The sequence below is a fragment of the Oncorhynchus keta genome, chromosome 15, assembly GCF_023373465.1.
Source record: "Oncorhynchus keta strain PuntledgeMale-10-30-2019 chromosome 15, Oket_V2, whole genome shotgun sequence".
NCBI classification, from domain to species: domain Eukaryota; kingdom Metazoa; phylum Chordata; class Actinopteri; order Salmoniformes; family Salmonidae; genus Oncorhynchus; species Oncorhynchus keta.
In genome coordinates this window covers 27,389,269-27,531,253 of record NC_068435.1, presented here as the reverse complement: position 1 = coordinate 27,531,253, position 141,985 = coordinate 27,389,269, and the positions used below count along the sequence as shown (strand labels likewise).

Here is a 141,985-nt window from a genome sequence, read left to right as displayed (position 1 = left end):
GCTAGTTAACATTAGCCTTCAACATCTCGCTATATATTGAACTTCCATTCCTCTCAGGAGAGGGGCACAATGTATGAATTTATGGTTGGATCAGAATAGCCATTATATTAATTGGCCAGTATGGCCAAATCCCTATCTCCATCCATGGCTAATTTAGGAAAGGCTCAACACACGGTCTCCTCTTGGCCGTAATGATGAGTTCGATTTGAAACCGTTTTTATAGTTAAAAAATGTCTATTTAAAAAAATAATCCTAGTTGAATATTTGGTGGGTATATAAACTCAGCAAAAAAAGAAACATCCTCTCACTGTCAACTGCATTTATTTTCAGCAAACTTAATGTGTAAATATTTGTATGAACATAACAAGATTCAACAACTGAGACATAAACTAAACAATTTCCACTAACATGTGACTAACAGAAATTGAATTATGTGTCCCTGAACAAAGGGGGAGGGGGGTCAAAAGTAACAGTCAGTATCTGGTGTGGCCACCAGCTGCATTAAGTACTGTAGTGCATCTCCTCCTCATAGACTGCAACAGATTTGCCAGTTCTTGCTGTGAGATGTTACCCCACTCTTCCACCAAGGCACCTGCAAGTTCCCAGACATTTCTGGGGGAATGGCCCTAGCCCTCACCCTCCAATCCAACCGGTCCCAGACGTGCTCAATGGGATTGAGATCCAGGCTCTTCGCTGGCCATGGCAGAACACTGACATTCCTGTCTTTCAGGAAATTACGCACAGAACGAGCATTGTCATGTTGGAGGGTCATGTCAGGATGAGCCAGCAGGAAGGGTACCACATGAGGGAGGAGGATGTCTTCCCTGTAACACACAGCATTGAGATTGCCTGCAATGACGACAAACTCAGTCCGATTATGCTGTGACACACCGCCCCAGACCATGACGGACCCTCCACCTCCAAATCGATCCCACTCCAGAGTACAGGCCTCGGTGTAAACGCCGACCATCACCCCTGGTGAGACAAAACTATGACTTGTCAGTGAAGAGCACTTCTTCCAGTCCTGTCTGGTCCAGCGACGGTGGGTTTGTGCCCATAGGTGACGTTGTTGCTTGTGATGTCTGGTGAGTACCTGCCTTACAACAGGCCTACAAGCCCTCAGTATAGCCTCTCTCAGCCTATTGTGGACAGTCTGAGCACTGATGGAGGGATTATGCTTTCCTGGTGTAACTCGGGCAGTTGTTGTTGCCATCGTGTACCTGTCCCGCGGGTGTGATGTTCGGATGTACCGATCCTTTGCAGGTGTTGTTACACGTGGTCTTCCACTGCGAGGACGGTCAGCTGTCCGTCCTGTCTCCCTGTAGCGCGCTCTTCGGCATCTCATAATACGGACATTGCAATGTATTGCCCTGGACACATCTGCAGTCCTCATGCCTCCTTGCAGCATGCCTAAGGCACGTTCACACAGATGAGCAGGGACCCTGGGCATCTTTCTTTAGGTGTTTTTCTGAGTTAGTAGAAAGGCCTCTTTAGTGTCCTAAGTTTTCATAATTGTGACCTTAATTGCCTACCGTTTGTAATCTGTTAGTGTCTTAATTAGAGCTGAGGTCCCGCTCATATCATATAAACTGTATATATAATATATACTGATGTTAGGCTTTGTTACTTTGGTCCCAGCTCTCTGCAGGACATTCACTAGGTCCCCCTCTGTGGTTCTGAGACTTTTGCTCACCATTCTTGTGATCATTTTGACCCCACGGGTTGAGATCTTGTGTGGAGCCCCAGATCGAGGGAGATTATCAGTGATCTTGTATGTCTTCCATTTCCTAATAATTGCTCCCACAGTTGATTTATTCAAACCAAGCTGCTTACCTATTGCAGATTCAGTCTTCCCAGCCTGGTGCAGGTCTACAATTTTGTTTCTGGTGTCCTTTGACAGCTCTTTGGTCTTGGCCATAGTGAAGTTTGGAGTGTGACTGTTTAAGGTTGTGGACAGGTGTCTTTTATACTGATAACAAGTTCAAACAGGTGCCATTAATACAGGTAACGAGTGGAGGACAGAGGGGACTCTTAAAGAAGAAGTTACAGGTCTGTGAGAGCCAGAAATCTTGCTTGTTTGTAGGTGACCAAATACTTATTTTCCACCATAATTTGCTAATAAATTAATTGAAAATCCTGATTTTCTGGATTTTTTTTCTAATTTTGTCTGTCATAGTTGAAGTGTACTTATGATGAAAATTACAGGCCTCTCTCATATTTTTAAGTGGGAGAACTTGCACAATTGGTGGCTGACTAAATACTTTTTTGCCCCACTGTATATAGGACCTTCCACCCCCAACACAGCATTGAATGAGCTGTGTTCCGCCATAAGCAAACAAGAAAATGCTCACGCAGAGGCTGCGCTCCTAGTTGCCGGGGACTTTAATGCAGGGAAACTTAAATCCATTTTACTACATTTCTATCAGCATGTTAAATGTGCAACCTGAGGAAAAAGAACTCTGGACCACCTATACTCCACACACAGAGACGAATACAAAGCTCTCCCTCGCCCTCCATTTGGCAAATCTGACCATAATTGTACCCTCCTGATTCCTGCTTACACGCAAAAACTAAAGCAGGAAGCACCAGTGACTAGATCAATAAAAAAGTGGTCAGAGGAAGCAGATGGTAACACTGTTTTGCTAGCACAGACTGGAATATGTTCCGGGATTCCTCCAATGGCATTGGCTTCATCAATGAGTGCATTGATGACATCATCCTCACAGTGACTGTACATACATACCCCAACCAGAAGCCATGGATAACAGGCAGCATCCGCACTGAGCTAAAGGCTAGAGCTGCTGCTTTCTAGGAGCACGACTCTAACCCGGAAGCTTATAAGGGATCCCAATATGCCCTCCGACGAACCATAAAACAGGCAAAGCGTCAATACAGGACTAAGATCGAATCGTACTACACCGGCTCTGACACTCGTCGTATGTGGCAGGGCTTAAAAACCATTACAGACTACAAAGGGAAGCACAGCAGAGAGCTGCCCAGTGACACGAGCCTACCAGACGAGCTAAATAACTTCTATGCTCGCTTCGAGGCAAATAACAGTGTAACATGCATGAGAGCACAAGCTGTTCCGGAAGACTGTGTGATCACACAGCCGATGTGAGTAAGACCTTTAAACAGGTCAACATTCACAAGGCCGCAGTACCAGACGGATTACCAGGACATGTACTCTGAGCATGCGCTGACCAACTGGCATGTGTCTTCACTGACATTTTCAACCTCTCCCTGTCTGAGTCTGTAATACCAACATGTTTTAAACAGAGCACTCAGATCTGGAGCCATGAAGTGCTTTGAAAGGCTGGTCATGGCTCACATCAACACCATTATCCCAGAAACCCTAGACCCACTCCAATTTGCATACCGCCCCAACAGATCCACAGATGATGCAATCTCCATTGCACTCCACACGGCCTTTTCCCACCTGGACAAAAGGAACACCTATGTGAGAATGCTATTCATTGACTACAGCTCAGTGTTCAACACCATAGTGCACTCTAAGCTCATCAATAAGCTAAGGTCACTGGGACTAAACACCTCCCTATGCAACTGGATCCTGGACTTCCTGACGGGCCGACCCCAGGTGGTAAGGGTAGGTAACAACACATCCGCCACACTGATCCTCAACACAGGGGTTCCTCAGGGGTTCGTGCTCCTGTACTCCCTTTTCACTCATGACTGCACGGCCAGGCACGACTCCAACACCATCATTAAATTTGTCGATGACACAACAGTGATTGGCCTGATCACTGACAACGATGAGACAGCCTATAGGGAGGGGGTCAGAAACCTGGCCATGTGGTGCCAGGTCAACAACCTCTCCCCCAACGTGATCAAGACAAATGAGATGATTGTGGACTACAGGAAAAAGAGGACAGAGCACACCCCCATTCTCATCGACGGGGCTGCAGTAGAGCAGGTTGAGAGCTTCAAGTTCCTTGGTGTCCACATCACCAACAAACTGACATGGTCCAAGCACACCAAGACTGTCGTGAAGAGGGCACGCCAAAACCTATTTCCCCTCAGGAGACTGAAAAGATGTTGGCATGGGTCATCGGATCCTCAAAAGGTTCTACAGCTGCAACATCGAGAGCATCCTGACTGGTTTGTATCACTGCCTGATATGGCAACCGCTCGGCCTCCGACAGCAAGTCAGTACAGACGGTAGTGCGAACGGCCCAATACAACACTGGGGCCAAGCTTCCTGCCATCCAGGACCTCTATACCAGGCGGTGTTAGAGGAAGGCCCTAAAAATTGTCAGACTCCAGCCACCCTAGTCATACTGTTCCCTCTGCTACCGCATGGCAGCGGAGCGCCAAGTCTAGGTTCAAGAGGCTTCTAAACAGCTTGTACCCCCAAGCCATAAAACTCCTGAACTGAATCTAGTCAAATGGCTACCCAGACTATTGCAGTATCCCCCCTCTTTACACCACTGCTACTCTCTGTTGTCATCTATGCATAGTCACTTTAATAACTTTACCTACAAGTGCATAGTAGCTCAAATAACCGGTACCCCCGTTTGTATTAACCTTGCTGTCTGTCTCTCCGACGTAGCAAAATTGTTAAAATATTCTAATTCGATCTCCATCTGTCTCGTAGTAATGAAGGTGTCGGAACGAGATAAACAGGAAGGCAGCGTTTCTCAACCAGTTGAAATCATGAATCAGCTGGTATCATTTTTATGGATATATACAAATGACAATTGAAAAATAGGTCAAATGAAACAAAGTGCAGCTAGTTGTGGAAAAAGTACCCAATTATCATACTTGAGTAAAAATACGTAATGGAAAATGACTCAAGTAAAAGTGAGTTACCCAGTAAAACCCTACTTGGGTAAGTCTAAAAGTTTTGCTAAAATATACTTAAGTATCAAAAGCAAAAGTATAATTAACTTCAAATTCCTTATATTAAGCTAACCAGACAGCACCATGTGTCTTTTTTCATTTACGGATAGCCAGGGGCACGCTCCAACAACCCTCAGATATAATTTACAAACGAAGCATGTGTTTAGTAAGTCCGTCAGATCAGAGGCAGTAGGGATGACCAGGGATGTTCTCTTGATAAGTGTGTGAATTAGACCATTTTCCTGTCCTGCTAAGTATTCAAAACATAATGAGTACTTTTGGGTGTCAGAGAAAATGTATGGAGTAAAAAGTAGATCCATTTTCATTAAGAATGGTAGTGAAGTAAAAGTATAAAGTTGTCAAAAATATAAATAGTAAAGTACAGATACCCCCTAAAAAAAACAAGTAATATTTAAGTATTTTTATTTAAGTACTTTACATCACTGCTAGTTTGCAGTGACATTAATGTACATTCTGATGAAAGCTGATCATGTAGCAACCTTCAGTTTTAATACCCACAAAATCCCAATTTATCCTGTTGACAAGCTTTATTTGAGTTTAACAGTTTACAAATGACTAGTGATGAACAGCTAAGTATGTCATTTCGGGATTGTAATGTCAAGTAACCAGCACTGACTTAAAATATCCAGGTGACATTTTTCATTCCTGCACCCCCAATTACATGATGGCCCTGGCCCCCAAAGTGACAGCCTGAGCACAGAGCATAAATTTAGTGCACAGTATATATCCATTAATGTCTAACATATCATCCAAACTTTTACATCAGTTTTGAAGGAATAAAGACCATCAGAGGGCATACAGAAACCTTTAACTTTTATTTACCACATAAAAAAAAAGTGAACCACACTATACAAATGGTTTTCTGGTAGCAGGTAACAATGCAGATTACACTTCTAAGGGCCTTTTTCAAACACATAGATCGCGCTCTGGAAGTGCAGCTAAAATTGCTCATTTTTTTAAAAACACATTCTTAATTTGCTCCTGCCACGTAACGCAGCAGTGTCTCAATAGCTTCTCCCCTATTACGTCTTTTTGCTCCTTAAATGCAGATAGGCAGTAGCATGCAACCCTCGGTGTGAAGGGTTTTGATTGTTTTTTTTGTAATGTTAAGATAAAGGGGTAAAGGTCTCTGTCCATATTTACATATCAAAATGTATCTGTCGAACCTGAGCAGTTCAGATGGGATCTTCAAACAAACACTGGGCGAGCAGCTATCCCATAATCTCCGAGTTTAAAGGGAAGTCCAGCCTTAGCAACCACCTTGATGATTCAGAAGACTTTTCTTTCTTCTTTATGGTTTTTATTTTTCTCCTTCTGTGCTCGCATTCCTGACAACATTGGCCAAATGTCAAAAAGAATGATGTTTATTAATCAAGAAACAACTTTAAAAAAGAAAGGAGGAAGGGTGGAGAACAATGAAAAGGTTTTAAGCCAAGTAGCTGTACGTGTCTTTCTCTCCATCGACACGCTCCAGGTACTCCTTCTCTATCAGGATGTCGATGCATTTCTGAAAGATACATACACACATGACCATTATTACTATTACTAACATGGCAGATGTTGCATACAGAAAGTGGTTTCCATAAACCTACAGGAAACAACCGTAATGTAAAAACACAGTATAGATTTGTTACATTTCTGAAAGACAAACAAGACCGTTCCTACCATGGCAAGTGATGCATTTACAGTATGTGGTTCCATGAAATCCTCTGGAGTCGGAAGGTAAATTGCCATCTAATGTTCCCTAATTTAATGCATAATTTACCTTGATGACGGGGACTCTTGGTTTAAACCTGGATGACAGCTGGTTCAGAACCTCTGCCAGGAGCTGCTGATGTTTCAGCACTTTACGCATCTTCATGATTCTCACGATGGCTGCCTACAGTAGGGTGGAGGAATACAACAGAACAGCCTTAAACAACAATATTCTAGACTAGTCATTTGTGGACGATGGATGATAAACAGCGATATTTGTGAATGTTAATGAGTGCTTGAGAGTGTGTAAATTTCAGTGAACAGAAGAGCATGATGATGGACTGATGGACAGTGTACCTGTATTAGCAGTTTCCTGTCCTCCTCTATGTTCTTGTGAGTGGTTTCCTGCTCCTGCTTCTGCTCTGTCTTCATTGGCACATTAATGTTCACCCGAAGTTTCTTGCTGTCAAGATTAAAATCAAAACCTGCTATCAGCAACAGTTCATGGAATCGATTACAGTACAGTAACATCATAGGGATTATGAATATCTTTTTTATACCATTTGTACAGTTGTGATCTACACTGATAACCTGGGCTGCATCCCAATTGGGATTCCCTACGTAGTGCACTATATAGGGAATAAGGTGACATTTTGAATCAGCCATGGTGTGTGTCATCACTCACTTTTTGTATCCCAGGAAGAGTTTTATTAAGGTCTCTGGTTTGAACTCCACTTCATCCACATTTGCATTCTCATCCTCCAGGACCTGGACAAAAGAACATGGCTTAGGTCAAAACTTTCAAAGAGACTCTACAGTGCTGAATGGTGATTCCCTATCAACTGGAGTTGATTCTGTCTCTCTGCTAATAAGAGGCACGAAACTTACCAGCAATTTGGACTTCAACAAGATTTGCAACACTTGCACCAAAATGTCCTGTTGGGGAAAAAAACAAACCTTCATCAAAATGTATGAAGCAAATTAGTGGGCTGTTGCTTTCAGCTTATATCTTCACATCACAGCATAACATCTTCTTTTGAAAAACCATCCATCAAAGAGAATGGTCTGTCTGACAGTAACTTTTGAATTACATTTATTTTGAGTAACAGACAAATAAAATAAATGTACAATGTGGACCCAGAGGATATCACTTGAAAGTATTCATTAAAATGCTTGTTTCCAAAGTGGTCCTCGATGGTATACTGGATCCCTTAGAGTTGTCAGTACTCACTATCTTGATCTGCGTGCTGTCAGTGAGCTGCTGCACTGTGTAGATATCCTCAGTGTTGTATTGTAGTAAGATGGCCATCTGGAAGGTAGAAGCCTGGGAGGACAGGAGGAGCAACAGGGAATATATCAAAACCATCTTACAGTACAGGATACAACGGCAACTCAGCTACATGCATATGGTTGATTTGTGGAATTTTTGCTTGTTGACTGTGAGCACACAGCAGTAGACTCCAGTATGTTTGTTCAACAGTATTGGTTGATTCATGAATATTCCTAACTTGTGAGAGTCTGAAAGGACATTATTGCATTTTATTTGACCAGAGAGACAACAGCTGTACTCGCCTGGAGAGTGTATCTGTTCTTAAAGCAGTTGGTGACCAGCTCTCCTTTGGACAGGTGGTAGAGCCAGGTCAGCTTGCGCCCGCTGTGTCTGCTGGCGTAGAAGGCCGTGAACCTTTGGTAACTCCTCTCCAGCTGAATGAGGACAGGAGAAGAAAAGAGAGAACGGTGAGTAAACAGGGATCAATGTCAGTTAATTGGGTCACTGTGGAGGAGATCGTTAGTGTGTCTTACCTCAGAGGGCAAAGCGAATGTACAGGACTGCTGGAAGGGCCAGGAACCAGAACTGAGGACCTGGATGCTGAAGTCCACTGGAATATAGACACACCAACAGATTAGCAATCTTCTTACCATAGTTCTTGGTTTCAAAGTGATTCTTTGTTTTACAGTTTGGTTAGGATAACACAGGGCTGTAGATTAATCTCGGTAGCCGAGTTTCCAATAAACTCCTTTCTGTCATAATGAATCCCAGAATCGGGAAACTCTCATTTTACTCATTAGTCACATTATACTCACAGTCCAAAGGCTCAGAGTTTGTGAGGTGCTTTTTGAATTGTTCATTTAGGTCTTTGCTGACGCCGATGTCCTGGAACATGCGCTGGAGTTTAGAGGTGTACTCGAAGCCGCACGCTTGCTGTTGGGAAAGAGGGCAGGACAAACCATTAAAACAGGGGTGATCCCAGGTAAAACACAGTCCAAACACTGAGCAACCAGAGAATATCTTACAGATTGTAATTCAACAAACCAATCAAAATCACAAAAACTGCAAACTGATCAAATGTGTTTCAAGGCAATTAAAGGCATTGTCATGAGGTGAAAAAGATTTTAGTTGTGTACTACCTTCAGTTTGGAGATCATACTGGCTTCAGCATCGTCACTGGCGCTGTTCTGATGGACTAACCGCTTAGCCAGCATCTTGGCGTAGAACTTCTGGAACACATCTTTGTCCTCTATGTACTTAAAGACCACCATCTAGGGAAGAGAACACATAACAGTTAGATATAGAGTTGTGAATAGAGATCACGTCACATATTTTAAACCAACTAAAATACAACATCAGGCTGAAGGAGGGGGAGGAGATTGGGTCTGCAATGGAGGGCAGGCAGTTGTGGAAGTCCCAGTTTTCATCCTGTTGACTCCAGATAACCAGATGAAGTACCAGTAGCCGTGTAGGCATACCAATAGCGTCCTAAATAGTAGGCTGTTTGAGTATGCGAAAAAAAATTTGTTGAATAGTATGCAACGTTTAAAAAAATAAAGTATACTTTAAAAGCACTGATGTCATACTAATTTCGGCTTTTGACAACAGCTGATCAATTAGATATTGGGAGGTGCTACCGAAATCAACAAATAGTGGGAAATAACGCATGACATATTCTCAGCATGCGAAAATATCATGTGTTATAGTATGTGACTTTTCAAAAATCAAGTATAAAAATGCCATGATGTTATACTTATTTAATCTCTTCGTCTAGTGGAATTTGATGCACTTTTCCAGTGCTTTAGTTTATTATGTTGCTGTCCAGCGGTTCCCGACTGTCCATGTTTTTTTGTGCAATAGCATTTTGATTTGAACATCCGAAAGGTTTGTGCGTGTAATAGGCTATTCTATTTAATTTATATATGTTACGGCACTTTGGTTTCACTAATAAATATGCTGAAATGGAACCAAATTATCGTTTTTTGTCTTCAGTCCTTTTTACACTGAACAAAAATGTAAATGCAACATGTATAGTGCTGATTAGCTGAAATAAAAGATCCCAGAAATGTTTCATATGCACAAATGTTGTGCACAAATTTGTTTACTTCCCTGTTAGTGATAATTTCTCCTTTTCCAAGATAATCCATCCACCTGACAGGTGTGGCATATCAACAAGCTGATTATTGATCACTACACAGGGGCACCTTATGTTGGGGACAATAGAAATACACTCAAATGTGCATTTTTGTCACAACACAATGCCACAGATGTCTCAAGTTTTGAGAGAGCGTACAATTGGCATGCTGACTGCAGGAATGTCCACCAAAGAAAGTTGTCAAAGAATTTAATGTTAATTTCTCTACCATAAGCCGCCTCCAACATCATTTTAGAGAATTTGGCAGTACGTCCAACCAGCCTCACAACCACAGACCACGATTATGGCGTCGTGTGGGTGAGCAGTTTGCTAATGTCAACATTTTGAACATGGTGGTGGGGTTATGGTATGGGCAGGCATAAGCTACGGACAATGAACACAATTGTGTTTTATCGATTGGCAATTTGAAAGCACAAAAATACCGTGACGAATCCTAAGGCTCCTTTGTGAGGCTCAGTCTTTTTTAAGTATCTGTGAACAACAGATACATAACTGTATACCCAGTAGAGGTCGACCGATTATGATTTTTCAATGCAGATACCGATTATTGGATGACCAAAAAAAGCTACTACCGATTAATCGGTCGATATTTTATATATATATTTGTAATAATGACAATTACAACAATACTGAATGAACAATGAACACTTTTATTTTATCTTAATATAATACATCAATAAAATCAACTTAGTCTCAAATAAATAATGAAACATGTTCCATTTGTTGTAAATAATGTAAAAACAAAGTGCTAGAGAAGAATGTAAAAGTGCAATATGTGCCATGTAAAAAAGCAAACGTTTAAGTTCCATGATCAGAACATGCGAACATACGGAAGGAAGCTGGTGGTTCCTTTTAACATGAGTCTTCATTATTCCCAGGTAAGACGTTTTAGGTCGTAGTTATTATAGGACTATTTCTCTCTATACCATTTGTATTTCATATACCTTTAACTATTGGATGTTCTAATAGGTACTTTAGTATTGCCAGCCTAATCTCGGGAGTTGATAGGCTTGAAGTCATAAACAGCGCAATGCTTGAAGCATTGCGAAGAGCTGCTGGCAAACGCAGTAAAGTGCTGTTTGAAAGAATGCTTACGAGCCTGCTGCTGCCTTCCACCGCTCAGTCAGACTGCTCTATCAAATCATAGACTTAATTATAATATAACAACACACAGAAATACGAGCCGTAGGTCATTAATATGGTCAAATCCGGAAACTATAATTTTGAAAGCAAAACTTGTATTCTTTCAGTGAAATACGGAACCATTCTGTATTTTATCTAACGGGTGGCATCCATAAGTCTAAATATTGTTGTTACATTGCACAACCTTCAATGTTATGTCATAATTACGTAAAATTCTGGCAAATTAGTTCGCAACGAGCCAGGCGGCTCAAACTGTTGCATACACCCTGACTCTGCGTGCAATGAACGCAAGAGAAGTGAAACAATTTCCCTAGTTTAATATTGCCTGCTAACCTGCATTTCTTTTAATTAAATATGCAGGTTTAAAAATATATACTTCTGTGTATTGATTTTAAGAAAGGCATAGGTACATTCGTGCAACGATTGTGCTTTTTTCACAAATGCGCTTTTGTTAAATCATCCCCCGTTTGGCGGAGTTGGCTGTCTATGTTAGGAAGAAATAGTCTTCACACAGTTTGCAACGAGCCAGGCGACCCAAACTGCTGCATATACCCCGACTCTGTTGCACAGAACGCAAGAGAAGTGGCACAATTTCCCTAGTTAAAAGAAAATAATGTTAGCAGGCAATATTAAGTAAATATGCAGGTTTAAAAATATATACTTGTGTATTGATTTTAAAAAAGGCATTGGTGTATATAGTTAGGTACACATTGGTGCAACGATAGTGCTTTTTTCACGAATAAGCTTGTTAAATCACCCATTTGGCGAGGTAGGCGATGATTAATGATAAATTAACAGGCACCGCATCGATTATATACAACGCAGGACAACCTAGATAAACTAGTAATATCATCAACCACGTGTAGTTAACTAGTGATTATGTTAAGATTGATTGTTTTTTTATAAGATACGTTTAATGCTGGCTTTCACCTGACCTTGGCTCCTTGCTGCACTCACATAACAGGTAGTCAGCCTGCCATGCAGTCTCCTCGTGGAGTGCAATGTAATCGGCCATGATCGGTGTCCAAAAATGCAGATTACTGATTGTTATGAAAACTTGAAATCAGCCCTAATTAATCGGCCATTCCGATTAATTGGTCGATCTCTAATTAGCGGTCATGCAAAATCCGTAAATTTAGGTCCCAATTTATTTAAATTGACTGATATGAACTGTAGCAGTAAAATCTTTGGAATTGTTGCATGTTGCATTTATATTTTTGTTCAGTATAAATAGGATAGATGGACTATATGGGCTACAGTAAAGATTGAATGTGATAGTCTGCCTTTAACCAGCCTGAGTAGGCCTCTAACTTCATTCCTACTCTACTCAGCGTTTAGAGAAATTAATCAAATGGGAATTTAGCCATTGTCAGGCTCGTTAATACGATGCAGGGCCACGGTCAGTATGTTTCTATGTTCTGGAACATTTGATTGAACGGAAACAAGATTCCGACCAGTTGACAAATTGGGAGGAGTTGGGTTGTGGAACGCTGTCAGCCTGGCTACTGCCCCATTAAATACGTCACTAATTGCTTCAAGCCACACCTCGCCAAACGTACCTCAAAGTCCGTTCAAGAACGTTTTGGGAAACGTGTCGTTCAGTACCAACCATTCTGCAATGTGGCAAACGTTTAAGCTAACCGAACGCACCTAATGTCTGTTGAATTTGCAAAAATCCACCCGCACTCGGCCCCGCCTCACCTACTCAGCCAACCAGGAGCCGCTACCGTATGGCGGCCGTGGCATACTGCATACTTTTTTACTAAACAGTATGTGCTGAATAGTATGCGACAATGAGTACATAATATGCAGTTTAAGTATGTAGTACGCTAGTATGTGTATTCAGACAGCTGTGTATTGTGACAGCTGAACACTTGAGAAAAAGCAGTCCCCCAACTTACCACTTGGTTTAGTGTGTCTTCCAGCTCTGCCTCCTCTGGGTTCTTTGAGCTGTGCGAAATAAAGAATTTCATTTAAAATCAATGTCAATGTGAACCGTTTCAGAGCAAAAGTCAATAGCAATACTGGAGTGCAGGCTACTGCCCTCAGGCGTGCGTAGACTTGAATATCAAACTGTGGGTCTGGAGTTATGTATTGGGTGAATGCATCAGAGGAGAGACTGAGTGACACACCTCTTCTTCAACAGAGAGTCACAGTATCTAGCCAGCAGCTCTGGGGATTTGCTGGACGACTGCACCATCTTGGTCACAGCATTGTTGTTTATGAAGCGTCCACAGGCCTGTGAAAAAAACAGTTCAAACTTAACAGCAACAGTGTGCGTGACACCATATGAAAACCTCTTACACCACAAAATATAGTAACATTTGACCATACCTTGTCCAGAGCAGCAACAAAACCAGCGTCGTTGTTGAACGCTGACATTACTAAAGCATTATACTTTTTGTGGACGTCTAAGATGGTCTGGACATACATTTTGGGATCCTGTGGTGAAGTAAATGAAAACAATAAAGTCAAGGATAACCCAAGTGAACTGGAGAGAGTGTCTCAGATGAATCCAATAAAGATGTGAACCTTTGGGTAAAAATTATGCGTAAATGTCACTATTTTAGCCACTGTAGTTCTTACATTGAGAGCCGCTTCTCCACACTTCTCTATAGCAGCAAGGCCCTGGTTGTATATGTGAGTCTCCAGGAGTTTCTTCAGCTCTCCCAACCCATCAGTGATCCGGGACACCAAATTGTACATCCGCCCAAGGTCTGCACAGAGATATATATATAAATATATATGAGAATAAATGGTGATAACCACAAACATACATTTACACAGCCAAAGCTCACATGGAAAGTACATATAAAAGGACATACATAGTGTACAAAGCATTAGAAACACCTTCCTAATATTGAGTTTTGCCCTCAGGAAAGCCTCAATTCGTCAGGGCATGGACTCTACAAGGTGTCGAAAGCGTTCCACAGGAATGCTGGCCCATGTTGACTGCAATGCTTTCCACAGAGGTGTCAAGTTGTTGACTGGATGTCTTTTGGTTGGTGGACCATTCTTGATATACACCAGAAACTGTTGAGTGTGAAAAACCCAGCAACGTTGCAGTTCTTGACACACTCAAACCGGTGGGCCTGGCACCTACTACCATACCCCGTTCATAGACACTTAAATATTTTGTCTTGCCCATTCACTAACTGAATGGCAAACATACACAATCCATGTCTCAATTTTCAAGGCTTAAAAATCCTTCTTTAATGCGTTTTTGTCCCCTTCATCCACACCAATTGAAGTGGATTTAACAAGAGACATCAGTAAGGGACCATAGCTTTCATCTGGTCAGTCTTTCATGGAATGAGCAGGTGTTCCTAATGTTTTGTACACTGTGTACAAATTTATGGAAAGTACACAAAACAAAAAGGCACGTCTGGCAATTGCCATCTGGACTCTCCTCTGTACCTTCATTTTTGTCAGCGTCCAGAAGATTCTGGAACTCTGTGTGGAAAATCTCCAGGTGCTTCTCGATGAGCACCTGCTCACACTTGCGGGCCAGCTCGTCCTGCGTGCTCTCATGGAGGTACACCTGCACCCTCCGCTGCTCCTCCAAAAGACGTGCCTCCGCCTGAGAGACAGAGAAGGAGAAAAAGAGAGCAGAGGGAGACGGATAGAGATGGAGAGAGAAAAAAGGATTCGGTTAACATTTTTACACTAAACAAAGGCCACAGATACAGCTACTATTTTGCTCGATGCACAGGTTTGATAACCTACCTTCTTCATGTACTCAGTAACAGGGTTTTGTTGCAGGAACTCTGTGCTCTCTCGTGTGTAGAAGCGCTCGGTGTCCGCCAAGAACTGAGTCTCAAAGTACTCTTTGTAGACCGACAATGTGGGGCCTTTGGCAAAGGCATCATCCTCATTGAGGCCCAACTCAACTAAAAGACACACAACTCCACTGTCAGAGCCATGAAATCACAATAGTTTCATATTGGTTGACCAACACACAACTAAAATATACCAGGACCTACCGTAGGATTGGACGACTCCACTGATAAGCCTGGTGTTGATGGTCTCTCCGTTTCGTTCCTTCTCGATGAGCTTCAATACAGCATTTGTGACCTTAGTTGCGGGGGGAAAGAAATGTAGGGTAAATGCCTTCAACAAAATGTACATTATCACAATCTACTCACTAATCAACTAAGACTGGGAATAACTTTTCCACAGCTGATCTGAGGGGATACTCACTTGTTTATTCAAAGGTCTGAAAAGGCATTCCCTCCATGTCACCAAAGCGAGCTGAAAGGAGAGGAGAGGATGGGGCGATGCATACGGTTGAGAACACCATCTAAGATGAGATGTGGGTTAAGAAAATGATTGTCTATCGTCTTACGGAGTAGATTTCATAGATCCCTTTGCGCCCCTCATCACACTCGCGGCGGACCCAGTGCCGATTGAGGTAGGCACAGATACCATTCAGCACTTTGCTGGAGAATCTGTAGTCTTCCCACTGCTGTGTGTAGAACTTTAATACACTCTCATCCATCAGGTCTTCTCCATCCTGCAGATGAAGGGAAAAGAGAGGGAAGAGAAGAAGAAACTGATATTTAGTTAAAGATAAGTAAGCAAACGTGGTAGGATATTTCATATGCTTCCTTTAACCTCTTTTGAAAGGGCTTATGGAGAATTAACCAGTATTCAATTAATTCAGTCACTTCATTAACCTCAGTCCATTTAAAAAGGTGCAGGAAAGAGCATTACCTTGAGGAGGTTGGTCAGGTAGTTCTTGAGGAATTCCTTGAGTCTCTTGTAGAGCTCCAGGCCCACAAACTGGGCCCCTCCTGGGGTGGGGGCCTTTTTGGAGGGTTTGGATGGCGGGGGCCCTGCCCCACGGGCCTGATTAGACTGGTGCACACTGGTACAGTAGTTATAAACATGTCTGGGTGGTGGGTTAAGGCAACAACATAAATGTAGAAACTGAAAATACTGACAAATGGAGTTTCCCCAATTATGCTTCAAACTGATGCAAACCTGTGCCAAAAAACATAAAATGCATTTTTTCCAGGTTTGCCATTTTGTTTGACTAACCAGCCATATAAACCATCCGTTAGCTATGCCCCTTAATAAACACACCGGGAAGTACATTAGGAAGTACATTAGTTAGAGAAGCCTTGCAGTGCATCTATGGGGAAGGATACGTGTAGAGTTCCATGTATCGTGCTTTGGCCATGCTCTGTCTGGTGTACACCTGCTGTATTCCTGCTCGCAGGTCGTCCCAGATCTGGTCTAGGCCAATCTGTTTGAGCCCATGAGGGTTCTGGCTTCTGTTGGAGGACATTGTCTCTTTGCTTGTTGTTGCTCTCTTATCAGTTGCTCAGTTGCTGTGTCACGTTTTGTTTTATCGTGTGTACTGAAACTGTCAAGAGCTACTCCTCCATAAGGTGATGAAGAGAGAGGCCACAATCCAACACAAGACAAGGTGGGGTCTTCTCTTCAGAGTGGCAGACAATATTGGAAGACCCCCTTCAAGTAGCAATCAGGAGAGCACCCTGCCAAGAGACCTGCAAACACACACACAACAAAAAACATTGTAAGAAAGGAGCATACATTTGTATAAGTCACATAGTGCAGACTCTGAAGTGTAAGATAAAATGTTGGAAAAATCAATTAGCTCATCAATATATGCATTATTTTGAAACTGTTTCCATTATAGTTACACTACACAGCAAAATTATTGGAATAATTCCCCTGCCACACAAAGCTGCTCTCTAGACAGGTGCTAATGAATGACATATTGTAAGAGATTAGCTTAGTCAGTGTTATATTGACTCCAGCCTCCCATTGATCAGGACCTAGCAGCTGGGCTTGAGGTCTGACCTTCACTGGTTCTGAATATTGTAACTTTAATACAGTGTCAGTAAGTGTGCCTGTCCACCGCAGTGCAGCGATGCCTGGGGGGAATATGGCTGACTGGATTGGGCTTTCCTTCAGCTTGAAACCTAACCCCAGCCGCCCTCGGCTTCTGTTTACCATGTGCATGGCGGGGCTGATTTCCGGCATGGAGAACGACATCCTTCAAGTATAATTGAACAATACATTGAAGGTAGAGAAATTACAAAGAAAAATAACAACCATGATTTAAAAGGAGACAAGAGCACAAAATTATGATTTCGAGATGACGTAGGCCTAACCTGATCTTGTTTCCATACTGTGTTTATGTATGCAAATATGTTAATTTAGATTCTACTAAGTCTTAGAATACAACCATAGACATGTGTATATGATAATATCCTTGGTTACTAGAGACAAATGTATCTAATAAGAATATGACTTGTCTTGAATGCAGAAACACTGCATGCACTTTGCATGAATGACAAACATGAGATGGTAACATAAGTGGTGGGCTTAATCATTTAATAACCAACTGTTCAAGATAATGTGTTACTCCTTTAGTCAAGGCTCAATTATTCATAATTTTATCAGAGACAGGGTTGGCTCTCTGTAACCATGGCAACAGATGCAGATAACTCACTAGAAAGAGGTAGCCTAAACTCTCAAAGTGGTGTGGGTGCTATGGATGGAGGGAACTAGCATATGTGCAGTAAAGGTAGGTTGCTGCATAACAACGTTCTGAAACAGTGACACGAATCCAGTTCAACAAATAAAGAAATGAAACGTCGGACAGTTGACAGCAAAGAGGAAGCTACATGATCATAGGGATAATAACGTTATGTTTGGGCAAAATGATTGTCACTTAGCTGATAGCTAACAACAATATTTGAATGCCTGGCTTGCAATACGTCGTCACATATCTATTCTCTGTCTATTGTTAGCTAGCTCCATAGCTCACTGTCAGTTGCACAACTGTTAATATTGATAACTAGTAGGTAGCTTGCCAAAGGCAACATCGTTGTAGCTAACGTTAGCTACAGTAACTTTATCTGGCTATATAGTTACACCTGTACAGTCTTCTGGCACGATCTAGCTACCCAGGGAAACTTCTGAGTTTGTAACTAACTTGCTTTATCATCCCATGGCTAAACCTGTACGTTAATATTAACCTGTTCAGTGAAGCGTAAGCAACAATAGCAGTTAATAATGGTTTGGACTAGCTAACGCTAGCATTATTTGCTAGGTGTATGTAGCTAGCTAGTAAAAACCAAATAACTACTCGATAACAAGACAAACTACACATTTTGATTGACAACTGTTATTTAGCTAACAGAGGGCACTGGCTAGTACTAACATGATATATAGCGAACTAACGTTACTGCGACAAATGAGGCCTGTTGTTCGGGCGCAATGCTAGCTAGCGAAGTTAGCTGTCCGCAGAAGGCAGACGAGATAAGACAGCCAGTCGGTGTTCGCTGTATAAACACAACACAAAATAGTCTAGTGCGCGTTCAGTTTATAACCAGTTAGCTAACCTAGCTAGCCAAATAGGTACAATAATTTCAAAGTTCACTGGTGATATGTGTAGCTAGCTATGCTTAGCTACTGTACTAGCTAGCTAACAAGCGAACGTAGCTAGCTGACGTTAGTTTACCATCGTCCAGTAGCAGTAGTGCTCGTTCTTGGCTCCAAATCAAAGAAAACAGTGCAAATTAGACACAAATATTACGTTTATAATCCGAGTAGAGTATTGGAAAATCCCCTTTCTAAAACAAATCCCCTTTCCCTCTAAATTATTTACTTTCACTGCCACAACAATAGCTGCGGCAGTGTATAGAAATAACACTTTATAAATCTGCGTTCACAGAAAGATGTCCCATGGAATTTGAGTGTGGAATTTAACGTTCCGTATACGGTCGGCGGATAATAAGGCCATTTTGTTCCATGTCACAGCCTGGTTTGTGAGATTGTAAAATTTCTAAGGAAAACTGATTGATCATGATGTATACCCCTACTACAACAGAAAACAATTCGTATCGTCATATTCTAAAACATCCTGTAATTTTAATATGGTTTTATGGGTCCGGCTCTGGCATAGTTTGATGAACCAGGCTACAGATACAAGTATAACAATCAGCCAGATGGTTCCCCTTCCACTCACTACCAAATATTATGAGAGGAAGGCTGGCAGTGGGAAAAAATGGAGTAAGATGGATTTTGGCAGTAGGATCTGTAACACTGAGCTGGGTCTGGATGCTTGATGTTACATCCAGTAGAGCATCCAGCTCAGAGTTAAAACTTCCTGCATAGCATCCAGGTCAGTTACGTCATGCTCAGAGTAACATTCAGCATCCAGCTCAGTTACATACAGCATCCAGCTGAAAGTTACATCCGGCTCAGACTTCAAATCAAATTTGAATTGTCACATTCTTTTATTATTATATTTTTTATTTAACTAGGCAAGTCAGTTTAGAAATATTTCTTATTTACAATGACGGCCTACCCCGGCCAAACCTTGCCCTAACCCGGACAACGCTGGGCCAATTGTGCACTGCCCTATGGGACTCACAAAAACAGCCGGTTGTGATACAGGCCGGGATCAAACCAGGGTCTGTAGTGACATCTCTAGCACTACGATGCAGTGCCTTAGACCACTGCGCCACTCGGGAGCCCAAATACAACAGTTGTAGACCTTACCAGGAAATGCTTACATCCAACATCCGGCACAGAGTTATATCCAGCTCAGAGTTACATCCAGCATCCGGTTCAGAGTTACATCCAGCATCTGGTTCATAGTTACATTCAGCCCAGAGTTACATCCAGCATCCAGTTTAGCGTTACATCCAGCATCCGGTTCAGAGTTACATCCAGCATCCAGTTTAGCATTACATCCAGCATCCAGTTTAGCGTTACATCCAGCATCCGGTTCAGAGTTACATCCAGCATCCGGTTCAGAGTTACATTCAGCCCAGAGTTACATCCAGCATCCAGTTTAGTGTTACATCCAGCATCCGGCTCAGAGTTACAGTTGAAGTTGGAAGTTTACATACACCATAGCCAAATATGTTTTAACTCAGTTTTTCACAATTACTGACATTTAATCCTAGTATAAATAAATTCCCTGTCTTGGGTCAGTTAGGATCACCACTTTATTTTAAGAATGTGAAATGTCAGAATAATCGTAGAGAGAATAATTTATTTCATCTTTAATTTCTTTCATCACATTCCCAATGTGTCAAAAGTTTACATACACTCAATTAGTATTTGGTAGCATTGCTTTTAAATTGTTTAACTTGGGTCAAATGTTTGGGGTAGCCTTCCACAAGCTTCCCACAATAAGTTGTGTGAATTTTGGCCCATTCCTCCTGAAAGAGCTGCTGCACGCACTTTTTTTAGTTCTACCCACAAATGTTCTATAGGATTGAGGTCAGGACTTTGTGATAGCCACTCCAATACCTTGCCTTTGTTGTCCTTAAGCCATTTTGTCACAACTTTAGAAGCATGCTTGGGGTCAATGTCCATTTGCATGACCCATTTGCAACCAAGCTTTAACTTCCTGACTGATGTCTTGAGATGTTGCTTCACTATATCCACATAATTTTCCTTCCTCATGATTTTGTGAAGTGCACCAGTCCCTCCTGCAGCAAAGCACCCCCACAACATAATACTGCCACCCACATGCTTCACGGTTGGGATGGTGTTCTTCGGCTTGCAAGCCTCCCCCATTTTTCCTCCAACCATAACGATGGTCATTATGGCCAAACAGTTCTATTTTTGTTTCATCAGACCAGCGGACGTTTCTCCAAAAAGTACGAACTTTGTCCCCATGTGCAGTTGCAAACCATAGTCTGGCTTTTTTATGGCGGTTTTGGAGCAGTGGCTTCTTCCTTGCTGAGCGGCTTTTCAGGTTATGTCCATATAGGACTCGTTTTACTGTGGATATAGATACTTTTGTACCCGTTTCCTCCAGCATCTTCACAAGGTCCTTTGCTGTTGTTCTGGGATAAATTTGCACTTTTCACACCAAAGTACCTTCATCTCTAGGAGACAGAACACATCTCCTTCCTGAATGGTATGACGGCTGCGTGATCCCATGGTGTTTATACTTGCGTACTATTCTTTGTACAAATGAATGTGGAACCTTCAGGTGTTTGGAAATTGCTCACAAGGATGAACAAGGCTTGTGGAAGTCTACAATTTTTTTCTGAGGTCTTGGCTGATTTCTTTTCATTTTCCAATGATGTCAAGCAAAGAGGCACTGAGTTTGAAGGTAGGCCTTGAAATACATCCACAGATACACCTCCAATTGACTTAAATTATGTCAATTAGCCAATCAGAAGCTTCTAAAGCCATGACATCATTTTCTGGAATTTTCCAAGCTGTTTAAAGGCACAGTCAACTTAGTGTATGTACACTTCTGACCCACTGGAATTGTGATACAGTGAATGATAAGTGAAATAACCTATCTGTAAACAATTGTTGGAAAAATTACTTGTGGCATGCACAAAGTAGATGTCCTTGCCAAAACCGACTTGCCAAAACTATAGTTTGTTCACAAGAATTTTGTGGAGTGGTTGAAAAATTTGTTTTAATGACTTCAACCTAAGTGTATGTACATTTCCGACTTGAGCTGTACATCCAGCTCAGCGTAACTATGAGCTGGATGTAACGCACTTCAAAATAAAAGACCCCCAATTTATCATGCCAAAATAAAAGTCATGCCAGCATTACTGATTTTAAAATATGTCAAGCAAAAATGAAAGTCTTGCATTTCCAATTTGAAAGTAAGTCCTGCGATTTCAGGTTTCAAAATAAGAGTCCCTCAATTAGAAATGTGAAAATAAGTCCTGCAATTTCCTATTTAAAAATAAGAGTCCCTCGATTTGTCATGCCAAAATAAAAGTCTGGGCAATTTCCAATTTCAAAATAAGAGCCCCTTGCTTTGTCATTAACATAAGTAATGCAATTTTCAATGTCAAAATAATAATACCTTGATTTATCGTATAAAAAAAAAGATATACAGTGCAGTGAAAAAGTATTTGCCCCATTTCTGATTTTCTGTATTTTTGCATATTTTTTATACTGAATGTTATCAGATCTTACACCAAACCCAAATATTAGATAAAGGGAACCAGAGTTTACAAAAATATATGCTTATTTGATTTATTTAATTAACAGTTATGCAACACCCTATTCCCCTGTGTGAAAAAGTATTTGCCCCCTTACACTCAATAACTGATTGTGCCACCTTTAACTGCAATGACTGTAACCAAATGCTTCCTGTATTTGTTGATCAGTCTCTCACATCGCTGTGGATGAATTTTGGCCTATTCTTACATGCAGATCTACTTTAACTTAGTGACATTTGTGGGTTTTCAAGCATGAACTGCTTTTTCAAGTCCTGTCACAACATATTTGACTAGACCATTCCAAAACTTAACATTTGTTGCTTTTAAGACATTTTCACGTAGACTTGATTGTGTGTATTGGATCATTGTCTTGATGCATGACCCAGCTGTGCTTCAGCTTCAGCTCAGAGATGGAATGCCTAACATTCTCTTGTAGAATTCTCTGATACAGAGCCGAATTCAGGGTTCCTTCTATTAAGGCAACCCAGCCAAGTCTTGAGGCAGCAAAGCATCCACAAACCATCACACTACCACCACCATTCTTGATTGTTGGTATAAGGTTCTTACTGTGGAATGCAGTGTTTGGTTTTCGCCAGTCATAATGGGACCCATGCACTCATTATTGGAAGTCGCTCTGGATAAGAGCGGGTGCTAAATTACTAAAATGTCAAATGTACTTTTGACTCATCTGCCCATAGGACATTCTTCCAGAGTCTTAATAACCATCCAGATGCTTTCAGGTGCTTTTTGGCAAACTAAAGTAAACTTTTTGGAACGAGATGGGTCCCATTATGTCTGCCGAAAACCAACCACTGTTCCAATTTTTTGTTAATAGAAGAAATAAGGAAAGTGAAGAACCAGCTTCTACCATAACTGCTCACATACCTGCCATGATGTTGTCCTGTGCGGTGAAGGCCACTATGAATCCGTCAGGGGCCTGGTTGCCAGGCCTGTCAACTTCTTCCTCAACATCTGCTCCTGGCTCACCATCAGCCTCAGCAGGTCAGGACCTGTCAGGGTAGTCTGACATACTAAAGACTGGACTGCTGGGTGGCCAAGACACAAAGCTGGCATGCAGGGGCTTCCCCGGGTCATCCTTCAGGCCTTTATGTAGTCTTTGGTGAACTGAGGATCATCTTATTCTGCAGCTGGGCATTCTCTTTAGCTGAGATCCTCTGGCCCAGTTTATTCAGCTTGCCCTCAGTCATTTTCACAATGCACTTGAGGGGCTGGTACAGGTGGAAGGGGGGCAGTAGGTCTGTCTGAACCGTCTGCAGCGATGGGGTTATCCTGTAGGGGGCTCAGCCACTGCTTAAACAGCCACACAGGACAACAACCAGTTAGCTACAATGTTGTACCATCCAATATCACAGTAATCATTACCTGTAACGCTTTGACGTCTTGTGCAGTTAACTGATGTCTAGTTGTCTTCTTGGATAGGGAATTAGCAAAGTTAGACCTATATTTACTGTTGGACTGACCTTTTGTTGAGGACGGGTGGAGGTGTTGTGATGTTGGTGGGTATTCTTTCTAGCTCTTGGGGAGGCAGGAGCGAGGGAGAGATAGAGAGAGGGACAGAGAGAGACAGAGAGACGGAGGACATGCTTGGGGAACACTTGCTTTTGCAATGTTAACATATATTTCCCATGCCAATAAAGCCCTTGAATTGAATTCAATTTAATTGAGAGCCAGAAAAAGAGAGAGACAGAGGGAGAGAGAGCCAGAAAGAGAGAATCGGAGAGGGAGAGCCAGAGAGAGAGAGAGAGAGACGGAGAGAGAGACAGAGAGAGAGGAGAGAGAGACTAGACAAAGAGAGATAGAGAGAGAGACATACAGACAGGAGAGAGAAACAGACAGACAGAGTCGGCTGTGCATGATGTGACTCACCAGGGCCAGGTACCAGGATGTTCTGTTCTGAAAACTAGCCACTTTAGCCAGGAGGTCATCATTTAGCCCTCTCCTATCCCTATCATCATCTACACTGGAGGACAACTCCTTTTCATAATCCTCACTGAGGGGTTGAACAAGAGCGGCCCTCAGTCAGAAACTCTACAGGTCAGAAGCTACAGTCTCTGTCAGAACCTTTATTCTCAGTATAGAGCTCTGTAGAAGATCAGCACTTCATCAATCTCAAATGCCTACTGTATATTGGAGCCAGTTCCAAATGTTCAACCGTAAATATTCATTACATTTACATGTTAATCATTATTATAACTGGTCATGGGAATATGTCCATCTATTTAACTATGTTGTTACATATAATGACTGTGTTCGAATGTATGCAGGCAAAGCATCTAAAGAAGCATGCATGCTCCAGATGAAATCCATACTGTAAAACCTTAAAATGTTATGTTTGTTCGGTCATAAGACCTAACATCCAAAGCCAGAAGAACACCACAGTGTTTCCACATGGCCAACTGCAGGTCAGCATTAAATAAACTTAAAACAGGGGGTAGAGGTGGTATTTAAAATAGAAGAAAAGAGGGGAAAGAGAAAAAAAGAAGAGTACCTTTGATTTATATTTTTCAATGAATATTTAAAACACACAATCTCCTTGCAGTGAAGCCGCTCGACATCTACATCACATTCAGTCATCTAACACACAGAAGCAACCAGGCCACCAGCCCTCTAAGACCCCCCTCCACAGGGACCCCCTCCTAGATCCTCCCCCAGGATTTACAATCCTCTAATGTTGTTATTTGATCTGATTTTAATAGCTAGCATTTCGATGGCCATAACGAATAGATGTGGTGACAGCGGAAACCCTTGTTTAACTCCTCTTGACAATTCAAAACTTTCTGAGAAGTAGCTGCTATTTGCTATTTTACACCTGGGGTTGCTATACATTACTTTTAACCATTTTATAAGAGAATCACCGAAATTGAAAAAATCCAGGCATTTATAAATAAAATCTCGTCTTACTTTAGCAAAGGCCGTTTCAAAATCCGCTATAAACACCAGGCCTGGCTTGTTAGATGTTTCATGTTGTTCTATTATTTCTGGTAGTTGTCGTATATTATCTCAAATGTATCGTCCATGTAAAAAAAACCTGTCTGATCAGGATGAACAATACCTGGTAAAACCTTTTTAATTCTGAGTGTGATGTGGAAAATATAGAATCAAATACTTCTCAGATACCGGAGCTTGTAATTTCAAATAGACTTTATTACAGAGAGTAACAAAGCTGAGCAATTCCATGGAAGAACTAACTATTAATTATTTGTGCTTGGCAGTCTTACCCAGTCTTACCCTTCATAACATTGTCACTCCACTTTATGAATCTTGTTGTCTTACTTAGTTTCCATTCTCTTATTGGCTCAGACATTGGGGCATAGATTCTATTGGTGGCGTGACATGCATACTCCTACTGATGCATATCACTGATTAGTAAATGTTCCTGTCCGAAATACATTAATTAAAAATCCTACAATGTGATTTTCTGGATTTTTTCTTCTCATTTTGTCTGTCATAGTTGAAGTGTACCTATGATGAAAATTACAGGCTTCTCTCATCTTTTTAAGTGGGAACTTGCACAAGTGGTGGCTGACTAAATACTTTTTTGCCACACTGTAGGTTACTGAAAATCACCAGATGACTGGAAAATTCTCCCACATAATCCCCACTATGGAACTGTCACAGTTCCACACAACATAAATGTCCAGGAAGGGGAGCACCTTCTGTAATGCTATTGATGCAATCTACCTCTCATTCATTTCAACAGCCTTGACTCGAGTTTCTCATTCACACTGGTGAGTCAGGACCAAACATTTCCTTGTACATATAGTGTTAACTTCTTTGGGTTTGGGGGCAGTGTTCGTAATTTTAGATGAATGAGGGGCCCAAAGTAAACTGCCTGTTACTCAGGCCCAGAAGCTAGGATATGCATATAATTGGTAGTATTGGATAACGTTTCCAAAACTGTTAACATAACGTCTGTGAGTATACAGAACTGATATGGCAGGTGAGAACCCGAGGACAATCCATCCAAAATCCCTCTTTTTTTTGTTGCTCACCACTGATTACAATGGCTGTCAATGGGATTATAAAATGAATACTTCACAGATTGCAGTTCCTAGGGCTTCCACTACATGTCAACAGTCTTTAGAAAGAGTTTCAGGCTTGTTTTTTGAAAAATGAGCTAGAATTTGTAGTTTATCTAAGTGGCTCCAAGTTTGCCTGTAGTGTTTGTAGCGCGTTCCGTTGAGGGAGTGCACTTCTTTATTTATCTCCGGTAATGAACATATTATTTCTCTGTCTTAAATTGTATTGCTTATTTACATATTAGGGTACTTGAGGATTGATTAGAAATGTTGTTTGACTTGTTTGGACTAGGTTTATTGGTAACGTTTGGGATTCATTTTGAACGAGGGAAACCGGTGGATTATTGAATGAAGCGCGCCAACTAAACTGACTTTTTTGGGATATAAAGAAGGACTTTATCGAACAAAACAACAATTTGTGATGTAGCTGGGACCCTTTGATTTGCTAACAGAAGAAGATCTTCAAAGGTAAGTTATTTATTTTATTGCTGTTTCTGACTTTTGTGACGCCTCTGCCTGGTTGGAAAATGTTTTTAATGCTGGGTGCTGTCCTCAGATAATCGCATGGTATACTTTCGCCGTAAAGCCTTTTTGAAATCTGACAAAGCAGCTGGATTAACAAGAAGTTGGGCTTTTAACTGATGTATGACATTTGTATTTTCATGAATGTTTAACATTACCATTTTTGTATTTTGAATTTCGCACTCTTCAATTTCACCGGATGTTGGCCAGATGGAACGCTAGCATCCCACCTGCCCCAAAGAGGTTAAAGCATGTGCATTTCTTAGCCTTACCTGAGGTTAACTCAGTTGAATACAAGAAAAATAGTAAACAATAAAATCAATAAACTAAACATCCTAAACCCTTATAATGTCATTCTCAATATGATACCTAAACATATTGCCCTTCCTCACAGACACCTCTCTAACTATTTTTGACATAAGTGAAAAACCTGTTAGATGATTGAGGACAAATCCTATGTCACATACATGTCTAGGTGAAAAGATATTCAGAAGGTCTAAAATAAATAATAATTCAAATCAAATCAAATTTGATTTGTCACATACACATGGTTAGCAGACGTTAATGCGAGTGTAGCGTAATGCTTGTAGTTTTGACCATGCAGTAATATCTAACAAGTAATCTAACAATTTCACAACAACTACCTGAAACACACAAGTGGGGGTGGCCCGTCAGGAAGTCCAGGACCCAGCTGCACAGGGCGGGTTTGGGATCCAGGGTCTCGAGCTTAATGGCGAGTTTGGAGGGTACTATGGTGTTAAATGCTGAGCTGTGGTTGATGAACAGCATTCTTACATAGGTATCCCTCTTGTCCAGATGGGTTAGGGCAGTGTGCAGAGTGATTGCGTTTGCGTCATCTGTGGACCTATTGTGGTGTTAAGCAAATTTGAGTCGTCTAGGGTGTCCGGCAGAGTGGAGTTGATATGGTCTTTGACTAGTCTCTCAAAGTACTCATGATGACGGAGGTGAGTGCTAGCGGGCGATAGTAATTTATCTTAGCTTTCTTGGGAACTGGAACAATGGTGGCCCTCTTGAAACATATGGGAACAGTAGACTGGGATGAGGATGCGGCTAGGGATGCCGTCAGGGCCGGCAGCCTTGCGAGGGTTAACACGTTTAAATGCTTTACTCACGTTGGCTGTGGTGAAGGAGAGACTGCAGGCTGTGTCTTTGGCACTGTATTGTCCTCAAAGCGATTAAAGAAGTTGTTTAGTTTGCCTGGGCGCAGGACATCATGGTCCTCGACTGGGCTGGTTTTATTTTTGTAGTCCGTGATTGACTGTAGACCCTGCCACATACCTCTCGTGTCTGAGCCATTGAATTGCGACTCTACTTTGTCTCTATACTGATGCTTAGCTTGTTTGATTGCCTAGTGGAGGGAATAGCTACACTGTTTGTATTCGGTCATGTTTCCGGTCGCCTTGCCCTGATTAAAAGCAGTGGTTCGCGCTTTCAATTTTGCACAAATGCTGCCATCAATCCACGGTTTCTGGTTGGGGAAGGTTTTAATAGTTGCTGTGGGTACAACATCACCGATGTACTTGCTAATAAACTCGCTCACCGAATCAGCGTATTCATCAATGTTATTGTCCGACGCTATGCGGAACATATCCTAGTCCACGTGATTGAAGTAATCTTGAAGCGTGGAATCAGATTGGTCGGACCAGCTTTGAACAGACCTGAGCACGGGTGTTTCCTGTTTGAGTTTCTGTCTATAGGCTGGGAGCAACAAAATGGAGTCGTGGTCAGATTTTCCGAAAGGAGGGCGGTGGAGCGCTTTGTATGCGTTGTGGAAGTTAGAGTAACAATGGTCCAGGATTTTTTCCTCCCGGGTAGCGCATTCAATATGCTGATAAAATTTAGGGTGTCTTGTTTTCAGATTAGCCTTGTTAAAATCCCCAGCTACAATGAATGCAGCCTTGGGATATGTGGTTTCTAGTTTACATAGAGTCCAATGTAGTTAATTTAGGGCCATGCTTGGGGGGGATATGGCTGTGATTAAAATTGAAGATAATTCTCTTGGTAGATAATGCGGTCAACATTTGATTGTAAGGAATTCTAAGTCAGGTGAGCAAAAGGACTTGAGTTCCTGTATGCTGTTATGATCACACTACATCTCGTTAATCATAAGGCATACACCCCTGCCCTTCTTCTTACCAGAGAGATATTTGTTTCTGTCTGAGCGATGCGTGAAGAAACCAGGTGGCTGTACCGACTCCGATAGCGTGTCTCCAGTGAGCCACGTTTCCGTGAAACAAAGAACGTTACAATCTCTGATGTCTCTCTGGAAGGCAACCCTTGCTTGGATTTCGTTTTCCTTGTTGTCAAGAGACTGGACTTTGGCGAGTACCCTCTACGGAGCCTGACCAGAAGACCGCTTCTTCTGTTCCTCCTGTGGCACCGTTGTTTTGGGTCGCCGGCTGGGATCCGATCCATTGTCCTGGGTGGTGGTCCAAGCAGAGGATCCACTTCGGGAAAGTCGTATTCCTGGTCGTAATGTTGGTAAGTTGATGTTGCTCTTATATCCAATAGTTCCTCCCGGCTGTATGTAATAAAATCTAAGATTACCTGGGGTAACAATGTAATAAATAATACATAAAAAAAGCAAAATACTGCATAGTTTCCTGAGAACGCGAAGTGGGGGCGGCCATCTCTGTCGGTGCCGGATGTAACAACAACTGTTACAACTGTTACACCACTAACCTATATTCATAACCAGTAAATGGTGTGTGTGTGCTGGTGTATGTGTGTGTTAATAGACCAATTTCCAATCAAAACATTTAATATCTGTTTCACCTTAGATTGTTCCTGTTAACCATTCTAAATGTAATATGTTTCCTGTTGCAAATGTAGTCAATTTCTCAGCTGAAGAAATCAGTGATATTTGATCCTAGGCATCAAATAAAAAGTTGTTTTAGACATGGTCACCTATGTCTCCCTTAATTAACATACACACTGTATTGGACACCCATTTTTCCTGGAACCAAGAATTCTATTCAAGACCCATCAGAGAATAGAGTTTTTCATTAAGTGGAATTGACCCCATTTTAAAATAAACAATCCCAGAGCCCCTTTCCAGTAATCCTATCAGTTTAACCTGTTGCATTAGTTTAGTAAAATACAAAACTGTTGTGTAACAGAATCAACCTGCTTTTCTGTAAAAAAAGAAAGGCTCTGTGAGGGCGAAAAATTTCCTAGCGACAACAGTCCTTGCAGTGCTTCTGCCGTGAATTCTTGGAGACCCAAAAACTTATTGGTTGCAGATATAATTATGTCCAGCTTCTTGGGCTTCTTAGACCCTTGTGCTGTACAATAAATCACTGTGGCTGTAAATGCCCCAAAATCCACTTTCTTCAGATTGAGTGTATCCAGATCACTCGATTGACTTAAAACACTAGCAACTGGTTACAATGCATCCACTGCCATATCCTCAACACTGTTGCCTCTTGCCCCTTCGACATAGGAGATCTGCTGCACAGCCCTGATCCTTGACACCTTGACCTTCACCCTAACTGGGCACTCAAGGAAGTCCGTAGTGTGATCCCCACCACAGTTGCAACAATTTCAATTGACAGATTCTTCAATACTATACTTCTCCCTTCTGCAAACATTTGACACGTGACCATATCCTTCACAATTCCAACACTGTAATGGTTTGGACACAGATGTTCTCACGGCATACCTCACATATCCAAACTTCACGTATTCAGGTAGTCTCCTCAAACAACAATAATATCACGGATCAGGCGATGTGCACTGACCACTCTTGGGATATTCTAAGTATAGTACTAGTCAAAAGTTTGGACACACCTACTCATTCAAGGGTTTTTCTTTATTTTTCCTATTTTCTACATTGTAGAATAATAGTAAAGACATCAACACTATGAAATAACACATATGGAATCATGTGGTAACCAGAAAAGTGTTAAACAAATCCAAATATATTTGATATGTGAGATTCTTCAAAGTAGCCACCCTTTGCCTTGATGACAGTCGTCATAATAGAGGTATGATAAACTTTCTTTGACAGTTTTTGATTATTGTTGCTTGGTTTTATAGTTAGGTAACTCCAGTGAATTTGAGCAGGAAGCTAATGTATTATAAAATGATAATGTGTTTCCATTATATGGAGTAGTGTCCGGTAATACAAGCAGAATGAAATAAGTATTGACTGCCAAGCTTATAAGACAGCACCAACTTTTTGAAGGTTCTACATTTGTTAAGTAATGTTTAAAAAAAATATATATTAATAAAATGTACCCCCGTTTTTGCTCATCTCCCAGACAATCACTGGTATGGTTGATAAGCTGTCCTAAGTCAAATATTGAGAAAAGTGCATTTAAGTGGGACCATCCTACTACTCTTCAAACCATCCCATCCTACTACTATTCTCAAATCACCATATTTTCCTACTCTCATCACCAATGGGAACCATCAACACGGCTGGCAAACCACTTCCAAGGAGCATCTTCCAGAGTGAACAACAGTAAGAAGGTGGGAAAGGGGGGACCCCTTTTGGACAATCAGAGCCTTACAAGCCTGCTGCTGAAAGGCCAACCCAACACTCTTCCTAAAGAAGGCTTGTTCCGACAGAGATAAACGGCACTCACACATAAATACATTCATGATTTCTTACTTCAAACGGGCGGCTGTTCGTGTGCAAAGTATATGATTACTGTGAGAATAGTTCTAAAGATGTATCAACAATGTATCTCTCTCTCTACCCCACCCATCTTCATTTTCTGTGTAACAAGCCGCCATACTAGTGTCATGATGTTGGCCTGGGGAATAGGTTTATGACTGTCATAAATACCGCTTCCCCCCTGTTTCCTCTCTCTACCCTACTTATGTGACATTTGAAAACCCCTTGGTTAACATAGAGATTCTGGGAACATCAGAAGGTGGGGGGAAATGAACTATACTCTGGTAATCCGACCAACTGAACATATGCGGTGGTACTTAATGAATATGATATCAGTTCGGTTGTCATCTGAGAGATTTGGGTTTTCATAAGATTAGGACTCTGCTCAATCAGTGGCCCGCCCCTGTGAAGGGACATGGGTTATGCAACTTTTGAAACACACCCTCCTCTCCTTTCCTATATAAAGCCTTGACGACAATATAACCTCCAGTTCCAAGTACGTGAGGTCTGCAGCCTCTGCGTTAAAAGGACTAACATGTTAACTACAGAACTAAGCCAACCTCAGCGTGAACTTTGGTTGCGAATGATATGAACGTTGAACTCTTATTCACTACAGAAGTGATACCTCCTAGCCGTTGAGTTAGCAACAGCAGCTGCAAACGCGGGCTAGGAAAGAACAGACAGAGTATCCCGTCTACCACTCAACAACGTTACTACATCGTATCCAATTGACCACCAGAGACATTCTTCAAAGGACAAAGGACTCGGTTTGGCAACACGGACTTCCATCTACCACCAACCTACAGTAGCGCAGCTCAGAGTAAATATTTATTGCATTTTCCTTTTCCAAATGGGCGGTAATTCAGAATGCATACGATACTGTATTTACGATAGCACAGCTTCTCCCTTTTTCCCACAGACTTCCCGCTCTTTCACTCAAACCCAGCCCCTTTTCTTTTGTGTAACCAGCTGTCATATCAGTTCACTCCGCTAGGGACGTTTTCCTTTATGACGTAATTTGTAATCAAGGTATGATTCATTCTTTGTATATGTAATTCTGTGTGATTAGTTAGGTATTAAGTAAATAAATAATTAAACCCAATTTTGCATTGCTGATTCAACTTGTTATCCAGGGTTCGTGAAGATAACCAAGAATTTACAACTTTCAGATGAGACTGAATTAAGGTGACGATTAATATTGACTGCTATTGATGTAAAATATTACTAGGTCTTTAAGAGTTTATTCGGAAGATAACAACTGTATAAATATTATCTCGTGGTGCCTCGACTCTCTAGTTAATTACATTTACATGATTAGCTCAATCAGGTAATATTAATTACGGAGAAAGGATTTTATAGAATAGCATGTCATATCACTTAATCCGGCGTAGCCAAAGACACAACACTAGTAAAGAAATAATTAAAACAATTTGTGTAGTACTGAATCATAAGTGAGGCTGGGGTTTTTGCAGATGCATGAGGTTACGACTATTCAGAATGATGATATGATGAGGTTATGATTTAATACGTTGACTGTTTTATGGATGTGATAAGTAAAGACCTTTAGAGTTTAATTCAGGAGATGGTAACTCTTCAAACAACCGCTCTCGTGGTGCCCCAAATTCCTAATGAGTTCATTGTTACATGATTCATTTAAATCGGGTAACAATTAAACATAGTTAGTTGATTCGATAAATAACAATCAAAAAATTAATGAAAGTAAAGTCACGATAAAAGGTATCAGTGCTCAATGAGTACATTGGCCATGCTATCAAATCAGAATAACTTCTGCCGAGTTCAAAACAACTGGAAACTCGGCACTGGGAAATCTCAACTGGGAACTCTGAAAACAATAAGCTCCGACAGGTAAAATACATTTTGAACGGTCATCTAACTCGGAATTCCAAGCCGGGAACTCAGGCCTCTTTCTAGAGCTCTGCCCGAAGATCATGATTCAACCTGTTTTTTCCCCCACAGAGTTCCCAGTTGCCTTGAAAGCAAAATTTGCTCACAGGAAGGACGGCGGAGCCACCTTCCTGTTCAAGTGAGCACAGCACAACAATGGTGAGTCCAAAAATGTATTGTATGCTGCTGTATAAATTATCTCATGTAATTAGCTCGGTAACCATGTTTGCTAGTGGCAGTCTCTTCCCATTAAAATATTTGTTTTTAGCAAAAAGTTCAGTAATAGACCCATGTAATTCCAGGTGATGGGTTGTTTTGTTTGTGCATGCGCTGTCTGTGCGTCAGTATATTGTCTATAAAAGTGGATCCTCGTGATTGTATTTTCCTTCCTTTTTAGACCATATTGGCATAAAAATACTTGAAATGGTAGGCTAACCATGTCTCTCTCGATCGGAGTCTGAATGTCTGTTGTTGTCCATTTTGAATGTTCTGAACGAATAGGCCTACCTCATCACAGCTCGTTTCCTTGCACTTACTTATACTTAGAGCTATGTGTTAACTTCTTCGAGATAGGGGGCGCTCTTTTAATTTTTGGATAAAAAACGTTCCCGTTTTAAACAAGATATTTTGTCACGAAAAGATGCTCAAGATGCTCGACTATGCATGTAATTGACAGCTTTTGAAAGAAAAAACTCGGACGTTTCCAAAACTGCAAAGATGTTATCTGTGAGTGCCCCAGAACTAATGCTACAGGCGAAACCAAGATGAAATTTCACACAGGAAATGCCCCAGATTCTGAAGGCGCTGTGTTCCAATGTCTCCTTATATGGCTGTGAATGCGCCAGGAATGAGCCTGCACTTTCTGCCGTTTCCCCAAGGTGTCTGCAGCATTGTGACGTATTTGTAGGCATATCATTGGAAGATTGACCATAAGAGACTTCATTTACCAGGTGTCCGCCCGGTGTCCTGCGTCAAAATTATTGCGTAATCTCTAGGTCTATGCACGTTCCATTTCTTCAGAGGAGAAACTAAACTGCCACAAATGATTTATCGTCGATAGATATGTGAAAAACACCTTGAGGATTGATTCTAAACAACGTTTGCCATGTTTCTGTCGATATTATGGAGTTAATTTGGAAAAAAGTTTGTGTTGTAATGACTTAATTTTCGGGGGTTTTCTTACCCAAACGTGATGAACAAAACGGAGCGATTTCTCTACACAAATAATATTTTTGGAAAAACTGAACATTTACTATCTAACTGAGAGTCTCCTCATTGAAAACATCTGAAGTTCTTCAAAGGTAAATTATTTTATTTTAATGCTTTTCTTGTTTTTGTGAAAATGTTGCATGCTGAATGCTAGGCTAAATGCTATGCTAGGCTATCAATATTCTTACACAAATGCTTGTTTAGCTATGGTTCAAAAGCATATTTTGAAAATCTGAGATGACAGTGTTGTTAACAAAAGGCTAAGCTTGAGAGCTAATATATTTATTTAATTTCATTTGCGATTTTCATGAATAGTTAACGGTGCGTTATGCTAATGAGCTTGAGGCTGTATTCACGATCCCGGATTCGGGATGGCTAGAATCAAGAGGTTAATGATATAAGAACAAACATTATGAATTTACTGAACATAAATGTAATAATGTTTGTGTATGGTTCAAAAGTCAAAACTCATGTTGCCTTTTGTTATTATTGAAGGACAATGAGGTTGTTATCGACTTACACAAATCCACAAGGAGTCAGTAGAAACCACATTTGTTTAAGCAGGTCAGCCATATCCGCTGTGGTTTTCAGTAAATGAGGCTGAATGAAGTATTTCACTGCCAGATGAGGCTCCGCTGATAGACAGTTGTAGTGGTGGTAAGAATTCACTCCATGGTGCTGAAGGAAAGCTCCACTGTTGGGACAGCTTTATGTAGGCCCTAACTGTTTGTGGGCACCATTTGTCACCGTTATAGTGCAATTAATGTATTGTTTTGTCGTGGCTTTGCTGGCATGCATAAAACTAAAATTGGGAGTTTGCCCCACCAAGATTTACATGCTAAAATAGCCACTGTTTAGAACAGTGCCAAAGTTGTCTTTCAACTGTAAAGGTTTAGCACAACAGAACCAGTTACAACTGAAGTATCTGTTCATCAATGAACTCGAGAAAAAGGTATTTGTTTATAACACAGCAACCACATATCATCAGGTAGGCCAAAATGCACTTCATTATCCTTTTCTAGTTTATTATATTTTATTCCATGTTATTTTTGTTAGAAAATAGATTTATGTTGACTGTGATTAGGGCATTGGAATATAAAAACATCTGCTAGGCTAAATTAACAAACTAGGCATGCATATGTCACCACATGATCCTCAAACCAAATAGTGGGAAAACTTGTGTTTCTAAAAGTGAATTCCAAGGCATTGTAGAATGACTGTAGAGCCCAATAAGGCATTTATCGTTTCATTCTTATTTAATTCTAAGTCATCTTTTTTTTAATGATTTCATTTTATACAGCCTAAATGTGAAATGTATATATATGCATGTTGTTGAAGTGCTGTTGTTGTTGTAGTGTTGTTGAAATGCTGAGCGCTCCTGCCAGCCTGTAGCGTGTCACAAATGCTTCCCAATCTATTTCTTAAATGGCAGGTCATAGCCTTGAAATAATAATAATATAGCCTAAATAATTCATTTTCGTTCCTTCTTAGGCTATGTTGGGGTTCGTTCCTTGTTCCTCGTCAATCATTGGCGCATTGGTGAAATTAGCATTCAGACAATATCTTTAAGTCAATCACAATCACTCATTTATTAATGCAATTGCAGACAGAAGTTGACAACAGGAACATAGCACGCATGCTTCTGAGTAAGTTCTTCAAAATAGAAAAGGGTACGAGTTTTTTTTATTATGCCTGCAGTGATATATCTTAGTGATGTCACTGCCTACGTCATGACCTTCTACTCATGAGACCAAACCCATGCCTACATAACTATACAAACAATAGTTTCAGTGTTATCTAAAGGCTCAGCAGTAAATGTCCACTCCCCAAGTTGATTTATAGTGGAATGTCTGACTAGTCTCTTATCTCTTACACTCCCCTGCAGAGTTCTGTCTCACATTCACACAGGGGTCTTATAACCTCTCCCCTTCTATTAATACAACATAAGCATAATCAATTATTATAATATATCAAACATTTGGTACATCCCCTATCATGACCCCAAGGTGAACCCAACAGCTACCCGGCTTGCTCCTGACTTATTTCAAATCAAATCAAATCAAATCAAATGTATTTATATAGCCCTTCGTACATCAGCTGATATCTCAACGTGCTGTACAGAAACCCGGCCTAAAACCCCAAACAGCAAGCAATGCAGGTGTAGAAGCACGGTGGCTAGGAAAAACTCCCTAGAAAGGCCAAAACCTAGGAAGAAACCTAGAGAGGAACCAGGCTATGTGGGGTGGCCAGTCCTCTTCTGGCTGTGCCGGGTGGAGATTATAACAGAACATGGCCAAGATGTTAAAATGTTCATAAATGACAAGCATGGTCGAATAATAATAAGGCAGAACAGTTTAAACTGGAGCAGCAGCACGGCCAGGTGGACTGGGGACAGCAAGGAGTCATCATGTCAGGTAGTCCTGGAGTTAGTATGTTGTTAATAGCTTGTTGAAATATTGAATGTGAATTGATAATGACAGAATCACATATTACTTCCCAAGCAAAGTACATTTTTGGTCTCCTCGGCTATAGAAGGTTGTAACGCGGCCTCTAAATGTCATAGAGATGAATCAAAGATATTCCATATGCATGAGTCACATCTTTCCCCTGCATTTTACAGCTTGTTTCTAGAATAAAGCATTGGGGACTAAAACGTCATTATAGATAGCTTTATATAATCAGGTCCATTACATCCATTAAATCTTAAGCTAACAAGGGGTAGGCTGTCAAACAGGTAGGCCTACCTCTTATTTATTGAATAGGAAGAAATGGGCTCTAACACAAAGCCATCTTGTTGTTAGTAGCCTGAAGTAAAATTAAAATGAAGACTGTTTAAATGAATTAGGCCTTCTCGAATTAGCTTTTTAGTACCCATTTTTAGCACCCAAGGCTACTGCTTCATAGTAATGCAAGTTATGTACTCGAATATGGATTATTGTGAAGTCAATTACTCTGATATATATCTTCATTGTGGGCAACGAAACAGATTGTTTTACCTCCAGTCGTCATTCTCATCTTCGCACTATCCCGCTAAAACTTAACAGGACATCAGTAGGCCTAGTCAGCTTGCACATACAGTATATTGAATTTGTTGGACAAATATGGTATTTTTTCTGAAGAAGCCTTTGACTCCCCTCCTGAAGTGCAACTGTACACAGCACAGCTATTGGTTGGGCAGCACAAAAGGCTTTAGGCTTACATCAGCAGGAGCAGGGCAGGCCAGGGCCCAGGATTGGGGCAGCCTATCCATTGCCGCGTGTAATACAGTGTAGCCTAGAGTTTACACCATCCCAGCAGCGCAAAAACACGGGAAGGAAGTATATTTTCTTAGAACTATAACTTTGCCCTGTGCTTCTCCGAGCATGGTCTTCATATAGGCTATGGATCATTGGATTGAGACCACACTAGGCACACTTGATATTGCTCACCCAGCAGAGAATAAGGGATGAGGGGCAGCATCAGGTTCACAGAGATATAATAAGCAACTAATTCTCAAACACTGAGCAATATGACATTAAATCTATTACAGATTACATGACCCTCCTCTGGACCAAAAAAAAAAAAAATTAAACCCTCCCCCTGACTGAAATTGAAAAAGCATGACCCACCCCCATTTCCTCTGGGGTAGCAATTGTATAATTTCTACCGCTCCCTAATCATATCACTTAATAATTTTGTTTCCAAAAGAGGGGTTTCATATTTTGCCTTAACACTGAGCTTGGATGTCAATATGGTAAAACATATTTAAACAAAAGCACTGGTTTAATTCAAACCCAGACAGAGAAGCCCATACCTCTTGCCAAATGCAGTGTCTGGCAAGGATTTGGTGATAATGACATACAGGTGTGTGAACAGCTAGAATTCAGGTGATTGGGATCTGGAGAGTGAGCTGCTGCATTCAGGGGATCTACGTGTTTTAGGGTGTGAGTTGGAAGCAGACGTTACATTTACCCCTCCCTCTACGAGTGGTTCTTGACGGCCTAGGAAGCTGAGCAGGGGACCTCCCCCGGGGGCGTGGAGCTGGGCGGTCAGGACGGTTACGGTGGAAAGCCAGGATCATGTCTGGGTCGAGGAAGTCCTAGGCGGGTATCCAGGACCGTTCTTCGGGTCCGTACCCTTCCCAATCCATCAGGTAGTGGATGCAACCACCCAGGCACTTGGAGTCAAGGAAGGCTCAGACGGAATAAGACATTGCACCGCTGACGTCAAACGAAGGGGGTGCGCCGAGGTGTGCCACAGGAGGATGGAGAGTGTTGCACCTCATAGTCTTGAGAAGGGACACATGGAAGGATGAGGAGATCCGGTAATGGTGGGGCAACTGGAGATGGTAGGTGACAGGATTGATGTGGTGTGTTATTTTGAAGGGACCAATGAACCGGGACTGAACCTTTTGCAGGGGTCACGAAGCCGGATGTCCCAACTAGAGAGCCACACACATTGCCCAGGGTGGAAGAGTGGAGTAGATCAGGGACACCGGTCAGCGAACCGTTTCTGGGAGAGGGAAGCTTGATGGAGGTGCCGATGTGCGGTCTCCCAAACCTGCGCGCTCCGTCGAAACCACTCATCGACGGCAGGCACAGTTCCGGGCTCTGTCTCCCATGGGAACACAGGGGTTGGTATCTGAGCACACACTGAAAAGGAGCAAAGGAGCACCATAGAGTTCTGTGTGTATTCAGCCCAGGCTAGATAGCGACTCCACTCGTGTGGTTGGTGGGTGCAGTGTTGGCGAAGGTACTTCCCTATTTCCTGATTCAGGCGTTGGTTTAGGGATGGTATCCGCAGGATAGGCTGATGGAGACCTCCAGTCGGTCACAGAAGGCTTGCCACACCCTGGAGACGAACTGGGGTCCCCGATCTGAAACGATGTCTTCCGGGATCCCATACAGACGAAACACCTGTTGAAACATGCACTCTGCCATTTCCATGGCATTAGGTAGATGCGGAAGGGGGATGAGTTGGAACATCTTGGAGAACCGATCCACCACAATTAAAATAGTCATGAAGCCTGAAGGGTCCAGCAGATCCTTGAGGAAATCCATGGCGTTGTGGGACCATGGTCTGTGTGGTGTAGGTAAAGGCTCAAGCTTACCAGTAGGTAGTTGGAAAGGGCTCTCTGTCCAAGCACAGACAGGACAGGAAAGAACGTAATCTCGGACATCGGCTGTTAGGGATGACCACCAGAACTTTCGTGTCAGTAGCTCCATGGTCCGGGGGATTCCGGGATGGCTAGAACTCAGCGAGGTATGGCACCACTGCATTAGTTGGTGTCTGATGGACAGTCTTGCCTGCAGGGGTTTCGGAGGTGCTGGTTTGTGGCGTAGGGCCTCTCGGACAGCTTCTTGGATTTCCCGCTGTATGGGTCCCACGACACAAGACGGAGGCAGGGTGCCTCGGGAGCTGGGTTAGAGGAAGGGGCATCAAATAGACGTGATAAGGAATCAGCCTTCACATTTTTCTTGCCGGGAAGATAGGTGACAGTGAAGTTGAATCTGGTGAAGAAGAGTGCCCAGCGATCATGGCTGGGGTTGAGCCTCTTAGCACTTATTAAGTACTCCAAATTGCGGTGGCCGAAAAGGACAAGGAATCGGTGATGAGCTCCCTCTAACCAGTGGCACCACTCTTCGACAGCCAGTTTAATGGCGAGGCGCTTTCAGTTCCCGACGTCATAGTTCCTCTCAGCGGGTGACAGTTTCTTGGAAAAGAAGCCACATGAGTGTAATTTGGAAGGTGTCCCGACACACTGAGAGAGAACTGCTCCCACACCGAACCTCGGATGCATCCACCTCCAGAACAAAAGGAAGGGTAGGATCTGGTTGATGGTGCGGATGTGAAGAGGCGCTTCAACGTCTCAAGGGCGGTGTCGGTCCATTGGAGGGTACAGGTATTTTGACTGGTGAGAGCTGAGAGAGGAGCGGTTGTGCTGCTGCAGTTTCAGATGAACGGGCGGTAGTAGTTGGAGAATCCTAAGAAATGTTCCTTTACGGTGGTAGGTTTGGGCCAGTTAAGCACGGCCATGACATTGCCTTCATCCATGTTTTTTAAATGTTTGTATTTTTTTTACCCAATTTCGTGGTATCCAATTGTTAGTAGTTACTGTCTCATTGCTACAACTCCCGTATGGACTCGGGAGAGGCGAAGGTCGTTAGCCATGCGTCCCCCGAAACACAACCGAACCTAGCTGCATTGCTTCTTAACACAGCACGCATCCAACCCGGAAGCCAGCCGCGCCAATGTGAGGTTGGTCCTGTAGCTGTTGGAGGACCTGTTGCACATGCTGTACGTGTTCTGCAAGGGAGTGAGAGTAGATCAAGATATCGTCAATATACACAATGAGATCATGATCATGTCCTGGAAAACTTCATTCGTGAAGGACTGGAAGACTGCGGGAGCATTGGTGAGACCGTAGGGCAAAACCAGGTATTTGTAGTGACCCCTAGCGGTGATGAATGCCGTCTTCCACTCATCCCCACTTCAAATACGGACCGGGTTGTAAGCACTACGTAGGTCCAGTTTGGAGTAGATGGTAGACTGTCCAACTTGTTCTAGTGCGGCCGGAATCAGAGGAGGAGGGAAGCGATTCCTGATGGTAAGGCCATTGAGGGGTCGGTAATCTATGCAGGGACGGAGACTACCATCCTTTTTTTCCCCAAAAAATTAAACTGGATCCAGCCAAAGACGTGAATGGATGGATGAATCCCATGTCGAGAGCCTCTTCTATATAGGTGTCCATAGCCTCATTCTCTGGGATGGACAAGGGGTAGATCTGACCCTTAGGGGGCGATAGCCCAGGAAAGAGGTCGATCGCGCAGTCCTCCAGGCGATGAGGGGGCAGAATGGATGCCTTTTTCTTGCTGAAGACACTCAGGAACTAGGCATATACAGTTGGGATGTGGGTTGGAATGGCAGACTCTGATCCTTCTATAGAGGTGGCTCAACATGGTAGACTGAAGCAGTGCTTAAACAGACGGGAGACCATGACCATGATCGCTCATCAACTCATCCCTGACCGCTGGCTACGTCCCTTCCGTCTTCAAGAGAGCGAGAGTTGCACCCCTTCTGAAAAAACCTACACTCGATCCCTCCGATGTCAACAACTACAGACCAGTATCCCTTCTTTCTTTTCTCTCCAAAACTCTTGAACGTGCCGTCCTTGGCCAGCTCTCCCGCTATCTCTCTCAGAATGACCTTCTTGATCCAAATCAGTCAGGTTTCAAGACTAGTCATTCAACTGAGACTGCTCTTCTATGTATCACGGAGGCGCTCCGCACTGCTAAAGCTAACTCTCTCTCCTCTGCTCTCATCCTTCTAGACCTATCGGCTGCCTTCGATACTGTGAACCATCAGATCCTCCTCTCCACCCTCTCCGAGTTGGGCATCTCCGGCGCGGCCCACGCTTGGATTGCGTCCTACCTGACAGGTCGCTCCTACCAGGTGGCGTGGCGAGAATCTGTCTCCTCACCACGCGCTCTCACCACTGGTGTCCCCCAGGGCTCTGTTCTAGGCCCTCTCCTATTCTCGCTATACACCAAGTCACTTGGATCTGTCATAACCTCACATGGTCTCTCCTATCATTGCTATGCAGACGACACACAATTAATCTTCTCCTTTCCCCCTTCTGATGACCAGGTGGCGAATCGCATCTCTGCATGTCTGGCAGACATATCAGTGTGGATGACGGATCACCACCTCAAGCTGAACCTCGGCAAGACGGAGCTGCTCTTCCTCCCGGGAAGGACTGCCCGTTCCATGATCTCGCCATCACGGTTGACAACTCCATTGTGTCCTCCTCCCAGAGCGCTAAGAACCTTGGCGTGATCCTGGACAACACCCTGTCGTTCTCAACTAACATCAAGGCGGTGGCCCGTTCCTGTAGGTTCATGCTCTACAACATCCACAGAGTACGACCCTGCCTCACACAGGAAGCGGCGCAGGTCCTAATCCAGGCACTTGTCATCTCCCGTCTGGATTACTGCAAATCGCTGTTGGCTGGGCTCCCTGCCTGTGCCATTAAACCCCTACAACTCATCCAGAACGCCGCAGCCCGTCTGGTGTTCAACCTTCCCAAGTTCTCTCACGTCACCCCACTCCTCCGCTCTCTACACTGGCTTCCAGTTGAAGCTCGCATCCGCTACAAGACCATGGTGCTTGCCTACGGAGCTGTGAGGGGAACGGCACCTCAGTACCTCCAGGCTCTGATCAGGCCCTACACCCAAACAAGGGCACTGCGTTCATCCACCTCTGGCCTGCTCGCCTCCCTACCACTGAGGAAGTACAGTTCCCGCTCAGCCCAGTCAAAACTGTTCGCTGCTCTGGCCCCCCAATGGTGGAACAAACTCCCTCACGACTCCAGGACAGCGGAGTCAATCACCACCTTCCGGAGACCCCACCTCTTTAAGGAATACCTAGGATAGGATAAAGTAATCCTTCTCACCCCCCCCCTTAAAAGATTTAGATGCACTATTGTAAAGTGGCTGTTCCACTGGATGTCGTAAGGTGAATGCACCAATTTGTAAGTCGCTCTGGATAAGAGCGTCTGCTAAATGACTTAAATGTAAATGTAAATGAGAGCAGTCCCCCTTGCCACCAGGAGATGGCAGGGTCATGAAGGCTTAGCCAGGAGTGACCGAAGATGATGGGTTCTTTAGGTGAAGACAATACCATTAACTGAATGACCACAGAGTGAAGGAGGCCAATCAGAAGGGTGATACTTTCGGGTCATGTGTCACGCCCTTGTCGAAGTATTTTGTGTTTATCTTCATTTTTTTGGTCAGGCCAGGGTGTGGCATGGGTTTTTGTATGTGGTGTGTATGTATTGGGATTGTAGCTTAGTGGGGTGTTCTATATTCTTTGTGTGTTTCGTGGGTGATTGTCCTTAGTGTCCTTGTTCCTATCTGTGGTAGTTTACACAAGTATAGGCTGTTTCGGTTTTCGTTACGTTCATTACGTTCGTTGTTTTGTAGTGTTTATAATTGATTCGTGTTTTACGTTTGTTTATTAAACATGGATCGCAATCTACACGCTGCATTTTGGTCCGACTCTCTTTCTCACCTAGAAAACCGTTACATCATGCTAGTCACAAGACCAGTTCCGAGAGGTTGTCCATCCAGCGCATTCATTCTAAAGGGAGGATTAACAGGGATTAGTTTGACCCTTAACTGTTGTGCCAATTGTTCGTCAATGAAATTTCCTGCAGCCCCCGAGTCCACTAGTCACTCCACAAACTGAGTGAACTCATTAACAGAAAGAAGTGCTGGGATCCCAAACTGCCTTTTGGTAATGTTCAAAAATATAGAGGTGCTTACCCGGGTGGAAGTGGAGGGGTTGTGGTTACTCTCTCCACAATATAGGCACAGGTTTTCACGTAACCTCCGGTGTCTCTCGGCAGGCGTGAGGGGAGCGCGGCCGAGTTGCATGGGTTCGGGGCTATTGGACCGTGGTGGATGAGAGAAGGGCGTGGAAGACTCGCAGGCCATGGCTGACTGTATAGGTCTGCAGTCCACCAGTAGTTCGCCAATGGATATGGACATCCGGATATATTGGTTTAGGTCCATTAAATCTCCTCTGCAGGCCAGTTTGGTCTGTAACTCCCAATTAAGACCCCTCTGGTAGACTGTAAGGAGAGCTGGTTCACTCAATCCACAGCCGGCAGCCATGGTACGGAACTCAAAGACATACTCAGTGGTGGAGCGATGGCCCGTCGCAGCTCACATAACAGTTCCCAGGTGTAATGACCTGAAACTGAATGGTCGAACACCTCCTTGAAGAGGGCGTGGAAACGTGATTCAGAGGACAGATCAGAATTTTGAGTGGCCCACAGGGCTGTGACCCAATCCAGAGCTTTGCCTGTGAGTAGGGAGATGACGAAGTCCACCCTGTCTTTGTCAGAGGTGAAGTCAGCGGGGTGATGGTCTATGTACAGGTTACACTGCATGAGAAATCCTTGACATTTCCCTGGGATGCCGTCATATTTATTAGTCATGGATATGGGGGGGGGGAGATGAACGAGAGGAGGCTGTGGCACCTGATATGGGTGAAGCATGAATGGACTGGCGAAGGAGGTCGCAGAGTTCAGCACTGCAGCACCGCTGAATCCATCTGTTGTTTTTGGTGAGTTATTCTGTAACGAACATGAGAGGAGACAGAGAGCTGGTTTCAAGCGCAGGGCGCAGCAGACCGCAAGAGGAGGCAGGTATCTGGGTCCAGGGGCAGGCAGAAGGTCATACACAGATGGTCCAAAAGGGCACAGTACAGGCAGGGAAGAGGCTAGTAACGTAGTCCGGGAGATGAGTTAATAGGTAGATAACAGGAAATCTGATAGGCTAAAGTACAAGCAGGGAACAGGCAAAAGGCATCGTTAGTGAGAGCACACTTCTCCAGTGTGCAAGTGGCCATTCGATGGTGAGCAATTACCCACTGAAGTCTGTTATGGTTTCTGGCAGTTTGTGCAGAAATTCTTTGCTTGAGCAAACCCATAATTTCATCAGCTGTCTGGGTGGCTGGTCTCAGATGATTCGCAGGTGAAGAAGCCGGATGTGGAGGTCCTGGGCTGCACGTGGTCTGCGGGTGTGAGGCTTGTTGGATGTACTGCCAAATTCTCTAAAATGTCATCGGAGGTGGTGTATGGTAGAGAAATTAACATTAAATTATCTGGCAACAGCTCTCGTGGACATTCCTGCAGTCAGCACGTCAATTGCACGCTCCCTCAAAACTTGAGACATCTGTGGCATTGTGTTGTGTAACAAAACTGCACATTTTAGAGAAATAAGCATATGGAAACATTCTGGGATCTTTTATTTCAGCTCATGAAACGTGTGACCATCACATTACATGTTGCGTTTATATATTTTTTCAGTGTATTTGCCTTCCTTGCTGTAACCCAAACCCTTGCAACACCATCAAAGTCGGCGCGCTGTTGACCTGACAATGTTGGCTGATGCAGATCGGACCTTCACTCAACTGAGTTCGGCCCTATCCTTGGTGCCAGCTGGGAAGTCTACCAAATACAATGCCACCAAAGAGTTTATATTCTACAAGCGCAGCTAACTACTTTCTGAGGTCAAGTGTTAAATATATGAAAAATACAATTCCACGGCTTTAGAATATAACCAGTTACACAAAAAATCCCAGCATGCAATGGTCCACTGGCTATAGTTTGCAATTAGCAAGCCCAGCCAAAGTCTAAATATACATGCCATTCCACATTTATTTGGGGTTGTGTTTGTGTTATAATGCTCAGATAATGCTCAATATATGATCATACCATTGTCACCAATCAACGCATAACACTCAAAATAAATCCAATTCAGATGCTGATCTGGTTGACAACACTAGCTAGCTAAATTGGCTAGCTAACCAAACCCATTACTATGGTTATCTAGCATGCGAGCTAGCACAAAATTATTATTTCCAACAATAATAGCCGAGTTTATTTGGGTTTCTCCCATTCTTCACTGCATATCCTCTCAAGCTCTGTCAGGTTGGATGGGGAGCGTCACAGCTATTTTCAAGTCACTCCAGAGATTTCAGATCGGGTTCAAGTCCGGGCTCTGGCTGGACCACTCAAGGACATTCAGAGACTTGTCCCGAAGCCACTCGTTTGTTGTCCTGTTGGAAGGTGAACTTTCGCCCCAGTCTGGGATCTTTGTCACTCTGAAGCAGGTTGTCATTAAGGATCTCTCTGTACTTTGCTCCGTTCATCTTTCCCTCGATCCTGACTAGTCTCCCCGTCCCTGCTGCTGACAAACATCCCCACAGCATGATGCTTCCACCCCCATGCTTCACCATAGGGATGGTATTGGCCAGGTGATGAGTGGTCCCTGGATTTCTCCAGATGTGACGCTTGGCATTCAGGACAAGAGTTCAATCTTGGTTTCATCAGACCAGAGAATCTTGTTTCTCATGGTCTGAGAGTCCTTTAGGGGCCTTTTGGCAAACTCCAAGCAGGCTTTTGAGTGCCTTTTACTGAGGAGTGGCTTCTGTCTGACCCCTCTACCATAAAGGCCTGATTGGTGGAGTGCTGCAGAGATGGTTGTCCTTCTCGATGCTTCTTCCATCTCTACAGAGGAACTCTGGAGCTCTGTCAGTGACCATCGGGGTGTTGGTCACTTCCCTGACCAAGGCACTTCTCATCCGAATGCTCAGTTTGGCCAGGCGGCCAGCTCTAGGAAGAGTCTTGGTGTTCCCAAACTTCTTCCATTTAAGAATGATGGAGGCCACTGTGTTCTTGGGGACCTTCAATGCTGCAGAAATGTTTTGGTACCCGTCCCCAGATTTTTCCCTCAACACAATCCTGTCTCGGAGCTCTACAGACAATTCCTTTGACCTCATGGCTTTGCTCTGATATGTACTGTCAACAGTGGGACGTTATATAGACAGGTGTGTGCATTTCCAAATCATGTCCAATCTATTGAATTTACCACAGGTGGACTCCAATCAAATTGTAGTAACACCTCAAGGATGATCAATGGAAACAGGATGCACCTGAGCTCAATTTCAAGTCTTATAGCAAAGGGTCTGAATACTTATGTAAATAAGGTATTTCTGTTTTTTATTTTGAATAGATTTACAAACATTTCTAAAAACCTGTTTTTGCTTTGTCATTATGGTGTATTGTGTGTAGATTGACGAGGAAAACATTTATTTAATCCATTTTAGAATAAAGCTGTAACACAACAAAATGTAGAAAAAGTGAAGGGGTGTGAATACTTTCTGAAAGCACTGTAGGTGTCGGGAGAGGGCGCATGTTCTGATAGGGAGGCATCTGATGAAAAACCAACTACACTCTGTATGGCAAGGCTTGTTTAATGTTTTATATTAAGACAAAATCACATTACATATGCAATCTCAGGCCTGACATACAATACTGAACTAAAATAACACAAAATTAAGTTGTAAAATCTTTCATTTTGGGGAACATGATCTCAAGCCACTGTAAAATACAATTTCAACAATGTATGTTTTTCACACAGAATATCAAAAAGAAAACTGCCATTTAATTATAATTGCAATGAAATAAATGTAAATATATTATAAAAAATACTTTTGCACGTCATCCCTCAGATAAGAAATGTACAAAATATTTCCAAAGAATTAATGTAAAATAAATTGCACTGCAATGTGGTACTGTTTTTAGTTTTAATTGTCATGCTGCTAATGAAAAGAAAAACAATAATGGAATTTGAAATCCGATGCCAATCATTCATTTGACAAAAGTGGTAAACCAACATAACAAAAAAAAATCTCCATAATATCAATATGCTATATTATGCTTTATTATATCCTATGCTATAATATTATATATTACATTGTGAACTGTGACGTGTTAGATATTGTAATGAAATGTAAGATCATGCTTTCTCATAAAGTGTTGCTCTACAGTAAATGGATGTCCTCTCATCATTTTGGTTTATAGAATATTAAAGTATATTGTGTTTCAGTTGCAACTTGACTATTAGCACACACAGTGATGAACAACCAATGTTTTGCTCCTCTTAATAACAATAAACCAAAATGTACCATTCTGAGATGTAGACAGGGATTTACATGTTGATTCAAAACAATAGCCTACATGACAAAATAGCAACACAAAAAATGTGAAGAAATGACCTAATAATAACAGCTTTGCTTATGTGTTCAGTGGTGCAATTTAAGGAATTTCATCATCCAATTCAGATTGCTGTGGGCATGTGGGACACTGACATTATTTGGAAGGATACATTCTGTTTGCAGATGCTGTTACAGCCTTCAACAGTAACAGCTAATAATTTTATGTTCATTTCAGAGGTTTTCACGACAGTCTCTCATGCTGTCTACATTCCCCTTAGCTCTCCTAATCCTCCAGTTCTTCTCTTCAGCACACACTGTGTTGTCTGTGTAATGCTACTCTGAATTAATCACAGCAATTCCCAAACCACATGATGTGAATATGAGAATCTTAACATGGGGAAAGGCTGACATAATCTTGTTGGCACTTGTAACATAAAAACATTTAATATTGTGGGTTATTCTGACTTACTGGGTGAAAATGAATCTTATGAATAAGGAAATAAAATGATTAGACATAAAACATACAGCCCCACTGTACTCAAATAAACAAATCAAATAACACCTATAGAACACAGGAGGTTGTCGGCACCTTAATAATTGGGGAGGACGGGCTCCTGGTAATGGCTCGAGCGGAATAATTGGAATCGTATCAAATACATCAAACACATGGTGCCATGTGTTTGGTGACATTCCATTCACTCTGTTTTTGGCCATTATCATGAGCCGTCCTCCCCTCAGCAACCTCCTGTGCTACAGAACTAGACACATTGATACCAACAAAGGCATAGAAGTTCAGGCATTAGTTAAGCGTGTGTATAGTGTATCACTGCCCATGGAGCTGAAGTTAAGCCACGTTCTGTCCTTTACCTTTTAGCATATAGCCACCATCATAAATACATCCCTATTGGCCATACAGTATTTATTTTGTTCAATATTCAGGGTACAGTCAGTGTACCCAGAAGGAAATAGTCCAAAACTGAAAGCAGAGTGGCTGAATCTTGAAGGCACATTGGATATTGTCATTACAATAAGTAATATGCTGCTTGTTTGTACAATAAACCTTTTCATGACAATATCATAGCACTTCCCTCTCAAAAGTCACAATGTTGCCAAACGTGAACCTGTCATATCATGCCAAAAAACAATTTTCCAAGAAGAGCCATCATCATATGTAGCAAGACCGGGGAAACAGATAAAGCATGCTGAATAATTTGGCCCCCCCAAAAAATTATCTGCAAGATAAAAGACACATTTGTGAGGAAATACCAGTGCTACTGTGTGGAATGGTGCAATGAAGGGATGCCATGGTTGTGTAGCATGCCATTGTATTCTACACATAATAAGGACTGCAGTGCAATCAAACAAATACATTACAATGCAATACAATCAAATGTCAGTGACATAAACCTTAATGTGTTTTTCAATATGTGCAGGGAGAGCATTTTGTCTCTAAGCAACTCACTTGGTACTCATTTGGCAGCAAAGGAACTAGAAGTGTACATTATGTGCTTGACCCATTAAATGCAGGCATAAACATCTCTACAATCAAAGCTAAAAACATTAGGACATCAACAGTAATGAAAAAAATAAATATAAAAAGTGATATTGTTTTTTAAATGTTTAATTCTCAGTCCAGGTGATGCTGTAGTTGTAATAATGGCTCTATGTGAATGACTGATATCATGTTGCCAAAACTCCTCCAACTCCTCACTCAATGTAAATACATTATAGACAAGCCAGCCAATGCACACATCTAGTCCATGGGGAAATCTTCCTATGCCCCATTTACACATTATTCATTCATCATCATCATCATCATCATCATCATCATCATCAAAGAAAGCCTTGTCCTCACACAGCGAAGTGTAAAGAGCAATGGGCACACCACTGACTAGTACCAAAATGTGAATGTCTGATTAAATGAACCATTCCTTCTTGCTCTCATCAATGGTTTCTGTGAAGGCTGGGTCATTGACAATGATGGCTGCATCGGCACAGTCCGCAGACTCCGCCCCTTTGGCCTCATTGGTGTGGTAGGAGCCCTTGTGACGGAACATATGGCGAATCAGGAACACCAGGGTGCAGAGGATGGTGAAGATGACCACAGCAATGATACCTACAAGTATAAAGGACATTATGAGGTACATGACAATGTGTTATTTTGAAAAATTGATTACTGGATTTGGCCCTTTTCTATTTATTTTCCTTTTTTATATATTGAATACTGCATTGTTGAGGTGATATGCAAGTAAGCATTTCACTGTACTGTTTGCACCTGCTGTATCCTGTGCACGTGAGAAATACACTTTGATAAGGGCTGTAAGTAAGCATTTCACGGTATTCGGTGCATGTGACAAATAAAATGTAATTTCATTTAATTTGACCTTTAAAAACCTCAACAACCCTGTATAGTAGGTGAGTTGATTACTGCCCCTATTCACCTCCAATAATTGCAGCGTTCCGATCAACTCCATCCCGGCTAACTCTTTCCTCGTTGAATGGGAATACAGCACCAGCTGAAAAAGGAAAAAAAAAACGGATCAACCACAAAATAACCAAACAATGCTAAAAAAAATGTAAATGCTATGACACATTTTTTACAGAGACAGGATATGTCAATTGTAAACTGGCACACTTTGGCATCCGATTATAAAAAAAAACAGGACAGGCGATAAATATAGCATGCAGTATATGCACAGTGTGAGTCATGGGGGGAAGTAGGCGTGGGCTGAGTTAAGAGGGGCAGTCTGCTCTTTTCATCTGACATCTCTGTGGGCACTCTAGTCCATTTGAGTGGATTCTGCAGAATATGTGCAAATCTCTCATCACATATCACCGCCCCCAAAATACACACACACACACACACACACACACACACACACACACACACACACACACACACACACACACACACACACACACACACACACACACACACACACACACACACACACACACAGTGGAGCAGGGATCACAGATACCGGGAACTGATCTGTTTGCCTTTGGAGCACTATGCAAGGCTCAGATCAAATGATACAAAGATTATTCCTCTTATTCTCATGTTTTTCATCCAAAGCTCTCTTAGTAAAAGTCAGAATATCAATAGTGTAACAATCTATAACTAGTCCCATTAGGCCTAGCTGTGGGACAATTGAAATTGTTTATATTAATCCTTACTAAAGCAGTACCACTAAAAAGATTCATCTGATTTATTGAAACCTCATATGCCTCCATAGGTTAAACATACAAATAGTCACTTAGAGTCCCTGAGGGATAACATTTCATACAGAGCAGAGCAGACATGAGATAGATATTGTGTTCCCAGTAATGGAGAGATTAAGAGAAGAGGGTGAGTGGCTGGGCAGCAATAGATCTCATGTGTCCGGAAAGCTCATTCCTTTGTGTCCAGAGAACACACCCAGGATCAATACACTGACCCAGTGATAACCATCCTGTAGACCTATCCACAGGAGCTAAACAGCACAGCACATGGGTTTAAATGGTTCAATAGCTGAAGAATAAAAGTACCACTATTAAATATCATGCCTTGAAGTTTTAATTAAATGTCAAATCTCTTTGGAGGACTGAGTGGACTGCTGGTGCTGCTAGTTGACCACCAACAATATATCTACTGTAAAGGACTACTTTTAAAATGCAGTATTCAAGATGATGGTATCGAGATGTAAATAAACACAACAATTCAATAGAATAGAATAAAATCCCATGATAGGAATAAATGGTTCCATTGGTGGGACAATTAAAGGGGATAGATAGAAACACAGTGATTTACTGTACCTGAGTCCAGGTGCCAGGGGTCATTGGCAGCAGCCATGGGTGAGATGGTGAGAGGAGACGCCCCGCAGTTGGACTCCACTAGAATGCCCTGGGTGGTCACTGGGGCGACGATGCCAGACCTCAGTGCTGCCTTCAGAGGGGCGATGTTGTTGAACTGAACTCTGGACAGACAGCCAACGAACCCTGGGGTGTTGTACTTCTCTATGAGGACTGGGTCAATCTGGCCAGTTTCTGATTAAAACAAATAAAAAATAAAAACCATCACAGTACTTCTAGATTAGATAGGAGTTCTTCTTGGAGCTGCTGACTGATGCTGCCTGACCACTTAATACTAGTCTACCACCACGATGCACTACTACTCAGCACAACACCGTAAGCCTCCCCAGTTTGATTTATGTTCACTTGAACCTAGTCTCTGGTTGGTGATACTGTAATCCCTGTCCCTAGCTTCCACCAGTCAGGCAACTACTGCAGATATGTTATACTCCAGGGAAAACAGAGTATCCAATTCTTTTGCAATATGTTATTCTCCAAGGCAGATAAAGAAGAGTAATTTCACGGTTACATGTAAGAAGGATGTTTTATATGCCCCCAAGTTGAAAAGACAAACACATCCTGTTTGGAACATTAGCCAATGCATTATCTCTACTTTTCAGAAAACACATTGCAATATCTACAGAACAAGTATTCACCATCTTAGGCTACAGTGACAATGTTTGTTAAAAACAACATAGGCCTACCTTGCATGAAAAGGAAATGACACAAAAATAGAAATATATCTGAAACAAAGAGTTGCAACAACAACACAAGGTCAAGGTTTACCATAAGGGTCCCCAACACCTACAGATTTACAGTGTAGTTACAGGTAGGTTGTTATTGAAAACACTATACCACCTCAAGTTTGTCAAATACAGAAGAGTATTACCTGGTTGCCCTGTTGTCCTCCCTGAATGAAGTGGCGCTAACTCTGAGTCTGCCCCCACGGCGCAGCCCCTCTATCCAGAGGAAAAGTCCTTGTCTTATATAGTGCTACCACTGCCCGCTGTATGCCTGTCTATGAGACATGCTTGTCTGTCTACCTGTATGTTCGTCTGTCTGCCAGGAACATTTAATTCTGTATCTGCCCTGCTGCCTTTCTGCCTGCTAGTAGTCTGTTTATCTTCTTGCCAATATGTCTATCAATCTCTCTGTCTGTCTTCCTGTGTGTATTACCTGTCTGTATGCCAACCTGTCTGTGTATCTGCCAGGGTGTCTATGTGCCTGAAGCCTTGGTTTGCCAGCGAGCTCTGAATGTGAATGCACCCTAAATGGTTCAGCCCAGCTCCTTTCCCTTCCTTCTCTTCTCTTCCTTACAGCCAGACCAGGCAGGGAAAACATGATGATGTCATGGATCAGTGAGCTAATACATTCACAAACGGAACGAGGCTCGGAGAAAACCTGGATGTGAGTAAAGGATTACAGGATGGGGATCAGGACCGGGCTTTTGTGCTCCCTCCCTCCCTGAGGATGATGTCAGAGATTGTTGTTAATTTATTAATCGAGTGCAGCAGCAAAGCACTCTGGGAAGTTGTAAGGCTTTACCAGCCAGGCACAATGGGGCATTCTACTGTTCTCAGAATAGGATCAGTGTACTGGTGTCTGACTCCTGCTAACACGGTGCTGCTCCCTCCCTTAGCGGAAATCAAACACGCCATGCCATGCGCACATCACTTTATTCTGTTTTCTATTCTACCTTCCTCTATACTGATGAGCTGTGTGCTGCAGTGGTGTGGTTCTTGATGGCCCTATGATCCACACTTTTTTACCCTGAGTTTATCTGAGTGGTGTGGGTGTACTATAGTAGGTGTACTATATCAGTTAGCAGTGACGATTTTAGCCTGTAAATCCTGGTGGAGCACACTCCATTTTTTTTAGATGCATGACAGCAAAGCCACTACACAACGCTAAACAATACATGAATTGCACTATAACAATGACAAATGGTGCCCACAAACTGTTAGGGCCTACATAAAGCTGTCCCTATACCTGGCTATCAGTGGAGCCTTATTTGGCAGCGGAACAGTTAACTCAGCCTCATTTACTGCCTTTTTATATGGCTGACTTGCTTAAACATGTGGTTTCTACTGACAATTGAGATGTACAAACTATGGCATAAGGGAACGATGAGCGGATAAGAGGAAATCCATCATTTTGATTAAGATATTAATGAGCGAGCTAAGACAGACGATATGACTATTCAGCACTTTTGAAATGTACAACGACATAATTCAGAACAATGAGACGTTCTTACAGTATTCTCCCTGTACACCAAGTCAAAAATGTAGGATAAATAAAGGGGGCATGTAAGCAGGCAATGAAAGCTCTTACAATATTTGATGATAACATTTCTCTAAAACAGGCCATAGGCTACATGTGTACCTCCAAGTCAGAACAGTTGGCTAAGGTATTATGGGGAAAGGGACCAAATTATTAGGGTGAGGTTACTAACAGCTTACTACAAAAATACAGTTAGTATTACTTTCTTAGCTACATATCTCCCTGGCATATTACATAATTTATGCAGAAGCATACAATACATTTTTGGTCTCTCCGTTGTTGTGCTGTGCTCACTTCAACAGGAGTCCTTCTTGTGGGCAAAATGTGTTATGAAACTTCTCTGGATTTCTGGTGCTTTCAAGACAACTGGGAACTGAAAAAAAAACATGGTTGAATCATGACGTCCGTGATTTTCAGGTCGGAGATCTCAAAAGAGTCCTAATTTCCAGACTTGGAATATTTTGTTGGATGACCTTTCAAAGCCGTTCAATTTTCCCAGTTGGAGCTCGTTTTATTCAAAGTTCCAAGATTTCACAGTTCGGAGTTTCCAGTTGTTTTGAATGCGGCAGAAGTCATGTTGGATTGTAAGCATGGCCAATTAATTCCCATGGTGTTACGTGTGAATGTTTATCCTTTTAAGCTTGGAAAAGAGACCCTTAAACCCAGACTTGGACCACACACCCTCTCCACCGAATAGCAGGCAGGGGAAGAAAAATAGTGATTGCTTTGCAACGCTTACAGTTAGCAACTGATTCCTTCCAAACCACTCATTGTTGAATTTGCGATCTCCAACTTGTTGTGTAATGTTTATGTCCAATGGCCAATGATCACAGATACGTTTTATCTATCATTTCTCTTCATATGACAAAGACTGAAAATTGTTTGCCAGTAGATTGGCGACATAATTCATGAAGATAACTGCTTGTCTGGCTTGCTAGCTAGGATTTTGAAAGTATGTTGTTGACATGATCAGTCCAATCAAAGCTACGGTAGATATAACGTGATTTGACATCATTTTATCTGTGGCCAATAACCTTGCGCCTTCTTGAATGGGCACTTCTAATGTAAATCTATGGCAGCACCCAAGGGGGGCTTGAACGTAGTGTCCCCATGAGTGACAGAACACTGAGCCAATCACGGCAGAACTAGAGAAGATTACCAACCCCTACGCTCTATATTTTCCGCTGGCTGCCCTTCCACCACAGAAAACACTGAGCTAGGCTGAAACACCTGCATTTTGGAGCTGCCTTACTCAAGATAGCAAAAAAGAGACAATGTTCTTATGCAGCTTTTTCTTTTTCTTTTTTTACATTGTTTTTAAACTGATATGTGACACGTATTTATACCAAAATAACATGCAAAACAGGCACTGCCCCACTTGCCCTGAATGATGGGTCACCACTGTCAGTCAGACAAAGACAAAGGAAAGGCCTAGACAAGGCCTATTGTAACATATATGGGCACTCGGATGGATGTACATGTCTTTGTATCAACAAAGCAAGATTTTTCTGTCAAGGCAACATCACCATTACCAGATATATTGATGCCCTCTTTCCATATATTAATACACCTGGACTAAACAAGATCAATCACTCAGTCATGGATGGGCAACAAAAAATCTGGTTTAGTGTTATTTCAGAAACACACAGAACCAGAGTCCTGATTTAATCACTCTTGGACAAATTCAAAGAGATCAATACAAGTAACTCTGACTTCCATGTAAATAATACATTGATTCCACGCATGATACACAGCATTCCTTATATTTACACTCCAGTAGGAATACATGGATTATATCTACACTTACCAAAGACTTTGCCCAGGAATATAGTTTTAACCAGGTTGAACTTGGTGTCAGAGCCAGCAGGCAGAGTGTAGCTGACTGGGGGGTAATGGTCCAACTGGAAAAGAACATCACGATATGGTCATCAATCATGTTATATTACAGTCAGTTATAAACCCAACAGCCGGCTTTTTTATTTTTGTTAATTACTACCACCTAGTGGTGTATTTTAAACAGCATATGCCTGGAAATCCTAACTGATGCCAGTGTATCATGCATTATCAAAATCCGATAAACAAACAGAAATAAACTGTGCTAAAAAGCATAATGCACTATAAACCACTTCCACAGGAAAGGTGGGTCTGGTGTGTTGCAAAAAGCCTAATGCAGTCTGAGAGGACACAGAACAAATATCTATTTTGGATTTACTGGTATCAGCAAATCCCTCTCACCGAGAAGGGTGTCCTCCCTTCCTGATAGCAGAGCACTAGTGTTCTACCTTTGAACTGCTTTATGAAAAGTGCTATATCTATAGTCTGTGTAGCTATCAAACTGAATCAAGGCTGTAACATAACAAAATGTGGAAAAAGTCAAGGGGTCTGAATACTTTCCGAATGCACTGTAGGAGAGGTGCATGCCAGCAGATGAGGAAATTTGGCCAGGATGGAATAAATTATATAGGAAAACCAAAAAAAAGAGCAAAAGTAAAGTAGGGGTGAAAAAAGCACTACACTCTTTGAAAAATACTTGCTATTTAGAACCTAAAAGGGTACTTTGGCTAGCCCCATAGGATAACCCTTTGAATAACCCCCTTTGGTGTCATGTTCTGACCATAGTTCTTTTGTGTTTTCTTTGTTTTAGTGTTGGTCAGGACGTGAGCTGAGTGGGCATTCTATGTTGTGTGTCTAGTTTTCCCGTTTCTATGTTTGGCCTGATATGGTTCTCAATCAGAGGCAGGTGTTAGTCATTGTCTCTGATTGGGAACCATATTTAGGTAGCCTGTTTTGTGTTGGGTTTTTATGGGTGGTTGTCTTCTGTCTTTGTGAGTCAGCACCAGACAGAACTGTTTTTTTTTCTTCACATTTGTTGTTTTGTATTTTGTAGTGGCAACGTTTATCGTCTTTATTAAACATGATGAACACTAACCACACTGCGCTTTGGTCCTCTCCTTCGTCCACAGAAGAAAGCCGTTACATTTGGTTCCAAGTAGAACCCTTTTGGGATCCGTGTTGGACCCTTAGCACCCCCAGGGGTACGCCAAATAAAAATGTGATTCATATTTTTAAAAGTCTAATTTAGTCTGAGAGTGGTCTCTCACTGAGAGTGGTCCCAACCTGGGACTCAAGTGGAGCATTAGAGTCCTACCTTTCAACTGCTTGATGAAAATGAAAATGTTTTTTTAGCTAAAACTACATCATTGTTAAGATTTTTACCTGCAGCCTAAAGTAGTCAGAGAGAAAATACATTTCAGGACATTGGCAAATCCCACTGTGTGATAGATCACCCTTTGTGGTAGTGGAACACTAGGGTCATCCTGGAGCTGCAGCTGAAAAGTGCTCCATAGATAGATAAAGCAACGTCCTCATTATTATCACCTGCAGCCGTATGTTCCTCTCCTGCCTGGAGATGTTGATGTGGTGGGGCTGCCCGTTGGCCATGTTGCGCTGGTCCAGGTCGATGGTGAACGGCTCCCTCAGGCCTCCCAGGCTGTAGCGGATCTGAAGTGTTCCTGACAGAGGGAGATGGAATGCCCAGTCAGTCCCAATGTGTCTTAATCATATTCATATAGTTGTACACCCATTATCTCACAGGCTTTGAAACATGGTTAGAGTATCAAACTCAAGTGGCAATTGTATTTTAAATTAAGCTCTACATTGCTAAAATACTAAATTGACCATTACTCTCTCTTTCTGCTGTTTCAGTTATTCATGCATCTGCCTAGAACCATGCCCAACTTGTGTGTTGCACTATTTAATTAGCTATTGAGCTAATTCCCTGTACATTCTGCGGTTCTGCCTTTCAAACCCTTTAAACGGATGGCCAGTATTGCTCTAACATTCTCTCAAGCATTTTAAACCCTTTGAGCAGTTGCCCTCTCACCATTGTGTCTGAGCACCACAGCCAGGTAGTCCTGGGTCCTGGAGCTGATGTAGACCAGGATGCTGGGGGTGTTGGAGGTGCTGAAGCTGAACACCAGCTCCTCCTGTGTAAGGTTGCCCTCCGTGGGCAGCAGGGGAGACAGGCTCTTCACATCCCTGATGGCTGGAAGGCCCCCCTCGGGAAGGAAGTCGTAACGAACGAGTGTTCCACTCTCGAAGTAGCCACCCACGTCTAATACACACATTAGACACAAGGCAGCAATACAAAATATCAGCAGACGTTTGAGAAATTGACAAGCGAATTGATATTAGCCTCCAAAAAGCAAAGGGTAAAGTTAGAGTTGTAACATTGTGAAGTTGAAATAAAACGAAAACATTTAGTTACCATTCTCTCAAATGGCTGTGACTATATTTTACCTTCAGTGCAGAATGGCCCGTCATATGCCGTCAAGGTGCAGTCGCATGAGTAACCGTTGTATTTCTCCATGCACTGGCCACCGTTTCTGCAGTGCTGCCCATAGCTGGTGCAGTGGCCAGAGCAGCCAGGCTTCACCCCCGGGGTGACCTTCGCCCTCTCCTCTAGGTCAAGGGTCACACCGTTCATCTTCAGGGCACGGATACATCCTAGGAAGCCCCTCTGGCCACCCGATGCACCTGAAGGATAACGTTTATGACAAAAAGTCTCATTAGACATTTTGGTTTACAACAACTTTGATACCAAGTACACTTCTGATAAAAAATTCTAAACTCAAGTTTTTTAAAAACTTGTTAGTTGTTGACTTGACATCCTAATAGCTTTTGACATTGTTTCTGTGTGTAAACTGTGTGGGCCTGTATAAGTCGGGTCCAAACACCATGAGCTGAGCACCAGTTGTCTTACAAACATAGACATATAAACCTGATCATCATTACCCTATGTGGTGGGAGGCAGGAAGGAAGGATGTCTTACCGACATAGAGTTGGCTGTAAAGCTCCAGGCGAGTGTGACCCTGTGGGGGTGCAGGGCGAACCTCCTTGAACTGCCCATCCAGCTGCAGCACAGCCTCCTTCACGTTGCGCTCAGCCACCACCCTGTGCCACTGGTCATCATTAAGAGGAGTGGATGACCTCACACTCAGCTCCACCAGACCGTTGCCCACATCAAAGGAAAAGGACACCACTGTGGCAGCTGGGCAGGAGAGGACAGAGCGGAAGGCATCAGATACGGTTTTGGGTGAGTCTGATAAACAGGCTTTAGATCTTCAGAAGTGGAAAGGTTTAGTCTCTGCCTTATGAGCCAGTGGGGACAAAGGGGATACGTACGCTTTGGGTGAGAAACAGCTGAATTATGAGGTGGAAATCTGTCAAGGAGGTCATTTATGAAGCAAAGATTAAGCTGGGGCCTATGAGAGACCTTGGTCTGAGAGACCTTGGTCTGAGAGACCTTGGTCTGTTTGGGAGTGGTTAAAAAGTTAACAAGCATTTTTAGGGAAACTGAGCTTCCACTTCAAGGTTATTATAGTTTTGTGTTTTTATATTCGATTTTATTTCTATTAGTTTTAAGATTTGTATTTGATTTTCAGTTTAGTTTCAGTAAGTTTTCAGATCTACTTGCTAGGTTTTATTTAGTTTAAGTTTTAGAAAAATTAATATTTCATGTTTACCAATTACCAATATGGAAAAAAACTATATTTCAATATATTTAATGTCACGTAAAATATATTACAAATACATATAGATACATTTGCATGTAATGCCTGACAATACTCCAGAAATGCATGGCTATGACATCTAGTCTACACAGGGTGGCCAAAGTGGTTCCTAATTTGACTTATTTTTTTTATTTTTGACCCCTTTTCCGTGATATCCAATTGGCAGTTACAGTCTTATCCCATCGCTGCAACTCCCCTACGGACTCAGGAGAGGCAAAGGTCAAGAGCCATGTGTCGTCCGAAACACGAAGCCAGCCACCCCAATGTTTCAGAGGAAACACCATCCAGTTGGCACCCAGAGTCAGCTTGCAGGCACATGGCCCACCACAAAACCATGTATTTCTGTTCTTGTTCCCAAGAAAGCTAAGGTAACTGAACTAAATGACTATCGCCCGTGGCACTCACTTCAGTCATCATGAAGTGCTTTGAGAGACTAGTCAAGGATCATATCACCTCCACCTTACCTGATACCCTAGATCAAACCAATCGGTCCACATATGATGCAATCGCCATCACACTGCACACTGACCTATCCCATCTGGGCAATAGAAATACCTATATAAGAATGCTGTTCATTGACTACAGCTCAGCATTCAACACCATAGTACCCTCCGAACTCATCATTAACCTTGAGATCCTGGGTCTCGACCCCACCCTGTGCAACTGGGTCCTGGACTTCCTGACGGGCCGCCCCAGGTGGTGAAGGTAGGAAACAACATCTCCACTCCGCTGATTCTCAACATTGGGGCCCCACAAGGGTGCGTGCTCAGCCCCCTCCTGCACTCCCTGTTCACCCATGACTGCGTGGCCATGCATGCCTCCAACTCAATCATCAAATTTGCAGACGACACTACAGTGGTAGGCTTGATTACCAACAATGACGAGAGAGCCTACAGGGAGGAGGTGAGGGCCCTCGGAGTGTGGTGTCAGGAAAATAACCTCTCACTCAATGTCAGCAAAACAAATGAGATGATCATGGACTTCAAGAAACAGCAAAGGGAGCACCCCCTTATCCACATTGACGGGACAGCAGTGGAGAAGCTGGAAAGATTTAAGTTCCTCTGTGTTCATATCACAGACAAACTGAAATGGTCCACGCACACAGACAGTGTGGTGAAGAAGGCGCAACAGTGCCTCATCAACCACAGGAGGCTGAAAAAATGTGGCTTGTCACCAAAAACACTCACTAGCTTTTACAGGTGCACAATTGAGAGCATCCTGTCGGGCTGTATCACCGCCTGGTACGGCAACTGCACCGCCCACAACCGCAGAGCTCTCCAGAGGGTGGTGCGATCTACACAACGCATCACCGGGGGCAAACTACCTGCCCTCCAGGACACCTACACTGCCTACACAGGCAGGCAAAAAACGAGGACAATAACCACCCGAGCCACTACCTTTTCACCCCGCTTCGATCCAGAAGGCGAGGTCAGTACAGATGCATCAAAGCTGGGACAGAGATTGAAAAACAGCTTCTATCTCAAGGCCATCAGATTTTTCAACAGCCACCACTTACACAGAAAGGTGGCTGCCTACCTACAGACCTGATATGATTGACCACTTTAATAAATGGAACACTTGTCACTTTAATAATGCCTCTTTAAGAATGTTTACATATCTCGCATTACTCATTTCATACAGCTGAAGTCAGAAGTTTACATACACCTTAGCCAAATACATTTAAACTCAGTTTTTCACAATTCCTGACATTTAATCCTTGTAAAAATGCCCTGTCTTAGGTCAGTTAGGATCACCACTTTATTTTAAGAATGTGAAATGTCAGAATAATAGTAGAGAGAATGATTTATTTCAGCATTTATTTCTTTCATCACATTCCCAGTGGGTCAGAAATTTACATACAGTCAATTGCTATTTGGTAACATTGCCTTTAAATGGTTTAACTTTGTTCAAACGTTTTGGGTAGCCTTCCACAAGCTTCCCATAATAAGTAAGAATTTTGGCCCATTCCTCCTGACAGAGCTGGTGTAACTGAGTCAGGTTCGTAGGCCTCCCTGCTCGCACACGCTTTTTCAGTTCTGCCCACAAATTTTCGATGGGATTGAGGTCAGGGCTTTGTGATGGCCACTCCAATACATTGACTTTGTTGTCCTTAAGCCATTTTGCCACAACTTTGGAAGTATGCTTGGGTTCAATGTCCATTTGGAAGATCCATTTGCGACCAAGCTTTAACTTCCTGACTGATGTCTTGAGATTTTGCTTCAATATATCCACATAATTCTCCTCCTCATGATGCCACCTAGTTTGTGAAGTGCACCAGTCCCTCCTGCAGCAAAGCACCCCGACAACATGATGCTGCCACACACGTGCTTCACGGTTGGGATGCTGTTCTTCGGCTTGCAAGCCTCCCCTTTTACTCCAAACACAACGATGGTCATTATGGCCAAACAGTTTCATCAGACCAGAGGACATTTCTCCAAAAGTTCGATCTTTGTACCCATGTACAGTTGCAAACCGTAGTCTGGAGTTTTTATGGTGGTTTTGGAGCGGTGGCTTCTTCCTTGCTGAGCAGCCTTTCAAGTTGTCGATGTAAGAGTCATTTTACTGTGGATATAGATACTTTTGTAACTGTGTCCTCCAGCATCTTCACAAGGTCCTTTGCTGTTGTTCTGGGATTGATTTACACTTCTTTGCACCAAAGTACGTTCATCTCTAGGAGACAGACTGCGTCTTCTTCCTGAGCGGTATGACGGCATCGTGGTCCCATGGTGTTTATACTTGCGTACAATTATTTTTTCACCTGTCCTCATTATTGTCTCCAGCCCCTCCAGGTGTCGCTTGTTTTCCCCAGTGTATTTATCCCTGTGTTTCCTGTCTCTCTGTGCCAGTTCGTCTTGTATGTTTCCAAGTCTACCAGCGGGTTTTCCCGTTCTCCTTCTGTTTGCATTAATCTTTTTCCTAGTCCTCCCTGTTTTGAACCTCGCCTGTTTCTCGACTTTGTACCCGCCTGCCTGACCATTCTGCCTGCCTTGAACACGAGCTTGTCTGCCACTCAGTACCTCCTGGACTCTGATCTGGTTTTGACCTTTTTGCCTGTCTACGACCATTCTCTTGCCTACCCCTTTGGATTAATAAACATTGTAAGACTCCAACCATCTGCCTCCTGTGTCTGCATCTGGGTCTCGCCTTGTGCCTTGATAGTACGAACTGGCCATGACAGACCTAGCAGACTTGGACCAGCTCTGCCACGCTGTCTCCCTGCAGGGAGTCACCATTAGGAGACATGAGGAGTTGGTACAGGTCCTTTTGGCAGGGCTCATTTCCTTGATGGAATGCCATGACCATGGGTTAAAGGCTATTATGAAGCAAATCAGGTAGTTAGCCCAGAGGCTGCCTGCCATCTCTGAAAAACCTCAGTCACACGGTAATTTTTCCCCTATCTGTGGTGAGATTGTACAGCCTATCCCGGCTCCCCGAGAACCCCGCTTACCACCTCCAGAGCGAAATTCGGGGAATCATTTCTCAGTGCTTGCTTGTTTTTGAGCTACAGCCATCTCTGTTTCCTTCAGACAGATGGCGTATATTATTACGCTAATGTCGGGAAGGGGGCTCTCCTGGGCTTCGTGGCAGAAGTGAGAAAGGTATTTGAATCTCTGGTTTCCGGGAGAAAGGCGGCCAGTAAACTGCTCGTCTTATGTCAAAACTCCCGTAGTGTGGCAGACTATGCAGTGGACTTTTGCACATTGGCCGCTGAGAGTGCCTGGAATCCGGAGTCTCTTTTCGATACTCTTCTGCACGGATTATCTGAGGAGGTTAAGGATGAGCTAGCTTCTAGGGAACTGCCTGTGGACCTCGACTCCCTTATCGCCTTTACCTAAGGGAACACAAGAGTGAGAGGAGGTCTGGTCTCGGGCACACTCATGCACCCGATATGGCGCGTTCACCTATGGAATCCGGAAGTTTCCGAAGGCAGCTCTTTCGGGAGGAGGTCCATCCGGACCCCTCGCATCAATTTGTGGTGGAAGTGGATGCTTTGGATGTTGGAGTGGGGGCCATCCTGTCCCAGCGATCTGCCCAGGACCAGAAGCTTCATCCATGTGCCTTCCTGTCCCATCGTCTCAATCCTGCTGAAAGGAACTACAATGTTGGCAACCGAGAACTCCTGGCTGTGAAGATGGCATTAGAAGAGTGGAGGCACTGGCTGGAAGGAGCAGAACAGCCATTCTTGGTCTGGACCGACCATACAAACCTGGAAAATCTCCGTACAACCAAGCGCCTCACCTCCAGGCAGGCCCGGTGGGCCTTCCTGTTCAACAGATTTAACTTCACCATCTCCTACCGCCCAGGGTCAAAGAATGTGAAGCTTGACGCCCTCTTCCGCCTATACAGTTCCTCTGCCACACCCTCGACCTCTGTAAACATTCTCCCTACCTTATGCCTTGTCGCCACTGTGGATTGGGGTATTGAGAATCTGGTCTGTGAGGCACAACACTCCCAGCCTGGACGTGAAGGAGACCCGGCTAACCGGCCGGTTAGCTGTTTGTCTCTAATCCAGTCCGGTCCCGGGTCCTGGAATGAGCTCATTCCTCCAGGCTGTCCTGTCATCCAGGGTCCGGTTGTACACTATCCTTCCTTTGACAACATTTCTGGTGGCCCACAATGGTCCCTGACGTCTCTTCCTTCGTCACCGCATGCACTGTGTGTGCTCAAAACAAGACTCCACGGCAAGCTCATTCTGGCCTCCTGCAGCCACTACCGGTTTCTCAACCTTCCCTGGTCTTATATCTCTGGACTTTGTCACTGGGCCCCCTCCGTCTGATGGCAACACTGTCATTCTGACGGTAGTCGACCAGTTCTCCAAGGCTGCCCATTTCATTCCTCTCCCCAAACTACCTTCTGCCAAGCAGACAGCCCAGCTTATTGTGCAGCATGTCTTCCAGATCCATGGACTCCCGGTAGACATGGTCTCCAATTGGGGTTCTCGTCTCAGTTCTGGAAGGCATTCTGCACCCTTATAGGGTCGTTGGCCAGCCTGTCATCCGGATTCCATCCCCAAACTAACGGTCAGTCGGAGCGAGCAAACCAAGACCCGGAGACCACCTTAACCTCTTCAACCTACGGGGGCGCTATGTCATTATTGGATTAAAAAACGTGCCCGTTTTAAGCGCAATATTTTGTCATGAAAATATGCTCGACTATGCATATAATTGGCAGCTTTGGAAAGAAAACACTCTGACGTTTTCAAAACTGCAAAGATATTATCTGTGAGTGCCACAGAACTCATGCTACAGGCGAAACCAAGATGAAACCTCAAACAGGAAATTAGCAGAATTTTTGAGGCTCTGTTTCCCATCGTCTCCTTATATGGCTGTGAATGTGCCATGAATGAACCTAAGCTCTCTGCCGTTCGTCAAAGATGTCTGCAGCATTGTGACGTATTTGTAGGCATATCATTGGAAGATTGACCATAAGAGACTACATTTACCAGGGGTCCGCCCGGTGTCCTGTGTCGAAATTATTGCGTAATCTCTAGGTCCATGCGCGTTACATTTCTTCAGAAGAGAAACTAAACTGCCACGATGGATTTATCGTCGATAGATATGTGAAAAACACCTTGAGGATTGATTCTAAACATCGGTTTGCCATGTTTCTGTCGATATTATGGAGTTAATTTGGAAAAAAGTTAGCGTTTTAATGACTTAATTTTCATTTTTTTTCTTACCCAAACGTGATGGAGAAAACGGAGCGATTTGTCAACACAAATAATCTTTTTGTAAAAACGGAACATTTGCAATCTAACTGAGAGTCTCCTCATTGAAAACATCTGAAGTTCTTCAAAGGTAAATTATTTTATTTGAATGTTTTTCTGGTTTTTGTGAAAATGTTGCTTGCTGAATGTCAGGCATAATCCTATGCTAGGCTATCAGTAGTGTTACACAAATGCTTGTTTTGCAATGGTTGAGAAGCATATTTTTGAAAATCTGAGATGACAGTGTTGTTAACAAAAGGCTAAGCTTGAGAGCAAATAGATTTATTTCATTTAATTTGCGATTTTCATGAATAGTTAACGTTGCGTTATGCTAATGAGCTTGCGGATAGATTTACACAATCCTGGATACAGGTTTCTTTCGTAACTAAACGTGACGCAGAAAACGGAGCGATTTGTCCTAAACAAATAATATTTTTGTAAAAACTGAACATTTGCTATCTAACTGAGAGTCTCATTGAAAACATCTGAAGTTCTTCAAAGGTAAATTATTTTATTTGAATGTTTTTCTGGTTTTTGTGAAAATGTTGCTTGCTGAATGTCAGGCATAATCCTATGCTAGGCTATCAATAGTGTTACACAAATGCTTGTTTTGCAATGGTTGAGAAGCATATTTTTGAAAATCTGAGATGACAGTGTTGTTAACAAAAGGCTAAGCTTGAGAGCAAATAGATTTATTTCATTTCATTTGCGATTTTCATGAATAGTTAATGTTGCGTTATGCTAATGAGCTTGCGGATAGATTTACACAATCCTGGATACAGGTTTCTTTCGTAGCTAAACGTGACGCGGAAAACGGAGCGATTTGTCCTAAACAAATAATATTTTTGTAAAAACTGAACATTTGCTATCTAACTGAAAGTCTCATTGAAAACATCTGAAGTTCTTCAAAGGTAAATTATTTTATTTGAATGTTTTTCTGTTTTTGTGAAAATGTTGCCAGCTGAATGCTAACGCTAAATTCTACGCGAAATGCTACGCTAGCTATCAATACTGTTACAAAAATGCTTGTTTTGCTATGGTTGAGAAGCATATTTTGAAAATCTGAGATGACAGTGTTATTAACAAAAATCTAAGCTTGAGAGCAAGCATATTGATTTCATTTAATTTGCGATTTTCATGAATAGTTAACGTTGCGTTATGGTAATGAGCTTGAGGCTGTATTCACGATCCCGGATCCGGGATGGCTCGTCGCAACAGGTTAACGTGCCTGGTCTCAACCAACCCCACTACCTGGAGCTGTCAACTAGTCTGGGTGGAGTAGGCCCAGAACACTCTTCCTAGTTCTGCCATGGGACTCTCCCCTTTCGAGTGCTCCATGGGGTATCAGCCTCCACTCTTCCGTGAACAAGAGCAGGAGGTCAGCGTACCCTCGGCCCAGATGTTTGTCCCCCGCTGTTGACGTACCTGGAAGAGCCAGGGCGGCTATTCTCAAGACCAACTCCAGGTGTCGTTGATGAGCGGACCGTCGTCGGACTCCAGCTCCCCACTATCGCATTGGGCAGAGGGTATGGCTGTCCACACAGCCCCCTGCCCCTTCGGATAGAGTCCCACAAACTGTCCCCTTGTTTCATTGGTCCTTTTCCCATCTCCAGAGTCATAAGTTCCACTGCTGATTTAAGTCAAAACTGTAACTTGGCCACTCAGGAGCATTCTCTGTCTTCTTGGTAAGCAACTCCAGTGTAGATTTGGCTTTGTTTCAAAATCAAATCAAATCAAATCTATTTGTCACATACACATGGTTAGCAGATGTTAATGCAAGTGTAGCGAAATGCTTGTGCTTCTAGTTCCGACCATGCAGTAATATCAAACAAGTAATATAACCTAATAATTTCACAAAAACTACCTTATACACACAAGAGTAAAGGAATGAATACGAATATGTACATAACAATATATAAATGAGTGATGGTCTAACGGCATAGGCAAGATGCAGTCGATGGTATAGAGTACAGTATATACATAAGAGATAAGTAATGTAGGTATGAAAACATTATATGAAGTGGCATTGTTTAAAGTGGCTAGTGATACATTATATCAAGATGGCAAGATGCAGTAGATGGTATATCGTACAGTATATACATGTGAGATGAGTAATGTAGGGTATGAGAACATTAAATAAAGTGGCATTGTTTAAAGTGGCTAGCGATACATTTAATTACATCCAGATGGTAAGATGCAGTAGATGGTATAGCATACAGTATATACATATGATATGAGTAATGTAGGGTAAGTAAACGTTATATAATATAAAGTGGCTAGTGATAAATTGATTACATAAATTTTTCCATTATCAAAGTGGCTGGAGTTGAGTCAGTATGTTGGCAGCAGCCACTCAATGTTAGTGATGGCTGTTTATCAGTCTGATGGCCTTGAGATAGAAGCTGTTTTTCAGTCTCTCGGTCCCCGCTTTGATGCACCTGTACTGGCCTCACCTTCTGGATGATAGCGGGGTGAACAGGCAGTGGCTGGGGTGGTTGTTGTCCTTGATTATATTTTTTGGCCTTCCTGTGACATCGGGTGGTGTAGGTGTCCTGGAGGGCAGGTAGTTTGCACCCAGTGATGTGTTGTGCAGACCTCACTACCCTCTGGAGAGCCTTCCGGTTATGGGCGGAGCAGCTGCCGTACCAGGCGGTGATACCAGGATGCTCTCGATTGTGCATCTGTAAAAGTTTGTGAGTGTTTTTGGTGACAAGCCAAATTTCTTCAGCCTCCTGAGGTTGAAGAGGCGCTGCTGCGCCTTCTTCACCACGTTGTCTATGTGGGTGAACCATTTCAGTTTGTTCGTGATGTGTATGCCGAGGAACTTAAAACTCTCCACCCTCTCCACTACTGTCCCGTCAATGTGGCAAAAGGTCGCAAAGTTCAAGGGGGCCGAATACTTTCGCAAGGCACTGTATGTGGCAGGGTCTACAGTCAATCACTGACTACAAAAGAAAAACCAGCCCCATCGCGGATCACGATGCCTTGCTCCTAGACAGGCTAAACAACTTTTTTGCTCGCTTTGAGGACAGTACAGTGCCAATGACACGGCCTTTTGCCACATTTCAGGCTTCAAACAAAGATATAAAACGGTATTTTTTTGTGAAGAATCAACAACAAGTGGGACACAATCATGAAGTGGAACGACATTTATTGGATATTTCAAACTTTTTTAACAAATCAAAAACTGAAAATTGGGCGTGCAAAATTATTCAGCCCCCTTAAGTTAATACTTTGTAGCGTCACCTTTTGCTGCGATTACAGCTGTAAGTCGCTTGGGGTATGTCTCTATCAGTTTTGCACATCGAGAGACTGACATTTTTTCCCATTCCTCCTTGCAAAACAGCTGCCACCACCATGTTTGACAGTGGGGATGGTGTGTTCAGGGTGATGAGCTGTGTTGCTTTTACGCCAAACATAACGTTTTGCATTGTTGCAAAAAGTTCAATTTTGTTTTCATCTGACCAGAGCACCTTCTTCCACATGTTTGGTGTGTCTCCCAGGTGGCTTGTGGCAAACTTTAAACAACACTTTTTATGGATATCTTTAAGAAATGGCTTTATTCTTGCCACTCTTCAATAAAGGCCAGATTTGCGCAATATACGACTGATTGTTGTCCTATGGACAGAGTCTCCCACCTCAGCTGTAGATCTCTGCAGTTCATCCAGAGTGATCATGGGCCTCTTGGCTGCATCTCTGATCAGTCTTCTCCTTGTATGAGCTGAAAGTTTAGAGGGACGGACAGGTCTTGGTAGATTTGCAATGGTCTGATACTCCTTCCATTTCAATATTATCGCTTGCACAGTGCTCCTTGGGATGTTTAAAGCTTGGGAAATCTTTTTGTATCCAAATCCGGCTTTAAACTTCTTCACAACAGTATCTCGGACCTGTCTGGTGTGTTCCTTGTTCTTCATGATGCTCTCTGCGCTTTTAACGGACCTCTGAGACTATCACAGTGCAAGTGCATTTATACGGAGACTTGATTACACACAGGTGGATTGTATTTATCATCATTAGTCATTTAGGTCAACATTGGATCATTCAGAGATCCTAACTGAACTTCTGGAGAGAGTTTGCTGCACTGAAAGTAAAGGGGCTGAATAATTTTGCACGCCCAATTTTTCAGTTTTTGATTTGTTAAAAAAGTTTGAAATATCCAATAAATGTCGTTCCACTTCATGATTGTGTCCCACTTGTTGTTGATTCTTCACAAAAAAATACAGTTTTATATCTTTATGTTTGAAGCCTGAAATGTGGCAAAAGGTCGCAAAGTTCAAGGGGGCCGAAATACTTTCGCAAGGCACTGTACCTCTCGTGTCTGAGCCATTGAATTGCGACTCCACTTTGTCTCTGTACTGACGCTTAGCTTGTTTGATTGTCTTGCGGAGGGAATAGCTACACTGTTTGTATTCGGTCATGTTTCCAGTCACCTTGCCCTGATTTAAAGTAGTGGTTTGCGCTTTCAGTTTTGCGCGAATTCTGCCATCAATCCACGGTTTCTGGTTGGGGAATGTTTTAATAGACACTGTGGGTACAACATCACCGATGCACTTGTTAATAAACTCGCACACCGAATCAGCGTATTCGTCAATTTTGTTGTTTGCCGCAATGCGGAACATATCCAAGTCCACGTGATCGAAGTAATCTTGAAGCGTGGAATCCGATTGGTCAGACCATCGTTGAACAGACCTAAGCACGGGAGCTTCCCGTTTTAATTTCTGTCTATAGGCAGGGAGCAACAAATTGGAGTCGTGGTCAGCTTTTCCGAAGGGAGGGCGGGGGAGGTCCTTAAATGCGTCACGGAAGTTCGAATAACAGTGGTCTAGGGTTTTGCCAGCCCTGGTAGCACAATCGATATGCTGCTAGAATTTGGGGAGCCTTGTTTTCAGATTAGCCATGTTAAAATCGCCGGCTACAATAAATGCAGCCTCAGGATATGTGGTTTCCAGTTTACATAGACTGGACATTGGCGAGTAGTATGCTTGGGAGCGGTGCGCAACGTGCCTGTCTAAGGAGCCTGACCAGAACACGCTCCGTCTGCCCCTTCTTCTACGGCGTCGTTGTTTTGGGTCACCGGCTTGGATCTGATCCATTGTCCTGGGTGGTAGGCCAAACAGAGGATCCGCTTTGGGAAAGTCGTATTCCTGGTCGTAATGTTGGTGAGTTGATGTTGCTCTTATATCCAATAGTTCCTCCCTACTGTATGTAATACAACCTAAGATTACCTGGGGTAACAATGTAAAATATCCTGCATAGTTTCCTGGGAACGCGAAGCGAGGCGGCCATCTCTGTTATTGTCCTGAACTTCTCTCTTACACGGAACCCAAACCGACTGTGTGCGTACGCCATCGTGCATACATTTATTTTGTCCCCCTACACCAAATGCGATCATGACACGCAGGTTAAAATATCAAAACAAACTCTGAACCAATGACATTAATTTGGGGACAGGTCGAAAAGCATTAAACATTTATGACAATTTAGCTAGTTAGCTTGCACTTGCTAGCTAATTTGTCCTATTTAGCTAGCTTGCTGTTGCTGGGATATAAACATTAGGTTGTTATTTTTTTACCTGAAATGCACAAGGTCCTCTACTCCGACAATTAATCCACACATAAAACGGCCAACCGAATCGTTTCTAGTCATCGCTCCTCCTTCCAGGCTTTTTCATCTTTGAAATTATATTGTGATTGGCATTTAAACATTCATAGTATTACCACGACAACTGGCAACACAGTTCGTCTTTCAATCACCCACGTGTGTATAACCAATTAGGAGATGGCATGTGGGTACCTGCTTCTATAAACCAATGGGGAGATGGGAGAGGCAGGACTTGCAGCGCGATCTGCATCAGAAATAGAAAGGACTTCTATTTTATCCCTTGGCAACGCAGACGCTCGTTGACACGCGCAAGCAATGTGTGTGCAATAATTGAATAACATAGATTTCTAAATGTATTTTGCAAAGCGAGTGATGTAGTCAGGGTATTAGTGTCTGGTGTAAAGCAGACTGAAGCAGGTTTTCCTCTAGGATTTTGCCTGTGCTTAGTTCCATCCCATTTATTTTCACTGTCATTTAGGTCATTATTTAGTCACTACAATGTGGTTGATCCATCCTCAGTTTTCTTCCATCACAGCCATTGAACTCTGTAGCTGTTTTAAAATCCACAATGGCCTCATGGTGACATTACTAAGCAGTTTCCCTCCTGTCCTGCAGCTCAGTTCAGAAGGATGACTGCATCTTTGATGTGTCTGGGTGTTTTAATACATCATCCACAACACAATTATTAACTTGACCATGGTTAAAGATATATTCACTGTCTCATTTGTTATTGTTACCCATCTACCAATCACTGCCCTTCTTTGAGGCTTTCAAAAAGCTCCCTGGTCTTTATTGAATCTGTGCTTGAAATTCAATACTTGACTCGGGGACCGTATTACAGATGTATGTATGGGAGACAGAGGAAAGGTGGTCAATCAAAAATCATGTCAACCCCTATTATTTGACACAGAGTGAGTGATTTCTTAAGCCAAATTTGACTTCTGAACTAATTTAGGCTTGCCTAAACAAAGGGGGTGAATAGTTATGCGATGACTATATTTTATACTGAACAAAAATATAAACGCAACATGTAAAGTGTTGGTCCCATGTTTCATGAGCTGAAATAAAATATACATTTTCCATAATAATAAAACACTTTTTCCTCTTACATTTGTGTGCACACATTTGTTTACAACCCTGTTAGTGAACATTTCTCCTTTGCCAAGATAATCCATCCACCTGACAGGTGTGGCATATCAAGAAGCTGATTATACAGCATGATCATTACACAGGTGCACCTTGTACTGGGGACAGTTTTGTCACACAACACAATACCACACTGCCCTAGCAAGCAAAAAGTCAATAACTGTGGTCCTTCTGTAGCACAGTTGGTAGAGCATGGCGCTTGTAACGCCAGGGTAGTGGGTTCGATTCCCGGGACCACCCATATGTAGAATGTATGCACACATGACTGTAAGTCGCTTTGGATAAAAGTGTCTGCTAAATGGCATATATTTAACTGCTCATAGCATGGAACTGAGAAAAATTGCTTTTATTTACCTTGGTTTCACAGTTACATTATGCAGTTACTGCTAACATGACCCCAAAATGCAATAGAGGCAGGATACTTGTCCACATGATTAAACAAGTATTTAAGGTTACTAACCACCGGTCCTGGGATTCATCATTACGCACACCTAGCACTCATCATTACGCGTACCTGTGAGTCATTATGCACACCTGGACTCCATTAATTCATAATTTCCTCCCCTTTATATGTCACTCTCCAGTTGGTATTGTTTTTGTGTATCGGCGGTCTGCCTTATGTTAGTGTCATGTTCTGTTTCATGTTGGTGCGTTGTGTTTCGTGTTTATTTCGTGTTTATGCTGTAATTTTATCTAAACCATCAGGTGTACGCCGATCCCAGTTAAGTAACTCATGCAAAGAGTTAAAGCGCAATAATGCGTTTTATCTCCAGTACTCTGCCATGACTTTCAGTTATGTAGCTGCTCTACTGATAATCTCAGTGCGTCCTTGCTGGGATGACACAATCAGTCTACTACCGGAGAATATCAACACCAAACACATTGGTTCACTGTTCCACGGGAGAGGACAGTACACAGCATACCATAATGTTCTGAATAATGACCAAGTCTACCTCGCTCCTTATTCTACTGAACCGCTTAGGCGTAACAAACACAAGTCCAACATTTATCGGAAACTGTTAAACTACCTGTTCACTACCCTACTGCTCTCCGGGGATGTACAACTCAATCCTGGGCCCAATATCACCGAGCCAGTGATACGCACCGGAGTGGAGAGCGGTGGAAGGCCTCGTCCACTGGTCGTCGCCGCTGTGGAGGTGGGTGAGTGTTATGGTCCTATGGTTTCTCTCGACTCACCCGGCTCCAGGATAGATTTTGACTCTTCAAACATACCAGAGTCGCTATATGCGATCCCTGACTCTGCTTCTGGTACGCAAGCTATTTTAATTAGTTCCCCGCATCCAGTGCAGGCGGGAGGGATTTTTTAATTGCGCTACCGAACTGCCCCTAATCAAAACTAAACAAAACGGCCTAAACCCAGCCGTCAGAAAACATCGAAATTTTAACTTTTTTCAATGTGTCAATCACTCTCGAGTCATCTGGGACCCACGAGCTAAGCCCAAGGGACTACTAGGGGGGCACTTGAACATTCGTAGTGTCATTCCAAAAAGTGATCAAATTCAACATCTACTCACAGACTCCAACCTTGACTTTCTCTGCCTCTCAGAGACATGGCTCCATAAACACTCTCCATATGCTGCTTTGATTGAATGTTTTCAGGAGAGACAGGATTGAAGGAAGAGGAGGGGTGTGATGATTTACATTAAAGAACATATCCGATGTAAACAAATTGAGTGGTCATGTGATAATGAACTAGAATGTATCGGCCTGAACGTTACACTGTCTCCCCAAATGTCTTTTACCCTCATTGGAATGTATAGGCCACCTTCCACCAAAAGTGTGTTTTTTGATCAGTTTAATACCATGATTAGGGAATGTGATTTTGGGAAAGAGGTCATCTTAATGGGAGATTGTACCATTAATTATGAAGACAAGTGTTGTAGGAAAACCCTCAAACGGATCACTAATACCTTTGACCTTACACAGCTAGTTAAAGGGCCAACCAGGGTGACTTGTTGCTCTAAAACACAGATTGATTTGGTGTTCAGTAATAAACCAGAGAGAGTGACTAAATCATTCAATATGGTTACTGGGCTGTCTGATCATAATCTGACACTTATAGCCAGAAAGCTGTCTAAGAGCAGGTTTAACCTCTCTACTGTTAGAAAGCCGGATCAACTCAGAATACCTAAGAGTGAATTAAACTATTTTGAAAAAGCAATTAAGGGAATAAACTGGAATGATCTCTTGTCCTATACAGATGTGGAAGCTGATAGTCAGGTTTTTCTATCCACAATCCAGACTACAATAAATGGCTTCCTAAAGAAAATCAAATCCAAACCTGGCCAAAAGAGCACTCTTCCTTGGCTAAATGGAGAAATCTGGAAATTGATGAAAGAACGAGATTATGCTCTAAAAACAGCCCTAAAATCTAAATTAGAGCATGACAGATGTAGGTTTACCATGCTGAGAAATAAGGTGATAAAAGAAATCAGACAGGCCAAGGCAAACTTTTTTATTAACATAATTGGTGAAGCAAAGGGAAATTCTAAATTGATATGGGAGAATCTAAAAAAGTTAACAGGGAAAGACCATAGTAACACTGCAAAAAGACTAGAAATCATGGTGAATAACAATCTAACACAGGATGCAGTTGAAATAGCAACAGCCTTCAATTCCTACTTTATTGACTCTGTCAGGTTACTGACACAGAACCCCTCCACTGATTTCTTGGGCTCAGTGCTAGTGAATGACACTCAACCTGTCTTCATCATAAGGGAGGTTTCTGAGTCAAAGGTGAACAAGGTGATTAGCTCACTAAAGAACTCTAAAGCCAAAGATGTGTTTGGGATGGACTCTACTTTTCTTAAAAACTACAAAGAGTCACTCATTGGCCCCATTACTAAGGTCACCAACACATCTATTGGTCTCGGTGTGTTTCAAGGGTATGGAAGTCGGCCATAATAACGGCCATCTTTAAATCAGGCGACCCTGCTGATGTGAGTAACTACAGGCCCATTAGTATACTACCTGTGGTGTCAAGGTTGTTGAAAAGTGTGTAGCAGAACAACTGATTGCCCACCTCAACAACAGCCCCTTCACATTACACTCCATGCAGTTTGGCTTCAGAGCGAAACACTCCACAGAAACGGCCAACTGCTTTCTTCTGGAAAATGTGAAGTCCAAGATGGACAAAGGGGTGCTGTTGGGGCTGTGTTTCTGGACCTAAGGAAGGCTTTTGATACTGTTAACCATGAGATTCTCATCACAAAATTGTCCAAGTTCAACTTTTCCCCTGATGCCTTGAGATGGATGAAATCATACCTTGAAGGCAGAACTCAGTGTGTCAGAGTGAGCAATGAGCTGTCGCCCACTCGTAGCTATGATGTGGGAGTGCCCCAAGGGTCAATACTGGGGCCCCTCCTGTTCAGCCTGTACATTAATGATCTGCCTTCTGTATGTACTGGGTCTGAAGTTCAAATGTATGCAGATGATACAGTGATATATGTGCATGCAAAGAGCAAACAACAAGCTGCACAAGAACTCACTACTGTAATGGTCCAGGTTACAAAGTGGCTCTGTGACTCGTGTTTGCATCTCAATGTGAAAAAAACTGTTTGCATGTTCTTCACAAAGAGGGCAACAGATGCTACTGAGCCAGATGTCTATGTGTCAGTGGAGAAGCTCCAGGTGGTATCCGATTTTAAGTACCTTGGCATCATACTTGATTCCAACCTCTTTTAAAAAGCATGTGAAAAAGGTAATTCAAATAACTAAATTCAATCTAGCTCATTTCCGATTTATACGAAATTGTTTGACTACAGAGGTAGCAAAACTGTACTTCAAATCTATGATACTCCCCCACTTAACATACTGCTTGACTAGTTGGGCCCAAGCTTGCTGTACAACATTAAAACCTATTCAGTCTGTCTACAAACAGGCTCTCAAAGTGCTTGATAGGAAGCCCAATATAGCCATCATCATTGTCACATCCTTAGAAAACATGAGCTCTTGAGTTGGGAAAATCTTGCGCAATACACCGACGCATGTCTTGTATTCAAGATCCTTAATGGCCTGGCTCCCCCTCCACTAAATATTTTTGTTAAACAGAAAACCCAGACATATGGCAGCAGATCCACAAGGTCTGCCATGAGAGGTGACTGTATAGTTCCCCTAAGGAAAAGCACCTTTAGTAAATCTGCATTCTCTGTGAGAGCTTCCCATGTCTGGAATACACTGCCATCAGACACACATAACTGCACCACATATCACACTTTCACAAAATACTTGAAGACATGGCTAAAGGTCAATCAGATTTGTGAACATGGTCCCTAGCTGTGTGTTGCCGCTTTCCATGTTGTCTGTAGCTTGTGAGGTATGGAAACACTTTGTTGCTTTTATGAAATTTGTCTTGCTGCTTTTTGTTCTATGTTGCTCTGTCTGTATGCTATGTCTTGCTTGTCGTATGTTGCTATGTTGCTATGTCTATGGTGCTATTGTCTATATTGTAATTGTTTTTAATAACCTGCCCAGGGACTGCGGTTGAAAATTAGCCGGCTGGCTAAAACCGGCACTTTTACTGAAACGTTGATTAATGTGCACTGTCCCTGTAAAAATAAAATAAACTAAACAAAAACAAACTATTGTTTTGTTTATTTATTAAAACACTCACTCCCTGTACTTGCTTCCCGACTCTCAGTGCACTTGTTACACATTAACTAATTTTTGACCAAATGAGCAGTTACTGCCTTTTTGCTTGGTACGACAGCACAGATGTCTCAAGTTTCGAGGGAGTGTGCAATTTGCATGCTGACTGCAGAAATGTCCACCAGAGCTTTTTCCAGAGAATTGAATGCAGCGTGACACATATCCTTCACACATGTTGATTGTGGCCTGTGGAATGTTGTCCCACTTCTCTTAAATGGCTGTGCCAAGTTGCTAGATATTGTCGGGAACTGGAACACGCTGTCGCCCGCATAGATCCAGAGCATCCCAAACATTCTCAATGGATGACATGTTTGAGTATGCAGGCAATGGAAGAACGGGGACATTTTCAGCTTCCATGAATTGTGTACATATTATTGCGATATGGGGCCATGCACTATCATGCTGAAACACGAGGTAATAGCAGCGGATGAATGGCACGACAATGGACCTTATGATCTCGTCACGGAATTTCTGTGCATTCAAATTGCCATCGATAAAATGAAATAGTGTTCGTTGTCCATAGCTTATGCCTGCCCACACCAAAAACCCCTCACCACCATGGGGCACTCTGTTTACAATGTTGACATCAGCAAACCCCTCGCCCACACGATGCCATACACGCTGTCTGCCATCTGCCCGGTACAGTTGAAACCAGGATTCATCTGTGAAGAGAACAGCGTACCTGTGGCCAACGAAGGTGAGCATTTGCCCACCGAAGTCAGTTACGACGCCTAACTGCAGTCAGGTCAAGACCTTGGTGAGGACGATGAGCATGCAGATGAGCTTCCCTGAGACGGTTTCTGACAGATTCTGCAAAAATTCTTCAGTTGTGCAAGCCCACAGTTTCATCAGCTGTCTGTGTTGCTGGTCTGAGACGATCCCGCAGGTGAAGAAGCCAGATTTGGAGGTCCTGGGCTGGCGTGGTTACATGTGGTCTGCAGTTGTGAGGCTGGTTGGGACGTACTGCCAAATTGTCTAAAACGATGTTGGAGGTGGCATATGGTAACGAAATTAATATTTAAATGATCTGGCAACAGCTCTGGTGGACATTCCTGCAGTCAGCATGCCAATTGCACAAACCTTAAAAACTTCAGACAAACTTGAGACATCTGTTGCATTGTTGTATTTTGTTGTATGACAAAACTGCAAATTCTAGAGTGGCCTTTTATTGTCCACAGCACAAGGTGCACCTGTCTAATGACCATGCTGTTTAATCAGATTCTTGATATGCCACACCTATTAGGTGGATAGATTATCTTGGTAAATGAGAATGCTCACTAACAGGGATATAAACACATTTCTGCACAGAATCTGAGAGAAATAAGCTTTAAGTGCGTATGGAACGTTTCTGGGATCTTTTATTTCATCTCATGAAACACGGGACCAACACTTTACATGTTGTGTTCATATTTTTGGTCAGTATAAAACGAAACATAATTCATGATGGTTTTTATTTTATTTTAGTTCGTTTTGGAGTCAAAGATAATAGTTTCAGCATAGTTTTAGTTTTTCAAACAGGTTTGTTCCTTACAGTATTTGATTTCGGTTTACTATATTGGTTATGATTATTGGTTTTCAGTTTTTGTTTACTATAATAACCTTGGTCTGCTTACATAACAGTATTGACTTTTCAATGAATGTGAAGTAAGCTGGCATTCAATTTACACTTTGAAATGTCGGAGGCCTTGAAATATTGTTGCTGGTATCATGATGATTTGAAACATGAAAGACTGACAATATTGCATTTATAGCTCTGAAAAATGTAAAATTTTCTAGATGGGTTTTTGACAAGTACCTATCAGACCATGACACCTAGAAATGCGTAAGGCAGACAAATACTCCAGTAGTGAGATAGATCTCTTCACAGCGGCACAGTTTGCTCATTTTCCCCTCTGTCAATCGTCATTTACTTCATTGAAACACTGCTGACAAGTGTCATCATACCCCCTGTTGGGTCCAATTCCACAGAGACAAACGTCACATACCGACAACCTGTCTGTAATCACTCAACATCCTTTCTGATTGTTTAATCCACATCAATCACAGAGATCCAGGTTACCATCGAGTAATGAGATTTCACAGGGATTGTAATTGAGCGCTTTCCACTAACCAGGGGTCTCACCCTGGACCACCTTTCATTGGGAGAATCATTCTTTGATTTGATTTCCCAACCGACTCAATAGATCTATATTGAAGGGAGCTGTCTGATTACATTTGTTCTCCATTCAGAGCATGTACTGAAGCTGTGGAGATGACATAGGGGAGCCCTGTCAATCATAGATCCACCTGTTCAGAGCAGATGCTCGGCCTGCAGGACTGGCAGAGAACCTCCTGAAGCTCCGAGAAGAATTTTGGAGGGGGGCCAAGTCTCATTAAAACAACTGCCATTGCCAAGCTCTAAAGAGAAATTCTAATGCATAACGGTACTCTAGAGTTTTGAGTGAAAAAGTATTTAAAATACAACAGCTTACAAGGGGCTTAGTAAATCCATTTCTCTTGGCAGACTAATACTGTACCTTGTGAATATTCAAATGGGGGGAAACTATTAAATATGAAATGTTTTTTACAGAATATTTTCTGTCTGTGTCTCTAACGAAAGACACTGTTTCTTCAGAGCAACTGAATCACTGTAATAATACTGCTCAAATACTGTCAACTCATTGCACCAAAAAATGGCGTCAGTAAAGCTTGAAATCTGCCAGAGAAAAAGGGTCAGAAACAATAACAAATGGGGCCTGAGGCGATGGAAGCAGCTCAAAGATATTTCTGACCATTGATCTTTCCCAGCGGAAGGAAACTGCTCCCCACCAGCTCAAAAATCATGCTTAAATGTCACTGGAAACCAATTTGATCTAACAATACCATTTCCAAACAGGGATCCCACTGTGCTGGTGAACTTTAAGTTAATACTGACTTCCAGCCATTTCTAAAGCGCTAAAGTTTAATATCTGATGACAAAATGAAAGAAGTACGGCCTGCAATCGATGAGATCAATGGCAGCCTTTATGGAGAGCCCTCGGGTTGGTCTTCTAACATGTTCTCCGACTATACAGTACACACACACTGGTGCCCCAAAATTCAATCTACCATCTTGTTACAGTCCCCAAGAGCTGACCCTGGAGATTTATTAAGAACTGAATGTTGTTTTACAGTAGCTCTCATGGAACATGACACGTGACACTTGCTTAGTGGCTGGTGGTTTGTTTTTTAGTAGGAACAAGAGATTCTTGTTTTGTGGCTGCAAGATAGACATGATCCTTTTTGACTTAGAGGAAAGTCTTAGTGGAATGTCTAGGTCGATATCTACTGTGAATAAGCCTCACTAACACTGTCCAAACCACTGAATTTATACTGTATCTATACATTATATATTGTAATGGTAGGTTTTTTTTCAGATGTGGAGGTAGAGCTTTGATACTGAACTGCACACACATCCATAATACAGGTCTACAGGTAGTGTATATCGACCTGTTACTGAGTAGTAGTACACTCACCTTTTAGCTCCAGGCGGATGAAGTCAGCATTGCCAAGGTTCTCCAGAAAGACGCCATAAGAGGAGGAAGTCTTGAAATAGAAAGAGATGTCAGCACTGGTCTCCCCTTGGAAGGTAGGGAAGTGCAGGTATGATGCAGGCGTGTTGAAGGATGCTGCGTTCCAGTAGTTACCTGGGAAACAGACAGGAAACAAGAATAACTGCCTGTGTATGTAACAGTACTCTTCTGGCGTTGTGTACATCAGTCATCGACACGGAACTCCAATATGTAGCACCAATCATGTAGCTTTATTCTGATAAGGACGACACAAAATTGCACGTCATGCAATGCCCGTCTCACCATCCAACTCTGCACTCACGCACTGTACAAAATATATGAACCCCCCCCCACCAGACACAGTAAGTTGCTAGCTAATACTGGCGGGAATTCTCTACAACAAAATGCACAACAAATATTCTCCAAAAACCCCTGCATCTTATGTGTGATGTTTGAATAACATTCACAAACTATTTGATATAAATTGTACATTTAAATCATCACTTGAGAGCATAAAAGCACTTTTGACGTATGGTGCTTTGCAACCAACAACTTACCGCTGGTTTGGTGCTTGTTCACTGGGACGATTCTAACTGGAACATCCCCCCTCGTAAGCAAGCTACGCAAACCAGCCAATAAGATGCCATGTTGAGTAGGTGAAGGCAAGACAAACTCAAACCAAAAACCCATTGGCTTAACAATAAAGTGGCAAGGGGAATCACCAATATAACCCTGTTACATGTACATTACTGATAAGCATTCTAAGTTGTGGAAATGATAACAAACTCACCATCTCCTTGACAACGCAGTGGACCCACAGTCAGCTTAGCCTCAGAGCCAGCACGGTTAGTGTCACCAACTACCACCTGACTCACAGGCAGATGGTCTTTATACACCAGGAGACCAGCGTCCTCTCTCCTAAAAAAAATACATCACAAAACTATATGAAATACAGAGTAGAATTTTCACTACAAAAGGCACAACAGTAAGATTGTAGCACAAAGAAAATGTTACAATGTATTACTTGATACATTTCAGGATAACTAGATCTAGCTTACGTTTCCATACGGTAGCATTTCATCTCTAGTGTTGTTCAGAGTGGAGTCACTCACCACCGCGTTTGGTCAGCGTCACAGTTGCAGTAGTACTTGGGGTCGGTGCAGTTCCTTTCGATTCCACAGGCACACTTCTGGATCCCTGGTCCTGAACCACCCCAGTAATAATGCCTCTCATTGGCCCTGCCAACCCACCATGTGAATGGGGACCCAGCTGCAAAATAACAGCATGAATCAGCACAGAATATACCAAAACAACAAAATACTCAATACATAAGCATGATGCTACATTATTTGTGTATATCTAAACAAATGACCATAGTCTAAGCTGTTTCATTTACTCTTCTACTGGCATACAAATAACACAATGCTACCTTTGTTGATGTCAATCTTTCATGGCAAATAGCATTGAAGTTGAGATGGGTCTATTGATGCATATTGTATGAATAGGTCAGACGCCATAAAACGGCTACGTATAAGCCTACAGTATGTATAGATCCTTATGTACAGTACAAGCGTTACCAGATGATCCGTTTCCCTCACTCCGTTTGACACTTTACTTTTTATTGATTGAGAGAAGCTATGTGGTCTATTAATCAGCTATTCACCCCGTTTCACCCCCGCACCAACAGCAGCACAGACAGATAGTCTTATTCAGCACTCCAGGTAATAAAAAATGACTCGCTCTAGGGAATGGGAAAATAACTGGTGTGAGGAATCACATCAAGTGGAAATGTCTGTTCTATAGATGGACAAACAAGATCATTTATCAAGGCAAACACTCCCCAGGGCGCTTGTTCTTCTTCAACATCTCCACCATCCTTGTGTTGTGTCCTGACTCCTGCATCATCTCTAGAAACTTTTAAAATGCACTCTTGTGTTTTGCTGTTTACAATGTGAATTATGCGTTTGAAATATTTTCATCTTTTTCTGAATAATCAGACAATGGTCATGTCTGCCATAACAATAAGCAGTGGGAAAACATAAAAAATTAAAAAAACAATGTTTACAGTAATTTTCAAAAGACAAGAAAGTGTTATTTAATTACAGCCAAACGATTAGGCACTTTCCATCTTGTCATTGTTACTTATCAGCAGCACCTGGCAAAAATTGCCCTCCAGTGAATGACAAATAATAATTGAATGAAAAATAATAATAGGTTTGTAGTACATTATCAAAGGGGACGGTGAAACATTTATGCAGTGTTTACATCAATGGGGAAATAATATTGGAAGGATAATGCGTCTGCGGTTTATAGCAGCTGGGGTGGTCTGTTCATCACACACGCCTTCCTAGATATCTCCCAAAATTGTTTCAGTAGTAGCCAGGGGGACACATAGTGAGGTGGTGAGGCTCCAGGGAAAGAACAAAGGCTGTTACACTGGTTGTTTCCTGCGAGGTACCTATGTTCCACACGGGTCCCCACATGCATGGGAGAGAGTGGGATGTGGAGAGAGAGAGAGGAAGGACATACACACAGAGAAAGGGGGTTGGATGGAGAGAGGAGGCTGGATAGAGAGAGTGGAGCAAGATTGGGGGGAGCAGTGTGGACTCCCTGGATATTTATTTTACCATTATTTAACTAGGCAAGTCAGTTAAGAACAAATTCTTATTTTCAATGACGGCCTGGGAACAGTGGGTTAACTGCCTGTTCAGGGGCAAAACGACAGATTTGTACCATGTCAGCTTGGGGGTTTGAACTTGCAACCTTCCGGTTACTAGTCCAACGCTCTAACCACTAGGCTACCCTGCTGCCCCAAAATAATAAATAATTCAGGGTATTTATGGAGGCCAAGCGTCCCCCCGTTGAGTGAGAGGGGAGAGGCACACCAGCAAGGGGATAATGTCAGGTAGAGTAGGCTTCTATTCCTCAATACTGGTTGAATGTGCACCACTGGGGCCAACACAATAAGACTACTAAATGAGGGAGAAATAGTACAGCCAGGCAGTCTTCTGACCAGTAATGTGTGACTCATCATCTCTTTCAGCGCACTGATGCTGCCAACCAACACGTTCCCTTTCACTATGCTAAACAGCTGTCGAGCTGCGAGGTGTACAGAGCTCACCAGAACACGAATGATGTGTGGGTTTTATCTGTCAACATCTCCAGTCAGTCCGACCATTGTCTCAGATCCTAACACATCCAAAGGATTTGATGAAAACTTGTTATGCTGGTCATACAGTTCACGGTATCGCAATTCCAGTGGGTCAGATGTTTACATACACTAAGTTGATTGTGCCTTTAAACAGCTTGAAAAATTCCAGAAAATGATGTCATGCTTCTGATAACCTCAGAACTCTATAGACCCTCAGGGGGAACGGCTGTCACTTGATAGCACCAGATGAGATGAAACCAAGGTAAAAAAAAAAACAGCAAACAAAACAACACTAGATTGTTGAAAGACACTGAAGAGCCTTTGGGTTTCTGTGGGTGTCATGGAATTTCAGTTGTAATATTTCCTGTAGTTGGCTTGAGGGAATGAAACAGTTCCAGTTGCCACAGATAGTATTCCTCTTTTCCATGAGATGGGAAGAGAGCCACTGCAATAAGCGCTTGGCTCTCTTCTGTGAGTAATGACAAGGGATGACAACTACTGTGACGCTATGTAATGTACGCCTGCTTGCCTTCTCATCTTGTGAAACACTTGCCAAATAAAATAGATAAGAATATTCTAGATTTGTCGCTCAAATGCTAATAACCATCTGCTATACAATCTGACAACACTTAAATGAACATTCATCAAAAACAAACACTGGGAAGGGAAAAGAGAAGACGGCATATTCTTGGCATATTATTTCTGCAAATGCATAAATTAGTGTGTCTTTGTTGGAAATAATAGTATTTCCCTTTAGAAACAGATCCTTTTCTCAGATATACATATGAGCACACAAAAACACATACAAACACCAAAAAACACACAAAGTCCTCTTTACCTGGGTTATTGAGCAGTCGAGACATTCTACAGGCGTAGGCGACATGCTGTTCACAGTACTCTGCACTGCTCGTGATGGCTGTCACCTGTCACAGGGAGAGAAAACAGGGCTTGAGCAAAGCAGAATGCATAACATTTAGTAATTGAGGGATCGTAGCAGAGCTGAGTGAAAATACACTGAGAGAACATATTTAATAAACAATGTAGCTAGCTAGTGCCTTCGACAGTAACTTTTAAAATACACATAGGGCAGGTTTCTCGACACAAAAAAATAACCATGGAGTTTCTCCATTGAGCATGGTTCTCAGTCCAAAACTAGACTTTGTGTCCGTTAAACCTGCCCATAAAATCCATGTTTCTTTTCCATTGAGCTGGTTCCATCATGAATGGGTGATGATGTCATAGGGTCATAAGGTAGTAAGGTCACCTGCTCTGTGGACATGTTGTAGTTGAGCTGCAGCAAAGCCTTCCTCTCCAAGTCTGAGCCACTCACTGAGGTCTGGGGAGACAGGTTGTTTCTCACTGTAGTCCACACCTTGTCCTCTGCAACATAGTCAACAACACCATCAAAAACCAGTCAGCGTGACCAATATTTACAGGAACAAAATGTAGGTCAGCTATCCCAGTGGTCAAAACTGGTTGCCATGTCGTTACTACAACCAGAAGAAGAACAATACTTTATTGATCCATTTTCCTTGCAGTCCACAGAAAATTGAAGTCCTCCGGTTGCTGGCCCGCCTCTCTAAGGTCTAGGTTACCTACCACCCCAAATTACAACCAAACACCAGATGTTGTTGTATTCTGGTTATAATGATATAATTTCAACCAGATTTGCCTGCTCGGATGGGACAAAATCATCTGATGCCATAATGGTTAAGTGGATTTTCTGTTTGGTAGGCTTGGGAGGTACTGTGCTCTTACCAGTCATGTTGCAGTTGACTTTGAAGGGGCCTACGGGACCACTCCCATCAGGGTCGATCCAGTACGTGCCAGATGTTTTACCAAGATGTTTGTATTCCTCACAGGACTGTTCATACACGGCTGGAGAAGAGGAATTCACACGCGAGAGAGGAAACCACATGTATTATGGCGTTTACGTTACAGCAGAATTACTTATTCATCATTATAAATCCAGGAGTTTCCCCATGTGGTTTTAATGTCAGTGAGGTGAATGTGCAAAAATGTAACTGATGTTTCAGATGGGTCCCTGAGGGTATGAATAATGAAAGATCATAGATGAAGATGTCCATATACTGTATGAAGATGTCTTGATAGGCTGAGGAGGAGGATACTTACAGGTATGGCATGTAGCCCCAGTGTAGCCTGTCCCATTGCAGGAGCACCTGAAACTGTCCCAGGTCTGAGTGCAGCGGCCTCCATGTTCACAGTGGTTAGGGACACACCTGGGGGGGGGGGGGGTAGATCACATGATGAAGTAGCAGAAGTGACTGATAATTGATCTACTTTGACATTTGTGAAACTACAGATGTAGGATCATAATTTGAGCCAGTCTGCTACAGCAGGAAAATAATCCTGCTGCAACAGGAAATGTGAATTCTTATGTGGATTATAATTAATGAACAATTTTGTAGGGGTTGAAACATTTTTCATAAGGGAAAATTAAGTATGAAATTTCAAGAAATAAATGACAAACATCAGAAGCCTTTTTAAACCTCAAATACATTACACATTCTCCTACAACAGAGTGATGAAATTAAGATCCTACATCTGTACAGATGGGACAGAAAAGATTGTAGGGATAATAACTTTCGTAGTGTGCATCCTGCAAATATCATCTACCCTCAAAAACAAATTAATTTGAGGCTGCATACATTTGGTACTTCTTCAAATCATATTCACATGGTGAAGAAGTGCTGTCTAATTGAAATACGCTGACCTTAGTGAGACAACTGGGGTTAAATATCACTGTGGTGTCTCTGTGTCGTGACAGTAATCAGCCAACCCACAGAGCTGTGAGGAGGTTTGTGACCTTTTTTTCCATGTACAGTACCAGTCAAAAGTTTGGACACACCTACTCATTCAAGGGTTTTTCTTTATTTTTTACTTTTTTCCACATTGTAGAATAATAGTGAAGACATCAAAACTAAGGAAATGACACATATGGAATCACGAAGTAACCAAAAAAGTGTTAAACAAATCAAAATATTTTTTATATTCTTGATTCTTCACTCTGCGGTCCAACTCATCCCAAACAATCTCAACTGGGTTGAGGTCGGGTGATTGTGGAGGCCAGGTGTCAGGTATGCGTAAATAGTTGTAAAGGAGTCAGGTGCAGGAGAGCAGATATGGTGTAGCCAACGGAGCCTTTTATTTTAGCGAACCAAAAGCACACGGTAAAGTGAACAGGAAATAACAATGCGGGTTAACATAACCCAGTGCAACAGACTAATGTACGCAATACATGAAACAGAATAAATAATACCACACAAAGACATGAGGGAAACAGAGGGTTAAATACACAACACATAATGAGGGAAATGAGAACCAGGTGTGTGGGAAAACAAGACAAGAAAAATGGAAAATTAAAAATGGATTGGCGATGGCTAGAAAACCGTCGACGTCGACCGCCGAGCACTGCCCGAACAAGGAGAGGCATCGACTTTGGCAGAAGTCATGACACCAGGTGTAATGAGTACGATGGGGGACAGAGTGCTGGTTTCAAGCGCAGGGTGCAACAGGTGTTTATTAGTAAAGGGCCACAGGAGGAAGCAGGTAGCTGTGTCCAGGGGCAGGCAGAAGGTCATACAAAGGGACTCCAAAAAAGTAACATTACAGGCAGGGAAAAGGCTAATATCGTAGTCCAGGAGATCAGGCAAGAGGTTGATGACAGGAAATTTGATAGGCAAAAGTACAGGTAGGGAATAGGCAAAACGGCTTCGTTAGTGAGGATGGCCAAAAACTATGATACACGTGAGGACTAACACAGAAATAAACAGAGCTTCGAATAGTATATGTACAAAAACAAACAATACCTCACAATGATGGGGTGCAAAGAACTGAACTAAATACTGTATGTAAATGGAATACAGGTGTGTGAACAGGTGATCAGAATTCAGGTGATTGGGATCTGGAGAGTGAGCTGGGTTCAGGGGATCTATGTGTTGGAGAGTGTGAGTTGGAAGCAGACGTTACACCAGGTCATCTGATACAGCACTCCATCACTCTCATTCCAGGTCAAATAGCCGTTCCACAGCCTGGAGGTCTGTTGGGTCATTGTCCTGTTGAAAAACAAATGATAGTCCCACTGAGCGCAAACCACATGGGATGGCGTATCGCTGCAGAATGATGTGGTAGCCATGCTGGTTAAATGTGCCTTGAATTCTAAATAAATCACAGACATCGTCACCAGTAAAGCACCCCCACACCATCACACCTCCTCCTCCATGCTTCATGGTGGGAACCACACATGCAGAGATCCTCCGTTCACCTACTCTGCATTTCAAAAAAGCACTGCGGATGGAACAAATTGGACAGATTTCCACCGGTCTAATGTCCATTGCTCATGTTTCTTGGCACAAGCAAGTCTCTTATTCTTATTGGTGTCCTTTACTGGTGTTTTCTTTCGCAAAAATTCGACCCTGAAGGCCTGATTCACAAAGTCTCATCTGAACAGTTCATGTTGAGATCTGTTACTGTCTGTTACTTGAACTCTGTGAAGCATTTATTTGGGCTGAAATCTGAGGTGCTGTTAACTCTAATGAACTCTGGGTCTTCCTTTCCTGTGGCGGTCTTCATGAGAGCTAGTTTCATCACAGCGCTGGATGGTTCTTGCGCCGGCACTTGAAGAAACGTATAAAGTTCTTGATATTTTCCGTATTGACTGACTTTCATGTCTTAAAAAAATTATGGACTGTCATTTCTCTTTGCTTATTTGAGCTGTTTTTGACATAATATGGACTTGGTCTTTTACCAAATAGAGCTATCTTCTGTATACCACCTCTACCTTGTCACAACACAACTGATAGGCCCAAATGCATTATGGAAAGCAATTCCACAAATTAACTTCTAACAAGGCACACCTGTTAATTTAAATGCATTTCAGGTGACTAACTCATGAAGCTGGCTGAATACCAAGAATGTGCAAAGCTGTCACCAAGGCAAAGGGTGGCTACTTTGAAAAATTTCAAATATTGTCACACCCTGACCTTAAGAGAGCCGTCATATTTGTCAATTTGTTTAGGTCAGGGTGTGATTTGGGGTGGGCATTCTATGTTCTATTTTCTGTTTGTATTCCTTTGTTTTGGCCGGGTATGGTTCTCAATCAGGGACAGCTGTCTATCGTTGTCTCTGATTGGGAACCATACTTAGGCAGCACCGGAGAGAAGGGCGATTCCGGCAGCAACGCCGTGACGGGCGATTCCGGCAGCTCCTGACTGACGGATGGCTCTGGCAGCTCCTGACTGACGGACGGCTCTGGCAGATCCTTGCTGACGGACGGCTCTGGCAGCTCCTGACTGACGGGCGGCTCTGGCAGCTCCTGACTGACGGGCGGCTCTGGCAGCTCCTGACTGAGGGGCGGCTCTGGCAGCTCCTGACTGACGGGCGGCTCTGGCAGCTCCTGACTGACGGGCGGATCTGGCAGATCCTGACTGACGGGCGGCTCTGGCAGCTCAGGACAGACGGGAGACTCTGGCAGCTCAGGACAGACGGGAGACTCTGGCAGCTCAGGACAGACGGGAAACTTTGGCAGATCCGGACAGGAGGGAGACTCTGGCAGATCCGGACTGGAGGGAGACTCTGGCAGATCCGGACTGGAGGGAGACTCTGGCAGATCCGGACTGGAGGGAGACTCTGGCAGATCCGGACTGGAGGGAGACTCTGGCAGATCCGGACTGGAGGGAGACTCTGGTAGATCCGGACTGGAGGGAGACTCTGTAGGGAGGAGACGGAGAGACCGCCTGGTGCGGGGGGCTGCCACCGGAGGGCTGGTGCATGGAGGTGGCACCGGATAGACTGGAACGTTTATGGTGCACTGGAGCACTCGAGCACCGAGCCTGCCCAACCCTACCTGGCTGAATGCTCCCCGTAGCCAGGCCAGTGCGGCGAGGTGGAATAGCCCGCACTGGGCTGTGCTGGCGAACCGGGGACACCATGCGTAGGGCTGGTGCCATGTACCCCGGCCCGAGGAGACGCACTGGAGACCAGATGCGCTGAGCCGGCTTCATGGCACCTGGCTCGATGCCCACTCTAGCCCGGCCGATACGAGGCACTGCTATATACCGCACCGGGCTATGCCTGCGCACCGGGGACACCGTGCGCCTCACGGCATAACACTGTGCCTGCCCGGTCCACCTCTCTCCACGGTAAGCACGGGGAGTTGGCTCAGGTCTCCTACCTGACTTAGCCACACTCCCCGTGTGCCACCCCCCAATACATTTTTGGGGCTGCCTCTCGGGCTTCCTTGACCGCCGTGCCAACTCCATTCTCCGGTATCCCTCCTCACATTGTTCCAGAGAATCCCAGGCAGGCTCCGGCACTCTCCCTGGGTCGACCGACCACCTCTCTATTTCGTCCCATGTTGTAACCTCCTCCAGATAGCGCTGCTCCTTACCACGCTGCTCTGTCCTTTGGTGGTGGGTGATTCTGTAACGTTCGTCGTTGGGAGAAAGAGAGGAGGACCAAGGTGCAGAGTGGTAAGTATTCATTATGCCTTTTAATGAAAACGAATATTCGAACAAAACAACAAAACACGACAAACAAAACAGTCCTGAACGGTGAAATAAAACACAGAACAGAAAATAATCACCCACGAAACACAATAGAAAACAGGCTCCCTAAATATGGTTCTCAATCAGGGAAAACGATTGACAGCTGCCTCTGATTGAGAACCATACCAGGCCAAACACAAAAATAGCAAATCATAGAAAAACTAACATAGACAACCCACCCACCTCACGCCCTGACCATACTAAAACAAAGACATAACAAAATAATTAAGGTCAGAACGTGACAAATACATAAGCCAAATGAACCACACATCAAGAGTATTCAACCATAAATGTATCTATCATACATACATACTACACAAATCTCCCTAGAATAATAATCAAGTTTGATTTGACGTCTGATGGTAAAGCTGAGATCTGCATTAGGCGAAACAGCGTCACAGGCTCTTTTATTATTGATTTGTTTTTGTTTTTGAAAAGGAGGATATGAGCATTGAGCAACGTAATATATATATATATTCACACTCTGCTGTTCTATTGCATGTGCAGTGATGTGCAATGATTGTCTCAAACAGTGTTTGTTGTTTGAAGTAATGTCTTTGTAATATCGCAAACAGACGTGGCAGTTTCACCGCAACGGATTCTAACTTCAAGATGAAAACAAATCCGCATGACTGTCTTTAACTTTTCTGAAAATGTCTTACTCTGACATTTCAAATGGTGTCGTTAACAATTCCGGAACATAAGGTTGGATTAATGGGATCTACAGTTTGACTCCTAATCACTAGCGGAGAATAAGAAACAGAGATAAGATTCCATTTATGAACCAGAACCATGTGTTGGAGTGAACCCACATACTGTGAGAATGAATTTAATTAGTTTATCCGGATAAGAATGTTAGCGCATATCCATATTTTGAGTAACCTTTCAGTGAAATTGCATTTCCATATCTCAGGAGGAGCAGTGCTTTTCCACTTCATGGTTTTAATGAGCTTAGCTTTGGGGATGTGCGCCTGTGTGGCTGTGTGCTTGTGTACGCGTGCATTTACCAGCAGGAACACAGAGATTGCACACTAAGACATCCTATACCAAAGCCTTGTGTGATCTACTGATCCCCGCCTCTCGCTGTGTCCCTGTGTGAGACCTAAGGGGTCGAAACGTATCAATAAAATCACCTGGGAGCATGAACAGCAGTGTGTGGCATTTTCCTTTTCATTTTCTCTGTGTGAGACGCCTGCTTGGTCTTCATACTTATACCCGATACTCACCTCTCACTGAGAGACAAAGCCTCTCGGTCCACACGATGGTGCAGTTGGTGGGACCCGTGCTGCCTTTTTGAATAGACAGTGCGACGCATGCCCAAGAAGCATGCGTAGCCCCTCAGGTAAGGTTATAGCACGCATTTATACTTTTACTTTCATGATCAACAGCAAAGAAAAAAGTCTGGTTTGAATAAGTCAGCTAAGCAAGGGAATGGTATAAATGGTATACAATATTACCTGTCTATGATGGCACACATATCCAGGCTGACATTCTCAAAGGTTCCCATGTTGCCTTGCTCTACAGCCACCAGGTCAGCGAGCTGGTCGTCCACGTGGATCAGCTGCATACAGCCCTGGAAAGAGCGCTGGGCAGGGGGCGTGTTGGTACGCAGGAAGTAGCCTACAGGAGGACAACAGGAAAAGGGTACAAAAGTTTTTCATATGGTCAAGACTGCGCTTTCTGTTTGAAAAGTAAAGTTTCGAGACACAGTTCAGGTATTAAGCAACATGAATTATATGAGCATTGTGTTTTGGTTTAAATATTATGGAGCTTTCATTCAATATTTAATACACCCTCTTAAAGGCAACTACAGTACTTCAAAGGCAATCAAAACACAAAGACAACAAAAAGGCAACCAATCAAAAGTAACAAAGAGGATTTAATGACAAAGCCTGCCATCAAACACACAAAAAAACATGTGCAATCAACAAATCACAATAGTGTTTGTCAGACTGAATTAAGGGAAATGTAATAATGAATAAGTATGTGCCAAAGCCCGTAATAAGGGCTTATACATTATACAACAGAGCCATATACCGGTACAGAGATACATGTACTGTATATGGCTCTGTTATAAGCCATCTCTGTAAGTACCTCCAAAGTAGTATTGTCCCCCTGTTCTGATCTGAATGGGAATGACCGTTCTGACAGTGGATGCCTCGTCACCATCAATGGTCAGCATGGCGTAGTTCTCCAGAGCATGGAGGTAGACGTTGTGCCACTGGCCGTCGTTGAGCCCCGAACCTGAACAGAGACCACAGACAGAACAATATGGCTTTATGAATCAGTCAAGGTGGGTGATGAGCAGACAACTGCAATTACTGAAACATCAGAAAAACAACTTGAAATTCTGAGAAAGACTGAGAACACAGGGCCTAACAGACTGAGCTTCAGCTACGGAAGACCCTCACCCCCAAATTGATAGAGAGAATGAATTAATGAAGGGATGGTCTTTGGTCTAAATGAACATGTCTACTTTAGTGCATTAGCCAGCATGGCCGTACTAACTAGACCATACCTGAGGAGATGTCTATACGTGTGTTTTTCTTCTGGGCGACGTTGATGTAGACGGTGACTTTTCCCTCTGTGAGGCCCACCTCCACCACGCCATCAGCCAGGGCCGTGTAGAAGAGCAGGCCGCTGGGGTTCCACGTCCGGAAGGACAGGCTGACCGACAGGGTGTCGCTGTCCTGCAGCCCCGGGAGACGCAGGAAGCTGGTGGCGTTGAAGAACACAGGGAAGGAGTGCGTCTCACTGCAGGAGAACGTCAGGTTCCTCTGTAAGGGGGATAGAAAGTATGACAGCAAACAGTTATACAAGTTAAGGCAGCTTTCCCTCTTGATTTAAACTCACGACATTAGCACAACCATATAAATATAGTTAGCATCAGTGGAGGCTGGTGGGGGGAGCTATAGGAGGACAGGCTCATTGACATGAGCCATTTATTCCATTCCAGCCATTACAATGAGCCCAACCTCCTATAACTCTTTGCAGCAGCCTCCTCTGGTTAGCATATATTTTGCATAAGAGATACATCAGAAAACCTAAAGTGCTTTTTAGATGTAAATGTTGGGGTTTAATGCATTGGAAAATGCAAGCGCCTGCATTATTTCCAACACAGAAAAACACTCATCATACAGCACTTGACTAAAACCGTTTTCATCTGCTCTCCTCATCAAATGCTGATCTTTCTCCCTCTACTTGTGCTGAAAGCAAAGCATGCAATCCAACACCAAGAAACTTTGTGGATATCCCACAGTTTGGTAAACCCATTTGCTCACAGAAAAAAAACAGGGCTAAGAGGCACATAAGAAGTGAAATCAATAACAATGGTTAGATCCATACTTTAGTGCAGTAATGGCTCACACACCATCACACACCATTGACAACAGAGCAGTAATTGTTTTAAACCCTATACTGAGGGCTTCTGAAGCTTGACACATTTATTGGGTTCAATCCCATTGCATGGAATACTCTTTTATTCAGCATATTACTTCTAAGAAATGTATTTGTTTTCCGACATCATCACCACAAGGTAAGAGTTTCTTCACTTCTGCACTCATAGAAAAAAGGGTTCGGCTGTCCCGATAGGATAACCCTTTTTGGTTTCAAGTAGAACCCCTTTGGGTTCCATGTAGAACCCTCTGTGGAATGGGTTCTTCACGGAACCCAAAAGAGTTCTACCTGGATCCAAAAATGGTTCTTCAAAGGGGTCTCCTATGGGGACAGCCAAAGAACCATTTTAGGTTCTAGATATCACCTTTTTCTTCTAGGAGTGTGATTTATAGATGCACTAAAGCCTGTTTTATTAGCACCTCAGTGAAAAGGGCAAATTATATTGAATTGTATTGCAGTGAGGTGTTGTGTCACTGGCCTTTCCAAATAGGTAATCACAAATACATGGCTGTTCCTAACGTTTATGTTTTCAAGGTATACTAGTGAATCACAAACCAAGTAGTAAAGATGACACTCAGGTATACAAAAAATGACAGAAATGTTCTTACAAAACTTGAAGTATCAATTTTCTTTCTCTTGACCAGGTTGGTAATGTTATCTCCGTTGTAGGTGATGCCCTCCATGCAACCAACAAAGTTCTCCCTGCCTCCCGAGCTGGGCTTGGCAGAGACAGGCATGCCTCCAAAGCTGATCTGGAGGACACAGGAAGGAGAAGAGGAAATGGGGTCAAGTTTTAGTTGAAGAGGCTCGGCAGCAGGAGCCACATCTCAGAGCCATTTGTCGCTTTGAATCAAATCAATACAGCAGCATATATCCCTTCAGGGAATATATTGGTTTTCACTTGTGCCTGATTGCATTAATCTCCACTTTATAATGAGTGTATGGTGTTGTGTTTTTTCCCTCTCCTTCCTTGTGGAGGCAAAGTAATTTCCTTCAGTATCGCACACTGATAATTACACAGACAAACCTAAAAGTTAAGTTCTGTAATCACAGGGGAGCCGCAGTACAGAGGGCTTGCTCTGACTTAGCATCCGTGAACTAACACATCTTCACACAGACTTCCGAGTAACATGACTCACAGGAACTCTCATAGAGATAGGGCGGGATGTGAGGAAATGAACCAGGACAATATACAATACATATGTAGGGATGAAGAGAATAAGCAATATACAGTGTGGTCCGAAATTATTGATACCCTTTATGAAGTTTAGCAAAAACGACGGTAAAAAAACGAATTCAAACACTGAGCTTTAGTTTATGATTGCAAAAGTATATTATTTTATACAAATACAATTTCTCAAGAGAAAAACATTTTGTTTAACAAGTAATACTTTTTTCCCTCCAAAAGGTAGGGATCAAAATGACTGACAACTCTGTTTTAATAACTTTCAAAACCGCACCTTACGAGGATAATGGCACTGAGACGTTTTCTAAAATGTTTAACGAGTTGGAAAACACATTGGGAGGGATCTTAGATCATTACGGAGACTGAGATGGCCATTGCAAAATGTTGATTTTGTGGCCAATTAACCACTTCTTTGTGGTTTTTGATGTGTGCTTGGGGCTCTTGTTTGCTGGAAGATCTACTTGTGGCCAAGTTTCAGCCTGGCAGAGGCAACCAGGTTTTTGGCCAAAGAGCTCTATTTTCATGACATCAGACCAAAGCACCAGTTCCAATCCATGCCAATGCCGTTTAGAAAACTCCAGCCGTTTACATTCGTTGGATGACAAGAAAGTAGATTTCTTTAGCCGTGCACACCAGTGGTGGGTTTGGTGTCGAAATTAGAATATATGAGCAGAAAAGAACCCCATATCTACTGTAAAATATGGTGGTGGATCTTTGATGTTACGGGTCTATTTTGCTTCCATCCACGACCCCCCTCTTTGGAGGACAAAAATAACTTGGTTTTTACAGCTTTTTCTTTTTTGGTACATTTACACTACCGTTCAAAAGTTTGGGGTCACTTAGAAATGTCCTTGTTTTTGAAAGAAAATAACATTTTTGTCCATTAAAATAACATCAAATTGATCAGAAATACAGCGTAGACATTGTTAAGTTTTAAATGGAATATCTACATAGGCTTACAGAGGCCCATTATCAGCAACCATCACTCCTGTGTTCCAATGGCATGTGGTGTTAGCTAATCCAAATCAGCACAACAGTTTTCAGCTGTGCTAATATAACTGCAAACGGGTTTTCTAATGATCAATTAGCCTTGTAAAATTATAAACTTGGATTAGCTAACACAACGTGCCATTGGAACACAGGAGTGATTGGTGCTGATAACGGGCCTCTGTGCGCCTATGTAGATATTCCATTTAAAAAATCTGCCGTTTCCAGCTATAATAGTCATTTACAACATTAACAATGTCTACACTGTATTTCTGATCAATTTTATGTTATTTTAATGGACAAAAAAATGACTGTCTTTCAAAAACAAGGACATTTCTAAATGGACCCAAACCTTTGAGTGGTAGTGTACATTCTACACACATTTGACAGTTACATAGCAAAAATATATGTATTTGATATATATTACATCTGGATAGATAGTACTTAATCACATCCGGTATATATTATGTAAAGTGTCTTCAGCTGTAACTATTATCCTGGGGCCCTTGTTAAGGTCAACAGCATCATGATCTTTACCCAGTACCAGGACATTTAAGCCAAAAAGCTGGTTGCCTCTAATAGGAGGCTGAAACTTGGCCTCAAGTGGATCTTAAAGCAATGTAATAGCCCCAAGCACACATCAAAATCCACAAAGAAATGGTTAATTGGCCATAAAATCAACATTTTGCAATGGCTAATTCAGTCTCCAGACTTGAAACCCTTTGAAAACCTGTGGTTTGAATTGAACAGGGCAGTCCGTAAGCACAAACGAAAGATATCAAGGATCTGGAAGGATTCTGTCAGGAGAAATGGTCTAATATCCCTCCCAATGTGTTCTCCAACTCATAAAACATTTTAGAAAAAGGCTCAATGCCATTATCCTCGCAGGGTGAAGTATTGAAAGGTATTGAAAACAGGGATGTCAATAATTACTTGTTAAACAAAATACCTTCTCTTGAGCAGCTGTATTATTATAAAATAATATACATTTTCAGAGCATACAATATAGCTCAGTATTTATTTTATAGTCGTTTTTGCATCTTTATCAATGGTGTCAATAATTTAGAGATATACAATACAACTACATAATGTAGGGAGGGATGCGAAGAGAGGAACATAGACAACACATACAACTCTATAGGAAGGGATTAAGAAATGAACTAAGACGATATGTACATTGCAAAATGTATATATTGCAAAATGTATATATAAACCAGGGTTGGGGTCAATTCCATTCCAATTCCAGTCAATTCAGAAAGTAAACCAAATTCCAATTCCACATTTTTCCTCATTGAAAAACATTGAAGAGTATTGGAATTTCAGTGTACTTCCTGATTTGACTGGAATTGAAATTGAAATGACCACAACCCTGATAGGGAGGGATGCGATGGGAGGAATCACTAAGACAATATCCAACATAACTGTAGCCTACCTCGTAGTCCAGGTCAAGATGATCAAATTCCCCGTTGGTGCGGAAGTGCTGTGTGTGGCGATCCAGGGTAAAGTTGACATTCCGTCGGTAACGCTCGATAATTACGGAGTGCCAGTGGTCATCATCCAATAAACTTCCACTTGTCACAGAGGTGTGTCCGAGGATGGAGCCGTACTGATTGCTGCCTGAAGTTTACAAGTCATAAACAGATCAACTTTATTAAGAAAATGCTTAAGGGGAAAATGTTCCTATAAACAACAGGCTGACATAGTGAGATAAAAATAGTGCTACTGTGATAAATAATTATCTTGTTGACAAGAACCAATATTCAAATCCATCAAAAAGAAATAGAAGTATAATGCATAATGCATAAGGGCCAGTCATATTAGGAAATACTCAGGAATTTTATCAAGTTTTATCAACTGACCTAAGTAGCCACCATAAGAAGCTAAATTATCAGCGATTATAGTACACTAGGTGTGCGTCCCAAAAAGCACCCTGTTCCTTATATCGTGCACTGCATTTGGTCAAAAGTAGAGGACTAAATATGGAATAGGGTGCCATTTTGGATGCACACAGCTATCCCATAGACAGGATTGGAAATGGTCCATTACCCAGGTTGATCATGAGCAGTAGTTTGGATCTCTTCAGCTCCAGGCTGATATAGTCTCCTTGCTGTCCTTCCCCGTGCAGCAGCACACCGTTACTGGCTGTGGTCTTAAACTTCAGGGAGATGACATCCTTCAAAATCTTCATCTTCATCTTGAAGCGGTAGGAGATCACACCCTGGCCTTCGAAGTTGATCACATCCGCCCCTGAGGTCACCGAATGGTGATAACGGATACAGAGCTTAATATTCCCTCAATTACTGTACCTCTACTGTCATATGTCAAGGCTATTCACAGGATGTGTTAGAGGGGTGTTAAGAAGAAAAAACAAGTCCTTTAGAGATCACCTACTGCAATCACAAGCGATGTAAAAAAGTGAGGCAGCTTATACGTATTTCTCTGTTTATAATTGGAGGAACAGAACAACTGAGGGAGAAATGACTCAAATGCTCTAAGACATATAACCCTGGCTGCAAAGACTATTCTGTCTGTTGAGATGTGCCAGCTTACGTGCCTAGACAGCAGCATGGCGGCATTGTGATATCACCCTGCGGCAACTCTCTCCTTTCAAAGGTGCTTTCATCTTTTTACCCTGATTTAAGCGGTCAGGGGGCTCAGAACACTGACAGTCCTGTAAGCCAGCCCTATCGGTGAGGTGGCAGGAGAGGACCCTGCTCGGTTACATCTATTTGCTGTTCAATCTTAGGGTTGTGGATGGAGTATAAGGACAAGTGCCACGGGGAACTGGACTGGTCAAGGACGAGGGCAAACAAGTTTCTCACGGTCAGCTTTTCCTGTCTATCAGATTCAACAGCGTGTAATACAGAATAGGATGGATACAGCAAAGGGCTGTGTGGCTGGGGACTTTTTAAAGCGTGGCATGCGCACGCTTTGAAGGAGGGAATTGATCAGTCAAGCTTGTTTTTCTGTGGTACATGGTAACAACAGAAACCAGCCAAGGTAAACTAGCTGTTCTCTATCTCCTACTCTATCAAAAACCTGTAGCTGTGAATTTGGCTGTTGGCATGGAGAGCAGTAATCTAATTATTTCGACTCAATTAATGTATTTTACTGAGCATATTAATACGCTCCCCTGACAAATATGACATATGATACCAAGATAATTAAACCTTCAGTCTTACGTATTAATTAAGCCCATTTTGGCCAACACCTGATTATTCTAATATTTTCGTCATACAGAAATGATCCGAACTGCACGCATTAAAGTCACTTGTCAAAGAGATTCCTTGTTCCATGCTCCTTGTTCAGATTCCTTTTTCCATGCTCCTTGTTCAGAGATTCCATGTTCCATTTCTCTGGTTAATAAAGGATTGCAATAAACTAATACAGTAGCATGAGATTGTGCATGGATGTTTGCTATTCACTCACAGTAAGAACAGCCATAGACCTCCACTCGCAGGCCAATCCTCCCCTCTTCGCTCCACTCCAGTGGGATGATGCGCACGTAGCGTGTTATGACTGCATGCTGCAGATCATGGCGGACCACACTCTCACTGTTGGAGTTGCCAGAAAATGCCTGGGCAAGCAAACAAAAACAGGATATTTAGGTTCCATATCCTGAAGCCTAGCTTTTCATTTTTTATTGAGTAGGTACACTACATGGCCAACAGTATGTGGACTTGCTTCAATTCAGCCACAAGAGCATTAGTGAGGTTGCGGACTGATGTTGGGCGATTAGGCCTGGCTTGCACTCTGCGTTTCAATTCATCCCAAAGGTGTTTGATGGAGTTGAGATCAGGGCTCTGTGCAGGCCAGTCAAGTTCTTCCACACCGATCTCGACAAACCATTTCCATATGGACCTTGCTTTGTGCACAGGGGCATTGTCATGCTGAAACAGAAAAGGGCCTTACCCAAACTATTGCCACAAAGTTGGACGCACAGAATCGTCTAGAATGTCATTGTACGCTATAGATTTAGGGAGGGGGGCCTAGCCCGAACCATGAAAAACAGACCCAGACTATTATTCCTCTGCCACCAAACCTTACGGTTGGCAATATGCATTGAGGCAGTTTGCTTTCTCCTAGCATCTACCAAACCCATATTTGTCCTTCGGACTGCCAGATGGTAGAGCGTGATTCATCACTCCAGAGGACGCGTTTCCACTCCAGAGTTCAATGGCAGTGAGCTTTACACCACTCCAGCCGGAGCTTGGCATTGCGCATAGTGATCTTAGGCTGCTCGGCCATGGAAACCCATTTCATGAAGCTCCCGATGAACAGTTATTGTGCTGATGTTACTTCCAGAGGCAGTTTGGAACTCGGTAGTGAGTGTTGCAACCAAGGACAGACGATTCTTACGCGCTACGCGCTTCAGCACTTGGAGGTCCCGTTCTGTGATATTGTGCGACTTACCGTGGCTGAGCCGTTGTTGCTCCAAGACATTTTCACTTCACAAGAATAGCACTTACAGTTGACCAGGGCAGCTCTAGCAGGGCAGAAACTTGACGAACGGATCTGTTAGAAAGGTGGCATTCTATGACGGTGCCACGTTGAAAGTCACTGAGCTCTTCCGTAAGGCCATTCTACTACCAATGTTTGACTATGGGAATTGCATGGATGTGTGCTCGGTTTTATTCACCTGTCAGCAGCAGGTGTGGCTGAAATAGCCAAATCCACTCATTTGAAGGGGTGTCCACACACTTTTGGCCATGTAGTGTACCTCTTTGATACATCATCAATGTCTAATGGACTCATTTGAAAGTACAGATGCGACTCTCTTTAAACTAAAAACTTTGTTATTTCACTTTGGTTCAAATCATTAACTCACCCATATGTTGCCATCTTGCAGATATGGTCTCCAGTTCCTTCCTGTGTCACTGTACAGGAGTCTGTATTGCATTGTCCAATCAGAGCTGCTGTACCTGCCCTGTGTGGCGATGGACGTGACCTGCTTCCTGGTTCCCAGGTCCACCTGCAGCCACTGGTAATGATCAGTGTCCACAGGAGACCAGCCTCCAGCACCTAGGGTTGAGAGAGACAATTAAACCAGCTCCATAACCTTGTATAGCCAACTCTAACCTACTTGCAAATCATTTTATTTGCATGTGTCTTCCACACACAAATCTTAAACTATTTAACACAAACTCAGCAAAAAAAAAGAAATGTCCCTTTTTCAGGACCCTATCTTTCAAAGATAATTCGTAAAAATCCAAATCATTTCACATATCTTCATTGTAAAGGGTCCCATGCTTGGTCAATGAACCATAAACAACTAATGAACATGCACCTGTGGAACGGTCATTAAGACACTAACAGCTTACAGACGGTAGGCAATTAAGGTCACAGTTATGAAAACTTAGGACACTAAATCAAATTAAATCAAATTTGATTTGTCACATACACATGGTTAGCAGATGTTAATATGAGTGTAGCGGAATGCTTATGCTTCTAGTTCCAACCATGCAGTAATATCTAACAAGTAATCTAACAATTTCACAACAACTACCTTATACACACAAGTGTAAAGGAATGAATAAGAATATGTACGTAAAAATATATGGATGAGCGATGGCCGAACGGCATAGGGAAGATGCAGTAGATGGTATAGAGTACAGTATATACATATGAGATGAGTAATGTAGGGTATGTAAACATTAAATAAAGTGGCATTGTTTAAAGTAGCTAGTGATACATTTATTACATCCAATTTTTAATTATTAAAGTGGCTAGAGATTTGAGTCAGTATGTTGGCAGCAGCCACTCAATGTTAGTGATGGCTGTTTAACAGTCTGATGGCCTTGAGATAGAAGCTGTTCTTCAGTCTTTAGGTCCCAGCTTCGATGCACCTGTACTGACCTCGCCCTCTGGATGACAGCGGGGTGAACGGCTGTGATACCAAGATAATGCCTTTCTACTGACTCTGAAAAACACCAAAAGAAAGATGCCCAGGGTCCAGGCTCATCTGCGTGAACGTGCCTTAGGCATGCTGAAAGGAGGCATGAGGACTGCAGATGTGGCCAGGTCTATAAATTGCAATGTCGGTACTGTGAGACGCCTAAGACAGCCCTACAGGGAGACAGGACGGACAGCTGATTGTCCTCGCAGTGGCAGACCACGTGTAACAACACCTGCACAGGATCGGTACATCTGAACATCACACCTGCGGGACAGGTACAGGATGGCAACAACAACTGCCCGGGTTATACCAGGAACACACAATCCCTCCATCAGTGCTCAGACTGTCCGCAATCGGCAAGTCCTCACCAGACATCACCGGCAACAACCCACTGTCACTGGACCAGACAGGACTGGCAAAAAGTGCTCTTCACTGACGAGTTGCGGTTTTGTCTCACCAGGGGTGATGGTCTGATTTAGGTTTAGCATCGAAGGAATGAGCGTTACACCGAGGCCTCTGGAGTGGGATCGATTTGGAGGTGGAGGGTCCGTCATGGTCTGGGGCGGTTTGTCACAGCATCATCGGACTGAGCTTGTTGTCATTGCAGGCAATCTCAATGCTGTGCGTTACAGGGAATACATCCTCCTCCCTCATGTGGTACTCTTCCTGCAGGCTCATCCTGACATGACCCTCCAGCATCACAATGCCACCAGCCATACTGCTCGTTCTGTGCGTGATTTCCTGCAAGACAAGAATGTCAGTGTTCTGCCATGGCCAACGAAGAGCCCGGATCTCAATCCCATTGAGCACATCTGGGATCTGTTGGATCGGTGGGTGAGGGCTAGGGCCATTCCCCCCAGAAATGTCCGGGAACTTACAGGTGCCTTGGTGGAAGAGTAGGGTAATATCTCACAGCAAGAACTGGCAAATATGGTGCAGTCCATGAGGAGGTGATGCACTGGAGTACTTAATGCAGCTGGTGGCCACACCAGTTAGTGACTGTTACTTTTGATTTTGACCTCCCTTTGTTCAGGGACACATTATTCAATTTCTGTTAGTCACATGTCTGTGGAACTTGTTCAGTTTACGTCTCAGTTGTTGAATCTTATTATGTTCATACAAATATTTACACGTAAGTTTGCTTAAAATAAATGCAGTTGATAGTGAGAGGACGTTTCTTTTTTCGCTGAGTTTAGAAACATCAGTATCCTCTGCTCCTATGTGGCAAACAATATGTGAGTGAAGTGAATGAGACTGCGGCTTAAAATAATCACCAGAGATGATCAGAATAAAAGCTTAGGGTTTCAGTTGTTAATACCTCCTCTTCTGTTGAGCTTTGCGTATCCAGCCCCATATCCACTGGAGTACACAGAAGAGCTGGTAAAAGCTGTGTGAGAGAGTGGTGTGGCCAACGCTTCATCACATTTCCCTGGAGGGCAACACAAAACACAAGACACAGACAAGGGGAGAACGAGTCATCGTCTCATAAAATGACACTTCAGCATGTTGTAACAACTTATTTGAGTCAGTGTTATTTTCTTCCTTATAATTGTATTTTACATTACTTCATATACTGCTCAAACATAGACAGAGAGCATTATATGTATTGGAGAGACATTATGAGAAACGTCCATGAGACGTCTTCCCATTCACACCCTTTTCAATAGCAGTTCCTTGGTGGTAATGATTGGAAGCCAAATGCCATTCAATATAAGTACAATATGTCTGTCCAATGAATATGGCAAGGCCAATTTCTGTCTGGTTTCCTGACCATTTTGGTTATTATTGAACACATCAATAGCAATACATGAATAGCTTAGCATCTAACCTTCAGCCTGTTATGTTCCTGGTAGACACTTTTGATCTTGATTGATAGACACACTCAATCTTAATGAATAACTTTCCATAGACTCCAACAGACTCTTATCGCAATTTGTGCTGATGACTCAGTCTTACTTTGCTACAGAGGTCAAGGGTTAGAATTTGGGGCTGCATTTCAGAACTCTCTTCACACTCTCTACAATCTAATTAACTAGAGGCCTCCAAATCAACACGCACCACTCATGTTTAAATGGAGCTGAGGAGGTCAACATCATTTCCAAAAGTCAATTAGCACTCTTGAATCTGTAGCCATAAGCCAGATACATTTTATAGACTTCAAAAACAACTGCGTGGACTTCAGGAAAGGTTACACAGCGCCCTCACTACCTTTAATGATGTAGCTACGTCCTACCTGCTAACTTGATCTAGAAGAACTAGCTGTATAACTTTTCTCTGTATAACAATTCCTGAGGTTTCCCTATATATCCAACCCTGCTTGATAAATAACATGCAGGAATTGTGTCAGTATTTCCCTGTGCAATCACAGACTATGAAATGACCAGTAAACATTGGACCAAAGTTATTGTGGGGAACTGAATCACCTGCATTATTAATGTTGCTGGACAGCTGAGTACCTATTGAGTTACATAGATTGTTTGTTACTATCCCTTCATTTGCCTCGAATAACATTTAACAGAAAATTGCTTCTATCAACGTGTCTGCCCTGACTGACAAAGAAGGAACGCTTGCTATTTGATGGAAACATGAAAGAACAAACAAGTAATTTGCTCTTTGTATTTTGACAGGTGAAGAGGGAATGTAGCGCCTCACAACAGAAAATAAGGTATCAACGCAACAAACACTTTCTAAGACCCAAGAAATCAGGCAATTCTTGGCGTATGAAAACGTTGGTCTCCAAGGGAGTTGAAAAACATTGCCAGAAAATAACCCCCTACTTTCCAAGACACATTTTGTCAACAACTTTTTGAGAGAAGCACTTGAAAGTGCAAAGAGAACGTTAATCACGATACTGTAGCTGTGGCATTAGGATGTTTTCTTCACGCCAGATTTGTCATCTGCTGAGTATTGATGGAGTTTTACTCATCATCTGTGTGCAAATATTGTGCTGTGTGCTAACACTCACACTCTCGCTCACACACGGTGCGGTAGGCCTGATCACCAGTGATGATGAGACAGCCTACAGGGAGGAGGTCAGTGACCTGGCAGTGTGGAGCCGGAACAACAAACTCTCCCTCAACGTCAGTAAGACCAAGAAAGGGAGTGGGGGGCGAGCACACCCAAAACCACATCGACATGGCTGTAGTGGAGCGGGTCGAGAGCTTCAAGTTCCTTTGATTCCAAATCACTAAACATATGAAATGGTCCATGCACGTACAGTCGTGAAGAAGGCATGGCAGCGCCTCTTCCCACTCAGGAGCTTATAATTGTTTGGCATGGGCCCTCAGATCCTCAAAAAGTTCTACAACTGCACAATTTAGAACATCTTCACTGTGCATCACTGCTTGCTATGGCAATAGCACCAACCTCGATCGCATGGTGCTACAGAGGATGGGTGAGGACATCCCAGTACACGACTGGGGTCGAGCTCCCTGCCATCCAGGACCTCTATATCAGGCGGTGTGAAAGGAAGTAAATCATTAAAACTCCAACCGCCCAAGCCATAGACTGTTCTCTCTGCTTCCGTACGGCAAGTGGTACCGGTGCATCAAGTCTGACACCAACAGGCTCTTGAACAGCTTCTATCCCCATGCAATAAAATTCCTAAATAGCTATAAAAAATGGCTACAGGGACTATATGAGTTGAGCTTTGTATTTTACTCTTAATTTTGACTGTCTCTATGCACACTCATAGTGCCCTACACACTACGCGCACTGATACTCCAACACACATACAAACACTCACTCTATCATTTGCTAACAAACATAATATGCACATATATTTATACTGACTGTACAAACACCCACTCACATACAATCATCATATACGCTGCTGCTACTCTGTTTATCATGTATCCTGTGGCCTAGTCACCTTAACCCTATACATATCTACCTCTATCGATACAGTATCCTTACACATTGTAAATATGGTTCTGGTACTGACCTTGTATACAGTACCAGTCAAAAGTTTGGACAAACCTACTCATTTCAGGGTTTTTCTTTATTTTTACTTATTTTTTTACATTGTAGTATAATAGTGAAGACATCAAAACTATTAAATAACACATATGGAATCATATAGTAACCAAAAAAGTGTTTAAAAAAATACAAAAACATTTTATATTTGAGATTCTCAAAGTAGCCACCCTTTGCCATGATGACAGCTTTGCACAATCTTGGCATTCTCTCAACCAGCTTCATGAGATAGTTACCTGGAATGCATTTAAATGAACAGGTGTGTCTTGTTAATGCAGTCGTGTTGTGGCAAGTCATGTTGTGACAAGGTAGGGGTAGTATACAGAAGATAGCCCTATTTGGTAAAAGACCAAGTCCATATTACGGCAAGAACAGCTCAAATAAGCAAATAGAAATGACAGTCTATCATTAATTAAGACATGAAGGCAGTCAAGTTAAAGTTTCTTCAAGTGCAGTTTCAAAAACCATCAAGCGCTGTGATGAAACTGGCTCTCATGAGGACCGCCACAAGAAAGGAAGACCCAGAGTTACCTCTCCTGCAGAGGATAAGTTCATTAGAGTTATCAGCCTCAGAAATTGCAGCCCAAATAAATGCTTCACAGAGTTCAAGTAACAGACACATCTCAACATCAACTCTTCTGAGGAGACTGCATGAATCAGGTCTTCATAGTTGAATTGCCCAGGCTGGGTATTATTCTACAATAAAGAAAATAGTAAAAATAAAGAAAAACCCTGGAATGATTAGATGTGTCCAAACTTTTGACTGGTACTGTATATGCTTACTTACTTTATGGTGTTCTTCATTTCTTAGTTCTTATTTTTATATCTTGTGTGTTTTTGTTCTATCTTGTTATTTTTTGTATTCCATTGTTATTGATTGCTGTATTGTTGGGGTTAGAGCTTGCAAGAAAGGCATTTCACTGTACTTGTGCATGTGACATTAAAACTTGAAACTTGAAACAAACACACACACACACACACACACACACACACACACACACACACACACACCTTTGCCGAGTCGAGCTTTGCATCATGATCGTTTATTGTAGTGAGATTGTCCCTGATGGTTAAAAACATACATTAAGTGAACCAGATGAATTCCTCAGTGCATAAAGGCATGGCTTAGAAAAGCTGACAACTCATTTCTCACAACTGTGTATCTACTGTAGCTGTGGGATGAGCCTAGAACTCCTGACGTTATTGATTTGGCAATAGCGCCTGAGTGCTGTCTCCTGTGATAGCCTCATTTCCGCTAAGAGCACGAAAACTTTCGATATCATCAGCTACAGCAAGGTCCACTCATCTCATGTCTGGGACTGGCCCTACACATTTTCCTTAAATGTAGTGACAATCATTCCAGGAGCCTTGAGGCTACCGCAGCACAACATCAACAAACATTGGAGTTACACCAAAACAAATTAATTGAGCGCAATGACTAGAGGGGAGCTAATGTTGGAAAATGGTAGCTGGTTATTCTGTACATCGGCACCTTTTCCTAATTGCTAATTTCTTGTCTAACAGTACATGAGCTGCTGAGTTGTGTTTTAGCAGAGAATACCGGTAGGCAGTTTGTTATAGTTACATGACTTGGAACTAGGCCTATAATACCATATCTATTTACACAGAACGTTAGTGGGTGGCAAAGCGCTACCTCATTGAGCAGTGGTAATGTGGTTACTGGTGACTACCGCCACACGCCTACTAGCTGTCATCGAATTAGGCCTGAGGCCTACAGCCAGACATGTCATTTTTTCATTTTATAAAGCAATTTAGAACTGGAAGCCTCCTAAATAGGCAACACAATGTTGATGGGGATAGGCTAATGAATTTGGTCCACCATGCTCCTTTAATTTGCTGCGCTTAAGGTCAGTGACACAATGGCAGAGTTGCTACTACACTGAGAAGTGTGGCATGTTAATCAGCCTGCTCGCTGGCCTCACACGGGAACACAAGTAATGGGTTAGATTCAATCTGCCACTGTGGAGATTCTGGCTTTCTGGGACTTATTAGCACAGCCTGAGCCTTGGCTGAAGCCAAGCTGTTATTGGAGCATGACCGGAGCTTAAACTAATGGAATGGCATGTTTTGTCACCTCCAATGTTAGAGACAGGAGTGAGAGAGTGAGAGAGACAGAGAGACAGGAGTGAGAGAGTGAGAGAGACAGGAGAGAGAGAGAGAGTGAGAGAGACAGGAGTGAGAGAGAGAGACAGGAGAGAGAGAGAGAGAGAGAGAGAGAGAGAGAGAGAGAGAGAGAGAGAGAGAGAGAGAGAGAGAGAGAGAGAGAGAGAGAGAGAGAGAGAGAGAGAGAGAGAGAGAGAGGGGAGAGGAGAGAGGAGAGAGAGAGAGAGGGACAGGGAGAGAGAGAGAGAGAGAGAGAGAGAGAGAGAGAGAGAAAATTGGAAGAACTTTGAAATTTGATGTCTTTTGGCTTCCGTCCTTCTCTTCTCCTGTTATTCTTAGACACTAATAAGTGAATGTCTCTATGACACCACACGTGCCGACAATACTAAACAGTATGTCCCTGAAAAGCCAAGGACACTTGCTCACAGGATTCATCTAATAGTAGAAAAGTAAAGTGTTAGTCAGAACAGTTTTACTTCACAATATCAGCAAATGAAGCTCTAAGAATAATTATTCTCATTGCGACCATTACTGTACTTTCATTCTGCTGTGACAATGAATTGCCCACTTCTCATTGAGCACCAAGTCTGATCCCTCTGAGTGGAAAATTAAAGAAGCCAAATCATTTACTCCGCTAGGAAGTTTGATAGAGTGATGTTTGAATGTTGAACTGTATTGTAGAACACATTAAAACATCAGAGAACAGGGAGAAAAATTGTGTGATGTGTTAGCAAATCAGAATTTGACTAATTCTTATCCACGGAGAAGCAATTCTGCTTCAAATTACATGTTTTACATGCCAGTCAAATTGACTTATATATACTTTTTTTTACATTTCCTTGCCTCTAGATTAGTATTAACAAAAGCAACAAGCTCTTAGAAGCCTTCCCTGTGAGATTTGCGAAGAGAGTAGCCAAGCATAAAATTAAACACGCTCGCTCCACCTCCTCCTGTCCTTCATAGCAAATGGATATTTGAGGCTTTTTGAGTGTTTAAATAACTCTCATGAAGCTGCCTCTTACTACCACACTGCTAGAAGCACATACAGCACTTGATCATTGCCAATTCAGACACAGGACATCGTTTGTCCATTTGTTACATCTGTAACTGCTATATAGTTATTTATCCCTGCCTACAGTCTTTGGTGTGGCATCCTTACGATAATTTGATGAGGCAAACTCTTCATCCAAATCACATATGATATTCTGCCAGAGAAAAGTGTGACATTGATCAATAATAAATGCCATCTAAGAACTGGAATAACCAGGGAAATAATGATATTATAATTGCAGACATAAACTGCGTGGGTCTAAACCTAATATGAACTCCTCGTTGCACGTAATGCCGGGGGAGATATGATATCAGTGAACATGAGTCTGAATGAATACGGGGAGAGGTTCATCAAAAAGCTCATTCGAATAGAGGAACATGACATGGTTCACACCAAGTAGTCATCTTTTTATGTAGTAAGAATCTTAAATCCCGGGAATGCTTGTTATTGCCTCTGAGAGCTGCAGTACAGTCTCCTCAGGGATATGTCTTACAAGCTCAATTAAAAATGTTTTGTTTAAAAATGTTTTAAAAATCCCCCCCTCCCATACTAGATCTGAACTCTGAAATGAATTCAAACTCTTAACGCCTTCTTCTCATACAATTATCTGTATGCATCATTTAACAATCACACATTATACCACCATACTGCTGCTACATCTATGAAAAACATTCCGTTTAAATGTGCAATAAAAAGGGGACAAGGATTAATTAATAAGACAGGTTCTTTAACAGTAAACGAGAGCAGATGCTTTAAACAGAGTTATGTGCCTAAAGATCTGTGTCAGAGACAGGGTTAGTCCCATACGGACCTCCTTAATTTAGAGGCAATGGGGCCAAACTCAAACACACTCAACTATCCCCACATAGCATAAACACCATGTTTCAAACAGGATCCGGTTTAATACAGAACGAAGCTCAAAATACAATATGGGACTACATAAATACAATATGGGACTACATCATTGTGCATGCTTTATTTAATAATAGATTTCATACAAAGCCATGTTTTTGGATCACTCCATTCACAAGAGCAGCAGGCTTTAAGTTAAGCCCCTGAAGCTTTTGTGATAAACAAAGCTATTCGATTTCCAATATTTAGCTAACTCAACTTCAGCTAATAACAATGAACAGGAAAAAATGTAGCCTCCTAAAATGATGACGTTGTTAAAATGTTATATGATTTTAATCTCTGATTCCAGGGTTGGGAGTAATCTTGAGAGTCGGACTGACTGACACTCCAAATGTTGTGATTACTTTTGTTGTGAACGCTGTCAATTATGCCTCTCAAACCCATCCCCATTCAAGTGGTAATGACTGAGCTAGGCTTTGAATGGCTCCCTCCTCAGCTCCCTCTCTTTGTTCGACCCAATCAGACTGAACACAGCATCTGCCCGCGGCGCTCACAAATGAATACTGATTTTGAATGAGAACATGTTCTGTCAAAAGCTAGTGATCCACGGGGGAGGTCTGCTGCCTGAAAGCGAGTGCACGAGTGCTTCCTTTATAATCTGCTCTTTCTGGGACTCAGAAACCCCAGTGATTCCCCTCACAATCACACGCAGAGAGTTATGACCGGCAATCAGCCATGGCAAGACATTGGGACTGGGAGTGTTTCCTACTATTTTCACCTCACATCCCAATTCAACTGCAAACAACATGGGATAAATGCGCAATCACTTCAGAGACGCATGTATAGGAGCCAAGCTGTCACCATATGTGCAACACCAGTGAATGTGGCAAAAAAAACAGCCCAACATTTTATCGGAGATATGGTGTGGTTGTGTTTTTGATATTCTGGGGTCTGATTTTGGGCAGGTCTTTGTTCTGGAGGTGTCCATCAGGAGTGGACAAAAGGAGGAGCCTGTAGAATAGGGGGAGGGTCACGGTAAGTGCGTCACATGGTTTGACAAATCAGGATGGCAGGTGTCCCGAATCTTAATGAGCTTTCTCATTTGCCTAACAAAAAAACACCAATCTAGAGGTTCATTCTCAAACAGGGGGATATGCAGCAAGATTAATATCTGGAGACGCAATCATTATTTCCCTACTTACATGACCCTGGCAGCAGCTTCAGTTCAATATTATTGGAAACATTTTGTTGTTTCGAGTCACCAGAGCAGAGTTGAAACCCGTACAGCATTTGTAAGGAGTAGTCTCTCTTTCACACATAGTAATAGTCCTCTTTCTATTGTGCCAAATGTTTATATTACAGTGCATTATGCTCCAAATGTGCACGATGAGTCTGTTTTTAAAGTTAGTTTGGTGAACTACAGAGAGACCTGATTTGTTTTTGGTCTATTCCCTATGGCTTCTCCATGCAGGTCTCTGAGCTACTTTAGTGAGGATTGACTGGGTTCATTTTTCAAATGTATTTCCTTTTAGTGGGCCAAATTGCATTACTCAGAGTTTGATTTATCTAAATCCTTTAGCCAGGGAAAGTCAATTGAGTCTCATGAATTAAGTGATTAATTCTAAGCTTTAATTTCACGTGATCTTTAAAATGTTTATACGATATATTGCCTGTTATCTTTAAGCAACAAGGCCCGAGGGGGTGTGGTACATGGCCTATATACTGTATCACAGCTAAGGGCTGTTCTTATGCATGACACAAAGCGGAGTGCCTGGATACAACCCTTAGCCGTGGTATATTGGCCATATACCACAAACCCTCGAGGTGCCTTATTGCTATTATAAACTGTTCACCAACATAATTAGAGCAGTAAAAATAAATATTTTGTCTTACCCGTGGTATACAGTCTGATATACCACGGCTGTCAGCCAATCAGCATTCAGTGCTCTAACCACCCAGTTTATAATGATCAATAACTTTGACACTTTTTTTTTTACACTGTATAAAATCATTGAGGCACAAATGTGGCACAAAGCCACTTGACCACAATGAGTCTGTCTTTATGTCCCAGAGGTACCTATAGATCACAAAGGTCAACACAGAGACATCAACAGAAGTCAAGGCTGATGGGTCCCTGGCTTCCCTCGTCATTGACACAAGGCACGATTCTGGTTTTAATTTATAATCCTTTATAATTTATAATCCTTTATTTAACCAGGTAAGTCACATACATAACTTGATAACCGGTCAGGGAAACTGCGACAATAATAATAATATTTCCATAGTAGTTCATTATTTGGCTAACACACAGTATAAATATGTAGATAAGGTAACCAAGAGGTTTACAGCTTAATCTGATCTGAGACATTCAGAAAGCTGAAATAAAACCCCATTAAACCTGAATCTAAATCTCTGCCTCTCCACTCATACAAGTAGTGAAAGGTCAGTGCAGGCTGGAGGAAAACAATTCAATAATGTGTTCAGTAGATATGTTAAATACAAACCTCTGACACAAAAGCACAAACTCTCCTTCTGCCTCTCTCTCCCCATGTATCTCTCACTCATAGTTTCCCCACAGTGTTAGCATGAGTGTGTTAGTATGTCACTCATCCTCAGTGAGCACAGCGTGTAGTCAAGTCTGCCTGTGAAGGCCAGTCAAAATGGTCATTGGTCAGGCTGTGCTCACTGAGTCTTGGCGTAGTCCATATTTTCTCAATTTTCCACTTCCACTTACAATTATCAGATAGTTTGCCACTATGTATTGTCTGTTAAAAATAGCTGAATAGACAAATATAATGACAAATAGTCCCGATTCTGTGTGAATTATCTCCTTTTTTTGTTTTATTTCAGTTTGTTGTTTATTTACTTGTGTCCTGGGACTCATCTCAAGGCATTTCGGGGTATCGCAATGTCTCTCTTGCACACATACATGTACAGGTGAATGACACGTATACACACAATATACAGTACTAGTCAAAAGTTTGGACACACCTGGAATGCTTTTCCAACAGTCTTGAAGGAGTTCCCACATATGCTGAGCACTTGTTGGCTGCTTTTCTTTCACTTTGCGGTCCAACTCATCCCAAAAAATCTCAATTGGGTTGAGTTTGGGCGATTGTGGTGGCCAGGTCATCTGATGCAGCACTCCATCACTCTCCTTCTTGGTCAAATATCCCATATACAACCTGGAGGTGTGTTTTAGGTCATTGTCCTGTTGAAAAACAAATGATAGTCCCACTAAGCGCAAACCAGATGGGATGGCGTATCGCTGCAGAATTATGTGGTAGCCATGCTGGTTAAGTGTGCCTTGAATTCTAAATAAATCACTGACAGTGTCACCAGCAAAGCACCCCCACACCATCACACTTCCTCCATTCTTCACTGTGGGAACCACTCATGCAGAGATCATCCGTTCACCTACCCTGCGTCTCACAGACACAGCCGTTGGAACCAAAAATCTCAAATTTGGTCTCATCAGACCAAAGGACAGATTTCCACCAGTCTAATGTACAATGCTCGTGTTTCTTGGCCCAAGCAAGTCTCTTCTTCTTATTGGTGTCCTTTAGTAGTGTTTTTTATTTATTGTTGCAGCAATTCAACCATGAAGGCCTGATTCACAAAGTCTCCTGTGAACAGTTGATGTTGAGATGTATCTGTTACTTGAACTCTGTGAAACATTTATTTGGGCTGCAATCTGAGGTGCAGTTAACTTTAATGAACTTATCCTCTGTAGTAGAGGTAACTCTGGGTCTTCCTTTCCTGTGGCAGTCCTCATGAGAGCCAGTTTCACCACAGCACTTGATGGTTTTTGAGACTGAACTTGAAGAAACGTTGAAAGTTCTTGACATTTTCCACATTGACTGACCTTCATGTCTTAAAGTAACGATGGACTCTCATTTCGTTTTGCTTATTTGAGCTGTACTTGCCATAATATGGACTTGGTCTTTTACCAAATAGGACTATATTCTGTATACCGCCTCTACATTGTCACAACACAACTGATTGTCTCAAACGCATTAAGGAAAGAAATTTCACAAATGAACTTTTAACAAGGCACACCTGTTCATTTAAATGCATTCCAGGTGACTACCTCATGAAGCTGGTTGAGAGAATGCCAAGAGTGTGCAAAGCTGTCATCAAGGCAAAGGGTGGCAACTTTGAAGAATCTCAAATTTCAAATATATTTACATTTGTTTAACACTTCTTTGGTTACTACATGATTCCATGTGTTATTTCATAGTTGTGATGTCTTCACTATTATTCTACAATGTAGAAAATAGTAAAAATTAAGAAAAACCCTGGAATGGGTAGGTGTGTCCAAACTTTTGAGTTGTACTGTATATATTTATTAAATGATGGCTTTGCTTGCAGGTCAACAGGTCTTAATGTTTAACAGGGACATCTAAAGTGCCTGTCACATGAGACCAGTACTCTCTTCCAGCCATCACTACATCTGTTTCAGTCCTGTGTTTAACAGGGTAGCATAAAGAGCAAAGCATGAACACCTACTTCCTAAAACATGTATGATGATAATATCAATCATAGCCTATTGATGTTCTTGTGCATTCAATCTTATTCATGTACACTCAAGCTTATTCATATACACCCATCAATTATATAAGAACACAGTAGGCGTCCTAATCTAGCCTGTTATAATTACATTTTTAATTAAACTTTTCGGAGACTCGAATTTGTCTTAATTAAAAAAAAAAAGAAACAATCCTGCAGTGCGTTGTAATAAGAACCGCACTCCACAGAAACAAAGTGGCAGAAACATCTATCAATGATAAATAATTTTGACACCAAACGTAGCCTATAGCCTACCGTATCCTGCCATTCAGCATCATCTAGGATCTATCTCTAGGCTATGAGCGAAACAAGGAGGCATAGGTAGCTTATAAGCAGCATAGCGCCCCCCTTAATAAATACAATAACATACGATTCTATATTACTGAAAATAAACACCGGTAATAATTATACTGCCATGTCTTCGAAGCGGGTCTGATGCCGAAGTAGTAAACACTTTGACGCATAACACTTAGTCTGCAATGCCCTGGTCCTGAACAAGAAGAGCACAAAGCAACGTAGCAAAGCGCATACCATATAGGCTACAGTGTGTGTTAATAGCCTACTTACGGGATGCTGAAGATGCCGCGCTGAGGCTGCTGAAGCGACTGAAGATCCAGAGCAGTAACGTTAGCTCCTTTCCCGGAAGCATATTTAAATAAAGCTTGAAACAAAGCAAATTTTGGCAAGTTGTGTTTTCCGTTGCCTATGGATGTTTCATTACCCGCCTCTACAGGCGGAAGCAAGCTGAAGACAGCTATCCAGATAATGGTTTATTAGCTATATAGAAAGTGGCTGCTACCAAGCGGCTAGTTACATGCCTGTGCGCAATATTCGCTACCTCTCGTGTCACCGAGCAAAACAGTTTTTTGTTCGCACTACCCCATTACATCTAACGGTATTGTCGGATACTATCTTTATAATTATGATTGGACATACAGAAGAATCGTTGCCAGGTGCTGAATTGGAAATTGCCTTGCCGTTCCCCTATATTTCTGTGATGATGGTATGGTCCACAAAACATTTATTTATATACTGTATAAAAAATAAAAAAAATTATTGCAGCAATAATAACAATAACACACATCAATACAGCGACACTCCTGTGAATAAAATGTAATAATAGAACACCAGGCGAGCCCCCAAACAAAAGATTAATTCAGGACATCAATAATATGTGGCAAGGCAATCAGACATTAACAGACATTCAGAGACATGACTTCTCATAATTTTTCCAACTTTTTAAGTTTCACAAGTTTGAGAGATTTATAAAATTGCAACAGTTCAATGAAAAAAATACAAAATAAGACATTTTTCCACCTCATTTACATTTGTGAATATAATATTTGGCCAGGAGAATAATAATGTTAATAAAATAGTTATGATCGGAATTACAAGGATAAGCATAATGCCATTTAACATCAGCAAAGATAAACATACAGTTTTGGGTCACTTATAAATGTCTCAATGTCAACATTGATCTCAACGTCAACAGTGAAGAGGCGACTCCAGGATGTTGGCCTTCGAGGCAGAGTTCCTCTGTCCAGTGTCTGCGTTCCTTTGTCCGTCTTAATATTTTTTTTTTTATTGGCCAGTCTGAGATATGGCTTTTTCTTTGCAACTCTGCCAAGAAGACCAGCATCCTCTGTGTCGCCTCTTCACTGTTAATGTTGTGACTGGTGTTTTGCGGGTGTTATTTAATGAAGCTGCCAGTTGAGGACTTGTGAGGCGTCTGTTTCTCAAACTAGACACTCTAATGTATTTGGTCCTCTAGCTCAGTTGTGCACCGGGGCCTCCCTCTCCTATTTTTATTCTGGTTAGAGCCAGTTTGCGCTGTTCTGTAAAGGGAGTAGTACACAGTGTTGTATGAGATCTTCAGTTTCTTGGCAATTTCTCACATGGAATTGTCTTAATTTCTCAGAACAAGAATAGACTGACAAGTTTCAGAAGAAAGGTCTTTGTTTCTGGCTATTTTGAGGCTGTAATCGAACCCACAAATGCTGATGCTCCAGATACTCAAATAATCTAAAGAAGTCCAGTTTAGTTTCTTCTTTAATCAGAACAACAGTTTTCAGCTGTGCTAACATAATTGCAAAAGGGTTTTCTAATGATCAATTAGCCTTTTAAAATTATTAACTTGGATTAGCTAACACAAAGTGCCATTGGAACACAGGAGTGAGGGTTGCTGATAATGGGCCTCTGTACGCTTATGTAGACATTCCTTTTTTTATCAGTTTCCAGCTACAATAGTAATTTACAACATTAACAATGTCTACACTGTATTTCTGATCAATGTGATGTTATTTTAATGGATAAAAATGTGCTTTTCCTTCAGAAACAAGGACATTTCTAAGTCACCCCAAACTTTTAAACGGTAGTGTAGGTAATTCTGGAGATTTTATACACAATCATTCATGAATTTAAATCCATTTAACTAGAATGGCAGCATGAAAAATAAATGCTCTATAGATTCGGAATCAGAGGAACAAAAAACACAAGGCATTTTGTAAAAATGTAATCTTTTGTGAAAGAAATCATTAACAGGGTAGAAGAATATATTTTAAAATTAGTTTCTTTAACATTTGGGATAACTGGACAAGTAAGGTAAAAGGTAGTCGCTTTTGACCACAGCATGGGTTGGTCACTTCCATAGCAATATATTGAATTATAATCACCAAAAATTACTTCATTAACTGCCAATCGTATCCACCTATTGTTGCATTTTTTATCCAAAAGTTTCAAGTCATTAATTTGTAAACTTAGAAAAGAGAGAACAACCTCATAATATAACAAAGTGTTCTTAATATGTCCAAGTAAAGGAAGTGGAATTGCTTTGCAAACCTTCATATATTCTCTCTCAGTAATATTAACCTGACATTTACCAATGAACTCATCAAACGGCAAAAACTCCCCAGTGTTGTCTACCAAATCACATACAACATGACTACCCTTGTCAAACCAAAGACCTTTGAAAATGGATTTCCTATTAATTTTAATAATTATATTATTACAAATCAATATTTTGTGGGGCGAAAAAATGTGCTTGAATATCATTTTCTAAAAAAAAAACATATTTGCTGCTGAAACTTAGACAATTTCACAGGTAATTTTGGAGGGTCAAAATCACATTTCATTAGGAAATCAAGTCCACCAAGTTGATTAGCCAGACTGTTAGGGATATGATACCACATTGAGGTAGGATTAGACAGACATAATTTCAACTATTTAATTTTAAAAGCACCCACTAACGACTCAAAATAAATAGCCTGCAAACCTCCACGATCATAGTCATTCACTAATTGTGATTTCCAAATATAATGCATTTTATTTTTCCAAACAAATCTAAATATAACAGAATTTACTTTTAAAAAATGTTATCAGAAGAAAGAAAAAGGGATTGACTTTGGTAAATGATTCGAGATAAACCATCTGTCTTGGACAAAAGAATACGACGCAAAATTGAGATATCACATTGCAGCCACTGACTTAATGTCAACGATGGGTGTAGCTGGTGCATGGAAGTCAGGCGCAGGAGAGCAGAGATGAGTGAACACGAAGCACTTTACTTAGGCAAATAGTAAGACCAGAATGCAACAGCATCACCAAAACCAAATGCCCAAAACAACACAAAGTACCACAAACAAAGTACAAAGTACAGGCTGCCACAAAACACAGGTATACATAAAACCTGGTGCAAACCAGCCGGAAACGTGCCAACCTCGACAAATAAACAATACCCCACACAGACATGGAGGGAAAAGAGGGCTAAATACACATAGTAATTATGAGGAGACGTAAACCAGGTGTGCAGGAAAACAAGACAAAATAAATGGAAAATTAAAGGTGGAGCGACGATGGCTAGAAGACCGGTGACGTCGCCCGCCACACGCCCCCCGAACAAGGAGAGGGACTGGCTTCGACGGAAGTCGTGACACTTAATGAAACTCTCATGGAATTAATCCTATTATCAATGTTTAAAGATTCTCTATCTGAATTTATTTTGTGATAAGAATTCCTAAATATTTACCTTCCTTTTTAACAGGTATGGGGGAAATGTTGACGGAGTCACAGCAATGAATTGGCATGCGATCACATTTGTTAAGGTAGAGAGTCAACCCAGAGGCCATAGAACATTTCTTGATTCTGTCAATTGCCAAGGGAATAGCCGCTTTATCCTTTAGGAAAAGGGTAGTATCATCTCAAATTGACTGATATTCTTTATCTTTACCAAAAATATGGATCCCTTTTAAATTCTCAGATTTGTTAGTAAATCTGTGGCTAAAATAAATAAAAGAGGGGAGATTGAACATCCCTGTCTAATTCCTCTACCAATAGAGAAACTAGGGGATGTGCCATTACTCATAACCACCGAACTTAAATATCATCCTTATCACTTTACAGACATTCTCCCCAAACCCAAAAGTAGAGAGAGTTCTAAATAAAAAGTTGAGCTCTAAAGTGTCAAAAGCATTAAAAAAAATTCTAAAAACAATATAAAGCCATCATCTTCTATGAACTCACTATAGCCTAAAATATCTAAAACCAATTGTATATGGTTATGGATACTCCTTCCTTTAATGAAGGCTGATTGAGTTTCACTGATTATATCATCGAGGCCTATTTTCAGCCTATTGGCATAGACATGAGCTAGTAACTTATAGTCAGTTGCCAACAATGTGATTGGTCTCCAATTGTACAGGTAAAATGAGTCCTCCTTTGGTTTTAAACCTTTATTTAACTAGGCAAGTCAGTTAAGAACAAATCCTCAATTCAATCACGGCCTAGGAACAGTTGGTTAACTGCCTTATTCAGGGGCAGAACGACATATTTTTACCTTGTCAGCACAGGGATTCAATCTTGCAACCTTCTTGTTACTAGTCCAACACTCTAACCACTAGGTTAGCTGCCGCCCCAAAGAACTATTCGTCCCTATCTCAAAGAAGGAGGTAAGATAGCATTAGCAATACCCTATTTGTGGACCAAAAGCAATAACTCTCTAATATCAGGCCAAAAATGTCGATAGAATTCAGGAGTCAGGCCATCCAGTCCAGGAGATATATCTATTATTATTATTATTATATTATTATTATTATTATTATTATATTATTATTATAGGCATTTGTTTAATGGCTCGGTCCAACTCAGTATTATCTATATCAGAATCACAAAGTTGAATAAACCTTTCTCCTAAAACAGAGTTAACTAAATCAAAAAAGGAATCCAAACCGCCTTCTGAAAGATGAGATTGATATAGTGAACTGTAGAATCGTCCACTAAACATACACAAGGGGACACACTTCAGTGACGTGAAATTACAGAGGTTTTTTTCTATACCCCTTTACCGTCACGCACACTTCCTTTCCATAACAACACAGCCAGATCTGAATCATATGGCTCTACCTGTACAGAGCACATGTCCCTTTGCCATTCCAGTCGCCAAAGTGCACTTATGGGTGGTGGTGTCAGTTTGAACATCTGCCTCCTGAAAGGTCTGTGCACGGCCCTGCCCGGAATGATTATGTTGAGTTGTTGGCGCTCAATATATAGAGAACAAGTATTTGATACACTGACAATTTTGCAGGTTTCCCTACTTACAAAGCATGTAGAGGTCTGTAATTTTTATCATGGGTACACTTAAACTGTGAGAGACGAAATCTTAAAACAAAAATCCAGAAAATCACATTGTATGATTTTTAAGTAATTAATTTGAATTGTATTGCATGACATAAGTATTTGATACATCAGAAAAGCAGATCTTAATATTTGGTACAGAAACCTTTGTTTGCAATTACAGAGATCATATGTTTCCTGTAGTTCTTGAACAGGTTTGCACACACTGCAGCAGGGATTTTGGCCCACTCCTCCATACAGACCTTCTCCAGATCCTTCAGGTTCCGGGGCTGTCGCTGAGCAATACGGACTTTCAGCTCCCTCCAAAGATTTTCTATTGGGTTCAGGTCTGGAGACGCTTCTTACGGAGCCACTCCTTAGTTGCCCTGGCTGTGTGTTTCGGGTCGATGTCATGCTGGAAGACCCAGCCACGACCCATCTTCAATGTTCTTACTTACAATTTTATCCCCGATGTCCTTACACAGCTCTCTGCTCTTGGCCATTGTGGAGAGGTTGGAGTATGTTTGATTTTGTGTGGACAGGTGTCTTTTATACAGGTAACGAGTTCAAACAGGTGCAGTTAATACAGGTAATGAGTGGAGAACAGGAGGACTTCTTAAAGAAAAACTAACAGGTCTGTGAGAGACAGAATTCTTACTGGTTGGTAGGTGATCAAATTCATATGTCATGCAATAAAATGCTAATTAATTACTTAAAAATCATACAATGTGATTTTCTGGATTTTTGTTTTAGATTCCGTCTCTCACAGTTGAAGTGTACCTATGATAAAAATTACAGACCTCCACATGCTTTGTAAGTAGTAAAACCTGCAAAATCGTCAGTGTATCAAATACTTGTTCTCCCCACTGTAACTAAACATGTATAGGTTAGTAACATCTACTGCACTGATAACATTGTAAATCAAATCAAATCAAATGTATTTATATAGCCCTTCGTACATCAGCTGATATCTCAAAGTGCTGTACAGAAACCCAGCCTAAAACTCCAAACAGCAAGCAATGCAGGTGTAGTCTGAGGGAAGGCCGTCATGCACCCCACAAAAATCTGAAAGGGCTTAAAGTATGTGAACATGGCTGGGGGGTGGAGAATTAGCATTTTTCAAACCTGAAACAGCCTTTTCCTGCTATCTAAAGCGATATCATTATGCTTCATTCTATGTCAAAAGTATGTCTATTTTCTAAATTCTACAAACCTTGCCAGCAGGCATGCCAGCTAAAATAGTTAGACAATCTAGCTACTCTAACTTGATAGCCTAAAGTTCTCAAAGAAGAATAGCAAGAATCGTGTAAACTAACAGGCAGACCACAAACAGGCAAATAACGGCGCAGTATAACAGTGTTGTGCAGAACGGCATTTTCGGAAGGCACAACTCGTTGGTCCTTGTCACGGATGGGCTATTGCAGCATAGGGTGGTGCAGTCTGCACAAAGCATCACCAGGGGCAAACTACCTACCCTCCAGGACACCTACAGCCCTGGTGTCACAGGAAGGCCAAAAAGATCATCGAGGACAACCACCCCGAGCCACTGCATGTTCACCCCGCTACCATCCAGAAGGTGAGGTCAGTACAGGTGCATCAAAGCTGGGATGAGAGACTGAAAAACAAGGTTCTATCTCATGGCCATGAGACTTTTAATTTAAACAGCCATCACAAACCCAGAGAGGCTGCTGCCTACTTAGACTTGAAATCATTGGCCACTTTAATAAATGGATCACTCGTCATTATAATAATGTCACTTTAATAATGTTTACATACCTTGCAATACTCATCATATATATATATATACACACCGTATTTTATACCATCTATTGCATCTTGCCTATGCCGCTCTGTCATTGCTCATCCATATATTTATATATATATATATTCTTATTTCGATCCTTTACTTAGATGTGTGTTTATTAGGTAATTGTTTTGTAATTGTTAGATTACATGTTAGATATAGCTGCACTGTCGGAACTAGAAGCACAAGCATTTCGCAACACTCACAATAACATCTGCTAACCATGTGTATGTGACCAATAAAATGTGAAAAAAAGAAAAAGCAGACAACCGTACCGGGTTCCACGGGATCACCAACACTGGACAATTGAGGAGTGGAAAAATATTGCCTGGTCCAATGAATCTTGGTTCCTGTTGCGTCATGCTGATGGCAGAGTTAGGATTAGGAGCAAACAGCATTAATAAATGCCCCCATCCTGTCTGGTGTCAACGGTAGAGGCTGTTGGCGGTGGTGTAATGGTGTGGGGAATGCTTTCCTGGCATACGTTAGGTCCCTTGATACCAAGTGAGCAACATTTCCATGCCAAGAAGAATTCAGGCTGTTCTGGAGGCAAAGGGACTAGATGGGTATACCTAATAAACTGGACACAGTGTATATACATATATTTTAAAGACATATCTAAGGGGGCACAGGGATATGACGCCTCTGGTCTGAGGGCTACAGCAGTCTGCCTACAAAAAGGGGGAATGTTGAAAAGTGTTAGGAATAACAGTCTCGCCTCATACAACATAAAATATTCATCCAGAGCTACAGACTAATCACTAACTTGAAGGAGAATTCTAATTTGAATGTTTAATTTGTTTTTGCCTCAGGAGGTTTTCATCCATTATCCATATGAGTAATATGTGTAATTTAGTCAAACAGTGGATGGACACACTTGAAAGAAAACTACAGTAGCCCTACTCAATCTTCTGACTTGAAGGTTGCTGGATCAAATCCCCGAGCTGACAAGGTAAAAATCTGTCGTTCTGCCCCTGAGCAAGGCAGTTAACCCACTGTTCACCAGGTGCCGAAGACATGGATGTCGATTAAGGCAGCCCCCCACACCTCTCTGATTCAGAAGGGTTGGGTTAAATGTGGAAGACACACTTCAGTTGAATATATTCAGTTGGACAACCTCCGATCATTAAACTTGACCAGGCCTAATTATCTAGGCCTACCTATATTACGCAAACATAAACAAGCCCTTTTGTGTTTAAAGGTAAGACCTACAACCGGCACTTTTATTTTCTTATCTGTCTCACTGGAGAAGACTTACACCATATGTGAAGTACACCTACTGTGAATGTTGTGAATGCTCATCTTTGTGAATTGTGTGATCAACTCTTCCCTGTGCCTCTCAGCTTGTATGACCTATTATCAATAGAATAGGTCAATGGTATTTTATTTTCTGGGGATATTATATCTCATTGATTGGTCTTTTCCACACCATTGCTCGAAACAAACACCACAGTCGGCAATGTTGCAGCTACCTCAGCATCAATGATTCATACAGTACTTGGATATGATTTTTATTACATGAAGCTTACGATTTTACTCACCTCTTCAAAATGTCATCCATACAGATATCCCCTTCTGGCCCTAAAATCCATAAGCCTGAATAGAACATTCACTCACTCTGGGCTTTGAACCTTTCACAGTGTTTCAAATTCAGTTCCTTCAGCTCTACTTGTTTTCCTTGTGTGTGTAGCAATATTTACAGCAATAAAAGGTTAGTAGGAGGGGAGGAAAATCCAAGTCATATAATATGGAACACACAGGCTCACATAATTAGAATTCCCTAGAGATCCTCTCTGATTCTCAAGATTTTGCAGTGTACAAAGAGGTCATGTTTGCTACTGGCCTTACAAGGGAACAAGGACTACACAAGAGAACATAGTAAATAGAAAAAGTTTGTGTAGCAGCAGCTCTGCAAGCTTATCTTATCTGACTATGATGTGAAGTTGTGCAAAACAAACTGAGCCGGAAATAACTCTTAGATTGATGTTAGAATTAAATGAAAAACAGAAGATAATGAACTTGATTTAATCAATCCATTCAGGGTGTACTGTCATCATATCAGTAATGGAAGACAGCATTAGTCCTTCCTTAGAGGAAACATAACATCGTCCCCAAGCTGTATCACAACCGGCCGTGATTGGTCCCATAGGGGGGTGCACAATTGGCCCAGCGTCGTCCGGGGTTTGGCCGGTGGAGGCCGTAATTGTAAATAAGAATTAGTTCTTAACTGACTTGCCTAGTTAAATATAGGTAAAAAATAAATAAAAAAAAGAGCACAGCGCATATAAGCCTGGAACACCAAGGATTCAAAGTTAGCCTTAGTGGGAGTGAACATTGAATTCTATGGGTGTGACCTTACTGAGAAAATTATTTTTCATTTCATTTTAGCCAATCATATGACTGCAAGGCATAAATCTAAAACACATATTGGTGTGTGGGGGGGTTGTGGGAGAAAATTGGTTGGTAGATTAAGCCAAATAAGACAACGCGTCGCAAGTTTCTCCCAATCTGTCTGTATTGGCTAACTAAGGCCAAGTTTGATGCGTTGGCCCACCAGACTCTTCGCGCATTTGGGGCGGAAGTGTCTGGGAACGAGAATAGAGGAAATATAACCGATAACGTGTTCATCAAAACAATACGGTGAATTCCAAAACTCTTGATCAGTATTCATATTTTCAGTTATTTAGAGGAAATTAACACCAGAGATGTGAATTCTTACTAAGCCAGATTTATTTACAGAGCAAACAAATATGAACTGAAGATAATAATATACAAAGAAGAAAAAAAACACTTCTCGGCATTTGAACCCATGTCTTGTTGCAGCTAGTCCGTCAGTCTGGAGAGATATTCAACCACCACTGCAAGACAAAATTGCAATTAATTAATTAATTAATTAATATAAAAGAGATAAGAATGTTTTAAAATATGAAAAAGCAATTGCCATGAAGGAACAGTGCCATCTATCATCATTGTGCAGAAATGGATTTACAGAAGGGCTATTCAACTGCCGGCCCACAGTCCAGATCGGGCCCTTTCTCAATCACACTGGATCCCTGATCAGTTCTGGAATATTATTTTCAAAATCTGGGGAGGAAATTCCATGCAAAAATCTTATGTTTATTGCCAAAATGACAAATGCTACTAGGCCCTTTAGTGTAGTTTCTAGCGTTAGATGGGATTATTATTTTATTTTTATGAATTTTGCTTTAGCGTTAGAATGGTTTGGACTATAGCATCCACTATGACCCCATTCCTGAAAGCTAAGACTCTCAAGAACGTGCACCTTCCGTTTCCCCTCGATGATGCTCACAAGGTGTGCAAGACTCGTTAGAAGGACATATGAGAAAAAAAGACTGACAATGGGCTGTGATGATACCATTGTCGCAATATTTTTTTCCAATGAAAAAATTAAAACAGACCAAACTATTTGGTCCTTTAAAAACCTGCTGTATGTAAAATATTGACTTCTATAGCTTGAAAAATAATTAGGGCTGGGACGATACCAGTATCATGATACTCGTTAGTATTGTGGCAAGAAAAGACAAAGCGGCTTTAACTTTTTTGAGGAAAAACAGCCCTATTTTTCAAAACAAACATAATGTTGTCATCCAGAGTAACATTTATTTATTTCCCAAGCTATAGCACACACAATTTTACATACAGCATGTTTTTAAAGGACCAAATAGTTTGGTCTGCTATATGTTTTAATTTTTGCCATGGAAAATAATTGTCCCGGCCCTACTAATGTCTGGAGAAAATGAATTCAAAGCACACTTCCTTTAGACTGAAATGTTGAACAAGGCGACCGGATTGCTATATCTTCATGTGTGATTTATAACCTTTATTGAGATAATGGCAATAGGGCCAGAGTCAAGAGTTTTTCTTAAATACATTGGTACACATTTGTTTTCTAATATAGAGCATCACATAGCCTGCTGGTCCATCTTATCACTGTGTGTTGAGGCAATAAAGACAAAATACTTTGTTTTCAGATGGGAAAGAATGACCCCATTACTTTCAGCAACATTTAAGTGCATTATATGGTGTGCGTGCATAGTTATATATATAGCTCTTCTGGAGAATAATTGCATGTCGAAAAATGTTCAGCCCCCCTGCAACCATAAAAGTATAGTTGAATAGCCCTGATTTACAGTAATACTAAGCTGCTGTTGATTAATACTTACACAATGATGTTGTTGATGGGGATGTGGATGAGTTTGACAAAGAAACCAATGAAACCCATGATAGCAAAACCTATTGCTGTGGCCATTGCAATCTTTGAGAATTCTGAAATTAAAAATAAAAGTTTAATCAGATTTTGCATGGCCAAATTCTGTTGGCTGCTACCTTACACAGTTTGGTTGACCTGAGGCTAACACATCATTAAATCATGTACAGTATTGTAAAACAATGTAGTTTTGCTACCCTCTGTTAGTGGATCGCGATTAACCAAAATGTTGGATAAAAATATGTGAATTCCATTTTGTTTGTTTTATTTCGATGTGCTTAACACTCACATTGAGCAGTTTCTCTAGAGATGACACATTCCCGGGCTAGATGTGATTTATGTAGTAGTTTCCAACAGGCCAATATTCTACATAGTTTATCGAAGAAAATATGGTAATTAACTACAATGACCATAATGCATTGCGTGCCTTGTCCGGTCTGTGTGTTTCTTTGCCTGCTAAGTTAGGTTAGTGTGGGGAAGACATGGAGAGTGAGACGAGAGAAGAATGCGCGAACGAGAGGGAGAGTGTCGTTGCTTCACGAGGTATCTCTACCAGAAAATACATTAACTAAGTGATGGATGGTTGGTATTCAGCAGTCATAAAAGTGCGCCTTATTTACTAATAAAATTGTTATTTTGAGAGACAGCATAGGCAGCAGCTTTATACAGATGCGATAATGACTTGGAATTAAATAATAAATTCATTAAATGTTATATACACACAACTGAAATATTTTATTAAAGTAATGTGAATAAATGTTGGTTAATAAGTGATAAACAGTATTGGGCAGTCACTACCACCATGGGACTTATTAATTGTTTTATTTTGTGTCGTTACAGCATTCAACCCACAATGCATTATTGTTTTATTTTATACATCAAAACTGAAAACATTGTTTTTTTATAAATAATCGAACCGAAATTACCTCAAAAAGCACGAATTGCTCAGCACTACCTTTTGTATGCTACCTTAGGAAGTTAGATCAACCAGAAGCTAGCAAATCATTAAATAACTTCAATAGAAGAAATGTGCGGTATTGTTATTGTAAAAAAATAATGTATGGATTTGGATAGTCAACTGATAAAAGCAGAAAATAAAAGACAGTGACAGAAAGGAAAGATCTATAATACAAATAAATATGCCCAATCAGTTCTACGCATATATGATGACATCATGCTAGGAAGGGAGGCTTGCGAGAATTCCTCAAAAGGTAACTACATTTCGTTTTATTTACAGCATAAGGGTACCGTGTTGTCTAAGAAACGTCGACCATTCACAACAGCCAGCCATTCATGATAAGGATAAATAACTATGATACAAAATAGATTACCTTTTCTGTCTGGCTTGGTACACCTCTTCACAAGCCTTATTGAGTCCTTCACAAACTGCCGGCTGGGCTCCACAAATTGCATTACTTGGTCCATGTTGGAAAGGTTTTGATCCTAATAGGGGAACAATACATACAATTTATAAGTTCATGTATAGGCCTACTCACCAGCATATATACATCTAATACAGTGTAAGCTTTTAGGTTAGTGTCATTTTGCTGTAGCTCAGTAGCCTATACACCAGTGTAACCCTCTAATACCATAAACTTCAGGCTTGGGTAGCCTTCATATTTCAACACACTGGTTTGTGCAATGTTTAACATTTCGTGAAGACATTGAAATAGTTAGTTACACTGTAGCCGATACTGCAGCTCAGCAAATGTAAGAGATGTATTATGTAAGCTATATTGTAACGACTGTTCTTCTGAAAACAACATATTGTTAAAGCTCTTACACTGCGTTGCTTGATGAAACTTCTAAACTATTAACAACACAAAAATAGATATGTAAATTAATGTGATAGGGTAATTCTAGTAGACTTACCGGAGTTCTCTTCTGAAGAACTATTTATGTGACTGCTCTATGTAAAGGCCACGTATGTTCTAAAAGCCGACGTCGACATCGGGTAAATACGCATGCGCTCAAGGGTAACTCGGATGTGAAGGATGACGCCAACTCTGACGCACGCGAAATAGGAAAAGTAGCGACATTCTTCGGGGGTGTAAACCGAGCTTTCGTGTCCTGAGTAAATCTAGTAAATGCACTTATGAATCAAATAATGCCTAATGGAATAGCTAAACTACATGCTCTCCCGAGAACCTCTATATGGATGTTGTAAACCACCGTGCCCGTGATAATTCCGAAACCAATGTACTTCTGTGAACATAACGCTAAGAAAGAAAGGGAGTGCCTGTTAACCTTAAAATACATGGTATTGGTATAGGCAGCTTGTATGAATACAATTAAATCCCTTCCTGCCCAGATAGGAATATTTTTTACTAACATGTGCATGGCTAAAAAGGACTGTCCGCATGCACACACGCTTAAATCAAATGTAAATCCACCTATTCCTCTACAATGTATGGAAACCATTTCTAGAGGCAGTCATTCAGGCATGGACTTTGAAGCTGTGCAAGATTGAATGCAGTCACTCACTCACTAGATGGTAGTAAGGTGCCATGTACTGCATATGGCTGTCTTTCAGAAAACAGTGGTAGCAGTTTCAGCAAACGGCCTTGTTCAAGATCTTGAGTCATTGTTCCTACCCTTAAAAATTGACCTTGGTACTACTATGGTACTTTCATTCATACCATGGTATAGTTTGAATCATGGAAATGTACTGTGGTTTTAACTTTGAAGTATGATGTTACTGCCATGCACTTAAATAATACTATGATATTGCCTCATTTCTACCATGGTATAGATGTGGATCATGGAAATACCATGGTAATGCACAATAATGATAAATGGTAGCAAAAAATGATCATATGGTACAATCTTTATTAATTGTGCGTTACCATAGTACAATGGCAGTATAATGCATTAAATAAATAAACTCCCCAAGGTCAAAAGAGTTTGGTTGGTATTATATTGGTGAATTTATTTACCAGTATGGGCAAGTTTCTGATAAAGTCAGAGACAGGCTACTATTGTTGGTCCTAGTTTGACTGTAACATTAAAGATAAAGGGAAATAGCTGCTGTGAAAAAAGGGGAAATACTTTCTGTATAGTGTTGTTTTTTTGCTCATGTTTGGGTTCCCTGTGTTGCCAACCTGAAATGTGGGAGAATGTGAGATATATGGCAGCCTAATCTTTGGCATTTGGTAATCATTTACAGTAAAGTTTTTTTTTTTGCCGCTCTAGTGGTTGCTTCACGTGCTCTTACTCTACATTGGCTCTGCCTAGTCAGCCTGCCTGCCTAGTCAGTTGAATGAGGGAGCCGAGTTCATTAAAAACTGAATAGGGAAACACCAGATAAAATAGATATTTTAAACGTTATCATCACGGTGAGCGAGTTATAGAGCATGTGATATGAAACACAAAGTTAAGCAGAGTGTGATGATATAATTGTTGTTATTTCCTGATGATGTTTTGATAGTTTAGTTAATTTATAAAAGTCTGTTAGCATAGAAGCTGACGTCGGCTAAAGTTAGCTTTAGTCAAGCTAATGACAGGATCAACGAACGTTGTTAACAAAGAGAAACATTGTAACTTGCTGTTTTTAGGTATAGGTTGAGATTTACATGATTAAAATGTATCTAGGCGATAAGATGCTAATAACTTTTTTGAATTGTTTTATGTTGGCTATTTAGAATTGTATAAGAGTCAGTTGAATGACTGAGAGCCAACGGAAAACTGTATTGAAGAGAACCAAATCAAAATCAAATGTATTTATATAGCCCTTCTTACATCAGCTGATATCTCAAAGTTCTGTACAGAAACCCAGCCTAAAACCCCAAACAGCAAGCAATGCAGGTGTAGAAGCACGGTGGCTAGGAAAAACTCCCTAGAAAGGCCAAAACCTAGGAAGAAACCTAGAGAGGAACCAGGCTATGAGGGGTGGCCAGTCCTCTTCTGGCTGTGCCGGGTGGAGATTATATCAGAACATGGCCAAGATGTTCAAATGTTCATAAATGACCAGCATGGTCAAATAATAATAATCACAGTAATTGTCGAGTGTGCAACAAGTCAGCACCTCAGGAAGACCCAGAAGCACTGGATAAACTATTTTAAATCTTCAAGGTTTCAGACTCCCTTCATTCTTCTCACCATACCCTATTCAGGTCCCAAGGTTTAAGAGGGTACACTACACTACCATGTGTGTTGTGGGTTTTCACTATGAGCTAAAGGGGTAACGTTACTAAGCCCATGCTGCTAGTACAAAAACATTATTTTTTTCATTGTACTACCTTGATGCATGTTTTTTGGTCACTACCATGGCAGGAAAATGCAATGGTATTTCCACCAGTACAGTACCATGGTATTTTCCTGTCATGGTAGTGACTAAAAATGCATGATAGTACCATGGTAGTTTTTTCATTGTACTACCATGGTATATTTCTGTAAGGTTATACATGTCCAGTACAAAAGTTCTGTATTATGGCTTGCACAATTACCATATAACTGAGTAACCAACAGTTATGGATGAGGACAGTCTGTGAAGCTCAAATAAATGCTTCACAGATTTCAAGTAACAGACAGTAACAGATCTCAACATCAACTGTTCAGAGGAGCCTGAGTGAATCAGGTCTTCATGGTCAAATTTCTGCAAGGAAACCACTACTAAAGGACACCAATAAGAAGAAGAGACTTGCTTGGGCCAAGAAACACAAGCAATGGACATTAGACTGGTAGAAATCTTTCTTTGGTCTGATGAGTCCAAATTTGAGATTTTTGGTTCCAATGGCTGTGTCTTTGTGAGACGCAGAGTAGGGGGATGGATGATCTCTGCATGTCTGGTTCCCACCGTGATGCATGGAGGAGGAGGTGTGATGGCGCTTTGCTGGTGACACTGTCAGTGATTTATTTAGAATTCAAGGCACACTTGACCAGCATGGCTACCACAGCATTCTGTATTGATACGCCATCGCATCTGGTTTGTGCTTATTGGGACTATCATTTGTTTTTCAACAGAACAATGACCCAAAACACACCTCCAGACTGTGTAAGGGCTATTTGACCAAGAAGGGGAGTGCTGCATCAGATGACTTGGCCTCCACAATCACCCAACTTAAACCTAATTGAGATGAGTTGGACCACAGAGTGAAGGAAAAGCAGCCAACAAGTGCTCAGAATCCAGGTGTGTCCAAACTTTTGGCTTGTACTGTATATATTTGTTTGCTATTTGAACGGTTTGTACGGAGACGGTTATTACGGTCATTTGGCTGCCCAATTATCGCAATCCAAAAATACCATGACTGTCACAGCCCTATTCTGTATACAGCATTCATATGCATAGCAGGCCTTATAGGCTACTGCACAATATGCATGTGTAAGCATTCAAGCCAATCTCTTGACATTTTTTTCAGACAATTGACATATCATATTTATATGAATATTCCAAGGATAATGTTCAGTCCCATGTTTTCCCAGGCATTTGGCACCTGAGTTCCCATAGTTTCTGAGCCATCTTGTCATCCCTGGCAGCCCTTGTACAGCTGGAGGATTTACAGTCACTGTTTGAACAATACAAATTAAATCCAGTAAGTAAACTTGGAGTCACCCAATTATATGGTGTGTAGTCCTCCCACTATGACTCGGGAAACCATGCAGTTTATTAGGCTACAGATTAAAGTTATAATGAACTTCACAGGGTGGTGAAGATCTTGATGCTTCTTTCAAGAAATGATGAGGGTCTTATTCTGGTGACATGATGATTGATTCTTGACCGCCATTTAACAATAATAATAATTTAATTATATAGACTAGCCTACCCACACTGTATCTGTGAGCAGTTGGCGAAGATGAGAAGAAGGAACTGAGGTCAACGTTGATAGCTTGCTACTACTATAATTGATTTGATCAAAAACAATATGTTTCTTGCACATGATGTATTTATCAGTGTTATTGACCTCATAATAAGCCAGTAATTCCAGTAGACATAATTCATTTAAACTGTCTTAATTTTAATTAGACTTTACTAACAACAAGAGGACTTTGTGTTGAAGCCTATTTCTTCATATTCTTCCTGTTTAGCAGATGAAATTAGGCTATAGGCTGCTATATCCATAGATTTGTCGGTCATTTGTCTGAGTTTTTTATCCTAAAAAACTCCCCTAGTCCTTGCCGATGACAAGCATACCCATAACATGATGCAACCACCACCATGCTTGAAAATATGATGAGAAGTACTCATAGTGATGTGTTGTGTTGGATTTGCCCCCAACATAACACTTTGTATTTTTTTTTTGCAGCATTACTTTAGTGCCTTATTGCAAACAGGATGCATGTTTTGGCATATTTTTATTCTGTATAGGCTTCCTTCTTTTCACTCTGTCATTTATGTTAGTATTGTGGAGTAACTACAATGTTGTTGATCCATCCTCAGTTATCACCTATCACAGCCATTCAACTCGGTTTCAAAATCACCATTGGCCATTGGCCTCATCAGGCCAAAATCACAATTTGCCTCATCAGGCTAATTTCTACCAGCATGTTAAATGTGCAACCAGAGGGAGAAAAAAACTCTAGACCACCTTTACTCCACACACAGAGACGTGTACAAAGCTCTCTCTCGCCCTCCATTTGGCAAATCTGACCATAATTCTATCCTGATTCCTGCTTACAAGCAAAAATTAAGGCAGGAAGCACCAGTGACCCGGTCAATAAAAAAGTGGTCAGATGAAGCAGATGCTAAACTACAGGACTGTTTTGCTAGCACAGACTGGAATATGTTCCGGGATTCTTCTGATGGCATTGAGGAGTATACCACATCAGTCACTGGCTTCATAAATAAGTGCATGGATGACATCGTCCCCACAGTGACTATACGTACATACCCCAACAAGCCATGGATTATAGGCAATATCCGCACTGAGCTAATGGATAGAGATGCCACTTCAAGGAGCGGGACTCTAACCCGGAAGCTATGCCCTCCGATGAACCATCGAACAGGCAAAGCGTCAATACAGGACTAAGATCGAATCGTACACCGGCTTCGACGCTCGTCGAATGTGGCAGGGCTTGCAAACTATAATAGACTACAAAGGGAAGCACAGCCGAGAACTGCCCAGTGACATGAGCCTACCAGACGAGCTAAATTACTTCTATGCTTTCTTCGAAGCAAGTAACACTTGGACTCCCGAGTGGCGCAGCGGTCTAAGGCACTGCATCTCAGTGCAAGAGGCGTCACTATAGTACCTGGTTTGAATCCAGGCTGTATCACATCCGGCCGTGACTGAGAGTCGCAGAGGACGGCGCACAATTGGCCCAGCGTCGTCCGGACACCGTGCACCTGGTGACCTTGGTTAGCGCGCCAATTGTGCGTCGCACCACGGACCTCTCGGTCGCGGCCGGCTGCTACAGAGCCTCTGGTGGCACAGCTATCACTGTAATGCAGTGCCCTAGACCACTGCGCCACCCAACATGTTTCAAGCAGACCACCATAATCCCTTTGCCCAAGGGTGGGGTATGTGCAGTCGTTTAAAAGTAATGTTAAACACTATTATTGCACACAGAGTCAGTCCATGCATCTTATTATGTGATGTGTTAAGTACATCTTTACTTCTGAATTCATTTAGGCTTGCCATACAAAAGGTTTTAATACTTAATTAATTTGTAAACATTTCTAAAAAACATAATTCCACTTTGACATAATTGGGTATTGTATGTAGATCATTGACACAAAATGTCAATTTAGTACATTTTAAATTCAGGCCGTAATACAGCAGAATGTGGAAAACGTCAAGGGGTGTGAATACTTTCTGAAGGCACTGTACATAGCTACTTCAATTACCTCGTTCCCCGCACATCGACTCGGTACTGGTTCTCACTGTATATAACCATGTTCTTTTTTCTCGTTATTGTTATTCATTGTGTATTTATTCCTTATGTCACTTTTTATATTGTATTTTTGTATCTTTAACTCTGTATTGTTTGTCTACCTATGTTTACAGAGCATGTGACAAGAAAATGTGATTTAATTTTAATCTAGGGTCAGGGTTGTGGTTAAAGCTAGGGTTAGCGTGAACTGGAATGTGGTCATAAAGCTAGGATTAGGGTTGTGGTTGAATTGTGAAAATAATGATTCCTCTTAGATTATTGGTGATACTAAGGAATCAGGAAGTGTTTGGTGCTTCCCCAAGCCTGACAATGTAGAAAGGTGACTTCCTTGTGTTAGTAATCTATTTCGCATCAATAAAGGGTTGTGACATACGTCTCCTATAATTCAGACGGTTTATCAGTGTCATGAGCTACAAGGCAGGTTGAGCACCTTCTCAGAAGTTGTTCTACATTCAGATTCTGCGTCCTCCACCTCTCAATTACAGGTACATTACTGTAGCATTGACATTAAATAAACTAAAAAGGAATGACTGTAAACCCTATATTTGGTATTCAGACAATATTTACTTTGACGTCTCACCTGTCAATAATAGGACATATTTGGTTATATTTCTGTAGATAATGATGTACTTCAATAGAAATTTGATATCAAACAAAGATATGGGATCTCCACACATACGGTAGTATTGGCCACAAACAGAAAAAACATTCTGAGTTAATAATTATCCAACTGTTCCACCTGACAGGTCGTATATGCATACCAATGGCTCTGCTGGAGAGGTCAGTTCTAAGGTGTGTGTGCAGCCAGTGAATACTCTGAAACGGACAACCTTATGTTAGGTCAACGGTATGACTATGTTTTTCTCTCATTTCTTGCTTCAGAAGAGGGTCAGGTGAATTTGTGGTTTTATTTAATCAGGTATTTTCTGTTTTATTCATTTCCCATGTATTCCCGTAGCCAGTTTACTTTAGTGAGATTTTCAGATGACTGAGATCATGACTATAAATCACGTTTGTCAGTGCTGTTTAGCTATGTACATATTCTATGAGTATTGTATATATATAGTCCATTTTCCATACAGTTGCCTACTATTTCCATACTGTACTATTGACACACTTTTACTCCCACAGCCCCATATCTTCTATATTTAATTTAGGTCATTTAGCTGACACTCTTATCCAGAGGAACATACAGTTGGTGCATTAAACTAAGGTAAGACGACATGGGCCCCCTAACCTAACATTACATTTATAAGAATACTGTATGTATCTAAATAATGTTACATGTCTTACTTCAAATACTCCTTATTTCACAGTTCATGACACCAAGAGGAGAGGATGGGGAATGGGACAAATGTAGACAATGCCATACCTAAATCATACAGAGATGCATTGCTGTCAATATACACTATTGTGCTCGTTGGAGGGACCATCAGCATGTCCCTCGTGATCAACATCATCAAGTCCAACGTCCGCTCGGTGACCACTACAGCCGTTCTGAACCTGATCGTGGTCCACTTCGTCTTCCTCCTGACTGTGCCCTTCCGCCTTTATTTCTATGCGGCCGGCGAGTGGCATCTTGGTCCTAACTTCTGCAAGGTGGTCAGTGCCATGATCCACGCCCACATGTACTTAGCCTTCGTCTTCTATGTGATCATTCTGGTGATCCGCTACCTGAGTTTCTTCAGGAGGTTCAATCAGATGGAGTTCTACAGGAGGCTGCACGCCCTGGGGGCTAGTGCTGCTGTCTGGGGCCTCATGCTCATTGTGGTGGTCCCTTTGACTGCTGTGAAGTATGGATCATCTACAGATAATAATACAACAACCAATGACAACCAGTGCTTCAATTTCGGAAGGATCTTTGACGAGAAACATACTGTGGCTGTGCTGAATTACATCATCTGTGCTCTCATCATCGTGGTTACATTGGCCCTGGCCTGTTGCCAAGTGTGGATTTTGGGCTGTGTGTACAGAACTCACAGGGCGATGATCTTCTCTCAACAGGAGTTTTGGGCTCAGATCAAAAGTCTATGCTTTATGCTGGTCATTATAGTATGCTTTGTTCCATACAATGTATTCAGGATTTACTATGTGAGTAATTATAATGTCAGTCTCCAAATGAAGAATGAGTTTGCCCTTGCTATCACAACGTTCAGCTGCTTTGACATGTTGACTTTTATAGGGAGGGGGTCGTTCAGACCCTGTGATACAATATGTTGTGTATCATAAGAATAACATGAATGTACTTTTTCTTATATGTGATGTAAAGAATGTAACATGAGAATAGGACTCTATTTGCACCTTAATTAATACCAAATTATAAAACTGTACAGACTCTTTGATATACTTACTTCACAGCAAACAATATCAGAAGTAACAGTTACTTCAGTATATACCTCTTTCTAGCAGTTCCCTAAGTGGGATACGTCCTTCAGGTTAAATCAGAAAAGACATGAAAACAAATAGTGGAGCGGTGTTTATTGTTCTTGTTGTACAGTTCTGGAACATGATACAAAGTATTTACATACTCCCACCACATGGATGGGTTTCTACAAATTAGCTAAACTGATTCTGATTTAACAGTCACCTACAATTTGGCATACTGTAACACATTAGCATAACAAACATACAGTGCATGATCAAACATTTTGTGAATTATCAAATTTTGATAAACCATGCATTCTTTATCATCCTTTTTTACAACTACATTTTCAAGTGAATTATGTTTCATTAAAATTTACTCTGCTTGTTCAGTGTTTCACATTTGCCTTCCTTTTGGGAAAACATTTCCATATTAATTAGGAAGGAATAATATAGTAACAATTGATCTACATAAACTCAGCAAAAAAAAGAACTGTCCTCTCACTGTCAACAGCGTTTATTTTCAGCAAACTTAACATGTGTGAATATTTATATGAACATAACAAGATTCAACAACTGATACATAAACTGAACAAGTTCCACAGACATGTGACTGACAGAAATGTAATAATGTGTCACTGAACAAGGGAGAGGGGGGGGGGGTCAAAATGAACAGTATCTGGTGTGGCCACCAGCTGCATTAAGTACTGCAGTGCAATCTCCTCCTCATGAACTGCACCAGATTTGCCAGTTATTGCTGTGAGATGCCCCCCTCTTCCACCAAGGCACCTGCAAGTTCCCGGCATTTCTGGGGGGAATGGCCCTAGCCCTCACCCTCCGATTCAACAGGTCCCAGACGTGCTCAATGGGATTGAGATCCGATGTCTTCGTTGGCCATGGCAGAACACTGACATTCCTGTCTTGCAGGAAATCACGCACAGAACGAGCAGTATGGCTGGTGGCATTGTCATGTTGGAGGGTCATGTCAGGATGAGCCAGCAGGAAGGGTACTACATGAGGGAGGAGGATGTCTTCCCTGTAATACACAGCGTTGAGATTGACTCCAATGTCAACAAGCTCAGTCCGATGATGCTGTGACACACCGCCCCAGACCATGACGGCCCCTTCACCTCCAAATCGTTCCAGCACCAGAGTACAGGCCTCAGTGTAACGCTCATTCCTTCGACGATAAATACGATTCCGACCCATCACTCCTGGTGAGACAAAACCGCGACTCGTCAGTGAAGAGCACTTCTTCCAGTCCTGTCTTGTCCAGCGACGGTGGGTTTGTGCCCACAGGCGATGTTGTTGCCGGTGATGTCTGGTGAGGACCTGCCTTACAACAGGCCTACAAGCCCCCAGTCCAACCTATTGAGGACAGTCTGAGCACTGATGGAGGGATTGTGCGTTCCTGGTGTAACTTGGGCATTTGTTGTTGCATTCCTGTACCTGTCCCGCAGGTGTGATGTTCGGATGTACCGATCCTGTGCAGGTGTTGTTACACGTGGTCTGCCACTGCGAGGATGATCAGCTGTCCGTCTTGTTTCCGCTGTCTTAGGCGTCTCACAGTACGGACATTGCAATTTATTGCCTTGGCCCCATCTGCAGTCCTCATGCCTCCTTACAGCACGTTCACGCAGATGAGCAGGGACCCTGGGCATCTTTCTTTTGGTGTTTTTCAGAGCCAGAAAAAGGCCTCTTTAGTGTCCTAAGTTTTCATAACTGTGACCTTAATTTCCTACCGTCTGTAAGCTGTTAGTGTCTTAACGACCGCTCCACAGGTGCATTTTCATTAATTGTTTATGGTTCATTGAACAAGCATGGGAAACAGTGTTTAAACCCTTTACAATGAAGATCTGTGAAGTTATTTAAATTTTTACAAATTATCTTTGAAAGACAGGGTCCTGAAAAAGGGACGTTTATTTTTTTTGCTGAGTTTAGTATGACTGCATCAGTGAAATTGCCCATCAGCGACTTTTTAAAGCATGTTACATAGAAAGTATAGGCATACACAATGCGTAACAGGGTTGGGGTCAATTCCAGACAATTTAGGAAGTACACTGAAATTCCAAATCTGTACGATACTTTTCAATTAGGAACATTTGGGCTTGGAATTGGAATTTGAGGGGCCTCCTGGGTGGTGCAGTGGTCTAAGACACTGGCTTGAGATTGACTCCAATGTCAACAAGCTCAGTCCGATGATGCTGTGCCACTTGAAATTCTGGGTTCGAGTCCAGGCTCTGTCGTAGCCGGCCATGACCAGGAGACCCATGGGGCGGCGCGCAATTGGCCCAGCGTCGTCCGGGTTATGGGAGGGTTTGGCCAGCAGGGATGTCCTTGTCCCATCACGCACTAGCAACTCCTGTGGCTGGCCGGGCGTAGTACGCACTGACACGGTTGCCAAGTGTACGGTGTTTCCTCCAACACATTGGTGCTGCTGGCTTCCGTTTTAGGTGGGCATTGTGTCAAGAAGCACTGCACTGCTTCTTGACACAAGGACGTACGGCTCTCGACCTTCGCCTCTGCCGAGTCCATACGGGTGTTGCAGCGATGAGACAATTGGATACCATGAAATTAGGGAGAAAAAAGAAAAAAAACGATTGGAATTTGATTTACTGTCTGAATAGATTGAAATGGAATTGGCGTTATGCACCAGGGTTGGGGTCATCATATCATTTGGTAAGCATTTATTACACATACACACCCACTTTAGTGGTGCTTGGCTTCAACAACAGCACTGCAAAATGTTAAACTAACTTGGAATTTAAAAAGTGTATCTTAAAGTACTGGTTGCTACATCTGTGGTCGGCATCAATAGTGATACAGTCTCACTACAACTCCAAACAAAGCATACAAAAAGTATAAAATAGTGTACGTGCATTTTTAAAGAAATACTGCGCAAATTAAGATGTTGACAGACCTAGTTTAATCTATTCTGTAAATAATGCCAATATCCAAGGTAGTGGTGTTGTTGAATAAAAACCTGTGATCAATGACGTATACTGTATAACATATACAATAAAAAAAATGGGGTGGTGTCTGGATGATGTTTCTGAAGGAAGTATGAGATCAAAATGCTCAAATCCTTTCAGTCACCACAGCAACCACAAACTGTAGTCCACCTGTAGTTTCTACTACCTGGAAACCCACTGTCAACCAGCACCATTGTAACCGATCTTTATATGCTCTTTGCAGTTCCTTGCATCCTCTAGTAAGTTAGATGGATCCTGAAATATTACTTAAATCACTATTTGCCAACCTCAGTCTGGCTTTAGCCCTAATCCATTGTTAAATACGGGGATGTTTGGCCCAATCTCCATATTAAAAACAGGTGTCTCACCCAGCCAAGGGCGTCGAACTCTACACAGTAATGATTTCCCGTTTACAGTTTTTCTTTCAAAACGAACTACACCGTTTGTGTGACTTTGGGAGACTGTGGTGGTGAGTGCAGGCTCAACTCAGTGTTTAGGCCTGAAAGTTTCCCCGATTCTTCTGCCCTGACTGTGACAGAGCGTTTGTGGACGATTCCTGACTTTCTTCCATGTCAGCTCCTGTTCCAATATAAAGAATATGGAAAATGTAAAGAATATGTTATCTTCATGCTGCAACACAGTGACAGCTACAGTAAATACAATAATGATAGCTCTTAGTATTGAAACATCATGGCTACGTCTCAAATGGCATCCCATTCCCTATATAGTGCACTATGTTCGACCAAGGGCCATACTGCATCTGGGTCAGAAGTAGTGCACTATATGGAATCAGGTAGGCCCTGGTCAAAACAAAAACACTATAATAACGCAGCCCATGAAACAGGATCATTTGAATGAAGATCTCACCGGTTGGATTGATGTTGAGTTGAGATAGGCTCAGGGGGAGATCTCTGGCGTTTGGGTCAGTGGGGCTTTGGAGGATATCATGCAGGGCATTCCTTCGTCCAGTTCTACCGGAGGCTATGAAGTCTGCATACGTCACTTCAACTTCGGTCATCGCTGACACATGTGCACATAGCCACTCCTGAAACAAGTGTCATTCACAACACTGAAGAAATAGTAGTCAAAATGACCTGAATATCATTACAATCAACAATATATATTTCATTATAATAGCTTCAAAGATGTATATGTTGCTTGGCCTTCACCAATCATAGCTGGATCATTGGGATGGAGTTCAGAAAGTTTGCATGAGTTTTATTGATTGGACTGAAAACCTTTGCTGTGGAAATAAAGGTGTCACTCATTTTGTGATGATCTGTGGGTGAATTGTACAATTAAAAATAGACAATTAAATCGAAATTAGATCACTATAATTATTTTCAGTCAACCATATAGGATGCACTCAATGCACACATTATTCGGCCTGTATAGCAGATCATACACATCTTTTGTCCATCATTGTTCCACAAAGGATGGCTCCAAACAGCAGACCTGAACCTGGTTTCCCAAAAGCATCTTAAGGCCAATTTCACCATTAGATTGGCTAAATTCATTGTTAGACCCATAGGATCCTAAGGTTCTAAGGTGTTTTTTATAGCGATTTTGGAATGTAAATCTTGGTTGGGCAAACTTCCCCCCCAATTTGTTTTGATACTTGCCAGCAAAGCAGCTACATAACACAACACTAAAGAATACATTAATTGCACTATAACGGTGACAAACGTTGCCCACAAACAGTTAGGGCCTACAAAAAGCCATCCTAACAGCAGAGCTTTTATCCTAACTACTACGCTCTGTATTTTCCGCTGGCTGCCCCACCACCAAAGAAAGAACTGAGCTAGTCTGAAACACTTGCATTGTGGTGATTCCTTAAGAAAAGCAAAAAAGAGACCATGTTTTGCATGCGGCTTTATTAACTCCATTTTTTTTACATTGTTGCAAACTGATGTGTGACAGATTGATGCCAAAATAAATAAATACAAATTAGGGTCTCTGCCCCACCTGCCCTGAATGACCGGTCGCCAATGAAATATGCTTTTGGGAAACCGGGCCCTGATCAGCATATCTAATGCCCATAATTTCCTTGAAAAACAGTGCAATACATGCGGTGACATGCTCGTTGTTAGTCCGTTATCAGGATCTTACCTTGAGTAATCTGTCATCCTACGACTGTAAAATCTGTGCCACATTTTTGAGCGAGTGACAAAGGGAATCTAGTCTAGTGGGCCTACAAAGGAATCAAATTGACCGTACGCGACGCGGATCATCTACAAAACCCCACAGGATTATTTACGCTCTGGGTAAATATCTGGATTTAGATAGCCTACTCACATCGGTTTATAGCCTATTGCCTTTACATACGATGTACGGTTATTGTACGCGCATCAATACTATACATGGAAAGCCCCAGCATCGTTGCCTTACATTCCTTGATTGACAGGTTTTCTGCTGCTCTGACCAATAAACACCATCCTAACGCACATCCACAAGATCATTGGATAGGGCGAACAAAAGGGATGAGATTTTGGAGCATCACAGCCGAATCAAAAACAAACGAATGTTCTGCCTCCTATATTCAATTCAAAGGGCTTTATTGGCATGGGAAACATATGTTAACAATGCCAAAGCAAGTGAAGTAGATAATTTGGGATGATTTAACTTTTGTCTATTAACAGTAAACATTACACTCCAGTTGAATAAAGACATTACAAATGCAATGACGTGCAAACGGTTAAAGTACAAAATGGAAAATAAATCAACATAAATATGGGTTGTATTTACAAAGGTGTTTGTTCTTCACTGGCTACCCCTTTCTTGTGGAAACAGGTCACAAATATTGCTGCTGTGATGGCACACTGGTATTTCACCCAGTAGATATGGGAGTTTATCAAAATCGGGTTTGTTTTCGAATTATTTGTGGATCTGTGTAATCTAAGGGAAATATGGGTCTCTAATATGGTCATACAGTTGAAGTCAGAAGTTTACATACACTTAGGTTGGAGTCATTAAAACTCGTTTAACAACCACTCCACACATTTCTTGTTAACAAACTATAGTTTGTGCATGACACAAGTAACTTTTCCAACAATTGTTTACAGACAGATTATTTCACTTATAATTCACTGCATCACAATTCCAGTGGGTCAGAAG

The 141,985-nt window shown here is 42.0% G+C and overlaps 4 protein-coding genes and 1 long non-coding RNA gene across 16 annotated transcripts; 1 reads left to right on the top strand and 4 right to left on the bottom strand.

The window, feature by feature from the left end:
• Positions 1-5,677: 5,677 nt before the first annotated feature.
• On the bottom strand, positions 5,678-18,864 carry LOC118394705 (cullin-1). Its single transcript, XM_035788182.2, has 22 exons — positions 18,643-18,864; positions 16,295-16,657; positions 15,858-16,035; positions 15,490-15,657; positions 15,345-15,395; positions 15,128-15,218; positions 14,871-15,034; positions 14,562-14,724; positions 13,731-13,861; positions 13,479-13,586; positions 13,277-13,383; positions 13,046-13,094; positions 8,986-9,117; positions 8,662-8,779; positions 8,380-8,456; positions 8,149-8,280; positions 7,808-7,900; positions 7,465-7,512; positions 7,262-7,344; positions 6,934-7,039; positions 6,647-6,760; positions 5,678-6,388 (listed from the first exon to the last, which is right to left on the bottom strand). Exons 2-22 carry the CDS (start codon positions 16,432-16,434, stop codon positions 6,308-6,310), a joined length of 2,334 nt encoding a protein of 777 aa, XP_035644075.1. The 5' UTR covers positions 16,435-16,657; positions 18,643-18,864; the 3' UTR covers positions 5,678-6,307.
• Positions 18,865-47,220: 28,356 nt separating this feature from the next.
• On the bottom strand, positions 47,221-114,929 carry LOC118395212 (contactin-associated protein-like 2). The gene is made up of 25 exons (XM_035788964.2): positions 114,637-114,929; positions 102,817-102,927; positions 100,431-100,624; positions 99,032-99,179; positions 97,649-97,849; positions 97,035-97,219; positions 94,038-94,181; positions 92,552-92,810; positions 92,128-92,277; positions 91,491-91,653; positions 85,601-85,707; positions 85,226-85,345; positions 84,732-84,847; positions 84,306-84,390; positions 81,429-81,585; positions 81,107-81,234; positions 80,281-80,451; positions 58,923-59,141; positions 58,391-58,627; positions 57,975-58,205; positions 57,470-57,603; positions 55,899-55,992; positions 51,776-52,006; positions 50,422-50,496; positions 47,221-50,096 (listed from the first exon to the last, which is right to left on the bottom strand). Exons 1-25 carry the CDS (start codon positions 114,716-114,718, stop codon positions 49,897-49,899), a joined length of 3,942 nt encoding a protein of 1,313 aa, XP_035644857.2. The 5' UTR covers positions 114,719-114,929; the 3' UTR covers positions 47,221-49,896.
• A 9,259-nt stretch (positions 114,930-124,188) lies between these two features.
• On the bottom strand, positions 124,189-127,736 carry LOC118394704 (protein transport protein Sec61 subunit gamma-like). 2 transcript variants are annotated; one of them, XM_035788180.1, is made up of 4 exons: positions 127,581-127,736; positions 127,040-127,151; positions 125,665-125,767; positions 124,189-124,338 (listed from the first exon to the last, which is right to left on the bottom strand). In XM_035788180.1, exons 2-4 carry the CDS (start codon positions 127,131-127,133, stop codon positions 124,329-124,331), a joined length of 207 nt encoding a protein of 68 aa, XP_035644073.1. In that variant the 5' UTR covers positions 127,134-127,151; positions 127,581-127,736; the 3' UTR covers positions 124,189-124,328. The 2 variants fall into 2 exon arrangements, with proteins under 2 accessions (XP_035644073.1, XP_035644074.1); XM_035788181.2 differs by lacking the exon at positions 127,581-127,736 and adding an exon at positions 127,492-127,516.
• LOC118394702 (probable G-protein coupled receptor 141) lies at positions 125,787-136,294 on the top strand. 11 transcript variants are annotated; one of them, XM_035788176.2, is made up of 7 exons: positions 125,787-126,251; positions 130,671-130,836; positions 131,130-131,239; positions 134,285-134,330; positions 134,421-134,457; positions 134,670-134,751; positions 134,855-136,294. In XM_035788176.2, the coding sequence occupies exon 7, from the start codon at positions 134,877-134,879 to the stop codon at positions 135,765-135,767; it is 891 nt and encodes a 296-aa protein (XP_035644069.1). In that variant the 5' UTR covers positions 125,787-126,251; positions 130,671-130,836; positions 131,130-131,239; positions 134,285-134,330; positions 134,421-134,457; positions 134,670-134,751; positions 134,855-134,876; the 3' UTR covers positions 135,768-136,294. The 11 variants fall into 11 exon arrangements, with proteins under 11 accessions (XP_035644069.1, XP_035644072.1, XP_035644066.1 ...); XM_035788179.2 differs by lacking the exon at positions 134,421-134,457; XM_035788173.2 differs by lacking the exon at positions 134,421-134,457 and having other exon boundaries at positions 134,285-134,385.
• LOC118394701 (uncharacterized) lies at positions 136,000-141,260 on the bottom strand. The gene is made up of 3 exons (XR_008065227.1): positions 140,981-141,260; positions 139,739-139,916; positions 136,000-139,450 (listed from the first exon to the last, which is right to left on the bottom strand). It is a non-coding gene; the product is annotated as an uncharacterized LOC118394701 (long non-coding RNA).
• Between the last annotated feature and the right edge of the window lie 725 nt (positions 141,261-141,985).

Excerpts from the sequence above, each read along its gene's own strand:
- LOC118394702 (XM_052463799.1), top strand. The coding sequence starts at position 134,877 with ATGGGGAATGGGACAAATGTAGACAATGCCATACCTAAATCATACAGA.
- LOC118394704 (XM_035788180.1), bottom strand. The coding sequence starts at position 127,133 with ATGGACCAAGTAATGCAATTTGTGGAGCCCAGCCGGCAGTTTGTGAAG. Across the intron at positions 125,768-127,039 it reads TACCAAGCCAGACAGAAAAG|AATTCTCAAAGATTGCAATG; the intron begins GTAATCTATTTT and ends TTTTAATTTCAG.
- LOC118395212 (XM_035788964.2), bottom strand. The coding sequence starts at position 114,718 with ATGCTTCCGGGAAAGGAGCTAACGTTACTGCTCTGGATCTTCAGTCGC. Across the intron at positions 85,708-91,490 it reads ATGTGTGCCATCATAGACAG|GTGTGTCCCTAACCACTGTG; the intron begins GTAATATTGTAT and ends CCCCCCCCCCAG. Across the intron at positions 52,007-55,898 it reads ATTCCTGGGCAAAGTCTTTG|AAACTGGCCAGATTGACCCA; the intron begins GTAAGTGTAGAT and ends TGTTTTAATCAG.
- LOC118394705 (XM_035788182.2), bottom strand. The coding sequence starts at position 16,434 with ATGTCCTCCAACAGAAGCCAGAACCCTCATGGGCTCAAACAGATTGGC. Across the intron at positions 15,396-15,489 it reads GGATCTATGAAATCTACTCC|CTCGCTTTGGTGACATGGAG; the intron begins GTAAGACGATAG and ends CTCTCCTTTCAG. Across the intron at positions 13,862-14,561 it reads GGACGCTGACAAAAATGAAG|ACCTTGGGCGGATGTACAAT; the intron begins GTACAGAGGAGA and ends ATCTCTGTGCAG.